At 38.1% G+C, this 144,179-nt stretch overlaps 4 protein-coding genes and 1 long non-coding RNA gene across 14 annotated transcripts in view; 3 read left to right on the top strand and 2 right to left on the bottom strand.

The window, feature by feature from the left end:
- Nucleotides 1-4,134: 4,134 nt before the first annotated feature.
- On the bottom strand, nt 4,135-22,667 carry ASNS (asparagine synthetase (glutamine-hydrolyzing)). Of its 3 annotated transcripts, XM_042802105.1 has the most exons (13): nt 22,178-22,272; nt 21,308-21,422; nt 20,767-21,049; nt 18,236-18,473; nt 15,523-15,708; nt 15,106-15,207; nt 12,835-12,962; nt 11,983-12,109; nt 10,517-10,623; nt 10,069-10,169; nt 7,498-7,579; nt 7,072-7,227; nt 4,135-5,635 (listed from the first exon to the last, which is right to left on the bottom strand). In XM_042802105.1, the coding sequence occupies exons 3-13, from the start codon at nt 21,013-21,015 to the stop codon at nt 5,426-5,428; spliced, it is 1,686 nt and encodes a 561-aa protein (XP_042658039.1). In that variant the 5' UTR covers nt 21,016-21,049; nt 21,308-21,422; nt 22,178-22,272; the 3' UTR covers nt 4,135-5,425. The 3 variants fall into 3 exon arrangements, with proteins under 3 accessions (XP_042658039.1, XP_042658041.1, XP_042658038.1); XM_042802107.1 differs by lacking the exons at nt 21,308-21,422; nt 22,178-22,272 and adding an exon at nt 22,388-22,667; XM_042802104.1 differs by lacking the exon at nt 21,308-21,422 and having other exon boundaries at nt 22,178-22,305.
- A 10,847-nt stretch (nt 22,668-33,514) lies between these two features.
- Nucleotides 33,515-49,424, top strand: C1GALT1 (core 1 synthase, glycoprotein-N-acetylgalactosamine 3-beta-galactosyltransferase 1). Of its 2 annotated transcripts, none has more exons than XM_042802081.1 (4): nt 33,515-33,651; nt 39,762-40,001; nt 41,725-42,392; nt 44,785-49,424. In XM_042802081.1, exons 2-4 carry the CDS (start codon nt 39,779-39,781, stop codon nt 44,992-44,994), a joined length of 1,101 nt encoding a protein of 366 aa, XP_042658015.1. In that variant the 5' UTR covers nt 33,515-33,651; nt 39,762-39,778; the 3' UTR covers nt 44,995-49,424. The 2 variants fall into 2 exon arrangements, with proteins under 2 accessions (XP_042658015.1, XP_042658016.1); XM_042802082.1 differs by lacking the exon at nt 33,515-33,651 and adding an exon at nt 33,896-34,318.
- Nucleotides 49,425-50,355: 931 nt separating this feature from the next.
- On the top strand, nt 50,356-61,260 carry LOC122154338. The gene is made up of 5 exons (XR_006166230.1): nt 50,356-50,437; nt 52,082-52,231; nt 58,609-58,700; nt 60,159-60,245; nt 60,466-61,260. It is a non-coding gene; the product is annotated as an uncharacterized LOC122154338 (long non-coding RNA).
- An 859-nt stretch (nt 61,261-62,119) lies between these two features.
- On the bottom strand, nt 62,120-130,940 carry COL28A1 (collagen type XXVIII alpha 1 chain). Of its 4 annotated transcripts, none has more exons than XM_042802149.1 (36): nt 130,876-130,940; nt 128,313-128,466; nt 127,190-127,749; nt 125,665-125,685; nt 125,111-125,167; nt 123,788-123,841; nt 123,224-123,265; nt 122,477-122,503; nt 121,302-121,346; nt 119,169-119,213; nt 117,696-117,749; nt 108,165-108,233; nt 106,544-106,612; nt 105,238-105,306; nt 104,241-104,309; nt 102,633-102,701; nt 101,774-101,842; nt 100,425-100,493; nt 99,275-99,346; nt 97,248-97,316; nt 96,588-96,659; nt 95,877-95,945; nt 93,064-93,132; nt 88,921-88,989; nt 86,687-86,755; nt 78,943-79,011; nt 76,734-76,802; nt 71,710-71,778; nt 69,594-69,674; nt 69,480-69,515; nt 69,253-69,289; nt 68,402-68,956; nt 66,989-67,176; nt 64,514-64,730; nt 63,866-64,046; nt 62,120-62,895 (listed from the first exon to the last, which is right to left on the bottom strand). In XM_042802149.1, the coding sequence occupies exons 2-35, from the start codon at nt 128,428-128,430 to the stop codon at nt 63,877-63,879; spliced, it is 3,486 nt and encodes a 1,161-aa protein (XP_042658083.1). In that variant the 5' UTR covers nt 128,431-128,466; nt 130,876-130,940; the 3' UTR covers nt 62,120-62,895; nt 63,866-63,876. The 4 variants fall into 4 exon arrangements, with proteins under 4 accessions (XP_042658083.1, XP_032847420.2, XP_032847422.2 ...); XM_032991529.2 differs by lacking the exon at nt 130,876-130,940 and adding an exon at nt 129,357-129,539; XM_032991531.2 differs by lacking the exons at nt 63,866-64,046; nt 130,876-130,940 and adding an exon at nt 129,357-129,539.
- A 10,896-nt stretch (nt 130,941-141,836) lies between these two features.
- Nucleotides 141,837-144,179, top strand: part of MIOS (meiosis regulator for oocyte development) — a 14,128-nt gene continuing 11,785 nt past the window's right edge. Inside the window, exons 1-2 of one of the 4 annotated variants that reach the window (XM_032991750.2) lie at nt 141,837-141,953; nt 142,894-144,179. The exon at nt 142,894-144,179 is cut by the window's right edge and continues 81 nt beyond it. In XM_032991750.2, coding sequence (XP_032847641.1) covers nt 142,964-144,179 — 1,216 coding nt within the window. In that variant the 5' untranslated portion in view covers nt 141,837-141,953; nt 142,894-142,963. The other 3 variants (XM_032991749.2, XM_032991752.2, XM_032991751.2) reach the window with 3 other exon arrangements.

Genomic DNA, 144,179 nt, shown 5'->3' with positions numbered 1-144,179 from the left:
GATAATAGCTCTATTTGCATTTTTAAGCTATTATTAGCAAGTTGTCAGTCAGCCAGTAATTTGTAGCACTTTGGTATAATGAGTATTTAAATATTTAAATAAGAGAACATTCCTTTCTACCACCCTCTTCCTTTTTGTGCTAAAATAATAATGGTTTTAATCAAAAGTAATTTGTACTAATATACATTTTGCCCCAGGTGTTAAGAGCAGTCTTCAAGAGCAGTGGTGAGAGATGTTAAGTAGTACAGTTTATTAGTACAGACAACTACTTCTATCCTTGATAGCAGCAGAAATGGAGACTGCTTTTGCAACCAGATCATTCTGACTCTCCTCTTGGCCTCCGCGAGATGATTATGGTATAGGAATTGAGGTCAGTTCCAATAGTTTTAGGTACCTGGGATTGTAATTCTCTAAAGGACTATTTTGGACCCAATTACTCTATCTTCCACTTAGTGGAAATTCATCAATTAAGCACCCTGTACCTTAAAAAAAAAAAAAAAAAAAAAGGCAGAGGTCCTCATACTGGAGAGAGGTGAAAGGTTGTGTTTGTCAAACCAGCCAGCCAGCGGTACGTTGCCATTCTGCCACTGATGGTCACTGGAGGGATGTTGTTTCCTGACGGGGTTGGAGTCCAGATGCTCCTGTATATGCAGCCTGCTGCTGTTCAACAGCACACAGCGCTCATGAAACAACTGGATTGGCCATTTACATAATTAGGAAATCTGTTCAAATTTCTATGATGTACTGCATTTTAAAACGCTTGTATATATTAAAAAAAAAAAAAAATCATTCTTTTGAGAAAAAAAGCAGAGGTATGGCCCTAAGCCTTTCTGATGTGCATCTGTAAAGTAGGACTCAAGTGTTGTCTGTTACCTGAAATTGTGTGATACACATGCTAATTATGAGAAAAGTAGGAAAAAAACAAACCCCTAACAACTTCAGAGGTAAAATTAACTTTCCTCATTCCCCAGACTGGTATTATCTTCCATCTTCCCTAGAACTGGCATTTTATATCTGTTCTAACTCACATTTCTAATTTTTAATATCATAACTATTTTTTAATTACATTGTAATTGAATATTGAATGCCTTCAGTACTAATGCATTCAAGTCTTAGCTGCCTTCTCACCTGCAGCACAAGCATGAGAAGCTCTGCACAATATCTTGGAAGCAAGATCAATTAAACAACAGTTTTCTTTTCTGCTTGGCTTTATCCCTATTCCCATCTATTATTTATTACATTCCATTCCACAAAGCTCACACACAAATCCTACTGACAAGTGTGTGAAGGAAGACACTAAAAGCACAAAGAGAGCAGGATGGAGAGCAATCTTCCCCAGGAATGCAGAGCTCATTTGCACCGACATGCTAACAACTGCTGCCATCTGCCGGCTAGAAAATTTTAAAAAATCATCCCTCGAAGCAACCTCTCGATTCGAATTCAAATTTTGACATGCTCGTTTTGGCCTGTTGGAGGAAATGTGCCTGCCTGTTGGCTTCCTCAGACACAGCGCAAGGGGCAAACCCATGAGGCTACAGAGCAGAGCCAGCCCCAGCAATCTCGTGTGGGAGAAACATCAACATCGGGTGGACTCCAGGGTACTGCCAGCATCTTTTGTTGTAGCTCAAACACTTGAAAGATCCAAACCCGAGCATACGGTGCAGAAAAAAAAATAGATGCCCAGCTAGTTTTTTCTTATTGGAAGAGTTTCCAGGCAACTAAAAGATGGAAAGTGGCACTACAGAGAAGGGAGAGTTAAATACCACGAACAGACCTTGGAAAGAAGAATGCACAAAGCTCATGTATGTATCACCTCCCCTAGCTACTACCCCTACCAACTTGCAAGATACCACAGCAGTATAAACCGCCTCTCTGCTTTGTCCTTCTCAGTCCCTTCTCTCCTTCCTCAAGCTTTGTAAATTAAAAAAAATAATTTTGTGCATTACCTGCACCCAGAGACAGGCTCATTTGAAACTTTCAGACTTTCCCAATCGCAGCCTTTATGTCAACTACAATGTCTATGTAGATATGCAAATAACTCATAAGTAAAAAAAAAAAAAAACAATAGGCCCTGAAATTCCAAAATGAGGAACCATGACAGGCATGGTGCAGGTGATGTATGTGCTCTGCCTATCCCTAGGAAAGTCACTGAGGAACACACAGCTGACCTCTCTACAGAAATCAGTAGCCTCTCCCACACTTCAGCCACACTCTCCTCTGTGGAGACTGCTCAATAGCCAGCTCAAACACAGGCTTACCTTGTATTAAATCCTCCTTCGACAACTTCTCTCTTATTTAATGGCAACTGGACGTTAGGGCTGCATCAGAAAAAAAACCTAAGTCCACGCCTCCAGAGTCTCAGTGTAATTTTTTTTATATTTTACTTTTAATCACAACTTACTGTCTTTTACCTCCACTCTGAATGAAGAAACACAACAACCTTGACTGACATTAACTCTGAATCTGAATCAAATCATACACTCACTGAGTAATTAACTGGCTTCCAGAGCAAAGCAAACACTGGTTCCTGCAACTTGGTTTTCCAGCAGGTTTTTTTAAATTCTTGGTAAAGACAGTTAAATATGCATCACCTTGTAGATGTTCATCAAATGACATTTAGCACACCACAGGTCCTCCACAAAGAGACTCTCTCCATATTATCTTAAGTAAAATAGGCTACTTTTACACTTTACCATGATTTTGAACACAGCTTCAAACATTTTATATGATTTCAAACCAGACCACTCAGAAGTCTCTGGCCAGTGGACCAAGGGTCCCCAAAATTCTGTCAAGTGTTGCCTGGCTCTTACATGCTGGTTTGTACTGGGGAGCTTCTCTAGAGAGCCACTGTCAGGGACACTTGGATGTGGACAGTCAGAGAAGCTCCACATAAGCCAATTAACTGGAGGTTAAAACAGCAGGTAGGCTTTATTCAAAAGATGAAGGGCGTGGGTGTCACTGAACAACTTTAAGCAACTGGTAGGTCCTGTACACTGCAGTGATGTCTTTGCAAGATTTATTTCTCCTTTTTCAAAAGGAATAAGAGATTGATTAAACTGTTAAAAGATGTTTTCACTACAATCCAAAGCAAAAAATCAAATCAATGAAAAACAAAACAAAACAAAAATACCAATTCTCCCTCCCAAGTGGGCCACTGATTTTAATTCCCCTTCCCCACCTCTGATACACTACTCAAACCAACCTACTCAAGCTGTCTGAATAGCCCAGCTTACTCTTCTCCAAAAGAAACTGAATGAGAAAAGGAGGCAACCACAACAGAAGGAAAGATAAAAAGTAAAACTGGACAACATTGCACACTGGTCCCACATCCCCCTGCCTTCCTGTGACAACCTACAAACATGTCTGCAGCTAGCAGATAATCCAGAGTAGCTGTTGTCTTAAAAAGATAAAGTACAGAGTGCCCCAGAAGCCAAAAAGGCTGTAGAAATCAAGCCTATACATGGAGAAGGAATGAACAGGTTTTCACTCCTAAGATCCTTAGCATTTATACCTTTAACAAGAATAAAGCAGCAAAAGCTGCATTTTTCCTCTGCACAATCAGCCAAAAAGCTAAAATAATTATGATCACCAGTCTAGGTGATCACCAGTCTAGTGATTTCCTCACTATGGAAATGCCCAATTTATTAGGAATTTAAAAAATTAAAAGTGGATTTTCCTTGAATACCTGACAATGTTGTAGCAGAAAGTGCATTCCAGTGCTAACCCAAAGTGTGTTGGGCTTATTTTTACTTCAGGCAAATGCTATTTTCTTATCATCTTAGCCTTAGGAAGCTTACAGGGAATAGCAAATGTTATCTTTACATATCAGTACCTAATCAACATACTCTGTATTCTTCTCCCAAGTCAAAATATACTTTACTTCTTCAAAGAAATCCAAAAAGAGAAGCACGTGGCCCTTATGTAAAGAAAGCTGAAGGAACATATTATCTTACTCATCACATTTTCATAAATAACTAGTGTGCACAAGTTTATGTCAAAATATAGCCATTACTGGCCATAGCTGGACAGTTCATGGGCTCCATGGTACCACTGAGAGGTTTCAGTAAGATTTCTGGAATGGAGAGTCAAACACAGGATTAAGGGAGAATAATAAATAAACGATCAGTCACTTTATGAAGATTTTAAACCAGAATTGCTTATATTTTATCTTTTAAATAACAATTAGCTTTGGTCTCCTAGTCAAGAGGGACAATAAACTAGATTTCTGTCTTCATAAAGAGCATGATGCTAATAAAGTCAATCTGCAGCACACACGTTTTTCTGGACCACCTTCATGTTCGAATTACCTTTTAAAAAAGCCACCCCCATGCCTAAGTAGTTAATAAAAAGTTGTCCTGGGTAAAAAGTCACAAGTTTTTCTGTAGGGTACTAGAAGTTCTTGTGGTTTCTGAAGAAGCTTTTTCCTCTCACTTTTCCAAGCAAGGTGTCTGATCCCACTGTCTTCAGTGATGCTTTGTCTGACTAAAATCTATGGTTAACAGAGTTGGTTCACCACACAGTTGGCCACATGCAGTTGAGCAGCAACACAGTCTACCTTTTCATCATACAGGTGCAAAAACTCTCCCAGTAAGTGAAAAAATTCTTAAAATACTCTTAGTCACGTAACTTCTATCAGACTGATACAAATTACATGGTTAACATTCCATTTTCAAGAATAATAAATACATTTTAAAATTGAAGCCCTTGAGTTAGAAACAAAGGCATGACACAGCTTCTCTTGTCTGTTCTGCTCTTTGATAACAGTCACAATATCTTTAGACTGCTGGTATACTCACAAGATTCAAAGCAGCCAACTGGTGGTTTTATAGCAGCGAAGAAGATTCCCATTCATTTAATTAACATCCAGCACCACCACTATAATAAACTTCTAGCAAGCACCTCTGCACTGCTATGAATACCTAAATACCATTTAAAAAACAGACCAAGGTTCTCAGGAATGCTTAGAAAGACATTCAGGATAGAATAATACAGACAGACCATCCAAATCCCACAACCAGGAACACAAATCACTGAACAGGTAGGGTCAACTTCCCCTCTGCTCAGAGGGCCCACAGCAGCTTGCATCACTTAGCCTCATTCAAGTCCTCAAAACAGAGCTCACACTGAAATACATTAAATGACTGCAAGGCAAATTAATACAACTGAGGTCACATAAGGAACACAGCTGCCAAATAAGGCAGTTCCTTGTCCATAAAGTATTTTCCCATTAATTAAAAAGTTTTTGTACAGCAGGGTGAATTTTGAATAGTACACTAACCACAGAAAGCTCTTATTTCCAGTAGCATTGTCAAAATGCATCTTAAAGACCATTTAAGCTTTAGGTTTGCATAATTTGTTTGTTTTTTTAAAGCAGAGTGCATGTGAATTGCTTGCAGCACTTTTATTTGGGGGTTATTTCAACACCCTATTCTTGGGTAGCTGACTTGTAATGTTTCAACGTGCGAGCAGAAGGATCAGTAGCTTTAACCCATCTTGGCATCCAGTAGTGGGGTAGCCAGTTGCTTTGCCCTGAGTAGTGCTTTTCAAAGATCTGGCGGTAGTAATAACTTTCTTTTGTTTTTGGAGGATTGAAAGGATATTTCTCCACTGCCTTTTCCAGCAGCAAGTCATCAACCTGTAGACATAAGCAACACTCAAGTTAAGCTGCAAATACATATAACTTTTTCAAGTCAATTTGCTGCATGTTAAAGATGTACAAGGATTCACCAACCACTGAATGCCCATAGGTTGAAAACACCCAGTTAAAACAGTCTATTCTAGAGGCAGAGGTTTCTGACAGGTGACTTTTTGTCATAGGCTTCCTTGATGTTTACAAATACTTAATTATATTTCTAATGCTGTTAATATTTCTCTCTGCATTGTATGTGAAGTCCATTTGTTTTTGGATTACAGTCACCTTTGCTAGTAAGCTCAGAAAAACTTCTTTCCTATCCTTCTCTTTGCTGTGAATTGACTGGAATAACTCAAACCAGTCTTTTTGTCATGTAAGTAGCTTCCTGTTTTGTTCTGTTTTTGTTTGTTTGTTTGTTTGTTTTTGTTGGTGTTTTTTTTTTTGGGGGGGGGGGGGAGGGGAGTGGGGGAGGATGTTTTTTTAGCTCAGAGAGCTGTTGACTCTGCTTGTATAACCAAGCTCTTTGCAATGAAAGACCTAGGATGCAAAGGCAAAGACACTTGCAGTTGCTAAGTTGGCTAAGAAAAGGAAGATGGATAGTTGCACCAGTTGAGATAATTTCTAAAGCAGCTTCCACTGCCAACATGCTGACTAACTCCTCACAGCCATTAAATAAATTTGCCCCTACTACACTAATACAGGTTCAGTACAGGCAGCACAGCACTGTTGCCTGACCCAACTACTTTCTCGCCTATGGATATAGAGAAAGGAAACGGGAAACAAGCGGTTGGTGGTAGGACAAGCACCCATCCACAGGCTTGACTACACGTATTTCTATATAACAGAGCTCTGGTGTAAATTGGATGTTATTCTTTCCTCAATGATTAAACTACTGTACACCAGAGATGATTATCCTTTGTCCAAAGCCAAAATGCTATAAGTCTTCATTGGTTAGCAATGTAAGCAGAGGCTTTAAAAAGCAAAAGGGCTTAGCTAGGCATGGTTGGGAGAAACAAATGACATAAACAATAAAGGACATTATAAAGTCATTATGCTGTTACTCAGCTGCAGAGTAAGTTCATGCAAGTGCCTTCAGCTGAAGCAGCTGCTTCGCGTGTAACTCAGAAATTGTGTTTGCTGACACACAATCTAATTTACAGTCCAGATACTGAAATGATGTTCATTTCCTTACACAGGCATTTCTGTCAGTGTCTAGAATTTCTTTGTATCTAGGATTTCAAATGTCTTTAACCAACTCAGATAGCTAGAAGACCGTTGATTAAAGTTTATCTTGCTCCTCTACCATGAAGCTCAAGTTACTGTCATACCCAGATTTATTCTCCCAACTAAGTATGTGAGCTGCCTCCCCTTGGCAGCCATATCTAATACACCTATAATGTGAAAATAATAAAAAAAAACTAAATAAAGTGGTATTGTACCTGTTGATCGATATAGTCCTGAAGAATAGAAAACCAGGATTTCTTTACTGATGCTATACCGTCACTGAAAGCTTCTTTGGGTCTCCAGAGTATTTCTTTGGGAAGCAAGTTGGAATCTTCAAAGGACTGTCTTAAAAGGTATTTTTCAATTCCATTCTATTTGCAGAACAACAAACGTACAACGTCATGAGTCTCAGGAACTGCAGTACAAAGATCTGGCTTTACACACTTAAGAAATCGTCTCCTTTCAGAAGGTCTGGTCAGAAAAGTGTTCCCAGTAGTCCAGCAATCCAGCAGGATATTTAAGAGCATGCTTGACTTTGGGTAGAGAACTTAACCATTGAATGCAGCAATTTAGTCATGCTTAGATCACGTATCAGTGAATTTGTAAGCTTACACTTGGGTCTAAACCCTAGTTTTACATACCTTTGGGATTCGCAGTTCTGCTGGTAGAGATAAATAATAAGAAGTAAACCGATGATCCAAAAATGGGACTCTCAGTTCAAGACTAAACAGGGGAAATAAACAGAAAAGATACTGAATTAATCCAACAAGTCATCTACTTACAAATTCCATAGCAGTTAAGCTTTCCCTGTCTTTCACATAAATACAAGGTTTTCTGTGTTAACTCAGAAGAAATTTCATTTGCATATTCATAGCTATCCGCATTTAACTCATCACTTTGGGAAGTATATGGTCCACACAGATTAAAGATCTTGATGATTTATGATGCCATCTGCTGGACAGCTTCTAGTACAATGAATTCAAAGACTACAGTTCTGCAGGATTTGCAACAACCTTTGTTCCATGTAAGCAAAAACACACAGTAAAAAAATCCTGTGGCTCCCAGAGAACTACCAAGTAGCTCATTGGGATTTGCATCAGCATTTGTAAAGATGTCACAGAACCAAGCATGGATTTCTGCTGTCGTTTCTGAAATCCACATTTGTTTGTGTTTTCAAGAAAATGAAAAGGAGCCTGCATGGACACCATTAAGCTATTGACTACTGATCCTGCAGCATTTGAATAAGTTCTTTCCTATACTAGTGGCAGATATACATATATAAAGTCTTTCTGCTTACATTCTCTTGTGTATACCATGGCTTCTAAGGACACTGAAGGCAACAAATAGAAATACAGCAGCTGTGTCTTCCATAGGAAGAACCCTTCTCTGTGTTTCCTCAAGAGACATTATGCTGCCCAGCTTCAAAGTCAAATGGAGATGTTATACTGCATTCTAGTAATTTCATTGTTTCTGTAGCTTGTCCTCTGATAAAAAGCTTCAACTACTTCAGATAATAGTCATCATACCAAAAAAAAAAGAAAGCATCATTATTCAGCAATCAAGTACTGAGGCTCAGTTTTCACATATACTGACAAGATTGGCATTGCAAGTCTTTCCCAAAAGATGTTTTGGTTTTTTTGTTTTTTGTTTTTTTTTTTTTTTTTTTTGGTTTTTTTTTTTTTTTAATGGATAAAGGTACTTTCATCATTTTCTCTCTACTCTTAATTCCTCTCCCTTTTCTCCATAAATATGAACACCTTAAATTCAGTTTTAATTTGTTAATACAAGGGTTCCTTCTTCCTAGCAGTGCTGTGAAGCTGTCCCCAGCTTCTCTTCAAGAAATGGAAACTCTCCAAAGAGCAGTCAGAGTATGATATTAAACAGCCTTGAATACATGGCCAAACTTTTCAGCAAAAACAAATTGTGAGGGAAATGGCAGGTCTCCTGCACCCTATCCATCTTTTATATAGGAAAGAGGAACAGAAGTTATAAAAAACTAGGCAAGTAATTTTGTGCAGGATCAATATACAACTCAAGTTTCCCAATAGGTAAGTTGTTTGCTTTGCCAAAGGTACCATCTTTTTCTCACCTATAGCCAGCTCCCCAACAATATTCTCATTTTAATTGATGTATTTCTTTAGTAAAATAATGCTATTTTCTGCAGTGTACAATTTGGTGATTCTTTAAGGTATCAGTCATGCAGATTGTATCCTAACACTTCTTTATTACAGTCAGCTGCCTGACTCAATGAACATACTTTTATCTTTCAGTATGTTAATTCTTCATACGCATTATCAGATTCAAGATTCCTCTTTGTCTAAACCTCAAAAAAACCCTCAAAGTCAAATACAACTTTGCCTTCCCTCCTTAGCTCTGCAAATTTATAGAAGCAGTGAATTAGAAATATAAAGACCAGTACAATCGCAGACAAAAGATATTTCCTACATCAGTTTGCAACACCGTGGGCCCTACAGTCACAGAAGACCAGATTAAATTTTGCAGTGTGTTTTCATATTGCTCAAATCCTTCAGGCTACAACTTCAATTTCATCTTGGCACACAAATTCCCAGCAGTCTTTTTCTTCAGAATCAAGAGCGACTCTAAGCAGATGCAACTAATCAAGAGACAGTGTAAGCAGATACAATCAGATTCACAGTTTCATTTCTCCTCTTCACGTTCAGAAGCAGCACCCAAATCCACTGTCCACCTGCTAAAACTATCTTTAGTCTGTAGTACTGTCCTCAGTAATCACAATAGCAAGTTTGTCTGGTAGTGTTTAGAACAGAAACGTGATTGATGAGTACTCCGAAGACCAGACTTGCCTGCCCTCACACCATGCTTCCCACCCACTCAGAGCACAGGCACCCCGAGTGCTTGCACATACCTGGAACGTTACCAATGCCTATTCTGACAAAGTGGGTGGTGTCTTGGGTTGTATTAAGATACAGAGCACAAGCAGAGTATGGGGTGCATCCCATTTGCTGCTGCTACTACTACTACTCTGAAGACCAACGATCATCTTAAGAGTAGCTTAGACACAGACAGCAGGAATAAAATTATCCTACATCACAGTATTCTGAATCACTTACTAATTCAAACAGTAGCAACAAGTCAAGAATTATCTGCTATCATTTCCTCAACAGCAGCAGAACTTTTAAGATGTTCACAGACTTGTAATCACGAGTCCTCAGCATCAAGAAACCACATTTTACCCATGTGCTGCAGTAGTTCTGTCCGCACGAAGTACATCAAACAGGTAAAGCTCCTTCAGAAGCCTCTCGCTCTCTTCTGCGGCTTCTTCAGGAGATGGTGCCTGTAACCAGACACAGGCATGTAAGCACACAGACATAATACAGCTGCACTGAGGGAACCATCACTTGCTGTCCCGTGTTTGAGACCTAGTGATCACTGAGTGATCTCAAAACTATTAAAGACTACATACGAAAAATAAACTTCAAAAATTCCTGGGACTTTTAAAAAAATCCTATTTCTTAGGTGATTAAAACTAAATCCCTTGAATTTTATGCCACCTCAGGAGAAAGTGTCAACAAATATACAGGTATGACAACTCTCAAACATCGCACCTTGAAATCTCAGATATTTTCTGTTGAAGCGGAAAACAAGCAGCTCGAGGGCATTCTGTACAGGGAATATATTTACCTTATGGAAATATATATATCCTTGTGTCAGCTCATCTGATCCTTCTCCTGAAAAAATTACCACACTGTCCGTTTTCTTCCGTATATATTTGGAGACAAGATACATACCTTAAAAAAAAAGTATAAAGTTATTAAAATAGTTACATGTATGATGCTATATACAGCTAGTACAGTTTTTAAATTTAACATTTTAGAAGTTTCTCTCCTACACTACTTTCTTCTTTAGCTAACAGATGCAATACGCTAAAATAACATCTCATTGTTATTCAAAGCCTTCAACAGCCACACTAACAAAGTGATGCAAATACATCTAAACTGTGTACTTACACTTAGACCTCAAAATATCAGAAATATGTGTCTGTTTGATCCTGGGAATGCTGGAGGATTCCCGTGGGAACACATAGAAGAATTGGTCTGACTCTGTTTGAAATTAAGCCCATGATTAAATTCCAGCAGTCCTGAACAAACTTTCTAGCTTTGGAGAACAAAACTACCAGCAAAAGTTGCTGTTTAACTCTGCCACTGTGGGTTGAGCTGGATGAAGCCCTTTTTTCAATTATTTCTTTTAAAGAATTGTTAATCAGAATTACACATTCCCCTTATTGCATCTTTCCAAACAACATGCTTTTATAACAAAACTACTGGAGATCTAATGAAAAGGATCTAGTCTACTTTTTCCTCATACTAAGCAGAAATCACAAAGAAAGATGACAGATGAAAAGTTGGGTTTAATTTCTTAAAGAAACACTTTCAATATTGTACATTGCAAAGTCCTGTCTTTATGTACCAAATTCCATGCAAGGACCGAGTTTTCAAAACTGTGGTGCCTATTTGTCTTACTTTTTTTATAATGTTCTAGGCTGACACAATATTAACTGGATAAAATGTTGTAGATAGCATTACAGAGGAGGTCACACTGGTTTAGGGTTTTTCGTTCTTATTAGGTTGGCACCCCTTTGTAAGAAGCTGCTGGTGACTTCCTTCATTTCTCAGAATCAAACATACATTATGAGAAGTCTACCTGACTTGAGTGCACATGTTACTAGAAGGTGACAAGAAATACTTCACTTTAATACTAAAATTATGCAATGAAAAGGAAATTGTCATTGTTTTGCTATCATAACACTCAGTACACCTCAGATATCCCCCTTCCTCCAAGGTTCATACTTATCAGAACAAAAGGTAGATCTGTAGGTCTTCTGTTTCTTCTTCATGTAACTTCTGTTTTTCATCCCAAAGCTTCAGGAACACCTCTGGGTAATTGTTTTGCACAGTCGGTGACTTTGAAACTAATAACTAGTTTTGCCTCTGTATGGTATCACAGACAAGACTAGGGAGCAGAACTTGGGATTCCCGGTTCCCAGGTTCTATGACAGCTAAAGGATCTAGTAGATCACTACATGATTTTGTATAAAATGTTATTATTTGGGCAATATGAAGCAAAGATTGCTATTAAAAAAATCTTACCAATTGAAGCTCTTATTGTTGTGATATCATAGGTTTCCAAGGAGAAGATAACCTCCTCTATTGCCTGAATTCCCTCTTCAGAATTAAATATTACTTCATGATGTTCACTCCCTATATGTGCTGCCACCTGTTTGTAAAAGGTCACAATAATGTATTGCTTTTCAACTAAGACATTTTTTTAAACATACATTGCATTTAAAACACACACATTGAGTGAAAACACCAGCTCCCTTTTGCCACAGTGAGAATTATATGACATTAGGCCAAGAAAAGACAATACTGTAGCAGCCTCTCTGACTTGCAGTGGTACATTCACCAGAGGGCACAAAGTATAACGGAATCTGTAGAGGCTCCAAATACTCCAGATATTTGCCCTGAAGAGAAAAAGCAGCTCGAAAGTCATGACAGCCAGGATACCTAAAGGGTACCCCAGATGCCAAACAGTCAGTACAAGGCTCTTAATTCAGTAAATTGACGATTAACTTACAACATTTAACATATATACAAATGCCATAGCATAGGAGTCACAGCACGGAGATTTACTCTAAAATCCAATGGCAAAACTGAGACAACTCCAAAGTACTGTCCTTTTGCTAGCAGTGCAATGGGGAATCTGTCATGGAAGTCTTCCAAATGCAAGAGAAAACAGGTAAAGCTCAATTACTTCCTTTCCAAGATTGAGCTAAGCAGCAAGTGTTGTACTAAATGATTTACTGCAAACTGATTTACATCATAGCAATACATAAATATTCAGTGTTACTATTAATACCATACCATGAAGTTAGCACCATTAATATACACTGTTTAGCATTCAGCAGTGCAGAACAAACTGAAAGCAACACGTAACTATACCTTTCTGGCAGCCAGTAAATCGGGACTGTTTTCCATTCCAATTGCAAAGGTTTGTAACCGATAATTGATGTTGACTTCTTTCATCAGTTTCAGAAGAACAGCTGCAACCAAGCTGGAATCTAAGCCCCCTGCCAACAAAACAAATTATTTGGTTAAGTGCTTGACTGGTTTTTTGTTTCCTCTTAAGAACACTGAATCTAGATAATGGAATGTCATGAGTGGGCTTCATTTTTAAGCCATATGAATCCAAGGTACTTCTTTTACAAGTGCACATTTACCTCTGCTTAATAAGAGAACTGGGGAACTTTAGTGGAACATCTTCAGTAACAGTTGTTAGTACTTTTGGTGTCAGAAGCATCAGTGGAAATCCTTCTTGAAGACGCATAGGAAGTACTCTGAAAACATTGTACCACTACAGAACGAGCCCCTTCTCAACTCTGCTACAATGGGATTTAGTCTCCATTTCAAAACTGCTCTCTATCCTACTCTTATCTACACATTTGACAGTCTACTGACAGAACTATGTAAGGTTTTTTTTGTTTGCTGTTTGACTAAAAAAAAAATTAAGAACAGAATGTTTCATGTAAGGATTCCACTCTTCCCCAATCATTTTTCTAAAGTGTTTCACACATTTGGAGTGGAATTAATTTTTGAAACATCACTTCAAAGTGAAAAGGTTTGCTATTGACATTCTTTTCCCTCTTCCTCTTTCTCAAAGAGCAGTGGAAGGATTTGAAGAGTTTGGAAAACAAATAAAAAATAAAACCAAGAGATGCACAAGCTGCCTAGACATATTCTAAGGCTCCATCTTCCTAGTCTCATGAGCTAGGTCTGCTAACCTTTGACTAGTTCTACTTGCTGCTCCCCTCTGAAGTACTGAGCAAAACACAGTACCTGTTCTCCCACACCAGCCTGCAATTCTCCCAAACATGAGGCAAAATCTTCTCTGTTTCCTACAGTCTGAATGTGTTTTTTCAGCTGAGTACATTAGCGTCCATTCCTACCTCGACCCCCTTTGTGGGCATGCTACCTTATAAAAAAAAAAAAAAAAATCTCCTTCTGTAGAAATTACATGCAGAGTCTGAGAAAAGGAGAGCACAGAAATCAGCGTGTTTAGGATGTGGAAATCAGGGAAATCAAAACCAACCCAAGTCTCCACTATGAAGTTGCAGAACCCCCTCCATGATTGGAAACAAAAGCACTTCTCCAACCATGATGCTCCAAGCATATTCAAAATTGTGAGGCACTGAAATACTCCAATATTATACCAGCATGGGCACTTAGTTTGCTACTAATGCATTCTGCATGTGCATCCAAGGAGCTGCTCACTGCCTTCTAATTTGATAAATGATGTTTGGGTTTTGAACAGCCTTTTTACTGAGGCTGAGGTCTTCCAACTCTGCATATCTCCCTGTTTCATTAACCTCCCTCCTACTTTTTATGATGCCACAGTAAGGAAATGGTCCAACAGCATCTCCTAGTCGGTTCTCTCATTCAAATGCACATTTAATAGGGTTCATGAAAAATGAGTGTAATTACTGATGTTCAATAAATGCATGAACAGCACATCAGAACTCTAACCACAAGTACAAAGTGTTACAAAAACACAGTAAATAATATGTCAGTCCCATGGCTACAAAGCCTTACCTCTACAACACTGCATCACCAGATCACAACACTGATCAGCTAAGGCAGTGAACAACTTCCTGTACCACAACTACTACCTCACCTGAAAAAAGAGTGTAGCAAGTAATTTTGGTCCTGATGGTCCCCTGTAATTTGGTAAATCAAACGCAGCATAAGATGGAGGCTAAAGCAAAGGAGGTGACAAGTAAGAACTTCACTTCCTCCTGTTATGTGAAACATGCCAAGGCTTTTTTCTCTGCTCAATTCAAGCAAAGCAAATGAAATGATTGCCTTTTCTCTTTAGATGCCAAACCTGAGCATAGATCCCATATATTTAAGAGTGTATTGGGTGATTTTTCAATCAGAATATTATATTTCTTTCCTTTTAGTTAAAAATGGTGTCTCCACAAGCCAACATTCCAGCCCAGAGTAAACTTTAAAAGCCTAAGACTTTCAAGATACTTGTAAACTGGAAAACTTTATCACAAACTAATATGTTCTCTGTTCTCTGCTGTAAAAATCAAATTAAGATTCAGATGACTTCAGGTACATCACAGCAGAACAGCCAGAATACTTTCCTCTAACTAGCAGGGGATGGGTGAAAGAGAGAGAAGATACAGAATCATTGTGATTCTTGTTACTTACCTGACAGAAGACAACCAATCCTTCTGTGAGCCATCAAACGTTTTCTAACAGCATTTTCAAACAGAATACGGATGTTGCTTTTCACTGTTTCAAGATCAAAGCCTGTTCATAAAAGTGAAGAAGAGTAAAAAAAAAAAAAAAATTAAATCCAAGAAGTGCTACTTAGACTTTGCTGGATTATGCTGTTAGGAAACAAAGACATTTCTCTGAATTTCATTTGATAATGAGGACATGCAAGTTCATCTTTGTACATGACTGCCTACAGAGACAATTTTTAAGTCCTTACATTATAAAGGTTCTTCCATTTTTCTTTTAAGTGGTACTTTTTTAAACCAATCAAAGCAAATTCATATTCAAAGATTATATTTTTTTTTCACTTTTTAATCAGAATAAGTAGCAAATGCTTTGCTGTACTACCTGAAGGCATATTTTCCACTGTATCACATACAACGTGGAGCGGTTCATCTTTATAGCTATGAAATTTTACTAATTCCACTGATGCAACCTTGCCAGAGGGCTTTAAATCCAACACTTCATAATGACCCGGGAGAAACGGTTCCACTTTAGGACATACGGATGTTGAATGCTTTAAGTTGATAAGTCCTGCAAATAAAATGGGAAAAAAAAAAAAAAAAAAGACAGAGTTTTTTACCTAGGATGGTTAAGTTATACCTCACTCAGCAGACTCTGTACTAAAACTATACACAAGTATTTTCTCCGGATCCTAAATCTAGTATTAAAAAAAAAAATACCATTTTGAGTTGGAGTCTGGCCTGACTAGAGCATGATTCTGTTTCTGGCAAGTTGCACGCATAGATCTCAGCCATCTCAAGCTGAGGCAGACAACAGAGAAAGCAAGCCAACAGGTTTTACTAATGGGTAAGTAGCAATTTATCCCTATGGGCACTAAGAGGAGCACTTTTCTAACTGACTATACGATGTCCAGGTCAAGGTATAATATGCTTATGAGAATTCAAATGACAATTAGTAATGGATTTTGTGTTTAAAATTAAGTGTAGTCAAGCTAACAAGGGGTTTGCAATAAAAGTATGTCACTGAAGTGATTGCTTAATTGACATTTAGTGATTTCATAACTCATCAGTTCCAGACTGATATACACCACTGCTAATGAATGCCAAGAATCAGAATTGTAGCCAAACCCCATTTCCATTCCTCTTATGAAAGATGATGTTTTGCATCTGCTGGTCAGCTGGACACCTCTTGAGAAACTCCACAAAAGAGTTAGTGAATTGCAGTTAGAGAGGGACCAGTAATTTACTGTGATGGTTACAGGACACAGTAGTACTACGTACTGGTACCAAGAGCTGTACTATCTCTTCTTTAGGGACTATTAGAGGAGTCAACCTACATTGGAGTCTGATAATAAAATTGATATACAGTAAATGGGAGAGACACAAGTAATTATGAAAGTCAGTTTTAGCCAAATACATTTCTGGCACTGTTTGGTTTTGTTTATGCAAGTGTCAAAACTAGAGATAATTACTTAAGAAAAAAAAAGCAGTGGATGTGTCATTTCAAAGGAAAAAAAAATCATCATCAAATAAAGTAAGTGTCACTAGACAGTTACCCAGTTCTGCAGGAAATTTCAGTGGGGTTTTAAAATTCTTGGCTTTTACAGATTATCAGTTGTTGTAGCATTATTCCCCAGTTCACCACAGAACACCAGGAACAGATTCTAGTATAATTTCTTGTATCATAAATCTAGGCTAACACTATAGACTACATTTAACTTTGTGATAACATAAAACATCTTGGGCTCAATACTGCTATGATTTCAGAACACAATGAATTATGAAATTAAGTAAGGAAGTTATTCTACAGATATTAAGGAACATTAAACATCTTAAAGATTTAAAACGAAAAACCACAGACAGTAATGATGTGTAGTTCTTATACAACTAAATGTTCTGGGTTGAGCGAGTGGTGTGTTTTTTTTGGTGGCAGGGGAGGGGGCTATCGGGGCGGCCCCCTGTGAGAAGCTTCTCGAAGCTCCCCCAGCTCCAAGTCAGCTCCACATCTGCACCAAAACTGAGCCAATCAGCTGCGCCTCTGCAATAACGTGTTTAAGAAGGGACGTGGTGACGAGCAGTGGGACTTGTGAGGAAGAGTTGCTGCAGCTGCATGAACACCAAGGTCAGTGGAGGAACGGAGGAAGAAAGGAGGGGGGAGGTGTGCCGGAGCAGAGACCCCCCTGTATCCTGTGGTGAGACGGCAGGGCAGCCCCCCCTGCCACCCATGAAGATCTACAGTGGAACAGACATTGATTTATGGCCTGTGTTTCCTTTTGCCTGGATGATCAAGGTTCTGTGCCCAAAGAAGGCCGGGGTCTTGTGGGAAAAGGCAGCCCCACTGCTGTAATTCAGTGCTGGGAGGATTGCAGCATGCTGGGGAGTCCCACGCTGGAGCAGCTTGGGAAGGGCTGCAGCCGTGGGAGGGAATCCAGTTGGAGGAAGTTAGTGACCCACGACAGAGCAGTGTAAGGAAATGCTGCAGTCCATGGGAGGAACTCATGTTGACGAAAGTTGTGGAGGACTGTCTCCTGTGAGAGGGGGACAACGATGGAGCAGGGGGAAGAAGTTCTAGAAGCTCCCCCCACTGAAGACTGAAGAAGCAGCAGCACTGACTGCACCCCCCATTCCCTGCCCCTGAGCCACTGAGGGGAGGAGGTAGAGATATCGGGAGCAGAGCTGAGCCCGGGAAGAAGGGAGGGGTGGGAGGAAGATGTTCTCAAAATATGGCAATGCTTCTCACTGTCCTACTCTGTTACGCGTTGTTAGTGTCTGTAATAAATGTATGTTCTTTTTTTTCTTCCCCTAATGAGTCTGCCTTTTGCTCGTGCCCATAAAGGGTGATTTTTCCCCATCCCAGTCCTATCTTGAACCCCAAGCCTGGATCTCTGTCCCTTCTTATTGCCAAAAAAGAAGGGAAGAGAGAGTGGCTGCGTGGTGGTTGGCTGCCAACAAGGCTCAAACCACTACACTAAATTTAGTTAATTTATTACTGAATTTACAGTTCACTTTCTTTCCACACTTAGAAGAAAAGCCCAAAGAAGTTTGATTCCAACAACACTACCTAGGATTATTTTGGCACTAAACACAATTGGTTTTACCTTTTGCCTCAGAACAGACACCCAAAAATCCATCATCAGTCAGCACCTTAAACAGTGGTCTGACTCCATAGGTATCTCTTGCCAGAAACACTTTTCTGTTTGCAGTGTCCAGAAGGATGAAAGCAAATACACCATCTAGCATGGATGCTGTTTGTTCTATTCCTCCTCTATTGTAAAGATGAAGGATAACCTCACCATCCACTAGCGTCTGGTATTCAAATCCAAACTGTTTCTGCAACTAAGAAAAAATATTAAGGAAAATATGAATAATTTGCAAACATTGACTTCTTATTAATTAAAAAAAAAAAAAAAAAAAAAAAATCACAATTCATACAATTGTTTAATAAGAAAACTGTTTTGGCTTTTTTTGTTAAAAATTAGAGTCCAAAAGTTATATAAACATTTCCACCAGAGAAGGAAATTATAATTTTGAGTTCAAAATATCATCCAGAATCGTCTCTAAGACAACACAGATTTACTTTGCAGTCTTAAGCAGTTCACATTATGGCGAGTTTGCAGGGATGCATTTCTATCTGAAGATGTTAAACTGCAGACCTGTGACCCTGGTCTTCAGAAGCACTAGCCTCTCATCTCCCACAGACAAATGGCAGAAGCAGGCAGCTGCTGCTTCTAAAAAAAAACAACTCAAAACAGGACCAGAAACAAAGACATAATTTATTGTAGTCTCAAATCTCTCTCTGCCATGACAATTACGTAAGCCCCCCACACCCTAAAACACAGACACTGGTAACATCTCTGAAGAGTAGAGTACTTCAGAAATAAACTTTGGTTTACTTATGCAGTTACTGCAATTACTCAGCGAGTTTTTTTATGCACACAGAATTTCCTTCTGCCTAATCTTCCTCCATTCCTCAAACTAACCTTTTCACTTTGCCTGTGCAGATGGAGTGGGGGAGGAAGAAATTAGTTGTCAGACTTAAGTCAGACTAAATATTCTTCATGTTCTTGCAGCGCTACTCTTTTCCCCTGTCTGACAGACACTGAAAGGACTTTAAAAGGGGGTTTCAAAACACTAACAAGCCAAGAAACCCCACAAAACCAGTGCTTTAGCATTTCAACTTAATTAATTTTAATTGTTCTTTAAGGGGCAAAGTCTTGGATCAAATTGAGTCGAAATTAAAATAACTCATTGCCCTCACAACGAGATGCCCATTTCACCGATGATCCTTTACCAGGCAGGTTTCAGCCACAAGCCTGAAAGAAAAATCTCTTTATAAAAAGAAAGAGGGTACATAATGTAGTGGGAACAATTGAACAAATTCCTGCAAGTTTTGCATAATTAAAGTCCCATTAGAATTGTGTGTGTAGCAGGATTGAGACTAATTCTTACTGCTTTCCACAGCAGAAAAACCATGATGCAAAACACAGCAAGTATCACAGACTATCAGGACAATACATTTCACATGTACTGCAGGGCAAAGTGTATCTCACCTTTCAAACAGCCAGAGACTTGGAGATTGGGGGGGGAAAAAAAAAAAAAAACAAACAAAAAAAACGCTTGACTATTCAGTCAAGCTCCCAATGATGTTACTGATGTCACTGACAGCAATCTTACTTTGACTTCAAAACTGTGATGTTAAAAGTACCAAGACATCTCAGATTACTCATATATTTCTGCTACTATCACGCTCAGTTTATGATTAATTTTAAGCATTCAGTATCAGCATGATTCAGAAAGTCACAACTGGAAGCTATTTATACACCAAATTTGGATGACCTGAATCACTTCCCTTTACAAGTAACACAGGCAACATGAACATCTCAGCACAGGTACTGATATTCAGCAGCACTATCACACCCATCAGGGACATTCAGACACTTCAGCGACACAGAGTTGCTGCTTGTTTTGTGTCCAAGAGACTTACTTACATGGCTCTCAAAAACCCCACAAAGTATCTGCCTTAAGCTGCAGGCACATAAGGACTTCAGTGGCATACTGGAAACATCTCCCTACTGCTTGTTGCTTTTACCTAGATACATGATCATGCACGCTATACATTACTGTACTCTAAGTGACATACCCCATCTAGATTGATGTACAGAAATAAAAATGCAATATCCAACAGCTTTGAGAACAACCCAAAATAACTGAAGAACTAGACAGTCTAAAAGCACTTCCCTTATAAAAAGAAGGGGAGAAGGAGGCTTGAAATTCCCCCCCCCCCCAAGAGATTACAAAGAATGCATCTTTATTTTAAACTGATCAAATCTGGAGATACAAATACTTATTGCCCTTCTTGTCAATTAAAGTGATTTTTCAGTATTAAAGACTAAGTATGTTACTAAGCCACCACAGATCTATAACTCATTGAGATAATATACTTTCTTTCAAAATACTAGTCATTTGATAACTTTTAAAAGTTTTTCTGATATTCTAGTCTACCATGGTTTAAACATTTTCTGGATATCCACTAGTTTTGAAAATAAAACAAAGCAAAACCCAAACAAACAACAAAACCCCCAAAACTCCCCCCAAATTGAAAATGTTGTATGATCCGTACAACACTTACCTGTTTGAAATTGTAGATTTCTCCATTGTAACACAGCCACAGATATGGGAATTTCTTCACCCGGATAGGCTGCATACCGTATAACTGATCAACAACTGCAAGGCGGTGGAAACCAAAACAGCAGTTGGTGAATCCATTGACGTTCTCAAAACGAAATGCATCAGGACCTCTGTGTGCTATCTTCATGGCACTTAGACACTGGACAGAAAGGCACTCATCACTCCCAAACAGGGCCCAGATACCGCACATTGTAAAGCTGTTGATCTACCTCAAAGTGGAGAACCTGTTCAATAAAGGCAAGAACATCATAAGCAAGAGCTGACACCTAGAAAACATAACAAAGGTAAGCTATTAATTGGTTAATTGTCAAGAGGACTGATCAAGAGAACGGCAGACTTTATTAACACGAGGTAAAACCCAGTGTGCCCAGAATGTGATAAGCAACCTTTGGCCAGTAAGAAATTAGGCTTAAATTTACCTTTAGGTACACCAAGGTTGTCTATGATTTTTTTAATAGGGCATAAATAGAACAAATCATTACCGGGTATCTGGATATGATCTGTTGAAGTAACATCATCTCAGCAGAAACATTAACAGTCCTTTCAGTATATAAAGGGGGCTTGTAAGAAGGACGGAGAGAGACTTTTTACCAAGGCCTGTAGTGACACGACAAGGGGCAACAATTTCAAACTGAAAGAGGGTGGGTTTAAGACTGTTCTTCCCCAGCACCGTGGGTGGACCAGATGAGAACGGTGTTTCTCTTGGCGTGTCTTTTGCAGCACCGGTGTTCCCAGAGCTGTGGGCTTTGTGGCTCTCCGAGCCTGAACCCTAACTAACGGTAGAGGCACGTTGAGGCTGTAGACCTACAGGTCAAGGAATGGTCCTGTGGACCTCAGCCCCAGGCTGCCATTAAGGTTTTGGGGTTCAGAGAGCCCCAAAGCCCACGGCTCCAGGGACACCGGGGCTGCAAAAAGGGGTGTGCCGAGGCGAGCGTGCCACTGCACCAGCACTGCTCCCGCCACGCCTTTCTCGTCTGGACAAGCGATGGCGCTGGGGAGCTCAGCCTCAGCACATGGAGCCGAGCTTCCCCACCACCTGGGCCGGCTCCCGCCCGCCCCACGGGCCCCGGGGCCCCTCCAACCGCCGGCCGCGGGCACCCCGCGCACACACGCGCCCGCTGCGCCCCGGGCCCCTCCGCACGGCCGCAGCGCGCCCGGAGCCCGCCGGCCCCTCACCCGCAACCCGCGGCAAGGCCGGGGGGAGCGGCCAGCTCCCCGCCAAGGCCGCGCTCGGCCCGCACGCCCGGCGGCGGCAGCGGCGGCGGCAGCGGCGGCACCCCCCGCCCCCGCCCCTGCCCCTGCCCGGCGCAGCGCCGCGGCCCAGAAGCCGCCGCCCCGCGCTGGTGCCTTACCCCTTCCCGGCCGCCGGCGCGGGGATCACCACCGTCCCGGCCGCGGCGGGCGATGAAGAAGGCGGCTCCCGCCGATGCCGGCCCCTCCCCTGCTGCTGTTGAAACCCGCCGCGAAGTTTCATCATGCGCCGCCCCGCCCCGCCCCGCCCGGCCGGGCCCCGTCCCCGCACGCCGGAGAGGTGAGGCCCGGCTTTTTTTTTTGATGCTTACCTGAACTTAATTATTGGGCAGTTTGGCCTTTTTGCCTTTGAGAGTGCTAAAGTAAATGAAATTCTGGAGACTGGGATGTGAAGTGCTAAATATAAACCTTAATTCTCCACACATTCTTGAAGAGAGCCATTGGTAGGAATTTGCATGCAGTGCACTTTCATAGCTAGCTTTAGTGGACTTAGTGTAAAACCCCAGTGCTGCGCATAAAGTTCTTAAGGTTATGCAGACCATCAGCAGTAAGTGCTGCCTGTGTGCAGAATTTTAAAAGGACCTTTAAGAAGCCGTTAAAAGGATATTTTTAGGCTTTGGACAGAAAAATGTGTTGGAGAACATGCATGAGAAGTAGACGCCAGCGCTCATCAGGGATATAGATGTAGGAGGTTTCTGTTTGCAGCTTCACCTGAACGCAGAAGCGGCCTCGGGCAGCCTGCAGAGGCCACCGGCACAGTCCTCAGAGCTGTGTGCTGCCTGGAAGGGCAGAGTGCGATGGCACACCGAGCCACCGCGCACAGGAGAGTCGTGCTTGTGCTGGGGAACACCTTACATCTAGGTCTAAATGTCACAAACATGGCATTTCGAAAAACTACCAGAAATAACAGAGAAATGTATTAACCTAAGTTGTTTTGGGTTTGGTTTGGTTTGTGCTTTTTTTTTTTTTTTTTTTTTTTTTTTTTTTTATCAGAGACTTTTGTAAACAGCTTTTCTGTACATCTTTACTCCTTTTCTCCACACAGAGAAAAGATTTTTGGACGAGTCTGCTTAGGCTTAAGTTGTCTGGACATTTTCATTTTATGAGCAATTCCTGGTTTGCAACGAGATCTCATACAGTGCTTTACAATAGTAAGGTACAAACCATTTGGTAAAATAAGAATGTTTTCATGGAGAAACTGAAGCAGGGAGGGTAAAAAGCAACATGCAGAAAGTGGCCTGGTGAGGCTGGGCTAGCACAGTCATGGAAGAGAGAAACCTAAATCCTCATTAATGTCTGCATCCTTAGGGCACACTGGGTAACGGCCACATATTTATCCTCTGCTTTACTACCACTTTTAAAAACTGGGGATAAGTGATGCATTTTACAATGTCTTGCATGTTTATTTCCCTATTTTAATGGAGTTGATGGTGTTATATATGGGACTAATGGCAGAAATAGCACTCAATCTGTTTTTCAACATTGGCAATGTTACTGTTTGGTAGTTAAAATGGTGCAGGTAATAACTGATACGTCCTTATCCCCTTCTAGCCTTTACTATTGCCAAGTAGCCCATTACAGTCCCTTTACATTAAGTGTCATTCTTCAATACCCAATCTTTCAGCATATCTGCAGACAGCACCAGATGTAATTACACCTCAGTCTCACAGCTCTGTTCTCAGTCACATCTTCTCCCTCAGTTTTCTCCTTCCTGTAGACATTACCATGTGTAATAGTTTCTCCAAAGCATTTTCTTCTTCACTATATTTCTCTAAAGCTGATATTCCCTCTGTTTTTGCTGAGAAAAATTTAAATTTATGCTAGCTGGGTGGAGAGAACAGGTTTGAACGTAACTGCCAGGTGCCATGAGTAGCTGAGAGATAGTCTACTTTTGGTGTATCACCTGTTTAGTACCTGAGAATAACCATCTGGCCACAGGCTAAAACTATTTAGGAATGGTTGAAAAACACAGTAAGAAATTTCCTGATTAATTAAGGAGTATGTGGATTAGTTTTGTTTCTAATCAGCTGAAATTAAAGGGTCAGAGGTTTCTCTGAAGGCAACAGGTAAATGAGTGCAATGTAGAAAGAACTGTTGCAGCTCCATGACGATTACACTGAGCTGGTCACTGTCAGCTCAACTCACAGTGGAGCATTGCTCATAACTGAAATCTCTGCTCTTCGTTTTTTCCCACTAAAGATTAATACCTTTGCTGCATCTGTCAGATGCGGTGCCACCAGCATGCCTGGAAGACTGGAAATGTGTGAGAGCCATTAAATCCATGTGGAGAAGTCAGAGGTTGTGATTGAGAGATATACAGTGAAAGTCTTTTGCTTTCACAGCGATGACTAACAAGTTAACAACCCATAGTATCTAAGGGTTTTACAGGGTGTAGCCTCTAGAATATATCCCTCGTGATTTCTGGCTTTTTGCATGAGAGAACACATTTCAGATGGTTTTGTGATGTTGGTTCTCCCTGTGTTCTTTTCCCATCATTTGCTCTCACTGGAGCTTTGCAAGAAAACAAGATCTGAAGTATAAAACAATGGCCAAATTCATATATCAGAGAAGGACTTTTCTTTTACTGTCAGCATCAAATGCACGTGCCTTGCAGTTTCTCCAACAGGAATTGAACACCCTTTCTTGATGGGCCAGGTTGTTATAACAGGCAGGACTGCGAAGCATCGGGAATTCTGTTGATGTGCCTCGGCTCAGCCTTACACCAGCCTTTTGCATGACATTAGCTAGCGAGTAGCTGCAAAACACAGGCATTTTGCACCCCACCAGACCATCTACATAGTCATGGGCCATTAAAGATGCTTCATCACCAACAATTTGAGGAAAAATGATAATGCTGAAACACCTTGTTTTTGAAAAATGGGAGATTCTGGCTGTGGGAAGGAGAGGGACATATCTTGTCTACACTCTCATTACTTTCTTTGTGGCCAATATCCATTTTTAGCTTGGGCCAACTACTCTCCATCTGGCTTTGAAAACATCCTGAATTGCAATAGTAACATTTTTTTTTCCTCTCCAATCCTCACTTGTGTAGTAATGGACTCCTGGGATTAGTCAGTTTGAAGTTTCCAGATGCCTCAAACTATCCTCAGCTCCCGGTGACTGAATGTTCATGATGTGAGCTGGGCACAGATCACCAAGAATCCTGTATTTTCCATCTTGAATTTTTTCCTTGATGCATTTGCTATACAACACTTTGCCACACATTGTCACAGGCTCAACTGAATGGGATATTCTAGTATTGATTTGTTTGCGTTTGTCAGCTTCTACAGATTACTTTGGTGTTGAAGTCTGTGTACTATACGAGTTTACACCTTCTGTTCCTGAATGCACATCAGTAGGACTCTAATGCCATTCTTGGGGCAGGGAGTTAGCGCATGGCTTCATTTGTGCCAGGAAAGAGACTTTAGAGAGACATTGCTCCATGATCCAGCATTGTGGTGATAACAGAAAATGTACTGGCAAACAGCAAGTGCTCTTTCTGGCAGCAGCCTAGTATATCTTCTAGAATAGGCACTGAACTTGAAAGCAGAAGGTTTTTTCTCCTAATGGAGCCACACAGAAACATCCAGCCCATGTACCGTGGTGGGCAGAACTCAGAGGAAAGTGGAGAGCAGTTCCTCCTCCCCAGTTACGTGGGTTGACATCAATAGCATATCGCTAGCTATCTTTACAAATATAAAGGCATGTGGGATACATGTACATTCACCAGGCAATAGTTGTAGTGCAAGGTGTTCTGGTAACATGTCTGACATCTGAAACGTACAGTTATATGTCAGGGATACATGTATGCAGGGAGCAAAGGTCTTTTTTCTGTTTTGTTTGTCCTTCCCCAGGAGAACAGTAACACAATGTGCTGTAAAAGTTTGTGTGCTTGCACTCAAGATCTCAAGCAAAACCTTGCTTTAACCCCTGTATCTGAGTGGGGAGAAAAAAGTAAAAAGAGAAACTGTCAAATTCAAAAGCTGTTTGTAGATCTGTAGCTTGAAACAAGGTAGGCTCCCATTTACCCAGCGTGGCTGCACCACATGCCAGCGAGCTTTGAGCTTGCAGCTTTTAAAGAACTTATAGATCTAACAGAGCTGTTCCTATAATTTGGAATATATTTATTTTTCTTTTTTCCCCTCTCTGTTCTTTTCCTTTGGAAGACATTTAAAGGACATGCAGACTACTTGTCTGTCTGGCAGACAAAATCCTCTCTCTCATGGTATAAAAAGCGGTTCGCTCTCCCACCGGGATTTCCTATTGCTATCGTCTCTCTTATTTAATCCCTTTTATTTTCTTTCTGCTTAATTATGCTAAGCTTCAAAACAAATAAGACTTGCCCTGACCTCAGAGTTAGAGTTCACAGCACTGAAGTGCTAAAAGAGAATCTTTTCTAGAGCCCAGGCATTCAGAACTTCAGTAAAGTACTAGGAAGGCATGTCTAGTGCAGCAGCAAGGGAGAACACAAAGCAAGGTGATTTGTTATTGCCTGCACAAAAGACTAAGCATTTTGCACTACTGCTGCATCCTTCTTTTAACATCCCAGCCTTTCCATTATCCCCCATGTTTCTTAGCACAGACAAGAAAGGGTTGTTGAAAGAGCTGTTGGCCATACAGTGCACATTGCAGGCACGGCATATGGCATACCAATGGCTCTATTGTCGGTAGGCCCAAGACCACAGAGGAATGAAACATTGCTGACTTTAACTGAATAGTGGTCTTGACTAATGAGAAGGAATCCAATGTAATTTATTCTCTCATGCTGGGGAGGGGGGGAGGTGGGAAACAAACCACAAAACCAAAGAACTATAACATGTGCTTTTTTACCAACTTGCAGAATAAGAAGGAAAAATTAGTTGTCAGATACTGATTCTATAACATAAAGCAGAATAATTCTCTAGAGTTTTTAGAGCCATAATGGTAGAACTAATTTAAATTCTGGTTCTTTTTCATGCAGTAAGAAAGATTAGGTGTCAGCTGAATTACCATTTAAACTAACCGTTGTAGTCAATATAGCAGGATTAACTGCAAATTACAATCTTTGGTTCAGTTTTTCATTGTAATTCACCCATTGTGAGATTTTGCCCAGTTCAACAGATGTTTTGTTTAATTCAAACAAGATCCTTTTCATGTAGAATACAGTTAAATTCCACTGTAAGAGACATGGTTAGCTGGTATGAAGCTGTAACAGCTAAATCCATGCTTGAACATATATAACAGAGATTTAAAAGACGTTGGAATGTATTTTGCAGCTGGAATAACTGAACATAATTCTAATAAAGTTATTTTGACACACATCAGTTGTGCTGCTTTAGTCTTTTAAAGCACTGTATTTAATTTTGCGATTTGTGTGTGGAAGACCTCAACAGTGTCCAGTGAAGTGTGCTTAAATGCACATATATGCTCTCCTAAATACAATTAAGAACAATAGAGGAAGAAAAATAACAATTATTGAACACTGCATAGGGATCTTTGTTTTTTTAAAAAGAAAGCTAGATGGTCTTTGGTTTATAAAAGAATGAGAAACTGTTCTAAAAGATGACTGCAGCTGCTCTTCCCCATCACTAGGTCGAGCTGTTTCCTCAAAATGAGAAATCATCACTCTGCTAGTATCATTACCAGGAATAGAGGTGTAGAACGAATAAAACAAAGGTCTGCAATGAAATAACTAGACTGGCAAATGTAACACTTTGCAGTGTGGAAGATAAAAAACTGCACTATCCCATACACCAATTATTTTCTGTAAAAGAAAAAAAAAATAATAGTGAAAGTGATTTTCCCCTGTTTTCTCATAGGAGTACATGCTAAAATAGAGCTTGCTTCACAGTATGTATTGGCGTCTCACTAATTCTGTTAAATCAAGCGGTATTGAGCTCTTCCAATGATTGCCTTATTTCTTCATTACAGCTACTTCCTCTGCTTTTTCCTAGGAATTAATTCTGGAATCTGTACAGAGATAAACTGTTGTTGTTACTGCTGCCATATAAATAGTAAAATGGAATGTCTCTCTTTGATATTCTTCACTTGCTAGAAACAACAGACTTTGTAAAAACAGCTTTGTCTCTTTACATATAAAGAGAGGAAGTAGAATTCTTTATGATTAGAAAAAGAGGAGAAAGCCAATTCTAAAGGAACTCGTAAGGCACTATAAAATCAAAAGGATTAAAAAAATTTAAAGAATTAATGATTGCAAAGTAGAAGAGTTAGTTCTGCATTCTAATTCTTACTGAACAATACCTCATCTCTTATCACAGATGACAGATAATAACATGGGTATTTCTACTAAACAGGGTAATTTCCCATATTAATTCCAACATTTTTATTAAGCTGCTTTTTTTTTTCAAAGTAAAGAAACATGAGTCAACTAAAATCTTCTATCAACTCTCATAGAAATACAACTATACAGAAATGTTACTTTATATCAGCATTAGTATGAATCTCATTTTAGCTGACAACAATCCCCTGAACCTGTTTGCTTTTGCCAGGAAGAGGTACAAGACAGACAAACAGAAGAATGTGTCTGCAAGTGTTGGCTACACCTCAAGCTGTTCTGAATTGCATCTCTTTTATTAGAGATTTTATTATTTGAGAATTTATTATCTTATTAGCATTGCTGGATCTGACAGAAAAAATACTTGCGCTAGCCCTGGCTAGCTTTTAAGTTGCATGCATACGTAAAATAAACAGAAATATACTTATCTATAGAGAAATATATTAGTAACAAGAATAGAGATGTATTTTTCTTAAGTGCTTAAAGTAGGTTTTGTGAGGCCATTTCTGTAAATAAATCAGGGCCAGAAAGTAAATACAAGTATGGAAGGCTGACTAATAGTACGCTCACCAGTGTGATTTATGTCCATGCCAAGTACCATTCCTTGAGAAAATGTCGGGGCAAGGTTTACAGAGTAACACTTGCCAAGCGCTATTTCTTAAGAGCAATATGGGCAAGACAAAGGTTTCAGTCCACCCACAGTGCAGCCCTCCGAGGGAATCCCAGCAGATTTTCTAACCTGTCAGTGCTCCTCCATGCCTTCCCACCACGTCCTGCAGCACTGAAAATGAGGGTCATTTTCTCAGTTTCATGACAGGAAAATCTCATTCGGGTGGGCTGCAACAGAGCCCTCAATTACTTCAAACTGAAAAATTGTAAAATATTTAACTCAAAAAATGGTCCCTTGCACTGTTTCAACCATGGAGATACGAATGTAGTCCAGAACATTCTGAAGTAGGCTTTAGGGCAGGTCTGTAAGATGGATAGAAACATTGTGGGAAATGTTTTTCTTGCAGAATTTCCAGAATGATAGCTTATTACATTTTGATTTCCAATCAAAATACAAAGACATTTATTACTCTTTAATTTTGATAATCATCAAACACCCTTTACTTCAAATTGTTTTAAAGTATTCATTAAAATATTACATTTTTTTGCAAGATCCAGTGATTAATTTCTTATTATGACACTCAAAATGTATCACTAGAGTTTTTGGCATGCACTGAATACTAATCTGTAAATTGTCAGTGGCTTGCTTTAAGTTGCAAGCAGATCTAGTTAACACAAATAGCAGTGTGGAGATTGTACATTGTTTAAATGCAGCCAGTACTTCTAGCTTCACAGATCAGTAACGTGTATTATTACATGGCAGTTCCACTATTGTCTGTGCAATAAATATAGTGAGCAAAGTTCCATATCAGAACCGGATGTCAGATTTTCAGCCAACTGGTGTTCTTACAGGTAAAAGGAGCGATACACTTCAGCACAGAGAACCCTCTTACTTCTTTATTATAATCTGCTTCATCTGACGCAGTAATCAGATTACATCTAAATCGGTTTTACAGCTCCGTATATGGTTCTGACTGTTTCAGGACACCACAGTACCCAATTAGTGTGTCCTGTCCCATGCCAAGTGAGCAATGGTGTGGTAGTAAATTGAAACTCCATTCACTCATAAAGGCCTTTCTTCCGCTCTAGAAGTTAGGGTAGGCAAGGATAATGCTCGCACTTGGTCTGGTCCAGTGTGCCTGCAACTGCCATTTGTGGGTTCACAAATTGACACAGAATGGGTGGTGGGTTCTTTAGAGAAGAATGGCCTCACTGAATCTGAACGGTCAAGTTAATGGGATTTTAAATATACAATATTAAGCAAATAAGGCATTGCATTTAATCTGGTTGCCTATTTGATCAAATAAGAGCAAACAGAGAACACAAAAGTAGCTTTCAGTCAAAATACATGGAAATTACTCAATATATACTTTCATGGTCTTGCTGATGATCCATAAAGGAAATGGCATAAGCAGAGTCAAGACCATTTATAATTGAACAAAATGTTAAAAAAAAATAAGTATGAATGGAAGTATGTAGATTTTGATCTGGTAAAGCTGGTTCTTTGTCAGCTATTAGCATGTAGAAAGCTGTTTACAGAAGGAAACCACAGTTTCACCACAGATATTTATTAGATATTCAATTAAATATTTAAATGTTATCTGTGTAGTCAATGACTTGCCACCTCACACAGCCTCACAACAGCTGCAGCATTTTGCTTTCCACCTTAACTTTGTGTCAGCTTTCTTATTTAGAAACCTGTAGTCTCAGATTCCTATGTGTAGAAATGAAGAAAGCTGAGAACAGTAGCTGATCTGTGAGTGGGCTTTTATGGAAGGTACATACTCTGGAGTGCTCTCTAGAGGGCTTAGGTGTGAAGATGCCCAGCCAGGTAGCTCATGAAGACCTACCTAGTGATGAGTAAAGGGATAAAGGGCCTGCTACCCGGCTTTTGCCTTGCACTTTTTGAAAACACACAGAAAATAGTCTTTATGTTGGATATGACTACCCTCCTAAGTAGGGAGAGATCTCATTCTTTTGTATATACTGACATGAAGACTGAAGTGATTTATTACCTTTTAAATTAAATTACTAAAAATGTAATTTCCCTTTCATTTGTTCCCAGCCACACGTACCAGGAGATAAGTGATGTGAATCTCATTGCCATATTACCATGATACCAGTGTGTCCCCCATCACAGCTGGGCTTTCTCAGTAGCACATTTACATAGAAATGCTGTCGAGCAGATCTGCATGCCCTGCAAGCAAGGGAGAGCACCAGGCCTGCTCCTCACTTCCCACTGGAGCAAGAGAATGGCTTTTCCCTCCACATAGCCATCCAGAGGTAGTTTGTTATGCAAAGCAGCCTCGCACAGCAGAAGGTGTGAAAGTATGTTTGCTACAACTGCACAAGCAGGGCAGCCCCTTGGAGGGGCACCATTCCCTTACTCTGAACTGCCAGAGATTGCTCATCTATCCCCAAGTTAAAAAAACACAACTGCTTGTATGTGTGGTATATAAATGTCTCCATAAAATGTTAAATAGCCAATTTAACATGTAAATGGCCTAACCAGTCACATTTGTTAAAGCAAATTTTGTGTAAACCAATATTAATAGTCAAACCATGATTGACTTCTGTTAAACTACAGCACATTCCACCTTCTCTCTCTGAGATTTTCTTTTCAAAAAGAAGAGTGAAATGGCTCAATGAACACATTGGTATGGAAAAGTATAGCACTTTATGCATACATATACACATATGTAGTATACATGGGCCACAGTCCTTGACAGTTGAACTCCCACGATGCAAGACCAGGCTGTAGAGTTTGCCAAGCAAAACGAAGTCTTACATTCAACTCAAATCATACTGCTTTATCTGTAATATGAGACATTTTGAAAACTTTACTTGATCTATTTCAGAATTTTAAGGCATGCCCTGGACACAGGTAGACAGAACTCCTATCAAAGTTTGGAGGAGCATAAAAAAAGGGAAATGAGAACACGGACACCTTTATTTTTTTTCAGCAGTCTTTGCAATTTCCATTGTCTTTGTTATTGTTTATAGTCTAATTTCTTAAAGTCAAACACTCAAACTTCTCCCTACAAGTGTACTCACCTCACTTCTACCCTTTCCTTCTATAATGAAACTATCTCGAGGAGATACCATTCACCAAGTTACTTGTAATTTTCATATTAAGAGGGCAGGAAACTGTGGGATGGGGCAGGAATGAGAAACTATGACCTGGAGCCATGTGGACACAGGAGCTTCTTAAACCAGTACAAAAGAAAGCATCTGCTGAATGACCCATCATCCAGACAAAAAGAACTAAAGATAGAGGACCAAAGTATTGGAGAGGGGGGAGGCAGAAAAACCGATCTATAGCCATGAAGAGGCAAAGCTATGGTTTGAACAGAACCGCTGGACAGGCTGGAGGAACAGAGCTACATGTAGGGAGGAGATACGGCGAGACATCAAGAGCACGGTGTGCAGTGACCTCAGTTTACAGAAACACTAGTGGCTCTCAGCATGGACCAGCTCTTGTTTGCACATACCTGCGCCCCAGTCTTTTTTAAAAGAAAAGCAAACATCAAAACCTCTATCTGTTAACTGCAGAGCTCCATTAACTACCCGCTGTTTGCGAAATGCCATCCTTTGGTTACACGGTAACGTAAAACACCTTTTAAATCTATAATCCGTCTTCATATTGAATAGGTTTTGAATAGGTTTTCCCCGAGAAATCGGGAGAGGAACATCACAGCTATTAAAAAGGTAGGCAGCATTCGCACAGGGAGCGAAGGAATGATTTCAGAGGGTTCTGTTACCTAGCAACGTCCCTTGCAGCTGCTGAATGGTATTTTGGAAGTGCCGAGGCCCCGGAGCGGCGCAAGCGGCGGGAATGAGGGGCTGGCGAGCGGCGGGGCCCCGCAGCCCAGCTGCTGGCGGGCGAGGCCGGGCAGCCGAGAACAAGGTAACACGACGGAAGGGTGGCGGGACAGCCCTGCCCGGGGCTTTTCTTTCATAAGCATGTCGGAAGAGGCAGAACAAGAAGCACCACCGCGAAAATACCTCGCCGCTTACAAACCTTTAAATGGTCGCGGGGAGGTGACCCTCTTCGCCCTCCCGTCTCTCCCTTGCCCTCGCCTGCTCTCCCCATTCCCCCTCTGTGCCGTTTTTTTTTTTTCACGCACACACCTCAAAGCTCCGACTAAGTCGCCAAACCGAGCCGGCCCCCGCCCTCACGCTGCAGCCCCGGCCCGCAGCGCCCGCCTTCACCCGCCGCCGCACCGGTGGCCGCGCCACGCGGGGCTCCCAGCGGCCAAGCGAAGGAGGAGGAAGAAGAAGAAAAAGAAGGGCAGATCCCCGTCTCTACGCGTGGAGGGGTGAGCGCTCGGGGCCGGGGGTACGACCCTCCCGCGCCCCCCACCGGCGGCGAAAGCCCGCCGGCACGAGCGAACTGCCACGCGGCGCTGCTTGGGAGGCGGGTAAGGGTTAAATGCGCGGGCCGGCGCTGGATACGCCCCCCCAGAGCTCGCCACCCAATGAGCGGGCGGCGAGGAGGGGGGCGGGGCGGCGTGCTGGCCCCGCCCCCCCCCCTCCCGCCCCGCCGGTCCGCAGCGCAGCGCAGCGCGCGGCGGCGAGATGATGCCGGCGGCGCGGGGCGGCGGGTCTGGCGGCGGCCTCTCCTGCGCGCGGCCAACGGTTGTCTACGCGGCGCGCGGCTGAGCGCGCGCCGGGCCCCGGCCGGCCGACGAGGTGAGGGAATGGACAGACAGACGGACGGACGGACGGGCGGGCGGGCGGGCTGCCGTGGCGAGCGGTGCTGAGGGGGCGGCCGCGGCGGGCCCCGGGCCGGGCAGACGGGCAGGCAGGCCTCTGAAGGCAGCGGCCCGTCCGGGGAAGCGTGGTGAAGGAAGGTGCGGAAGGTGCCTCCCTGCGGTGACGGGGAGGGAGGAGGAGGCGGCCGGGGCGGCGCCTGTCAGCCCGGCGGCGGCGAGAAGGCTGCCCGCAGGAACGAACCGCGGTTGCGGGGACAGCAGGTGCCTGGCTGCCCGCCTGGGAAGGAGAGGCTCCGGAGGACGGGTCTCCTTAGAAGGCAGCGAGTCCCTCGGAGCCCCGACGGAGGGAGCGAGGTGCCTTGGGGACGGGGGAATTGCTCGCTGCTCCCCCCATCCGCTTCTGCTCCTTGGAACGGGGACTTCCTGGACTGACGTCGCAGTTCCCTTTAGGAAGAACTAGGCTAGTGGAGGTCTAGAAAGCCATGCTTTGGGCATGGTAACTTGGTGCTAAGGGAGGGTGTCAGCTTTTGGGATGAAGGAAATGAACAAGGTCTTTCTTCCCTTCTCACCTGTGCTGCGGATTGTTAAACGTCTTCTTTCAATGCAGTTATTTGCCACCTGTACCAAAATACCTTGCTTTTGTTGTCTATATTTTTGGATAGAACAATCAAGAGTCTTTTGTTGGAAAAAGTTCCTCTCCAAAGAAATGTTTATGACGTTAGATATATTTAAAAAAATATATATTTTTGAAAGTGAAAAGTATAGTATGTGCTTAGTTAATAGGAAATTGCAGCAGTTCACAGTAATCCTTGATGCAGGCAACATTAGCAAATGTACAACTGTTTTGCATATAGCTGCATTTTACAGACATATGGAATATGCACATGTAAAGCTTCTAGAAATAATGGGCCTTAGCAGAAGACCTTTCTTGGATATTGTAGAGCTAATTACATTTTCTACATTTTGACTAATTCTGTTGTGTTGCTTGACTGTTAAGGACATGGTAGTGGCGATCAATTTCACTGCTAATTATGCAGCTCTCAAAGGACATTTACATTCTATTTCATGCTGGGGCCTTCTAGCTTCCCCCTCATTTTTTAAGTAAGGAGTACAAGGAAGAGTCAGCTGTGTGTGTAGGCTAGCTGTGTTTTGTACAGCTAGTTTATAAAATCTCAAAGTGATTATGGAATGATACTAGGAAAAATTTGTACAAAAATATCTAGAATTATGTCCCACGTTGTGTAAATTTCAAAATCCCAGACTTGGGGATTTTTTTGTTGAATGTGTTTCCTCTTGAAACAAATTCAAAAAGGTACACGGTTGGAGTTTGCTTAAAAGTATTAATTTCAAAGGTGGTGGGTTTTGTTTTTGAGGGGTGGGGATGGGGCAGGCTCCAGTATCATGTATTCCTAGTGCATAGGGATTCCCTAAATTTGCTTTGGCTTGGGAAGGTGACCTTAACCCTCATTGGAACAGCTAGCAGAGTGAGAACAGTAATTTAGATTAATGGGTTAAAAGGCTTATCACCAAGATCACAAAGGCACGGTGGGGGTGGGGGGGGACCCCATTAATCGCATTGGAGGAGGCTCCGGTTCTGTCACTGCAGAGCCATCAGTCCCAATGCCCAGGTGTGACACATCAAGATATGTCAACAGAAGGGGTCTCTGGAACAGTTAATAAGATTGAGGAGGGAGATAACTGCCTACAGAATATTGGACATATGGGATGCAGGAGAAGAGCATCTTGTGACTGTACAAATCTTATTATGGGATGCTTAGGGGACGGGCTAAAGGGAGGGAACAAAATGGTTTGAGGAGGAACAAGTATGAGAAAATAGAAGGATAAGGAGATAAAGGGCCTAGTCAATTGTAAGCAAGTGTCTGGTCAGTATGTTTGGCTGTGCCTGGGGCCAGATTAGCCACAGCCTGCCCTCTTTTCTTGTTAAGCTCCATTTCTATCTGTTTTCCTGGATGAGGGGACTCTGCTATATTGAGCTCTAAGTGCCAGCAACTGGAGCAGTACCATAAGTTATTGGGACATCTGTGTCTGGTGTGCTAGCAACTGGAGAAACTGGAGTGAGTCAGTGTCTAAATGCCAGCAATCAGAGTGGAGACCGTAAGTCCTAGTGACTTGTGTGTCTGGAGTGCCAGTAACTGCGGAGACCGGAGTGCATGTGCATTGTCTTGGCAAGTATGCCAGTGTGGTTGCTAGTACATATTACCCAGGGCTAGCCAGGGAGTAGAACAAGAGGTGTGGGGGCCAGGTTTTGAGGCAACTGTAAGTGTGGGACCGGTACTAGTGAGATCAGAGGGTCTTCAGGTTGGCGATATGAGAGTCTAGGAGGTCTAAGCCAGGAGGGACTGTAGATCTGGGGGAGATTTTGGAGGCTCATTTGCATGTGTGTCTCCTAGCGAGGCAACTGAAGACCGAAGGATCCAAGGGACATTTACTGAGTAGACTGTCTAAGGCCATATACTGGGGGATCATGGTGTTTTTGTGGGGAGCTGTGTGTGTGTGTATCTGGGTGAAGAGGTCCGTACCAGCAACTGGAGTGGGGTCTGGGGGAGGCTGAGGATTCAGGGTTGATTTCTGGATAGATTGTCTTAGGCCAGTTACTGGAGGGTCCCACATTGTGTGTGTATATTCCCCACTAATGGACTTTTGTCCTGGTGAGCTAGAGAGAGGAGCAGCATAGGGCCAGACTGTGTTTGCATGAACAGTTTATAGCTGTATTGATCTGTATGGTCAGTCATGTATATGTGCATGTTTGTATGTGCAACTATGTGAATACATCCACAGTCTTGTCACTGGCTGGACCCCGGAATATGGAATTGCAGCAGCCTTGTGTTCACTGGGCTGCCAGGTTCAACAGCCCCTAACACAGGAAAATTATTTTTTCTGTAAGCTTGAAGATGCAGAAATCATTGATTCTCAAAACTTAATCTGGAGCCAAATCTTCAATGACTGTTAAGCTGTGATAGAATTTTAAAACACTTGTTAGTCTAGTTGATGTGAATAGGGCTATCTATGTAAATATCTAAAGGTATATTTGTTTAAGCTGCCATAATAGAGCAGTGGAGCATAATTTGAATTTAAACCTAGGCTTTTGTTGTAGGTGTGTTTTAAAATAGTGTCTGATTTTTTAATTCAAAAGAAGTGAAAAGAGAAATAGGAATAAAAATGGGGATCTTTTAGTGACGTGATAGGTCACTTACCTTTTCCCTTTCTATATGTCATAGCATCATAGAATCACAGAGTGGTTTGGGCTGGAAGGGACCTTTAAAGATCATCTAGTTCAGTTTCTTGACATCAGCAGGGGCATCTTTCACTAGTTGGAGTTGGTCAAAGCTTCATCCAGCCTCATCTTGAACACTTAAATGTTTTGTATGTCTTGCCCCTGAATAAACCCCTGTATAGAAAAGAATGTCAACAAAGAGTCATGAGTGGGGATGCTTATCATAATAAGAACTGGCCTTCCTTTTAGACATTTTCTGGTTCTAGTCTAATGCTATAGCATTCAATTATTTTTGCTGGCAAGTTAAAAGACTCTAAGTCAAATATCAAGATCTACAAAAATGTCCTGTTTACTGGTGAAGTTTATAAATATATGGATACACACACATGTATATAGTCGTCCAGTGTCTTGGTATAAAATTGATAGAATGACGAGCAGATTATTTTAGTTTGAAAGCTGTAACTAGATCATTTCGTATCAAATATGAAGTGCAGCTTCAGCATCTGTCCTTATGTGCTCCCAGAAATCCTCTTTGCTTGTGGAATACTGCTAGATCAACTTCTGAATTCTAAACGTGATGAATGGAGTTTTTTCTCTTTTAACATTTCTAATACACTTAAAGTGTCATTTTTTTTCCCCTAAATAACCTAATTTAACATAATTCCATGGTTTAATAAGCAGCAGTTATTTTCAAGTGATTTTTTCTCTCCAAGCAGGGATAATTTTAACAGCTGGTGGAGCAGATAACTGAAATTGTATGGCAAAGAGATACCTACTACTGAAAAGTGTAACAATGGAGACTTCCTAGAAGAAAAAGTGCTGTAGCTACGCTGCCTGCATGCATGGATTTTTATTTTTTCCCCTTTTAATATGCTGAATTGCAAATTTTGAGGGGACTTTGTGGTGATAGATAGGGAAAGTGAAAACAAAAAGTAATTTTAGTACAGTGGATACTTTTCAGTGCCAGAGGCTGCTGGTGCATATAGGCTTTTCCTTGAATGTTTTGGGTTTTTGCCTTTTCCTTTTTTTGGCAAGTATTTGATCTAAGCCCTCATGTTTTCTTCCCAAGTTAATGACATATAAGACAATAGAAATAAAGCTGGAAAACGAGTCATTTTTTCAGGGCCTGGGTCACAGATGGTAATACAGTCAATTTTGTACTTTAAGATATGATGTCTAATGACAATCGTTAGTCTCTACTGAGATGTAGTACCAAACTGAGGAAAGACAATTTATGATTAAAAAATTGTACAATGTGCTTTTTCATATTAAAGAACTACAGCTCCCTATCAACCACAGTTATAATTATGTAAATTTGATAAAACCTTAAGTTTCTTTATTTTTATTTGTGCTTCGAGTTGTTTTTCCAGTTTTCTTTACTGTTTCTAGTGGTGTGGAAAGAAAAGCATATCACATGGTAGAGCGGCTTTGTTCTCAAATGATTTAGATCTGCATGTGTGCAGTAAATCTGATGATTTCTGAAAGTGCTAACCTCACAATATGCACACCTGCTTTCTGTCCTCTTCGCTTTCCATTCAGGAGAGCGCTCAGACAGACAGAAAGCTGCTATTTGCAGTGCATGTTGCTGCTAAGAGATTCATGCAGCTTGCTTGGGGACAGTCTTTTGCCAATAGACTCTGCATAGTCAGTGAGAGAAGTGGGTGCAGGCTGAGTTTTTTCGGTGGCTGCAGCTCTTCTCTGATCGATGGCATGTACAAAGCAGTGATGAAAACCATAATTTTCTTATTTTGGCTCCCTAACTAACTAAATTGGGTTCTGCCCATTGACATTAAGAATGATCTTAATGGAAGAAACATCGTCAGCTTGTTTGTAAGGCTCTGTCTTGAATCCAGTATATATTTAACAGTTTGCAAAAATAAAAAAGCCTCAGGCCTCAACAGCCTGGAATTGCTTTTCAAGTGTTTGATATTAAAAATTCACACGTGTTTTGCGTGAATAAAGCTCACTTCATGCAGGCATAGATGCTGATTTTATTTAATTTTATAAAAATAGTCAGCCAAGTTCTTTAGTTTTTGAGGAGCAAGGGTGTGGCTGAAGTGAATTTTTTTTTTATTATTACTGGAATACAAGCGTTTTGATGTGTAAAAGAGCCCTTGAGGCTGATGCCTTTTATTGTTCTGTTCCCTCAAATGCCTTTTAGAAATGGGTGTTTCTATATGAAAATTCAGATGTTGTCTTACTCTTTCTTCTGTAAGTCTATCCTCAGTAATCCCTAAAAATGGAAGGAAAACTGCCTTACTTTTAGAGTAGATTTGCTTTTATAACTCCTCACAATCTGCTTGCATTTGACATCTCTTAAAGAATTCCTGTAATATACTTACTCCTGGAGTTTAAGTACATCTCATGACCATTTTGTATCTTGACCTGTAGATTGCCTTTGATCATTGTGTTTTAGCTTCGTAAAAGACTCAGGTATTATGTTTTGAAGTTCAGAGTTTTTGGGATGAAGAGAATAAAGAAGTGAACATATATTACAATTTTATAATTAAGATATTGCACTTTAAATGTATACATTCTTGTATAAATATAATGAATGGGTTTTTGTATGTACAGTCACTACTGTGATTTATGACTGTCCACTATAATTTTAAGCTAAAGAATATGTTATAGGCCTTTTGCACTAAATTTATCAACAGTTGTACAACTTTATATGATTATTTGTGTTGCTCTTGTACTTAAACTTCCATGCAAGCCCAGGGGAGCTGAATCTGAGCTGGAACTGAGCTCTCTACTTCCAGAGATTTAGTCCTTGATTTCTTCTTATAATTTTAGATTTTATTTCTGTGTTAAGCAGTTTCAGGCTTAATATATTTTTAATTTGTTTTTGACAGTGTATTACCTTCAGGAGATGGCCTCTTCTAAGTCTTTGATGAGCCTTCTAACCTTCACTTTTGGATCAGCAGTAGGATTTTTCATATGTTATCTTCTGTTTAGCATTATACTGGAAGAACAGGTTAAGATCCAGCCTCATATCCTTCACAATGATCCACATGGTCAACACTCTGCAGATACTGATAACAATCAGCTGCAAGGACAAATGAATTTCAACGCAGACTCTGGACAGCATAAAGGTATTTTGTTAAGCCTGACTAATTATATAATGTGCTCCCTTTTCATGCATTGCAAAATGTTGCTTTCTTCAATGCCATGAATTTGTATGAATCCTTTTCTTTCACTTTCCCCATGTTCAGGTTACATGTAAATAGCTTAATTCTCCCCAGGTCTACTAAAGGTAGTTTTTGTTTATATTTTTATTCTAGTATTGATCTTTTTGCTTAGAGCCCAATGTTTGTCCAGCTTCTGTATCCAGACTTGCTTTGAACAGGAATTGCTAAAATGAACTATTGACATCAGATGGTGGTTTTGCTAAGCAGATGTATTTGCTAGCATTGTAGATGTGACTGAATTGTTTTTTAGCATTAAGAAGCTAATTTTGGACCACTTCCATTGGATCACTTCCACCTTTTGATCTAGCCTCTTAGATAAAGCAAAAAAAAAAAAAAAATTTTTTTTGACATGATTAGTAAAACTTGGAATTGGGGTGGAGAGCTGGAGGGGACCACTGAGGGCATTGTTTGCCAAGTTGATTATGCAGCAGTCCAAACACAGATTGCAATTTGCAGTCAAAACCAGACAAATTCTGTTGCACTCTGATTTTCATTTTTTTTTTTCCCCCCCAGAGGAGGTAGACCCTTCTAATATTTCAGGCGTACTTTTACATTTGACACATCTCATTGAGTGAGTTCATTCTAAATCCTAAATACAGGTAGTGTCTGAGTTGGGATAGTTTGGATGAGGAAAAAATGCACTATAATGCATTTGCTGAAGAAGATGTTAATAAGTAATTTGCTATTTAAATGTATTTAAACTGCAAACTTCGTAAGACCAGTTTGTGTTTCACATGTAATTGTACAACATTGTTACGAAGAAATCTGATCTGCCATTGCATAAAGTGTAAGCAGGAATATTTTAGGACCAGTTATGCAGATCTCACTCTCCATGGAATATTCTTTTACATGAGTTAAAATCGCTCTGTATATATCAAATGAAAATGTTTCTTTGAGGAAAATGAATGCTTTGACAGCTTGGAAAAATTATACTGCACACCTCAGATAATTGTGTCTGTCTATTCTGTTGGACTGTCTGCAAATAAAAACATTTTAGCACAATGATAGTGCTAGTTTTGTAGTATCCTGACTTATTTAATCTGATTTTTTACAAACAAGATTTAAATTGATCTGTTGTTAAATTTTTTCTTTCTGGCTTACCATCTGCTTTTTTCTTCAAAAATACGTTGCTGTTTTAGAAATATTTATTAGGTTTTGTGAGTTAACATGAATATATATAACGGAGTTTATTAGCTTTTTGACCGCTCCGTGTTGTAATCATTAAGTTGTGTTCATTGTGAATGGCAAAAACGTTCAGCTTTTTAATTTTAATTAGTCCTCCAACACTATAAAGAAGTTGCCTCTGAGCAGTTTTTATGTACAAATCAAGGTTTTCTAAAGCCCTGCTTCCCTGAACAGATACCCATTTTGATATGGCTCTTATGCTCTCCTTTATTCTGTGAAGTTGAAGTAGCTTTAAGGATTTTAGTTTCTCGGGTTTGGAGTCTTGTTTGTTTTCTTCCTAAATCTAACATTAATTTCATTAACTGGTACATTTGGAAGCAAATGCCTCTTTTCTTCCTGCATGCCTCTTCTGATCTAGATAAAGAATGTCTGGGGGAGGTTACTTGTTCCTTGTTTTGTAGTCAAGACTAATACTGTTTTGGAACTTTTCTCTTTTTTTTAGATGAGAATAAAAATATTGCAGAGGGACTGTATCAGAAGGTGAAAATACTGTGTTGGGTCATGACTGGACCTCAAAATCTGGAAAAAAAAGCCAAACATGTTAAGGCCACTTGGGCCCAACGTTGTAATAAAATACTTTTTATGAGCTCTGAGGAAAATAAAGACTTCCCAACTGTGGGCCTAGAAACCAAAGAAGGCAGGGACCAGCTATACTGGAAGACTATTAAAGCTTTTCAATATGTATATGACCATTATTTTGACGATGCTGATTGGTTTATGAAAGCAGATGATGATACATATGTTATATTGGACAATTTGAGATGGCTTCTTTCAAAATACAGTCCTGAACAACCAATATATTTTGGAAGAAGGTTTAAGCCTTATGTGAAACAGGGCTACATGAGTGGAGGAGCAGGATATGTTCTGAGCAAAGAAGCTCTGAAGAGATTTGTTGCTGCGTTTAAAATGAACAAATGCTCTCACAGTTCCTCTATTGAAGACCTAGCACTAGGAAAATGCATGGAGATCATTAATGTGGAAGCAGGAGATTCTAGGGATACAAATGGTAGGGAAACCTTTCATCCCTTTGTTCCAGAACACCACTTAATCAGAGGATACCTACCAAAAACATTTTGGTACTGGAATTATAATTATTATCCTGCTGTAGAGGTAAGTTCTTAGGAACCTGGTACCCATTTTATGATGTACATCTTATGCTGTGTATGAATGTGTATGATGTGTGAATTGGCAGGTTAGTAGCCACTCAGTATATTTTGGAAAAGATTTTGTTGTGATTTCCTGTGATACACCAGTATGTAGATGTGTTAAATACACTAATCAACTAAGTTGCTGCTACGAACTTAATGTTCCAGAAGTGCTAGTGAATCTTAAATTATTATTGCTGTTTTGCTGTGTTCTGTGGACAGCAAAATATGGTGAAACCTTTTTGACATGTTTGTCTAGTGTCACCACTACTGCTTTCCTTGCAAAGCTCATGTCCTGTTTTGTTCCCTCATGTCTCACACAAAGTGTCTGTAGCTTCTCCTCCAGCCCCGCAACTACCAGTGTGCAGTGGGAAGTGAGACCAGCGTGGTTCATTCCAGGGGGTGTGTGCTCACCGTGCGGCGGTGCTGGCTCAGACAGTATGGGTTAATTACATTAAAGCCTGCTGCAAGGGAAGGTGGCACAGATACACCTTTATCTCCTACCTGACAGGAAACTTTGCATAAAACTTGTAGAAATTCTGAGACTTGTTCATGACTGTAGTTGGTTCACATCATCTAAGAGATTCCCGAGTTACTGGAGGGGCTGGTGGGTTACTGGTATTCATGACTATACTGCCGGCTAGTCTTCTTCCCTTCAAATGGAAATGTGCTGCAGTATACTTCTCTTATCACTGATAACTGTGTGCGGTGTTACCTGGCTTGAACACTGGTAGGTGCCCTGCCCTCTTTCATTTGTTGGTTGTTAAAATGTACGTGTGAGTTCTATTGAAAAGATTACAGAAGAATGAACATTGCCTAGAAGTGAAATAAAAGCGTGACCCAAACAAGGAAATATGATAAGATTTCCTTGTGCATTTGTATTGGACTCTTGTCTCCCTTCTGTAGAAGTGGAGGCAATTATGAGAGCTGGCAAAGCTAATTTTGTAAAAATTTTTTCTGTTGCAGCAACAAAAATAGCATTTACAAGATGAAACCTTCTTAGTGCAAGAACTTCAGATTTTCTTAGTGTTCCACATCTAAAGTTTCCGGTTTAAAAAAAAAAAAAGGGGAGCAGGGCACTACTTGAAACTAAAGCGATTTGAAGGTATTCTACATTGTAAACATTGATGATAATATAATCTGTGGTGTGGCTTCTTTTTTAGGATTATAATCTCACTTTTAAATGTATTCTTTTTCATCAAGCTTTAAGATTAGCATAAGTGGCCAAAATTAAGGATAGGATATGGGATTTTTTTATACACTAAAGCTGGGAAAAAATGAAGTCTAATTCTTCAGTAGATTCTTTTCATTGTAAAACATCTATTTTTATACTTTTATTCAGTGACTAGAGAATTTCTCTAGTTTAAAACCACTATGATACTGTACTTAGTGTGTCAGGATACACACCTTTAGCTATGATTGCGGTTCACGGGTTACTGAGCTGTGGACAGTTACATCTGTGACTGATGCAGTGGTGGTGGGGATCCATAATGGAAATTGCATATTTGATCCTGTCCTGTCACATTTGTGACTATTTTGGTATGAAAAAACAAGCTATATTCATCAAACTTAGTAAGTATTGAAAGAATAGCAATTATGTAACAACTGTTCTTTTCAGTAGCTTTAAATGTTTAATCTTAGTTCCATTTAGAGTTGGAATATTAGCAGCTCTGCAATCAAATCTGATGAAAAAACCTCACAAAACAATCTTACAGAAAAGTGTTCTCAAAGCTGAATTTGATCTAGAAAATACAAGCTATAACAAATGTGTTAATGATCTGTTGGCACTTAAAAAGGCTTAATAACACCAATGAAATTAATAAACTTTAAAAAAAAGTTCCAAAATTATTTACAACTTTCTATATGTAGGAAGTTAGATAATGACGATTTTTCCAAACTGTATAATGTGTGAACACACACACAGATGCCTGTGCACACATGTTTGGCTTATATGCTCTGGCTGGATCCTGTCATGACTAACAAGCATATATTGTTTCATATATAAGTGCAACATGTTTAGGCCTGCTTGATGCTTCTTGATTTTGTTTAAATACCAACATAAAAAAAAGAAGTATGGAAAAGCAAAAAACCTCTGACATTAACGAGGACAGCTAGTTTTTTTCACTGGCTTGATTACAGCATCCAAAGACTGTCCAACTTCATTTTTGAAGGATGCTTTGGCAGATATGTCTGATACATTTTACTTGCCTAACATTAAGTTTTGAAGTATATATATGGTTGATGATGGTGAATTTCTTACCATGAAGTCAAGTATGTGTTTGAATTCTTCCTGAGTCTTTAATCCAGGGCATGCTTTGCTATTCTTGCTGATTATTTTGACTTGTTTTATATTTTAGGGTCCCGGATGCTGCTCCGATCTAGCAGTTTCATTCCACTACGTTGATTCTGTGACTATGTATCATTTGGAATATTTGATTTATCATCTCCGTCCATATGGGTATTTGTATCGGTACAATCCTGATTTGGCAAAGAGTCCAGAAGAGCAGAGGAAGAATGAAGCACTGGAGGATAATCAAAAGCTAAAGCAAAAAATTTCTGAGAATTAACTGAACTTTGAAGAAAACAAAAGAAGCCAGTACAAGAGTCTGAATAAGAGTCTCCTCAAACTCCTGCATGAAGCTTGTGGACTAAAATTTCTCATGGCAATTCTTATTTCAAAAATCACGTTGGCAGTACTTGCTATCACTGTCTGTGTACAATAGAGTCCAGTGCTGGCTGTGACTGTTTGAGATAGAGTGACCTTGCAGTCCTGCTCATAAAGATTTGGGACCTTAAAGTTGTGAAATAGGAGTTTGTTCTGGTACACTAATATCTGGAAGAATTTGTATAAAAAACATAGTGGATGGGTTCAAAGATAATCACACAGTATTTCTGTTCCTTTTTCTGTTCTTCTCTGTTTGCTTCCAGATGTTCTGTTAGGTCAGTTCTAATATGAGAAATTGGATGTTGCATAGTCAAATACTTCATTATGGCTTTCTCTAGTATTCTGAATGTCTTGAAGTTACTTTGTGTATCTTGCCCTATAAGGAGAGGCATGAAAATACAGTCTCAAGTCTGCTTTGCCTTAACAATAGACTGGTTATTATGAATAGGCAGAGATGCACCCAAAAGATTAATCCGAATTGTTTCAGAAATTGAATTCACTGCTATGAATTATTTTTAAAATTTTTAAGTCCCTGTTGCACAAAACAATATGGAGTTTGGTCACTATTGTTTTAGGGAGAAACCCAGAAATAGTATTGTTTAAATTGCTGAGGTGATGCAAGCTGCTTACATATTTGCCTGTGGCTTTTTATTTGGTATAAGTTGGTGAATCAATATGAATTTTTGGTTTGAATCAATACAAATTTCTTGACTCAATATGAAAATTCATCTCAGAATTTCTCAGCATAAGGTAAGGTAGATGCTTTTTGAAATAGAAGTCTCTCTTCCATCAAAGAATAGTATTTTAGCAAAGTTACAATGGCATTATAATAACTTGGTTTGAGGCAATATAATCAGTTTGTTTCCATTTAATTTTCACTCTGAGATTGTGGAGTTACCTTATTTGTTAGAATTTTACAGATACAAACGAGTCTTATTTTAAAACTGCAGCAAAACTGATTTGACTGCTTCCCTACACATCTGGTATATTTGGCTGAAATACTTAATTTCACTTTTCTAAATTTTTTTTTTCTTTTTTCCTCCACTTTTAAAAATTTCTTCTGTATCTGCTTCTTGTTACCTTTTTCAGAACAAAGTGTTAAATGATCCTTATTTCACTTTTTTTTTTGAAGCTGAAGTATATAGTTACTCAGGTAAGCCAGCCTGAATGCAGGAATCTTTCAAAGTGCGTTTTCTCCACTACTTTATGAGTATCTCTGCCTCTTAACTGAAAACACTTATCTTGGTGTGGGACAAAATAGGTGTTTCAATTACTGAAAAATATTAGAAGGCCAAGCCTATGTTTTGTACAGTTAGTGTAAAACTTTCTGTTTTTTTCTTTGAAACTGAGTGAATAACAGTATGGGGGATGGTGTTAAGCTTGACATGTAGTGTGTCTTTATTCCACACTTGAACAAAAGTTTCTTCATCTTTATCACTTTTCACCTTCATCATATTGATGAATTTGGACATAACCTAATTACCTCCAGTCATTGTTCTGGAAAGGGCACATTCTGGTAGCAGGCAGCCTTATTTACTGCTGCTGTCCTTCAGGATGTTCCTGGAAGAAGAGGATGTTACTATAAAGTACTGGAATTTTTTTTCCAAAGATAGTTCTTGTACAGATTGGGGTTCTATCTGTTGTTGAACAGTAGAGAGTCATGACTTCCTTTCTTGCCATTGCTTTGTAGCATGATGGCAATTATGGGAATATCTCATGGAGTTGAAATATTAGATGCATCTTCTCTGCCTGAATATAGGCTGGGTTCATGTGTCAAGTATTAGTTAAATGAATATTTCCTGCAGGGTTCAATCTGATGGTGTTTTATGAGCAAAACTGCCTCTGAAGTACCGAAAGGGACACAAGCTTTATTTTATGTTTATTGACTTAAGCAGAAAATTATAACTGCATTTGTTTAGAAAAGGCAAAAAAGTCTCCAGTTTGCTCTAGTCAGAGGGATGCTTGTCCAGAGGAGAATGGATGGTATCATGCTGAAAGGTGCTTCCTTCTGTGAGCTAAAGGTTTATCCCACATGCAGCACAAACCAATAATCTTGTGAAATCTATATGATATTGATAACTCCAGTGGCATTGTTCAAGCACTCAATTAGAATTTTCTGGAATACCTAAGGAAGTTATAAAATGAAATCAAGATCCGATCCCAACTTAATGTCTTTTGTAAATTCAGCCCATGTAGAAGAACTACTGAATTCCTGCACTGTTCTGTTATTACTGTTTTCTTCCCCAGTTTATCTGTAGGGATTTAAAGATTTTTCTACCACAACAGGCAGAGCTATTCTTGCATATTTTATGCAGATTTGTGTCCTGTGTTTGCCCTGTGCTGCCATGTGAAGTAACATAATTCCTTCTTCATGTTCCTTACTATCCCAACTATCCCGTCTTTGGGTTTCCAGTTTCATCATGCATAGGTCTCAGGTGGACAAGGGGAAGCAGGTGGTGAGATGTTTGAGCTCTGCACAGGTTGGTTGCTGAGGTGGCAAGTTAAACCAGCCACTGCTGAGTTCACGGTGAAGCCTGTTCTCAGCAGTGGTTTTGATTCTTGTCTGCTGCCCAGCTGGGGCTTGTGGGTTTAGCAGAGCAGGGCAGGAATGTCTCTTTCCACAAAACATGCAGGACCTCGGAAGGAGGGGGGGAATAAAGCTAGAAGTTCTGTTTCTTGAAGGAATAAGGCTAAGAACATACTACCTTGTGATAAATAGGTGGCCTATCTGGAGCAATAAAAGTAGCCTTTTTCTTCAGATGTCCATTCTTGCTTTGTTTTAAAGTGTCCTTGTTCTTAGGCCTCTGAATCTATTTCTTTTGCCTAACAGCACTGCAAAGAATTTTTTTTTTTCCTTCCAGACAAGCTAGAAAATGATCAGTTTTTACATTCTGTGTTTATAAGAGGACTGTTGTTCTCTGTTGAATTGTATTGCCATAACAATGAGCTGATACCTCTGAAATAATTGGTTTGTATCTATCTGCCTTCAAAAGCTTCAGTAGATGAGGTTGGAATGTGAACAATTAGTATAATTGTATGATATTACACTACTATTAGTAATTTGTTATTTCACTCTCAGGTCTTTGTGCTTTGAGAAAGTATTTATTGAGTTTGAGTATTTCTGCAGCCCAAGGAGGCTACTGTATTTCAGGTGGATAGACCTTTCTGAAGCACAGCAACATAGGCTCTCTTAGGCTATACCGGTTATTGCTCTGTGTGTTTTATTTTGTTTCTAAAAGAGGTTGCTTAATTTTGTAAAACCCAAAAGCTTCCATTGGCTTTAAATGACCCATCTAAAAATTTTGAACTAGTTTTCTTGAAATTACTAGGCAGCAGTTGTTTGCATGTGGATGTGGGAATGTCACTTAGTACAACAGAGTAATGTTTTAATCTTGTGTTGTGGTTTTTAGTTCAGAAAGAATGAGAATGCCAAGAAGTTACCTTCTGATTCCTGCTCTTAATCAGAAGATAGTATTAATCTTTCTTTGCAGAAAAAGACCAACTTTAATCTTCTTTCACTCACAGTTCATTTTTGCAGTCTATATTAGTCTCATTTGAGAGGTTAAATGCTGGTGATGTTATCACCTCTTCTCTCATGTTGCAGAATCTCTTTTCCCAGTACCTTTTGCCTTTAAGGCCACTGTCTTTGTTTTGCTTTGGTGGGGTTATATATTAAAAGTCACTTTTTCTTCACATGTTGCCGTTTGGTCTGTTACACTTCCAGAAGTATAAATTTTAGTGAGTAGCTGATAGACCTCTTATAAACAGTTTGCTATCTGAGCAGGGTGTTTTATCTTTGCACAGAAAAATGCAGGTTATTTCTATGCTACTGATGTTGATAGTGCACGCACAGATGAAAATAGATCCTTCAATACGGGACCACTTGGAAAGGCAATTTTGTCCTTTTTCTGTTGAGAAAAGCTTCTGTGGAATTCTAAAAGTGTAATTTGCTTTGTTTTACCATATTGTATTTAAAATACTCCACAAATGTTAATAATGCTCTAAAAGAATTGAATATTGCTGCTGGACAGTATGCTCCACTGAAAACCTGTGAATGTTTCACTTTGCAGTTATAGGTAGTTGTGGCCCTAATGGCAGATAGAAGTTGGTGACTTCTCTGGAATGATCACCATAAGAATTTGTTTCTTAAATACCTTCTTTGAAGTGCCTTTGACCAATTTTTAGCATCAAAATTAAGTTGAGAATTGAATAAATAAAATAAGTTATCTCATACACACTTCATGTCTGTCTTCATTTACCCTTCCTGTATGTGAGTAGTGTAGCATAGCAGCACAATTCAGTCTAATAAAACTATTCTTTCTTTTTTTTTAACTTGTGTACAGGAAAGTCAAAAAGCTTCTCACACTTGCTACGTTTTCTGTTATTATATTTATGCTATTAACAAATAACAATATACCTTGAAAACAAAGATGGTATTTCAGTGTAAAATTAATCGTAAGTGCTAGTACTAGAGTCACATAAGCAAGCTATTGTTTCTGCACTGTCCTGATTTTTCGGTGTCCATATTGTTAGAGCCCTGAGTGAACTGACCATAGCTGATATCTCAAAGATAAAGCAAAACTGTTCAGAATTAATCACCTTTTTAAAAAAGGATTTATTCTTTCAGTGAAACTCTTAACTTCTGCAAAAAAACCTGTTAAGGTTTAAATGTTGTGCTTTCTAACCTAGCTTTCTGCTATTCATGCAGAATAATGTTCAGCAGTAAAGAATACTTCGCTTGTGTAGGTAGGAGGTGTCTTTACGGACGAAATGCTGGTTGTTGGACATGGTAGGCACAAGCATCGTACAGCTGTGTTTCATTAGCTTAAGTACTGTACCTTAAGATCCTGCTAGTACTATTAACCTGGATTAATTAACCATTTCAGAGTGCGGGAAGCGTGTGACAACCTATCTAACTGTGCTCAAAAGCTAGAATATTTTAGCTAAGGAGCAACAGCCAATTGAACAGACAATAAAAGCTCCTTTCTGAAGTTTCAAGCATAGGTTATACTTTCATGTGATGCTACTGTAACTTTCAGCTGTCAAGATTAAACTAGATCCAGCAAATTGCAGGGCCGTGGGAGTACTGGAGCAGAGAACCACAGCTACTGCTCGGGGGAAAAACTGTTTCATAAGTGTGGGGTTGCTTTGCTTGCCTTTTTTTTTTTTTTTTTTTTTTAATATGTAACAGACACAATGTATTTGATTACCAGAAGTTGTAGACACAAATGAAATACCTTTAAAAGAAGGTAAGCTCTGGTAACCCGCTCACTTACAGAAAGCTTCGTTGGCCCAAGGGAATTTTCCTCGAGTTCTCTCTGCACTAGCATGAACCAAAAGGAAATGTAAGTAAATATCTTACAGCCAGGGACTGGTAAGTTTGTTCTGAGGTGTGGGGAAGATAAGCTTGCGTGTTGCTTGTTCTAGCTTGCTGCAAAAGGCGTAGCAGTCGTCATGACTTTTTGACTATGTTTCACCTAAATGAAGCCCTTCTATGGGTTCCAGAAATTTGGAAGTGAGGGACTTATTCTGACAACTGCATGAGGAATAAGAGAGAATCAGAGCACTGCAGTGAATGTTTTCATTGTTCCACATGTAAAGTGATTTAACATAGACTTGGGAAAACAGCTGGATCATGAGATCTTCTAGGTGTTAGGGTGATATTTGGCATTTATAAAGGAAAAGGTTATTTAATTCAGAAATGTAGCTTGAGCTCTCAATTTTTTTCAGCATTCTAATATATATTCCTGGAAGACTGCTTGAAGTACCATTAAAAATAAATTGCAGAGATGCTCTCAACACTGGTTAGTCAAAAGAAAACGTGGCAGGGAGACTACTTCTAAGTGGAATGGAATTCGGATCTGGTATGGTTTTGAGCTGCGACCCACAGGCTTTCCTTTTAACTCTTCTTTCCAGACTCCCTCAGCCCCCTCTTCCACTGTGTATAACACTCCTCTTCTGTGGTGAAACTACAAGCCATGAAGTACAGTCCCTTCTTTCCTTGCCCCCGCAACAGCTCTTTTCTTTAAGCTTTGTTTTATTTAGGGAGGTTGAAGCCTCGGGTGCTGCAGTCCACACTGGTACTGACCCAAACTACCCCCGTGTCCCAGTTCTACCTGGGGCTTCTCTCATGTGCTGGGCAGCTCTGGGGATGAGAAAGTGTCAATTTTGCATATTCCCGGTGTTACCTTCTTTGGAGGTGTGATTTGTCTTTTCAACAGATTCCCATCTTTTTCCCTGATTTTTTCCTGTCAGTAGTTTAACCTCCTGCTCTGCAAAGTGCTTTTTGGGGAATACGTGATGCCAGGTGGATCGCTGTCATCTTCACGTTCCCAAGTGGCTGCGGCTCACTTCAGGTCCTTATGTGAAACGGCACGCTGCCTTCAGTAAAGTTACCACGTGTTTAACATCAGGCTAAATGAGTCACTACCAAAGCAGGAGCTCTAACCGTGTTTTACCATTTGATGCTTAAAATACTCAATTTGGTAGGATGGGCAGGTGGACTGGCTCCATACTCTTGCAGCTAGTCGTGCTAAAGAAGTATGAAAAATGTTTTCCATAGAGAAGAGGGAATTCCTTGTAGCAATGTTCTAAAAGGAACGTGAATTTTTTGAACTGTGCAAAATATTGCTACAGTCACTATCTTTTTTTTTTTTTTTACTTTTGCACAAAGAGATGAACAGTCTTGCAAAGCTGAGTGGCAATAGAATTTCAAATTTAGATCCAAATAGAGATGGGAGTTTCATAGCAATGTTAAATAAAAGGTTGATGTGAGCAGCTTGCTAATTTCCTTTTGTTTAAACTCCAAAACCTTATTTGAGTAGGTATATAGGTTTGCAGTAATGCTCTAGTTGTACAAAACCAAACTATGGTGTGGGTGAACCCATCACTTTGGCACCTTGAAGTCAAAAAGGCTGGTTTGCTTCTTTGATTTTCTAATCTTGCTTCCAGTGACTCCTCACCCTCTTCTGATTTCTTTCCCTTCCTAGGATAAAATCCTAACCCGCTGCAAGGAAAGGAGCCTTGCCAGTAACTTCAGCCACCTGAAGAACCAGATCAGCCTCCTGCTGCTGCTGTTTCCCAGTTCCACCTTGAGCTTTCAGTGTTCCCCAGCAGCTCTGGATCTTGCATGGTCTCAGGTATTCAAGGTCCTGACTCTTCCTCCACTGTCTAAGTGATCAAAAAGACTTAGAAATTAATGTGCGTTAGTACCCTGCACCTTTGAAACTTTGGACTATGGTGTTATTTTATTACTTTTGTTTTACTGTCTCACATGAATTGTTAACGAGGAATCACCTGAATGTTGTGATGTTAAATGCTGTCTTCCTGCTCCCTGCTCCTGGAGAGCATAATGATTAAGACAAACATTAATTTAGGGTCAAATCCTGAGTACTTGGTAGAAATCAAAACAAATAGATATGTGTCTGTAATTACTTTTTTTTTTTTTTTTAAAGAATGTTGTCTTCAATCTCCTACTAAATTTGGGAGTATGACGACACTGTTAAACATGTGTTCTCTGGCTATTCTATCTCAAGTGGAGAATGTGGCTGTAAGCTGGAGCTGATACCCTTCCTAGGTTTGTGGCCCAGGTGAGTGCTCTGCAGGGATTCATCATAAATAGTATGAAAATCACACCTAAGGGTCTGAAATTTTCTCCAGCATGTAAGAGTGCTTTACTAGCACCAGCAGTTTGAATATTTACAGCTGAAAACAGCAGGTTTCGCCTATTCCACTGCAGATTCTGTTGAAATTGTAGCTGAACTATGATTAGTGTTTCAAGGACAGGTAGGGTAATTATGTCTAAAGCCAATTTTCTAACACGGTTTAGAAAAGCAAACGTTCCTGTTCGGAAGCTGGCAGTGCTTCAATGTGAACAATGAAGCCTTTGTTCCTGTTTATCAATGTTACCCCATTTTTAAGCAGAGAATAGGCGATGTCTGTTTACCCAGGTTAGAACATAATTTGTCAGTCTAATCAACAACATCCTGCTTTTAAAGTATTTCCCTGTAATCTTGGGTTTTATGAACTTCATCTTTGTCAGCTTCCAAAGCTGCATTTCATGCATCTTATTTGGACTCATTCAAGTAAATATTTTTCAGTAATGCATTGGCCATGTTTTCATTTTAGGTAAACTTGAATGCAGAAGTTGTCTTATCAAACATAGATCTGAATGTTCCCAAATTCACACTGATCCCAGTGGGAGAAGTCTCATGCATCAACTGTATCTTGCTTTAAAACCATCACTTCAAAAGTGACAGTTGGGTCTTATTAGTCACTGTACCAGGAGAATGAATTAGATTCACAGACCCTTTATTATTTCATATAATCCTATTGTAGCCAGAAAAATCCCAGTGTAAATGCAGTTATGCCAGTCTATACTTTGGCAAGTGCTTCTTGTTCAGAGCTTTCAGCAATACTGACTGAAAACCAGTACCTTACGCGTGTGTGGTGACTGGTTTGATCTGGTCTTTGCCGTACTAACCCGTCCTGCAGCAAAGAGTTTCAGTATTGATGAATATTTTTGGGAGGAGTCAGACTTGTGGATTTTACGTATATTTTCAGCAAAGATTTTTAAAAGATCCATATGTACTGGTGTCGGGCTGCACCTTGAATGCTCAGTCCTCATGAGCCTCAAAGAGGTGGAGGGTGGATGAGTTACTCTTACATGTAGCATCTAGGAATTTTACTCCTGACATCACTGTAAAATGAGGAAACTGTTTACAAATGTTTAAAAGCATGAAAAAAGTGAAAGCATGGTTGGAAAAAATGACTTATTTGCTGTGTCCTACTAGCCAAATATTTTTGTGGGCTGGATGTCTGGGCCCAGGAGAGAGTCAGAAAGCTATTGCAGGATATAAATGAACCAAAAATGTTAGCTGATCATATGGCTTTTGCAATTAAAGAAAGGCTAATTACATACATTCAGCTGGACCACCTAGTATTTTGACTTCTAAACATATAATTCTGTACTGTAGGAGTAGCATCTAAAATGAGCATAAGGAAAGAAAATGTTAGTATGAGGAATGTGGATGTCCCCTGCTTATATATCAGTCAGTAGTAGTAGATTCTAACATAGCTGAAGAGAGGATAAACCTTTTTGATTTTACACTTCTGCATTATGCTACTGCCTGGATCACTGAACTCCAACATCTGTTTCAGCTGGAGCACCTCACCAAGGGAACACCTTTATGAGGATTTTCCATGTGCAGCTGCAACGCTTCGTACTTCTGCCAGGCAGCACCTTCTCTATTTCAAGCCTGCCCGAACCTTTCAACCTGACTGCCCTGACTGCCCTCAGGAGCTTTGGGCTGTTCACAGTGGTCAGGTTTGAGGACGAGGCTCACTTTTCTAGGATATTTACTTGTATGCAGAAGTGTAGAGGTTTGAGTAACCCAATCTGACCTTATAGCTGACTCTCCTTTGAGCAGGAACCCTGGATGGACTAGATGACTTCTGTGGTCTTTTCCTACCTGAATCCTACAGTCCTAAAATGCTTTGTCAGCTTTGCAGGGAGATGTTTTGTCACCTGCATGTTTTTCCTTCATCTCCTCTGGGTCTTGTTGGTCCCTGCTGCTGCTTTGCAGTCAGCTCCCGTCTGCAGCCCAGAGAGCCCCTGCCTGGCCACCGACAGGGCTGTCTCGTGGCCCTCTCATCCTTCGTGCGTTTTTACTTTCTCCCTTTCCTTCCAGAGAAACAGCAGTGTTGTGGGAGTTCTGCTCATCATTCTGAATAGTACTACACAAAACATCTCTTTTATTTCCCGTTTTATAGAAGGGTAGTTAGACTAATCTCTATTTCGTCTCAATGCAAACACGTACTATTGCCATCACATGGGGAAGGGACTGTTTTGCTGCATCATATAAGTGACTAACTATAGGTTAAGTTTGCCCTCCTTCCAGTGTTGTATCCTGGTTAGTACACACTGGGTTTTATGGGTGTAAAGGTTCCCTTCTCTCTCTGTTCCTGTACAGTAGTTGTGCCTATTGCTTGCTGACCTTGGAGATTACGTTTCCTTGGAATGCAGAGCTAGAAGGTCAATTTTGGTATTGGCACAGTTCCTCTCTATGTTACAAAAGCTTCTAATCTCTGATAGCCAGAAGGTAGCTGCTATTAAAAATGCCATGAAAAATTATTATAGTCAATGTGAGAACGGGATCCAAAATGCTTTTTCCCATGTGGAAGTAATAAAGGGAGGCCTGTGCTACCTGCAGCACCTGTGCCTAACTTAAGCCCAGTGCCTCAGAATTACTTGTAATTCTTAAAAAGCAAATACATAAGGAGCAGGAAACAAATGCAAGGCAGGAAACACTTTCCCTTGATGTTCAGTTCAGCGTTATGCTGATATTTAGTGTTTCACTGCTGTTTCACAAATACATCTGTACCTTGTTAGAAGAGGAAGCAAGCTGGTTAAAGAAAGCGCAGTTAAACAAACACAGTCAGTGTCCAAAAACTTTACACCAACATCAGCAGGAGGAAATGTCCAAACAAATACTTGCCACCCTGTGATATCCAGCTGGCAAGTAGAGTGCCTGAGGACAGGTGGAGATGGAGACCAAAGTGTGTCCTGAGTGTGAAAGGTCAATGTACGCCTGAGGGTGAGAATGATTCTGATGAGATGGTTGGAATGAGTTTTGTATCACAAATAACTTCGAGATCTGATGTCAGTACTGCCCTCTCCCATTGCAGCTGTTTGATTAATAGCTCTCTTTCGAAAGCTGGAACAGGCTCTCATTACAGAACAGGATGCTACAGAAATCTGTGTAAGATACATAAGAGTAAACATATTTCCCTGTGCAAAGTATACCAATTAAAAAAAAAAAAAGTTTAGTGACATGATGTTCCCAGAATGAATCCTTGTTCTCAGGGTTGTAACATGAGAAAGCTCTACAGAGAACGAGTGTGTTGGGGCATTGCTAGTTTGAGCTGACTGGAGGGGTAGGCAAGTGGTTCAGCTTGGATCCCAGGTTGTATCCAGGAGGGGTCATGCTGGGCACACTGAGGCACAATCCACAAGCAGAGACCAAAATCTTTACTCCTGTCTCAGACCTCCTGCACACCAGCTCATGAACTCTGGAGTCCTTAACCTCAGATCACTGGGATGAGTAATGTAGCTCGGAGTAAAGGCTGGTTCTGTGTAACAGCTTCATGTCCACCATGACATGTTCTCCGCCTGGCTTTGTACCGGAGATACAGCTCGGGGCCAGGGACTCTCATTTACTGCCTCTGCTGTCACACTGAACTGTGACTTCCCTGGCTGATGGGGTTTCCAGAAAGTGCTCCTAGGCTTGACATTTATTGCTAGATGTAAATTTGCTAGATTCAGCAGTGTTGCAAAGGTTGCAGATGAAGTGGGGTGCTGCAAGGGGTTTAATGAAGTGATTATGGGGTATGTTGCTCTTCGGCTTTCGTACTATGATATGGTGCATCAGGGCCCTGCTTCCGTGTACATACCTTAGAAGACTCATCCCTGCAATGCTCAATATCTGGTTTGCTGAACATCTTGTTTACACAATGTCATAAGACAAGTTATAAGTTTGTCAGAGTCTGAGGAGCATGAAGTAGCTACGGTGACCAGTAGAAAATGTAATTTTGTGAGATGAATTAAGAGGTGATTTAAAAAGTCCTCAACCAGTTACTGCTGGTGAGCAGAGTTTTGGAAGTTGTTACTTCAATATGACTTGTAAACTGTTGATGTCTTACTGTTTGTTTAGTAGAGGCATTTTGTTGTTTTCCTCCTGGTGGCACTGTACGACAAAGCTGTGGTCGCTGGGGCCCAATACTGCAGCTGCATCAATCAAGATGTGGCAAATTACTGATTTGGACTTTAAATCAGTTATTTAAGGGAACTTCTGTTGGGTGAGTTAGTTTCTCCTCTCAAAATGGAAAGTTTCAGCCAGTCTGAGTTCTAAAGAATTCCAATGCATCACCGATTGTGTCAAAAGATCTCAAAAAAGCCTGACATATGACTACTAAATTCTCAATGATCCTGCTCAAAGAATGGTTTTCACTCACACAGGTTCACCTGTATGGTCTAGAATATCCAGTGAGTACTGTAACTTTTGATTGACTATATTATACAGTCCATCCAGAACAAAAATTGAAGTTTTCTATTTGCAGACACAATATTCCCTTCAGGCAGAATGCCGTTCTGCCTCCAGCACCACCCTCATCAGTACACTTTCTGCTTACTACAGCAAATTGTGTATTTTGGCAGCCTCAAGTTACTTATGATCTGCACAGTTATGTAGTGTGCAGCCTGTTAGACTCCCAGTTGTAGTTCTCTGAGGGTCATTGCAATGAAAATACTAATTTTCAAACCTGGATTTTATATGTGGATCTCATTATGCTTCAATTAATTGTAAAATGCAACCTTTCTGGTCAGCAGAAATACATTTTACCTATTAATTTACAATGTAGTTAAAACTGATAGAAGCTATCATTTGAGAAAATACGATGCACTAGGGAGTTGCCCTGAATGAAATAAGGAGTAGCTGAAATTGCCAATTACGTCATGATGGTAATTCAGAAGAATTACTAGCTATTTGCTTTCCATGGAAAAATTGCTAGTAACTGTTCCCAGCCTCCCTCTCCTGCCCCTCTCTCCACACCCATGCCTGTGTGCTCAGTGAGCCCAGGGCACCCCTGGGCCAGTGGGCAGCAACCAGATCACAAAATCCCTGAAACCCTTCAAATCGATGCTTTCCATGTGCTGACCCTGTCTCCCCCCTAGCTGCTCTTCCCAGACCCTGCTATGGCAGGGGACATACCCAGGCACATCCTGGGTCTGGGAGATTTTTTGATTTGTTGCTCATTTATTTACTGCTCTGGCAGGTTTTTTAAAGTGTTCTGAAAGCTTTAAACTGCTGAGGGAGGAGCACTAGCCCAAACACTTCCAGCAGCACCTGGGATTAGCTGAGTTTGCAACAATTTTAAAGCTGATCCAAAACTCTTTTTTAGGGGTTTACACAAATGTCAAACCTTGTGGTTGCCAGATATATTCTTGTCAAAACTCTTTCTCTACCACTAGTTTTACAATAAGAAATGGTTTTCTTCGTGTCCCAGGGTCGATCAGGACAGATGTTAGAGAGATTCCTTTTTCCATGCCAATAAAATGCAAAAAATCTCCCTTCTCCCTCCCTGTCTGCGTGCTGGGAGGTGACAGCTGCTGAAAGCAGAGACAGCGAGACAAGGAGCAGAGCCCATGTGTTCTTTAGAAATTGCTCTAAAATAGGTCTTACATACTGTTAGAAAGCCAAAACCTTTTCTATTTAGAAAATCTTTATGGATCATGTTTTACAGCCTTACCCATTTGGCTGAATTTCTACATATTCCTGGTTAGAAGAAAAGAAGCCAAGCTTAAGTAGAATTTGGCCCAAAATCTGGGCTTACCCCTGAAGCTTAAACCTGATTCTGTCCCTACTAAAAGATGTGATAATACTCCTGGAAGGCACTTATATCTAAGGCTGTCTTGAGTAAAAATCTAGTAACTAAATAAAATTTATATTTCTTTGTCTAGCTACTGAGTATGATAGCTGAGATGTCTGCCTGTGTGATTTCAAGACCTTGATCTGCTTCAGCAGCAGCTGGAAGAACTCTACAACTGGGAAGGTAAAAAGCAAGTCCGAGGAGACTGAAATGATTATAAAGGATGATTGATAAGAAGCTTCTGGAGGAATAACAGTAGATAATGGGGTTGTCAAAGATCTCAGTGCTGGACCTACAGTATCTCATGTGTCAGGAGACCTTTGCAGGTAGAGCTGTGATGTCCCACCCCACACAGCTGCCCATGAAGACTTTGGCCCTTTCACTGAGGGGTAGAGGAAAAGGAGTTATTTGTTTTGGGTTTAATAAAAGATCTTTTTTAAAAAATTCATCAAATTACCCGTGAGAACTTGCTTTAAAATGTGTGGTGTGAGCTGGATGCCTTTGAGAAGGGTGTGCTGTATGTACAGCTAGTACTGAAAGAGCTAAGAAAGCAGCTGAGCAAGAAAGATACAGGAATGCAGAGATAAATCTACATCCATACAATAATGTCCATAACATTTTTCTTTAAAACAGTCGATGCTGGTCTCAGCCACGCTATCAGTAAAGTTGTTTTCTTTTTTTTTTTTCCCCAAAGGAGTGTGTTTGACAGTAACTTCCAAATAAGAAAACATGGTAATCGGTTTTCTGAGGATGTTTGAAACTGCAGTGCAAGAAATGTTGCGTATCTTCAGTCAATTTGGGGTAACAGAGGAAATTTGAAGATGTAGAAGAAATGGAGGAGTGCAGACAGCGGGACAGTCAATGAACAGGCAGCATTATTAAACAGTCTGAATGGGCCCTAGAGACAGACAGTGACTGAACTGGGTTAAGGCAAAAGATGAATCCAATTTGATAGTTGTTAGCAAGGGACTGAGAAGAGTTTCTCAAAGTGAAAAGCTGCTGCTGTTCTACAATGAGCAGATGGGTTACTATTTTCTTGTTAATTTTCTGAGTCTTTCTCTAAATTGTTAGAAGCAGGGATGTCAGAAAAAGAATTCACCTTATAATGATCAGTTCTACAGAAAAGCCTATGTTATTCTCAACTGTTTATAGCATTTGGCCTGGTCTAGCAGAAGATTTAAGGATTTCACGATTAAACTATTTTTGTTTTAAAAATTCACCTGTGATGTACATAAAGGGTTTGTTTGTTTCCAATGAAAACTTTAATGCTTTCAGTTAGTAATGATGTTTTATGATTTTAGAGAATTTGAGAATAAAGCTGTGGATTTTTGGCAAGAGGTGCCCTCTCCTGGTTTACTGATCCATGACATCCTTGAGGATGCAGAGCTGGGTGAGGAGACACAGGAGCCAATGCTGCTAGTCAGCACTGACACAGATTTAGAGAAGAGTTGTCCTTTCAGCCAGGACTTACGTGCTTTTCCATGGTTTACTAAATATCAGAGCATACATTCAACGTTTGCAGTCTGGGGATTCACAGAAAGACCTGATTAGAAGAGGATGCTTATTTCAGGATAATCTGATTTGAACAGCATATAACCTTTAAAAACCCTTACAGCCTTCACTTTTTCTTCTTTACTATAGAAGGTTTAGTCAACTCTACATGGAAGTGGAAAAGAAAACACTGACCTGCTGGATCACACTGCTTTAATTGCATTAAGAAGACTCCTGGTATGCATGTTATAGAGTAACAGCTGCTTTTTTTTAGCATTGTTACATAGCAAATGGTGTCACTATTTGTACTTACTAAAGCTTGTTGACTTTACCAGAAAGGTTTGCACTAAACATTATACAAGATATTATTGCAAACCCATAATTTACATCTTCACATTTATTCCCAAATTCATCATCCCCAGTATTTCTTAGACAAGATGTCTCTCTTTGTCTGTAGATCTGGTCCTGAACACAGCAAGTAACCCCACCCCTGAAGTTGAAGCTTAGAACAGATTTGAAAGGTCCTGTAACTTCCTTGCAATTCCAGCGGACTTTGCTGCTGTGGGTTTCCAGGAGCAGCTAGACCTAAAATATTCCTGGTGGATGTGAAATGAAGTGGATCCTGGAACCTGTTCACTCAGAGGTTTTTTTACAGGTATCCCTCAGGTAATCTACCGTAGAGTTTAACTGTGCAATTTTTTCACCTTTCCTGGATAAAAAGATCTTTTCTTTGTATCTTCATCTGGATATGTATCTCTACCCCTGTACCTGTCTACCTATCTATCTCTCTAGTTATCCGTACCTGTCTACGTCTCCAACTTAAATAACTTGCTTGCCTTTATCAGTGCAACAAATCATTCCTGCTGAAGTGCAGGGTGTCACAGGTACCGTTACTGACCCCAGGCTGCTGTGGGGTGAGGGTCCTTCTGGGATGGGGGGGGGATGCTGTTGTTTTTTTTTTTTTCTTCTTTTGAAGGTCATATTTTGTGCTAATCTTCTTCTTAAAAATGTTTGTACTGTCTCTTTGCTCTAATATTTCTTACAATGCCTTTGTCATCTAGCTGAACTGAATTCTGAATACTTGATTTGAGACCTAGCCTAGAAAAAAAAAATACATCTTTCAAGTTTGACAGTATGTTAACATTATATTTTAGTATGTTTTAAGTTTTGAATCTACTGTTTCCAGCCAATTTGAAAACATCATCGTGTCTATCCCTCTTTTTCTTCTCTTTCCCTAAACTTTGTGTTTATTCCTCTCTTGTTTTGGACATCTGTTGACTATTAAAGGTCTCCAGTGCATCGATACTCTTGGAATGATGGTCTGATTCTTTCCATGACCTTTTTGTGCCACTAGTAGGCAGTTTGTTTGCTTGAAAACTTTTATTTGACCTTTTATTTACTGTTTATGTCCTACCTTTTTATGTAACTGATTTTATCTATCACAAGAGTCTGACTATATAATTTGCTGGATACTTTGATGCAATTTATTTTTCTGATGCAAAAAATCCTAACAGGCTTATTAAAAGTTGTGTCAAATTTTACTTTCTGTTCTTTTCGTTTGTTTTTTTTTGTTGTGTTTTGTTTTTTTTTTTTTCCCTCTGATGAAAGAACAAAACTAGTTCTTGCTTTCAACAGTTTGACTTATGTTTTACACCACCAAGTCCCTTCACTTTCAGGATATCACAGAACACATAGTACAAGGTAATGTCCTTGAGTTTTACTCTTCCATGTCACACAGAAGTTAATAGTGCCCTCAGGGGTTTTTCTGAGTGATCATCATCATTAGTTCTGAGTATAAGAGCAGGATGATTTTTTGGGACTGCTGTCAGTTTTTTCTTTTCTAATTTGAAACTCACTAACAAGGCCAGAATTTTGGAAAAAAAAAAAATTAAAAACTTTTAAATTTTACTTCAAGCACATCTTTCCATACAGTTATATTTGCATCCTATCTGCTGCAGCCAAATTCATTTTGCATGGTACATGCTGTCATGTGGTTACAAGGGGTGGAAAAATTGTGCAAGCAATTATTTAAACATATCAAGAATTGTCCATATTGCCTGGGTAGATACTAGTCTTTTGTTTGAAAAGAAATAACAATGCATGACTCTCTCTCAGGTATTGCTTTCAATTTTAATTACATGCTCATCATTTTCAGTTTTAACAATACATTCATATAGGATTATGGCTAAAAGTAGAAAGGATATAAGTAGACATTTATATACATCTTTCAGTGCTTTTCTCTTTCTTAAATTAATAGTATATATTAGAATGAAACAACTTTTTTTCTTTTTTTTTTTTTTAAACACAGAGGCCCTGAGAAATTGAAATGTAATAACTAGCCTAAAGGACATGAAGAATCCTGGTTTTAATGTCATTCTGAATGAAAGTCCTACCACACCCCCCCAATTACCTGTAGCTGTGATATTTACATTCCAAAGAGGTCCTCTAATTAATAGAAATTTTAATATATGTCTCTAAATGCTGTATTAAGAGTGTTATTATCAGGAACCACTTATTCTTGTTTAAAACTAGAGCATATTTTATTATTCCACCAGACTGAAACCTCTGTCATTAAATGTTAAGCGTAAACACTTTTGACATTTTAATCCTAAAAAGAGAATCTCATCACTGCCACATGTAGTAGTAACAAGTTAATATAAATTTGGAGGGAAAAGGTATGTTCCCATGTGTGTATGTGTGATTGTAAGTTATTGCAGGTAAAGTACGTTATACAGGAATCTAGTTAATATGAATACCATAGTGTGGAAAGCAGTAGAGTGTGGTAATAATATATTCATGTTAACACATCATTTTGGATTCTTCTTAGTCAGTTCTTCCTCAATACTCACAAACTTCCAGCTCTAAATACTCCAAGCAGCAGTAATTTCTAGAAGAAATAAGGAACTGTTTAATTTTCCTGAAATATTTAGAAAAACACGTGCTGCAGTTCCCCAGAATTTTCCTGTACTGAAAGATGAAATAGAGTATTTAATACAATTTATTGGGGATGAGCTATATGGCTTTTGTAAATGAAGTTAGGCACTACTGATAAGCAACCTCTTTGAAGTCCATGCCTCAATAAGCATGTGGACCTAAGGCAGTTAGTACAGTCTGCTTGGATTTCCAAATGTAAGGTCCTTCCCCAAAGGCAAATTATATGGTTTGAGAGGGACAGTCTTCTAATTTGTAAGTGGTGAAAAGAATAAAACAAAGGAAAGGGGATGGGGATAAATGGTCAGTGGAGAGAAGTCACTGGAGGATGTATGCTATGTTCTGTCCTACTCAAACATAGTCATAAGTGATTCAGAGAAGGGAGTAAAAAGCAAGCTGACAAAGTTGGTGACAATGCTGTGTTACTCTGAAGTAGTAAAGAAAAGGGATGACTGCAAGAAATTGCAAAAGGACCTTGTGATATTGACTGTGTAGGCTGAGTGGAAAAAGAAAACTGAGTTTTGATAAATGTGAAGCAATACGCAAGGGGAAAAAAGATCATAAATTCACATATATGTGATGGGTTCTCAGATCATCCTATAGATGAAGTCTTAGAACTATGATCGGTGAAAATATCACCTTCAATCTCAGTAATGGTCAAAAAATCAAATACACTGTCAGAAACTGTAAGACAAGGAATAGAGAACAAAGTAGAAAACCTCATTGTGTCACTGTATAAAGCCATGACTAACGCATGCACTTCTGGTCCCACCATCTCAAAAAGGTTCAGATAAATGTATCAAGGTTGATCAAAGGTATAAAAGATGATATAATATGTATGTATAGTAGGGGAGACATTTAAATGTCTAAATCTTTTTAGCCTGGAAAAGAGGTGATTGAAGGAGGACCCGATGGAGCCAACTTACTTAATCATCAATCAACCAATGCAGGTTTCTCGACATTCTTTTTCTGTTTCAAATCTATTGTTGGTACCATTACAACCTCCATACCAGAACTGACCACAAGAATTGCCATTCTTGTCATAATACCATTTCACCACGTAGTCTCGACAATCCCCTGGTTTCATAGGTTCCAAGCACCTTGGATCTGAAAGTGTATCAGTAGAAGTTAGCTTGGATTCTGGGGATAAGTTATGTTATTCTAGAAATGCCTCCTTCAGTAAGAGCAGCACCCTTTTTTTCTTTTTCTTGTAGTCCCTGGGATTATATATGCCTCTCTCTAATTTGTAGCCACATTCCATTTCTATTAATGAGTTACCTGAACAGGTCTAAACAAATACGGGATCAGTTTGAAATGAGACAGCCTAAATCCTGATGTAAGAACCCAGGTGCTATTTCAATACCTGAGCAAGGCTTGTTTGTCATCTAGGTTTGAAAATCTGGCTCTCACTGTGTGTCACGTCTGTAGACAGAACACCCAGAGAAACAAAAAAAGGTGATAAAATCTAGTAACTATATTGGGGGGGGACGGGGGACAAGGAAGTGGGGTTTGCTCATTATTTTTTTTGGTGCAGACTTGCTACCCAATATCTGTGGACAGTATTTATTACTTACCTTTTTGGGTTGGTGCTACCTGTGTTTGCAACACAGTTAGGTGGTGATCTTCAGTAGCAGTTACATTGAACAAAGGATTGACAACTGGACTCTGAGTTCTGATTTCAGATATGTCATAAAGCGGGGGAAATCCTGATTCTCTGTGGGGAGAGGTGGTCACAGTGTGATCCTGAGTAGATGGCAGTGGCTCAGTATATCTGGTCCGTGGTGGACTAAGCTGTAAAAGGAGTCAAAAATCTTATAACTTAAAATTTTACCTGGGCTCGGATGCTAAGAGAAAAAAATTGAGAGAATTATGTAGGCCACTTTTGCTAAATAACATGTGAAAAAAATACCATTAACAGCACGTGGTTTCGGACCTCCTTCTAGTGATTACTCGGTATGTGACCATAATTTTCTGACACTGAGAGTTGAATGAAAAGGCAAAGTAATGCCTTTGATTTAGTCACTAAGCCTAATTCATTTAGTTGAAGCAAAAGTTCAGTCACCACTTAGTCTGTAATATAAATAAAACAAAAAATGGTAGGAGCTCTGGGGTAAATCAGTGCTTCTTAACATCTATCGCACTCACTGGGAATGATCTGACATCTCCAATCTGTCAAGAAATGGAAAATGTGAGGCAGGAGGAACCAGGGTGCTTGTTACTGATAGAAAAATCACATGTACATTATGCTCCTTCAAAGATCTTTTCAGATGTGGAACCCCTTGAGTACAGCAAAAATTTACAAAACTTGTGTTATAGGAACCACATTCTATTAATAAGATTGTCTCATAGATGTGTCCTTGCCTATATCAAGCCAAGTGACAAAGCACCCATTTTCCTCTTTCAAGTAACATCCAGTTACTAATAGAATTTTAGAGTTTGCCTTCACAGAAGTATTAAGAAGCCAACCCTGCTCTTCAAATTAAGACTATTATATAAAAATTTGCCTCTCTAACATTTTAGTATATTAAGAATATTTGCAAGAATCTTAGCATAGCATAGTACAAATGTCTGCAATTAATCCCACATGTTACCTACTGAGAACAGGAAGGAATTTTATACTATTGGATATCTGCCCATTTATGGGCCACTACTGACACACTGTCAGTTTAAGAAAACTCTTCAGAGTCATTTTGGAATATGAAAATTGAGTTCTAGGTGAAATGTAAACGTGCAGAAAATTCATCCAAACCTTTGCATATTGCATTTCTTTTCTAGGTCTACAAAAAGGCTGTGTTTATTTCTGATAGTTAAATTTTCAAAACTGTTGAATTACTATAACCATGGCCAGAACCAAGTGCATGAGCATCTAATCAGTTAGAACTAATCCTATCTTTGATCCTTATCACATGGTTTGATCTATAAAACCAGGTTTACATTTACTTGTCTTAATGATATAGAATATCAAAACTGACCCTCAGTGTCACATGGATCTGTCTGGAGGTACTACAAGTCCCAAACCTAAATCAATCACACATACTGATGGAGCTCTTATTCAAAGAAATTAAACTGAATTTTGAAAGTGAACTCTTTAATTATGAATGATATTACATAAACAATAATCCAAAGGATTAAAATTGGCTAATCTATTGACTCCTCCGCAGTAAATCAGTAATATTTAATTAGCTCCAATCTGTATGCAATTCACTTAATATTTAAATACCAGTATCATGATCCACTATATCCATTCTGTGCAGCTACAGAGGTTTATACATCAAATATTTCAATAATTTATTCAACAGTTTATAGGGGCAAGCAATGCTTGATTTTTATCATTTGCTATTTTTAGGCAAAGCAATAAAAACATCCTAGAGAGCTGGTACATACATATCCTACTCTGATAATAAGACAGTGGCTGAAAAATACCAAAGACCTAATAAGGGAAGTAAGGTGATACACACCTGCAGAAAATATTTATCTATTGCATTAAAACTCCACCTGTCCTGTCTATCTATGCAGCAGCACTGTGCTGGAGGGCAGAACCACAGTGCAGGGGAGGAGGAATTTAAAGCTGGAGAATGAGGTGTAACATGAGTGAGGAGCCCTAGAAGTACAGCCCAATGTGGAAAGCAAAATAATACTGAAGTCTTAATAATACCTGGAAAATGCATGACCGTGACAAGAAGCATTGTACTAGCAATCAGCTTGCACATAAATAAACGCCTTATACACTATGTATCTGCCTCAGTAGAGATAGATGTAGCTGTAAGATTTCTAACTCAATTCTAAGATGAATAAGAGCTACAAAAAATATGAGGACTGTTGGCATTTACTGCAACTAAGAAACAGTATTACCCTCTTCTGTAATCTTCTGTTCTCAACAAATAAGTTCACTCTAACTTCAAAGGTTTTGTGAAAATCTTTTGGTCTAGCCAAATGACACATCACTTGCATATTAAAACACTGGTAAATGGTGAAATAAAGAGTATTTGAATTCACATAAAGACAGACATATTTTTAAAACATTTGATAACTGTTACTTCTTTACTTACTGGGTAACCGATTCCTTCTGTAGGGAGCATATAAATCTCTGAAGTAGTAATTTTAGGTAACTGGCTATTAGTGTCTTCACTTGTAATTTCAGATTCTGGACTTGGAGATAGAGGTAAAACATTATCTTTTCTGGTGTGGACTTCAGACACCTTCTCACAGATTTTTGTGATCAGCTGATTTTCAAGAGCTGAAAAGATTAACAAAATGATGAAATTTATTAAAGGTAATCAAGAAAAGTCATAATGATTCACCACAAGCTTTTAGTGCAGTAGTAACCCTAAATCTTTAATGACAGTGACTTGTGAAAGACATCTTCTAAAGTTATGTCAAAATGCAAATGAGAAGTAATAAAGTAACACACTCTCTGTGCTATTAGATTTTAAGGCCCTTTTGTTCTTTTGAGAAGAAACAGATAAAGATACCAAGTCCCTTTTTTTAAGCAGAAGTCATAGCTCAATAGTGAAGATAAAAAAAAAAAAAAAAAGAGTGAAGGGAAGAAAATGCTTATGTGTAAGAAAGAAAAAGAAAAACTAGGCAACACATTCTACTCATTTGCAAAAAAAATAAATAAATAAAGCAGTGACTGGGAATAATTTTCTGTTGAATGCTGGAGTCTGAGCCAGAGCCCTAAATTTAATCCCAGCTGGGACCAGAACCTTAGCTTGGACTTTCTTCTCACTGTTAATGCCTTAACTACATCCACAGGCTCAGCATAGCAGAATACGTTTATGCTCAGGAAAAATATACTTTGTAGGGCTAGTCTGTGGTTAGTCTAGATCAATGTAGTGTTTTTTTTTTTTTTTTGTTACAGGTTTCCTCTGGATTTTCTCCTGATTCCAGCAGTGGCTACAGGATTTCTTCAAGCCACAGTTTGAAATATACAATGTACTATCAGACTCCATTCCTTTGTGTTTGCTCCACCACTTTTCCTCTAGAATCAGGATGAAAGTGTAGGTTCCCCTATGGCTTTCAGAAAAAACCCCAAAAGCGTGCTTGGAAGAGATGGTGGAGGGACTCCAAGATTGACAAGTGCCATATGAAATAGAGAGAAAGAAAGATTCAGAGGTGTTGCATCAAGGTGAAAGGAAATATGCACCTCTCTGGGATGAAACCATGGCCAAGCACAGAAGGACTGTGCGGGAAGGCTGATGCAAGCTCTCCTAAAAAGAAGTGTCCCAAGGAAGGCCTTGGCTCAGAAAACTGGTGTTTGTTGTGTTTTATTGTTTCTGAAAGAGGTAAAATTTTGTAAAGGTTTTATTTGGCCAAAGAAGAGGAGAAACAGAAGAAAGAGCTGCATCCAAAAGAGAGACATAAGCTGCCATTCAGCAGGCTGCTTTGCCTTGCTCTGGGAAAGGCCAGACTCTATTATATCCTTATTTCATGTTTCCCTTTACTAAAATAGCTTCTTTTACCTGACAGTGTCATGAAGTCATCTATCTGGTAAACATGTTCTTCATCAGGGTCTGTTGCAATGAGCTGCATTTCTTTCAGAAAATCGCCATAGTGAGGGTCACTCCTTTGAACAATCCCAATGACAAATATCTCAATATTCATAGCATGGGCCTCTCTTACTACAGTATCCAGTTGTACTTCATCTCGAGCATCTGCTTGTCCATCTGTTATGACAACGGCCACTTTTCTTACTGCCGGGCGTGCTTCCTGAAATAATTGAATGGCTTCTCGGATAGCAGAAGCTGTGTGCGTGCCTTCTCCTAAGTAGGGCATTTTATCAACAGCTGATTTTATGTATTCTTTGGTTGTATATTGCTTCAGAGAAGACACCAACTCCACTTTATGGCTGAAGTTGATTATGCCAATGCGGGTGGTAGCATGGTTGGCCGATACCTTGTCAATGACTGTTTTCATAAAAGTTTTGATAATTTTGAAGTTATCTGGTCCAACACTTTCTGAACTGTCAATGACAAATACTAGTTCCACTGGTGTTACTCTACATTTGATACCACAACCTAGAAGAATAACCATTTAAGACATTTTATGAGAAAACATCTTCATAAAAGTGAATTGAACCCATATGTCAGATTTACAGTCAGTTAAAGCTCAATTAATGAATTTATTTATAGTTACTGATACTGATAAATAGAAACCAAGCTGGACCAAATTACTTGTTCTGACAACATAGTGAGCATCATTTTCACATCAGTGGTATCTTTACACACAAACGTGCAGAGGACAAATCCATTCAGTCAATATCAATTCAGTGTGTTTTATTAGAACTGCTTTTTTCGCATACTGGAATGCTTACCACATATTTCATTGATAAGTCTGATAACTTCTTCTCTCTGAAAAAGAGTATGAATTAATTTGCTGTGTGTTCTAGTTTTAAGAACGCTGAAATATATTTATTTGTTTATTTACAAAAATGCAGGTGATGCAATGCCCCATAAACAACCTTGTGTAACATCACATAACCTTTAAACATTTTCCCAAAATAAACTCCTGTCTTTTAAATTAATTAATGTACGTACTTACCGAAAGACCAGGTTCACCTTTTCTTCCCCAAATTCCCTGAAAAGGTAAGAGTGAGATAATTAACAAAACCAAATTTCTGTTTGTAAAACTAAGTAATCTGAAAATGTGCTTTACCTTTGGTCCTGGAGGTCCTGGGTCTCCAATCTCTCCTTTGGCACCTTTTCTTCCTGGATCACCTTTATCTCCATAGTGTCCCTAATTTAAAATAGTTGTATTAAACAGTCAGTAACTCCAGTTTTGTTGATACTCAGAGCTGGAGTTATGGTTCAATTACCTTTTAAAATAAATTTTCTGACTTTTTGTTTGTGTATGTGTGTGATTTACCTTGTATGTATTATGAAAACAGTTTTCATATAATGCAGGTGTAAAACAGTATCAAAAGATTCAGGTTCTAAATTAGACATGTCCTCAAGAAGGATATTGTGCAGGACAGATTTTTACTTATCCATGGAAGTTATTGACCACCCTACATTTACTTGAAACTTTAAAGCTTAGAAATGTACCTATATTACTGTCCATTTTGATATTATTCCTCATTATTACCCAGTCAATAGAATCATATAGATACCTCCCACGTTACAGCATTCACCATGGGGATTGCTATCAATTTTAAGGAACCCTTTTAACTCTCGGTCTGATTCTGATCTTATTCAAACTGGTATAAACCTGAAAATTGTACATAGCTCCTCCACAGTGTTAAGAAAACCAGTCTCCACTAAGTAAGCTCTTGGAAGACAGTTTCTATTCTCTTTCACAAAATCATAACATCTAGAAAAGGATATTATTTCCCATTGCCTGTCCATTAATTGAATCTAACCTCATCAAAGTTAATGTCAGCATAAAGGAGAGCAAATATGATCTACTGATTGCAGTGGTGCTCCTACTCTCTTATACATAAATATACTAAAACCTGACCTCTTTGGTATTTGGCGCTTATGTGAAATTCCTACAGGACTAAACCACTTCTTTTCACGCGTGGTAAATCTGCTATATTAATAGCAAACAAAAAGTGTTAGTATTTGAAGAAACTTACATTGGGTCATGAAGATAGTCAGGATACAAAATGAATATGAAGAACTGTGAAAGTACTGCAATTATTATTATAGTATGTAGCATTTGGCATCTGAGAGAAAATAGAATTAGGAGGCAGCAATCTGAATCTCTGTGAAAGAGCTCAATAGTCACTGTTGCATAAAAGCTCCAAGCTGTAGTAGCTTGAATAATACAGAAGTCTGAGGAAGTGCTATATAATGTGAGCTAGAGTAGACCATAGTACCAGGACCATCGTTAGTGCAGGCAACACGTGGCTGGGGCTCTGAATGGGTACTGCCTGCCTCAGGTGACTACGGGGGGATTGAACTTTTATTTGGGTAACTTTTTAAAAGATAAGGAGCCTGATCATCTCTGCTCTTCCCTGAAGACTGCCATGGGTTTTTTATCAGACTTTCCAGACAGAGCCTTCACAATAAATTCAGTATTTCAGCTGTGTTGTAATTATTCAGAGGGGCTGCCCAGCCAGGCCAGGCATGTGCTGGGAATTAAAGGCGGTGTACTGCGTCATGCATTTACATCAGTGCTCAATCTGCCTGGGCGCACTGTTCTCACTTGTGTATGCACATAGTTGGTCTGCACATCCACACTGACCATCAGCCTTGGTTTCTTTTAGCCACATGGCTCCCATCAGAAGCTGCACATCTGAAAATCACTAATAAACAGCCAAAGTATTTAAATTTTCTTTACACAAAATTTGTTAGATGGGAATAGGTATATGTAGGAAATTCTTAAAATTTTTATATCAACAAGGAAGTTGTTCAGTAAGGAAATATTCAAGCTTGGGTGTCAATCATTGTGAAAAAAAAAAAAAGGATTAAATAAAACAAAGCCCTTATAAGACGTTAGTCAAAAAGCAATTTGTTTTTGTCAAAGCCTGACAAAAAGACGATTTGTAATACCTGAAATATATCTAAGAAAACTGAATACATAATTTGACTAATATTATCCTCCTAGTAACAGGTATGACCTCATTCTAGATGCTATCTCAGAGCCTGGTCCTTACTGACAATTAGGATTTTCACAGACTCCAGAGCTGACAAGTAGTAGCCACTTACCTTGCTAGCTATACAAGGCAATGTCGTTGCCTTCAATTTACCTTCAAAGACCTGTCACACGAAATAACCAATAAATGAACAAAAAATTACCTTTTTTTCCTTACTGCAAACCAAGGATTTACCTTTGGTCCAATAAGGCCAATTCCTATTGATCCCTTTAGTCCAGGAAAACCTTGATTGCCTTTTTCTCCCTGAACAGAATATGGAAAGTAAGTTTAACTGAAAATTAAAGTAAAATCTATGCTGCATCTATTCACTTCATAACATTCTGCATCATAGAGCAAGCCAGATATTTGTATCATGCAATGAAGCACATAATTTTCAAGACAGAATTGGTCTGAGGCTGTGGAAATAAGAAATTGGGTATGACTCAGAACACACAAGAACCCTCTATAAAGTATATAATGAAGAATTTATTCCTGATTCTTGAAACAGGTGAAACACAACAGTAACCTCACTGAGGCTACGATAGTTATTGATCCAGTCTAAAAGCAGTAAAATGAGGTCCAGCACAAAGGTTTTCTAGAAATACATACCCAGAATCTCTGCAGGGTTGACTTAGTTTTTCTGATCTTAAGTATATAAAAAGACATCTCTGATTTTCAGAATGTGGAGAGCATAACATCTTTCTGCTGATACTTCAAAAGAGTATCAGTCCAACTACAGTGTTCAGATTTGTCTATAATTATTGTTACACCTGCCCTGCTGCATGCACACAGACTTGAAAAGCATATTCATGCTAGCAGTGTAGGCATACAACATGTTATAAAACGTAGCTGTTACAAAAAGAAAATCCTTCATGGCACCTGGCTTCCAGAAACTTTCCTGATTTATTTAATAGGGTAACAAAAATATTTTCTTCAGATCAACTGCTGCATATGTTTTAAACAAAGGTAGAGGTGATTCTATTCCCTGGTACATAAATGCTTCACCATAATTCACATAACAGCAGTGCCCAGTGCAGATACCAAAACCAGCTCCAGAGAATGTCAATGAGATCAGGAGCGGTCATCACCTGTAACAAACCTAGCCTATGAGATGCAAGCACAACGTTAGTTTTATTTTTCAGTCAAGAGCTCTCAGACTGCTCACTAAAGCACCTTTATTAATACTTGTATAGCTGCTCACAAAAGGCCCTAAGGGGGTTATATTGCTCATAATGGGCAGAGAAATACAAAAATGTTTCCCCATTTCTCACGACTCCATTCTTCACCAAAGGCACACTAGTGCAGAAGGACTGACCACTGACCATTTCTGCTGTACTGGGTAGTGGCTTATGGATCTCTACAGGCAGAGAAGCATCCGCACAGTGCACAGCCAAGTCCACCTTCTCTTCCTTGTACCCAAACCTCCTGACTCCCATGAGCTGGGAGTTCACCGGGAGTTAGACAGTGAGATGCAGCTCCTAGAAAAGGCAGTATACTGCAAGTCATGGTCCATGGATGGTTCTCCCTATCCAAATTCCAGATTTGACTGAGATCCTGCCGAGATGGGAGCTTCTGCTTGCACACAAGTGTGCTGTAGCTCCTGCCCTGTGCGAGGCAGAGGCACCCACTGCACTCCACTGGTCACATCTCCACTGGAGCACTGCCTTTACAGCCCTGATCTGTGGGAGGCTCCGGGTCCACTAGCCCTAACTCTGGGAGCTAAAAAATGCTCTGCTTGTCATCGGGGCTACCTACTACTGACCTGCTAACCAGATGCCCCTTGCCTCTGTAAGCAGAACTTGTCCCCTTCCCCTCTCCCCAGTTTCTTAGAGCAGCAAAAATTCAGACACTGTTATGTAGAGTTGGGAGACTGGAAAAGAAACTGTGATGCATGAAATTACACAGCTGATTCACTAGGGGAAAAAAGAAAGTAATTTTTTGCAAATAGAAATATTCCTAAATTAATGGGATGCACAAGGCAATTTATTTTATGCTGTTCTAGGAACACAGAGTGACTATTTAATCTAATTTACTTTAAGACTTTTTTCAGCAGGATTTTGCTTCCTGTGTCCTTCATATAGGCTATTAATACAAATGGCTTTTGACATAATGAAACAGTGTGCCAGCTTGTTTCAATGCTTGCTGCCTAGCACTAGGACTGACTATCCTTCCTGACTCAGGTCATCACACAGCTTCCTGATTAACACCTTTGCACATCTGCAGAGCACGTACGTACGAACCAGAATTAGGATATTCTGTGTATTCATGTGTTCCTTCACTAATAATAAATGTCAAATCAGATAAAACTATAGATTTATTGCTACCATTTGTTACAGCCCATTTGACATTGTTAGTATGGTGTTCAGGCAATGAAAACTGAATAAGACCTACTGTTGTAAAAAAATTAATTCCTGTACAGCTGGCATTTCTCACAGGCACACATGTGAGTTTTATCCTTTAAAACATCAACTGCAGAATCAAATCCTGTTTCCTCTACTTGTGCAATCAATCAACATAAGAAGGACTTATCATAGATAGCATGACTGAACATTTAGTAAAAACCAAGAAATATGTCGTATTAATTTAAAAATATTTATTGCTTTGCCAGTTCAATTCACATACATAATTAAATTCAACCTTGACCATCAGTCTTACCATAAAAACCAAAGTGGTATGCATGTAAAAATGCAGACCCCTGGATCCTTGACCCTAATATCCTGTTAGATTACTGATCAATAAGCAGACTTCTATGTAAGAATGTCATTCTATGAACTGAGTGCAGATCTGAGAATGTCTAGACTGTGGTTTTGAAAGGAAACCAAGCATAAAAAAAGAAGACCTGTGAATGTAGCTATCAACATAAAGCTACTCGAAAACCATCTCATTTTTGACATTCTGTTCTTACCATAGGCAGACTGAGCTCTATGTATATGTAAAGACAAAATACTTTGAGTGCTACTGATAGTTCAAATGCAGGAATATAGTAGCTGATGTAGCTACAGTAAGCTGATGAAGAGTGTCCAAAAAGAATGAAGCTTGACATGGCTGTGAAGAGATAGAAGGACCAAAGAGACAGAAGCTCAACAAGCATCAGCGTATGGAGGAAATAGGTACTACCTGATTGAAAAAGTTGTTCAGAAATAAGTTCCAAAGAATTATATGAAAATAATCATAGTTTAAAAAAGGATATTATTAAGGGAAGAAAATTTGAATTTCAAGACTGTACCTACACAACCTGTGGAATGCTATAGAAACAACACCAGCTGAGTTTGATCCACCACATCATTACAGTTTTGGTTTCAAACCCAAAGACAAAGTGCTTCCATAGCCAGAGCACATGTTACTTTCCTACATCCCTAAATTCCATATCCTTACATCACAAACATGCCTTCGTCTGGCAGTGTGTGTCACTGGACCATGTTCTTCCACTGGAAAACGTCCATGATGAAACCAAATTCTCTACACCTCTAAAATATGCTTCAGATACTTATTCACAGCAGTGGCAACATAATATCTAAAACTCAGTGTACATTGAGAGAGACAGAGACCAAGATGTATGCATACACACTGAGCATATTTTGACTAACCTTTATCCTTTTTTCAGGAACAGAAAAAATATTATCTAATCTGTATATTTTTTACATGTATCATCAGATGCATTTGATTGCTGAAACATTTCTGTTCAGAATGGCAACTGTGCTTTTATAAATAACCTCACGTACCCATAGAATTAACAAAGATATTTCCAAAGAATTGGATTTTGGAAACACATCAGAAATGTCTATAAAAACCAGGCAGGAAATAGTTTTCCAATACCATGGAATACTGAGATGGTAGAAATTTTTCTGTTTTCCACAAGAATAGAGCAGAGCTTTCAGAGATTTACCCAGCAAAGCAAGAAAAGAAAAGAAGTCATTTATGCTCTTACATTAAAATATGTACTAGCTTTGTGGTTCCTGATAACAAATAATATAGAGAAAACTGCAAACAGATCAGAACCAAAGGTCTAGACAGTCATGAATCTAACCATGTAGAGATCTCTGTCTAGGCAAATTCTGAGATGAGATAAATCACAATCTGTTAGAATTATACAATAAGGAGAAAAGAAAGAACACAGTAAAGTATGCTTTTATGCTGTGAAACACCTCACAGTGAAAAAAGGAAGAGCTCTCTGCAGTATAGAAAGGGATATTATTGAACATGAATATAAAAATAGAAGACATTGAAGCTGGAATCAGAGCAAGTACTGAACAAAACAAATTCAGAAGGAATTTGTGTTTTTCTGGTAAAGCTTGTATGAAGTAATTCCATGCTGAACCAAAGAAAGGTTCTGCTCTCAAACATTTTGCCAACAAGGTAGATTTTAATGATTTTTTGTTGTTGTTTCAGCATGCATGTCACTATTTTCCAATGAAAACCTATTTTGTCAATTAATTCCCTGTTGGCTTTAATGTCTACAGCCAACTGCAGTATAGAGAGGCACCTTTCCTAACCTGACTAAACCAGTGCTCCTCTTCCTGGATCACTGGTGGTTTGATAACCTGGAGTTGGAGAGCTGAGCACAATCCTCCTGATCCAGGGAAATATTCAATCAAATGCTCAACTTTAAGCACACCAGTTTAAGACTTGGGTTGTTCTCCACTAGAGTCTCCAGTTCTAATAATTTTCTTCCACACATTTATGACAAGGCAATTTATTTACTTTGAATATTCAGAATATGTTGCCGTGTTTGTGTTTCTCCTTATAAGGAGAGAAGGTGTGGTTACAGTGGAACTACATGAGTAAAAACGTGATACAGAGTATGTGGGAGACTGGCGAATTTCTTTTATATTTCTGTATGTGTTGTTTAACTTATTTTGACATGGTAGATCTCTGCTTCTGTCTCATATAAGGGTATCCAGAGAAAAACCTGGATGTTTTCTTTGAAGTGTCTTTTAAATCTAAGTAAATCAGTAAGATGCGGCAGAGATTAGACTTGCGTCACAGGTTAAATATATTTCCAGTGACAATAAAAACAGGAGAGCAATCGGGTGCCACCAATACTGAAACCTCAACAGTTAAAGTAAATATTACATACCTTATGAACAAGAAACTTAAATACACAATGAGTATTTGCAGAAGTTCACTGACTCAGCAGCAAAGAGAAAAACAGACAATGAATCTCCTTAAGAGACAGTTTTGATAAGAAACTGGACAGATATCGCATTAAACTGAATTACCTTGTTTCCTTGTATGCTGAGACCATTGGGGCCACGTGGACCAAGCTCGCCTTTCTGTCCCTTAAAGCCCTGTAATAGTTAAAGGGCCAAAAAAGGAAGATTTAGGAGGTAAATCAGTCATCTCAAAGTCACTGCAAGCAAAAAGTAAAACTGTCAAATACTCTAGTTCTGATTCTTCTTTGGCTTATGGTTTCTCACTGTGGGCCTTAGTAATTATCATTGTTAAATTCACAGGAAAGCAAATGAACAATTAAGCTGACAATAATTAAAGAATAAAATTTGCCCATGTCACAGTGTGATATTTTTCACAGTTTTTTGCCATGTAGAAACCAACAGAAACCATCATTATACAGCAGCTTTGTCCCACCACTCCACACAAGGGAGGCACAACAGTAGAGGCACAAAAGACCAGAGCAATATAACCCAGTGTGAGTAAACCTGCCAGGCATGTTAGCTAGTTCTTGTGCTCCATGCATATATGCCAAGGCCCTGTGGTGCCACAGTCTCTGGGAGTACCAGTTATTCAGAAAATTGTAAGTGGGTGGGGAAGAGAGAAAAGCCAAAGCAGCACCTGCTGATTTGTGTTGTTGCAGTCAAAGCCAGGTAAAACCCTTGTGCTGCTTTGGAGGCAGGCTAATCTAACATTTCAAAGTGACAAAGTGAAGCATATCCCTTTGATTACATCAAAATGAAATGTTTGGCTTTCCTTTTTTTTTCCTTTTTTTTTTTTTTTTTTTTTTTAGCTTTTGAAATCTAGCCAAGCTTCATAAAAGTTTCTGTAGAATTCAGGTTGGATTTTTGATTACTATCTTATAATAAATAACCACCATCCTCCAATACAGTAAATGGAATTCATACAGTGGTATGTAAATTACCTACATTTTGCATATGTTGAATATTTAGGCAGAAAGTACATCAAAACTTGGTCATTATTAAATAGGACTATATAGCTCTAAATATGTAACTTCTAGATAGTACTGATGTTTGAAAAGTCATCAATCCCATCTGTGTAGACAAAAAAATTTGCCACAAACTTTAACAGAATCTTTTGTGAAAAATAGTGTTAATCTATTTATGAGCAGGGGTTCACAGAAAACACTGTGCTAAATAGCTTATCTCAAGAACTAGATGTTACAAGCAGGTCCTCACCCTTGAAAACAAAATATTGTTTCCCCCCAGAGAACAGAGTTATATAGGAAGGAGAAAAGAAAGAATACAGTAAAGTATGTTTTCAGTAAAGTATGTTCTTAAAGGCTTTGTGGAAGCAGCACATAGTCTCACGTATTTGTAGGATCTGTAGTCATTCCAAACTTACTTTTTTAAACAGATTGTATCTGTGTGATTTACCAAGGTACTGACACTGCTGCAGCTTTCAGAAAGCAAGACAAAGTCAGACATACCTCCTGGGAAAAATATTCATGCTCTGTCGCTCATTGCATTTTTGTTACAAGTTGGTAATAACATTGTTTCTCCACTCAGATACTAGTCTATTCAAAATGGTGGAGACTTCTGTTAATCTCTGCTAAGAAATCACAGAAAAAGCTGCAAAGCTATTTTTAGGTTAAAGTGGAGAAATGCATACAATGTTTCTCCTCATTGCCTTTGTTCAAATAATTGATGGACACACCTATAATAAAGAAATCCAGGCATGCATTTAATTTCTTTTCTTACCAGTATTTCTTTTTTGAATTATAAATCACTTTAGTGGAGGGAGGAAAAAAATGCCCAGAAGTTGCATTCTGGCTGCTTACAGAATTAACCTTTTGTTTTCATGTTTCATTCCTAATGTTTTTACTAATTAAATTCATTGGATTCAATTTCATTGAGCAAAAAATTGTGACTAATAAATTCACTTTTAATATATTTTCCACCACAAAATAATCTTTTGGAAACAGAATAGACATGAACAGAAGAAATGCATCACTTAACTAATTTATCAGCCTGATAGTTCTGTTCAATTTCCAGCTGTAATCTCATGAAGTCTAGCTGCAAATGCAATTTTCATCCAGTTAGCATTCCTCCCTAATCTGGCTGGTAGAAGTGTATGGTTAGTGTATAGTTAGTTATCAGGTTTTCGTGCTTGCTTTCTGATGCAGTTGCACCAATGTAAATCAATAACTGCTGAAGACATTTTGGTGCCTGAGAGATCAGCAGCTGGCAGCTTACATCACAAAAGAGCACAAAAGCTTCAACACAACACTGGACCAACCTGGGGACCAACCGTTCCAGGTCCCGGTGGACCTGGGGGCCCAGGATAACCTCTTAGTCCATGGTCTCCCTGAAAATAGTCACAGAAATGTCAGTAATTTATCACCTATTAACTGTTACATCTTTCATCCGCTTACGAAGCAGTCAAACTATTGAGTTTGAAAACCAAAACAAATGTCACACACATAAACAGTTACTTTATAAATAGGTATTTTAAAAAGCCCAAAATGCAGGCACCACAATATTTAAGCTCTAGGTGAAGAACATTATTCCCCAAGCAAAGGTCCACGTAATCAAAATCACCAACAGAATTAGGACTCTAATTTGCAAACTTATTAGCTACAGAAAAAAAGGAAAAGCAAACTCATTTGGAAACAACACCATTTTTCCATCACATTGTTCAGGGGCTTACCAGGATGGACAGGGAGCTTACTAGTGGGACACAACAGTGATCATGCCCTTTATTGATACTGTGCTTGTTCTGAAACTAGACGTTTAATTTCCAGAACTTCCAAACTAATGTGTTTATGAAAACTAACTTATTTTTAATAGCATTCATATAGAAGAACAAAAAGAACAGCCCTTTCTCTGGTTTCTTAAAAATCCTTAATGCATATATGTTTAGTTTGATTTCTTAAGGAAATAAGGCTTAAGTGATACTCTGCCTGTGTTTCTGCTTGTCTGTGTTAGCCCTCCTTTATCTCCCAGTATATTTTGAACTCATCAGTTGATTTCAGCCAAAGCAATCAGAAATTTAGAGACCTTGAGAATATGATTTTTTTTTACAGTTTTGGTGATAATTGGAGGCTGGTTAAAGGAGAGAGATTCAATTTATGCTTTCAGTGGGGAAAAAAAAACCCAGAGGGGGCTGAGCCCTTAACCAGCGGGCAGAGAGAAGGCAGCAGCCAGCTGGCCAGGGGGAACACGGGCAATTCCCAGACTGGTGCTGCCCCTCGTGCAGGGCGTCAGGGGACATTACTGGTATGGGGACATAAGAAGCAGTTTTATTTTCCTCAGTCCATAGTTGTAAAAATGAGGGAATAGGCACACATTCAGCACATGATCACTCCCATCAGTTTGAAAAGAAAAAAAAAAATCTGTAACTGATAAATTACAGATACAGAAAATTCTGAATCAGGTTTAGCAAATGTCCCTAAACATATGCCTGTGCAGGCAAGTGCAAAAGAAATAAATGTTCTGATAAGCTATTGATCATCCAATATATTAACAACAGAGACAAGAAGAAATTGTATTTCTTGGCAAAATAAAAAATTTAATTATAAAAATTCTTCATTGTACTTGTTTTTGCACTCAGAAAAGCTGTAGAAATGGCTGTGCCTGCAGAGGGAGCATTCTAACTAGGAGAGAGGGGCAAGTATGAATCACACAAATCACAGATGACACTTGAGTTGTGGTAGGTGAAAAGAAACAACATATCAAAATGATTATAAAGGAAGGAAACAAAAGTACAGAATCTTTTATTGACTTCCTTTACTTTTCAGGAGGAATGTGTGCAGTCATTGCCCAAGGTTCAACCTCTAGTGAAATATCACTCCAATCTGTGTTTTTTATATATGGCTATGATACTTATATGCTAAATCCCAACATATGTGCTATTTATGTAAATATATTAGGGCTCAAACTGTGCTCAGTTTTGATGGATTTGGAGAGATAAGAACTGTGAATTGAGAGGCTAAGGCTTAGATTGAGTTTATAATGCTTTCCTTCTTGATGTAACATTTGGCTTCTGAATTTATTTTCAATTCCTCTTTCTTCCAAAGCACTGGAGACTGGCCAATCTGAGTCAGGACATAAGCATGGGACATGTATGCTCTTAGCTTTAAATTGATGTATCAAGCTCATTGGATTAAACTGATTGCCATATTCAATGTGGAGGAAAATTCTCCCTCAGATTTGATCAGAGAGGGGAGTTTGTTGTTTTCATCTAGTCTAGTTTCGAAAAGGGAAAGAAAGAGAGATTTACTCTCTTGAGTAGTGTTGCTCTTCTTCAGATGATCTGAGGCCTTTATATCACATCTTCCCTGCTAATGCAAAGAGCCAAGATATTAGCAATGCTCTTGAACGTTTTGTCTTTTTTATTTTTTCCTAGATTTTAGCTAGAAACTCTTACAGATTACAATGTTAAATACTTAAAGATTGCGACACTTAAGTCTGGTACGTGGTGCTGGGAAATGCCCCTCTGCAGTGACATGAATGGTAGATACTCCTGAACTTTTAAAACATGCCCAGTTTCTCAATTCTTCCTGCAATGCATTTTCTTATAATTAGCTTGAGATTGTCATACTATTAGGAAATACTAAGAGTCTAGGCAAATGTAGTCATCTATTATCAAAGGAATAATTATTGGTCCTCAATGTCCTTGCAAACCATAATACAACCTTAAGCTGTTTGTAGAACTCTTCATGAGCAGAATTTGCGCAGAACAGCCCAAGCCTCCCTCTGAAACCTGCCAGAGGTGCCAGAGCTGGATATACAGATAAGACTTTGCATTATAAGGTGTTTTTTAGGAGATCCTGGGCTGCTGTGGCCTGTGAGCCTGTAAGCCGCTGTGATGGAAGCTGAATGAGAGGTTACCAAACAAATAAATGATTCCTTATGGTCCAGTATCCAATATACCTACAACCTGCTCTTAAACCAGACCTGACTAAAAAGAGCATAAGGGTAACCTGAAGTCATCTGCCTCTTCCTCCCCTGGGTAGCACATTCTTACAGAAGGTCGTTGCAGGTGAAGGATCGAATTTTAGACTCACATGCTTAGTTAATACCAGATGTCTCAGTGAAAAGCTCTTTTGTAGAGCTTTATAGTAATCCTCAAAGTTTCTGTATTTCTTGGCTTAGAGAAAAAGACTTTTATTTTGCTTTATGAGTTGTGAAGTGGAGCAGTTCTTTTTCCTAAGGTGTGACACTAAACTGTCCTCCAGGGAATTAATTTCAAGAAGAATTAGTACTGTTCTTTGATGAGGTCTAATTTATTTCCTGTATTGTGCTTGTAGACAAGCTTGTCACCATCAGCAAAGCAGTGAACTAGAAAAACACTGTTGAAACATGAAATAAAGATCTGAGTCAAGACAGTGTAAAGTACGGGATTCCAGTGTCTATTCCATATCATCTGTTCAAGAAAATTCATTAAATGACCTAATGGTCACCTGAAAAATAAATCTTGGCTTCCAAATATATATACCTTATTTACTGTGAAGCATGTATATTTGATACTGAAACATACAACAGACACTGCAATGCTCTCTTTAGTGAGAGCTAGTGGATATAACAGTATTTGTAAGAACAACATACTAAAAAAAAAGAGATTGCATCTCTACTTTCCACATTTTATTTCAAATAGACAGGGTCTAAGCTGCAAAAGTAATTTGCAAAAGTAACTGAATCTAGCCCAAATGTTCACGCATGAGGAACTACGCTAGGGCTTTTAATAATCCTTCTGCTATCCAGTTACGGAGAATGAAGCTTGGTTTATTTTTAGTGCTGGGCTCTTGCTCTTGAATGTCTGTAACCCACCTCCTAGTTGGCAACAGTGCTTTTAAATAAATTTTTTATTATATTCTGACATTATGTGCTTCTGTTTTAATGCTACAGAAAACAGCGTGCTGCCAGGATTGAATGCATCCCACATGTTCCAATTTTGTTTTCATGTGAATTTGACCTCTGATACATAAAATTCCTATCTAGCAGTGTGCACATATGTGAGCCATTTCTGAAAGTGGGGAGAACAGAGCTCTGATTCAGCTGAATGGAACATTCCTATATAATGATACTCAAAGGAATTTTAAATTAACTAGTCTGTAAATTTATGAGCCTCTTTTATCAAATAAATGTTCTGTTTTATATGCAGAGATTGTTGCTGTTCTTCTTATATTCATTTTTTATGTGGAATGGATGAGAGGTAGCCAGTGCACTTATATTTTATTTGAAAAACCAGAAGATTATCCATTTTATGAACTAAGTTTGGGGGGAATTCTTGCAATTCAAGTAATTTTTTTTTTTTTCCTTGTGGCACCTTTGCTTCCAGGAAGTTATGTAGAGACTAAGGATTCAAAACTTTGTATAAGTAAAAAATCAGGGAGGGAGAAGAGATGTTTATATCTGTTTCTTTTTTTCCAGTGTACTCTACACCATGTTTAGTGTGGATGTACAGAACTAAATCACAGATGTGACTATTCGGATAATGCATGCTTTGGTGCAGCAGTCACACGCTGCAAAAGCTACAGTTGCTCACCATTTATAGAAGCGATATGCATTTTCCCCCATAGGATTAATGCACCAAACTAGGTGCATCACAAAAAAGAAACTTACATATTTTAAAGTAAAAAATACAAATTAAATTTTTATCAGATGTTTTTAACTCTTGATTATTATTTTTTTTTAATTTCTGACAGAGACTGTTAGATAAACACTACACTGAGCAGCCCGATTTGATGGGCAATATCGCACTGCAACACAATCAAACCTGTAGATCCACACAAAACTTTTCATAAAAAAATTGATGTGGCCATGATTTGCCCTAACTGTGTTGTGTTACTTGCAAAGCAGCTACTCTACAGGGTTCTTCGTAATACAACTCCTCCTAGAAGAAGATGCCACTTCTCCATAATCCATGGTTATGGTGCATTCTGAATCGACCTCACAACTGGTTATTATGAGTAGAAACTTCTGCTTGATGGGCAGTTTCTAACCGTATGTGTTCATCAACAAAGAGTGCTACAGGCCCAACAGCAGTGAATTTGCAGCCTGATGTTTACACCATATGCCATGTGAGGAGACCTGCCCGGTCTGTTCCTGTGGACTGGGGGTAGAAGTACATTAAGATCAGAAGTACATTAAGATCAGATCAGATCATCTAATTTAGCTTCATCTGAAGGAAATCCATTTCCTGGGTTGTGGGACTGCTCAGACCTCTTTTTGGTCCAGAACCCAAAGCACATTAGATGGGTTCACTGAGAGATTCACTTCAACAGCACATTTCTGATCCTGCCTAAAACACCCATGCAGGGCACCCCGAGAAGCTTGTACGTGTGGCTGCCTGAACTCCGTGCTGAGGTCTTGCTCCTTAGGCTGTATCACACCCCACTCCCACAACCACAGGAGGCCCTGTTCTATTAACCTTAAAACACAGCTTCCTTTGCATCCATGTTTTTCAACAATTTGGTTCTTAGAATCAAGCTACCTAAATCTGATATTTTTTGTGATAATGGAGGTGACTTGATGGAAATGAAGAAGATACTTTTAATCTACCTGACAACCCTGATCTGACCTGAAATTGTCAGAAAACACCTGAGAATAGTGAAAACAATTTATCAATTTGCCTTTGCCTAATCTTCTGCTGGTGTCTTTATAGATAACAAGTTAGGATAAGAGTTTCTGTTACTAGATATTCCAATATAATATTTCCTCTTGTAATTAAATACTATTAAATTATAAGAACCTTACCTCTTGGTCACATCTATTTTACTTTTGCTCAGTCGCATTCAGGTTAAAATAATGGGCCTATTGTCAAATTTCTTATTAATTGGTAATGTTCAACTAACACAACACAGGACATATTCCTTCACAAAAAGATACTACCAATAAACCTCCTTTATCAGTACCATGAACATAGTTCAGTCCACAGATCTGGAGTGATGGTAATACTTATGTTGTTCATGGGTGGAGAAGAGAATAACAAGAAAGATTTCATATCTTTATAAAGGAATATGAACAATTCACTTTAACTGGCAATGATTTACATCACTTAGATCTGAAAGTGAAAAACTGCAAGTACTATAATAGCTAATCTATGATTTAGTTGGAATATATATCTTATTATATCACAAGACTTACAGTGGCTTAAGAATAACTGTGATAAAAAGACTAGCTCCCATGTTCTCCACTTCAAAAACTGGATATATTTTACTTTACTGCCTTTACCTCCTCCACTCTAATGCATTTTATACCATATTGTACTTCTATTTTTCATGATCTGGTTTGTGACTTTCATAATTATACAGCCAAAGAATTTATTGTCCCATTGATTACATAGATTCATGATTGTAAGAACAAAAGGGACTTGTGACCCCCTTTTTGATCTCTTATATGATTTTAAAGGCACTATGATTTTCCTAGGTGTATTTCTGTATATCTTGCATATTTGTGATACCTTCCAGAAACACAACCATAAACATTGATTTTAAAAATTCCAGTTGTGAGAATTATTCTAGTGGTTTCCTTTCATTTAAAAAAATAATAAAATCCTTTATTTCCATTTTGGATTTAACTCAAATTTCTTTATATTAAACCCCTATATTCCCACTGAAATTCTGATTTATATTTCTGGAGTTTGTAATCTTTGAACCATGGCATCACAGTGGGAAATCACCTTATTTGATTACCTGACATGACCTTCCAATTCCTTTCTTTGGGAAACACTACTTTCCAAAATTATGCATTTAAGAAGCAAGGGGGCATTCCAGACACAACGATGCCCCCAGACATTGTGTAGTCGTAAGTTACATTTTTATCAGTATCTGCCTTAATAATTCCATACAAGATTCTAAGGTTTTAATGAAATGTTCTTCTGTAGTACTGAGAAAACTGTTTTGCATCTCTAATTGGAAAAGATATAATCTCATATAAAAAAAATCTAATTAGTTTAACCATATGTGTAAGTCTATATTTAATAACATAATTGAAATGACTCTTAGTTCTCAGTAGTTTGTGGCAGGGGCCAGACCTTGCATTACTTTATGTGAAATGTCTTGTACTGATAAGCAGTAATTCAGAATAGGAGCATAAAGCCAGGTTTCCCAGATCCCATTGTGATCATTCTATGGTCAGGTCATTCTAAGGTTAATGTAGTTGTTTATTTTAAATGGGAATTCTCATGTTCTGGGAACTGAAGTTGAAAGATCCTTCTGTTTGGGAAAAAGCTTGTTTGGGCGATATTTATTTTGCTTTCTCTTGTAACAGTCTGCCTGTTTACTATTTCACATATTTAATGAGGCAATCATTAATAAAACCACTCTGTGGGATATTTTAAAATAATTTCTTGTATGATTTCAGTCTTGAGTGTCTTTTATCTATCTTTTTATAATACAGTAGTTACAATGCAACTTTTTAGGCTAATTACATACTAAGAACTTTATGACACTGTAGCTATTATGTGTGAAAAAAACGCGGAAGTGTTTCAGTGCCATATTTCTAACCCTTTTCAGTTTTTGGTTTTGTTTTGTTTTGTTTTTTTTCTTCTGAGTTTTGCATCTAAACTAATATTATTTTTAGATGAAGGTTTATAGTCTTCTCTTAGGAATCCATTTCTAGCCACTTTAAAAACATCTCACTACTTCCACATTACAAACATTTCCCCTGACTCCTTTGAGGCTTTGTCCCTTGCACTCCTGTAGGAGAAAGGAAGTGCATAATTATTAGGCAATACTCTGCCTGTGTTGGATCCTGACTTCCACATGGAAACTTCAGCATCTAGAAACATCCTCAGTCTTTGGATGTATGGAAATCCTGCAGATTTGCATCAAATCTAGGGATAAAGCAAGAACTGGTTTTTATCTATCATGGCAGAAAAGTCTATCGCAAGCTTTTCTTCTAACTGAAATGGAAAGCAGGAGATGAGATTGCAGCATTTTGTCATATATACACCATCCTAATCTAATGCATTTTTTGGAAGATGTTTTTCTACCTTGTCTACTAGTCAGATGCATGTATTACCACTGTACAAGTACCTTTGGTCCAGCATCTCCCACACCTTTTGGGCCTGCTGGTCCTGGGGGTCCTGCTGGTCCTGGAGGTCCCTGGTACAGAAGAGGAATAAAGCATATCAGTAGTTGTCCTAAAGGAAGAGTACTTGTGTTCTTCAACGAAAAAGAGAATTTCAGCAATAGTTACTAATCTGCTTGGTTTTGCTGTATTTTGCCAAATTCTTCACATTTCCAGTGTGTACTGAGCAACAGTCATCCTCAGTCTCCAGTGGAAAACTGTGGAAAGAGTGGAGCACTGCAGTTGTTTTCAGCTCAGAGAACCAGTGAGAAAGCAGATATTGCTCCATGATTTATACACCGCAGACATTACACACCTGGGATACTAGAGATGACCCATCTAAACTTGGGGGTTGGGTAACCCTGACGTATTTTGGTGTATTTGTGTTTGATAGCCTGCTCTCCTGAACTCTTCGCTCAATCCGTCACAGTTGCCTCAGCTGCCCTTCACGATGTTGGAGGCATCCCTAGACTCCCTTCCAGCATTCATAGGGCAGATGTCCTTGCCCCATCATGCTGCAGAGCTACATAAATATTGTCCATGTCTGCCAGTGGTTTATGAAGTTGGTCTTTCCAGATCATGCAGCATGGAAAGGTGTCCCAAGAAGGTGAAAGATGCATCCTTACAGCACAACAGAACCTTCACACATCTCAAGGACATGTATTTGTGTGGTAGGGAGAAACGCAACCAGCTTCTACTGAAGCCCGAGGCTCTGCTGCAGAGAAGCATGACTCTTATGGCAGTTGCAGACGGGAATCTTAGAATAGACATGATTTCAGGAATACTACTGCAGAGCAAAGCTCTTTTTTTTTTTTTTTTTTAATTGTGTGGTCACTACTAGAAATGTAGGAAGCGCATATAAGTTTGTCATCCTGTGACTGGGCACACTACACCAGCATTTGTATAGTTTTATTATTCAATGTTTACCAAATCAGGCTTCTCTTGAATTATTTGATTAATTAGAAATGAAAAGTTTTCAGCTTCTCATTGACCTCTTTTATTCTGTGTCTACCAGTACTTCTTTTTCAGATAGTACATAAAACTTCTGTTCCTATAAGGCATTTTAAGGCCTACTAAAAGTTCAACAGTCATCTATTTGCATCACTGCCTTCTTCATGACTGCCTTTGCATTTGCTTTTCATTTTTATTTATTATCCTTATTATTTATTTATTTATTATTATTATTTATTATTTTAATTGTATTTATTAGGTTTTTTCATTTGTATGCATGTCCTCTGTTTAATGGGTCTGGGTCCATTACTGGCAGTCCTTGATCCTCCAAGGAGTCTTGAGCTGGTCTAGTGTCACTTTGTGCTGTGAAATGTGTCAGGTACGTGGCACTACACCAGGAAATCGGAGTGAATGCCCTCTGAACTAATTCTGATCCCAAAGGATCTTCTCAGAATTGTTTTGAATGATAGGAAATTAGAGCTGAGCTGTGACTTATTTGGAAGCACTCCGGTCTCACCTCAGTGTTTTTGGGAGTGCCTTTGTGCTTGTAGTTTGAAATAAAGCTGGATTACAGATATAAAGAAAAGAGTGCTAATGGAAGTTTGACATGTGGCGGTTGAAGGATGGCAACACTATTTTCACTTTTTAGTGAAAGGTTGGTCAAACATGTCTGTGTGGCTTTGGATGACTGAAATTTAGGATGATATGCCTTTGTAATGGAATGTGCTGGCTGGAATATTCAGGCATTAACTCCCTCTGGAGCTAACCATCAGAAAAGCAAAGGGGAAGAAAATCTTCAAAAAAGAGGACTTAACCCCCCCAGTATGAAAAGCAGCTGAAAAACCAAGGAAATGAAGGCCTGCAAGATTTGGCCAAGCAGATGTTATTAGCGATCTTGAGCAAAGAACAGTAAAGAAACGGCAGGGAGGGAAGGAGGGGAAGAAAATAATTCAGAGCAGTGATAATATTAAACATGTATGAGCAGCCATGAATATTTTTATGGAATTACATGGTATCTCTTTCATGATGCTGAAATGAGAACAGTTTATACCTGGTTTCAACTGCCTGTAGAACTGGCATTGTATCTAGGACAGGAAAGGACTTCAAGATATATATGAAATATTTAAATTAGCTAAAGGATGGAAGAGAATATTAATTGAACTTATTTAAGTAACTAAATATTGAGTTATCATACAGTATTTTTTTTTTTTTAATAGAGCACAATGTATAGAATTAAAATTGCACTTACAGCTTCACCTTTGTGGCCATCACCTTTTTCTCCGCGGGGTCCAGGTAGTCCAGGCAGTCCCCGGATACCCTAAATACAAAATAGTATGTCAGGCATCGTGCCAGTAACTGCATCATCATGATGTAACAAATATTAACAAATAAGTAATGAAACTATTTAATATCCTTTTGGAAGTACAGAATAGCAGTTACCAGCACTTGCAATTTGTTTGCAAAGCCCAGAAATTTTTGTGATTTTTTTATTGTCGCTTCAGTTGATCAAATTAAGATTCCAGAAGAATAGGAGTTCTCATTAGGAAATTATTAATTTCTAGATTTGTAGTTGCAGAGAGAAATCTTCAGAACATTGACTTTATCTTCATCCAATACAAAGTTAAATTTATTTCTAAAAAATTAAACTTTTATGACTTTGGTGGTAAGTCCTGACATTTGAACAAATTAACAATACTGAAATGTAATATTCCAGCTTATTATATGTTGCACATTTTGTGCTTCCAGGTAATCACATTGGTTCTCTCATACAGTAAAGCAAAACTGCATTCTACAACAGAAAGAAATAAAAGAAATAGATAGAGCTGGTTAAAAGAAATATATAATTTCTCTTAATTTAGCCTAAAATGCTCTGTATCAGGAGACAGTCTCTCCTTCTGTTGGCTCTTCCACAGACTCTCACTAAAGATTTGTGCATTTGCAAAACCTCAATGCCTCCTTTCATGACCAGAAGAGAAGCAAATAGCAATCTTTTCCTCTTCCCTCATTCCAGTGATCACTTTCCTGACATTAAATGAGAAAATTAACTGAGCTTGCAATAGACTGTTCTTCACAGAACCAAGAAAGAAAACATATTACTTTAAGGTATCCCTCAAGATACACTGGAAGTCTGTACTGTAGACGTTGACATGACAGCAACACCAATTGGAAATCCTTACTGGTACTTGTAGGTCACACATCCACCCCAATTCTAAGCATGGTATGTATATGGTCATACAGGGAGAAGTGTACACTATTCACTCAGTCCTACAGAACCAAGAAATGTAAATGGACTCTCCTGTAGAGTGTTGGAGGTCAGTTGTTAATATACATACAAGTTACATATCCTGAAGAATAATTACATACAAATAGCAAATATTTCTCTGTCTATTCCATTAAAAATTATTAGCTACAAAAAAAATTAAAATTACTTAAAAGTGCTGTTTCATCAGTGCATTGTGCTTGGAGATTTCTGCAATAACATAATGCTTCAAGAAACCATAAATGGAGTCCTGATAGCAGCTCGGATCTTAGCGGCTGGTCTGTCTGAATACAGTGTCCCTGACTGGAGAGCAAACTGACTCATATTCTAGTTAGATATCCAACAAAAACAGGCTTCAGGTCCAAATTTCCCTTCCCATGAACATCTCTACCATAGACATACGCAATCAGCTCTTCTTAACCAAGTTAGCCCCATCAAGGAAAGATGAAAGAGCTGCTTTGTCTCTCCTAAAGATATATATCACAAGCTTAGGTTGTAAGTGAATGAAGAAAGGCAAGGCAGACCCAATGTTCTGGTTAAGATGAAACCCTGAAACCACTTTAAGATGGAATTTCAGGTAGGGATGCAAGCATGTTTTATACTTAAACAAAATGGTATGTGGTAGGTGACTCCTGTATGAATCGCTCATATTCTCCAGTCCAAAGGAATAGTTTCACCAGAAGACTTTAAACACAATCTGACCAGCATCCGTCCTGGAAGATGTTTCTTTGTGTTTCAAAGAATGGAATTCTGATTCAGTTCTGTGAAAATTTAACCAATGAGTGTGCTTCTAGTTCATAAATAGCCTTTTAGTGGAAAGCCAGTTTTACCTCTTCCTCATTGTTAATATCCATAGTTTTAAAATTGTGGATAAAATGAGAAATGTTTCTGAAATGTTTAATAACATTTTTTTTTTTTTAACAAGAAAATCATGGATCATGAGTTCATCTCTATTTTTACTTCTGATTTCACTACAGTAAGAACCAGACAAACAGATGTTTTAATTCAATTTTAGCAGATGATTGTAAATATCAAATACACGTTAACACATTCTCTTCTGTAAGAATTGGGATTTTGTCAAGTGGCTGGTTTTGTCATTAGTATCATAGCTATAAATCTACTGAAGTAAAATCTTTGGCCAAATTTGTTGTAAGAAACAGGCCTCTAGGCCAGATTATTTCATTTTTTTAATAGCTGCATTGAAAATACACAAGACATGGCCCAGGAGCAGTTCTGTGATTACTGCTTTCCACAAATTTGCGGAGTCTGGAAAAGACAGTCACAATAACGCACTCTAAGTCAGTGCACTGGCAGCAAGGCAAGTGCCATTTATGTCACAGATGGCATGCTGAATTAATCTACTTTGTCAACTTTTCCAGGGCATGTTTTAAAGTAATTTTCTGAAGCAATTATATATAGATAGTTGCTTCTACACTCTTTCAAACAAACAAACACAAACAAAAAAGATAGTATAGAATATATAACAGAATATAAACATAAATCTTGTGTCCATGGTTATTGTTAAGAAAAAAACCAACTGCCATAATCAAAACCTAAATGATTAAGTACTGGACAACTAAGTCATGTTTATCTCTTCTTTTTATATGAAAAACAGAGTGAAGTAGCATTCTAGATTACAGATGAAGTAAACAAATTTAGAATTTTTGAAAATTCAAAAATACAAGCTACTGAATGCATGTGGATCAATGTGCTATCCAGCATCCTCTGGTGTAGTGGTGGAAATCTGTCAAACTAGAAGTAAAGCATTATTGGTATTCCTAAGATGTTAGCATACAAAAGTTACTGCATTAAGTTGATTTCTTTTGAACTACATTGTGTTAGGTACACATAAACTAATTGGTCTCTGAATTTGGGTCTATCAATTCTACTCCCAAGAAGTGAAACTGTAGAATTGAGCAGAACATTTTATGTGCAGACATGGTAAATGTGAATAAAAAAGGTTTACTAAGATGGTTTCTGATTTCAGTCTTCAAAGGACATCACAAGAATGGTACTTTTCCCAAACACTGAAGGAAGTCTTTCTGAGCTATTCTCTTATGACAAGTGGCAGAAGGTTTATAGAAAGTTTCAACACAGATCATGACTGATAGCAGTACAATATGAAATTATAAAATGTGTTAGAGGGGAGGATGTGAAAGCTGCAAAGTAAAAGGAAATATATCCATTTTTTTCAGTAGAGGACATGAGACCTGTTCTAGGGACTGCACTTTTCAGTTTTCTCTTAAATAATGTAGAAAGGTGAGTGGCACTGTTTTCTAATGATGCCATATTATTCTGATTAGTTAAATGAAAAGCAACTTCAAGTTGCTGAGGAAAAACCCTACTTAAAAGTTTGAGTAATTCGGTGATAAAATACGAGACAAAATTCCATGCTAATAACTGTAATGCATTATGCAATGAGAAAAAGGAATCATAACTTTATGTAGCTAGCAGTCATCCTGAACCACTATAGCCACTTAAGAAACAGGACAGATAGAACTGTTCTTTGAAAAGGTCTCTGGTCTTTCACTTGTGTGTTGATCTGGCCAGCTAGCCACTAAAGGCTCAAACAGTGAGCAAAACAATCCCACTACAGACTTGATGTTGAAGTTAAAAATGTAAAGAATATAACCAAGTAAATCCTATTCCATAACCTACATGCAAATAAGTACTTCCAAAAGATCTATTTTTTGAATTCTTTATTTTGGGTCTTACTTATGTTTTTGAATGTGCAAGGTTGGTAATAACTGAAACACCACTGTTAAAATAACTAATACCTCTCAGTTTATACTCGGTAAAGAGCATATTGCCCATACAGAGGTATAAAAGACCACATGAGATAATGACAGGTGAAGATTAATTTGAAGAGCTACCTTTCTAATTAAGACTTCCTGAGGGAATTTTGCAGGGTGAGGTATGCTGGACTAGTTATTTAATCTATTTTGTGTTTCTTCTTTGAAAAGACAGTAAGTTTATTTTTAAAAATAGAATTAACCTGGAATGATGGAAAAGTTAAAGAACTGGTCAGCTACTTTTCTGAAAAAGTTGTTCAAGTGGTTTCAAAATTTTTACAAGAGTTTTGCATATGTTTCATGTTTCTTTGTTTACCATCTTTTGTCTAAAAACTCCTACCATTGGTCCCATTATTGAATTTCCAGGAAGCCCATCATCTCCTGGTGGTCCCTTGGGTCCTGGATCCCCCTATTGAAAAAGAAACAAATCCAAAACCATATTCATTATTTCCAGTTTTAATTTCCAAAGTTTTACAGAAAAGAACAAGTACTCAATTATTTCTGACAGTGACAATTATTGAGCTAGGTACTAGGAAATCATTATTTCTAGAGGAAGATTTTGCTACCTTGATTCTGACCTTTCTTATACTTTTGCTCCTCCACAACTGTGTCAAGGAGTTTGTTCTGCCTTGATGAATAACTTGACAGTTTTAGTTTTCAACTGAAGGCTGTGTATTGTAATTCATCTTCAGTGGTCATATTCACCCGTGCCTTCTGCCTGTTTTTGCTCACACAAGCAAGGCTGCATAACCTTATTTCTGCCAGAGCACATAGAGAACAGCAAAGAAATTCTAAGTGCTGACACAGAGTATGTTTAGAAAGGCTACAGGTGCAAAGGCTTCAAAACTGCAAGTTTAACAGTCTGAAGACCCAGAAAGAAACTTGAATTTTTCCTCGAATATTACTCAGTACAACTGTTTGGTAATCTTAGTTCTGTCCGTGGTTTTCCTGGAAAGCAATCAGACTTAGAATTCAAGTTCCTCATGTTATCCCTTCACAGAGAAAAATCTGGCTCCTTATAGAGTTTAATCTATGGCAACAGATGTTTTACTTTACATTAAGGATCTTAAAAAGAAAATTTCAATTTTCAGTGTAACTTTTGCAATTTTTAACATTAGTGAGAAGGATAGGCAATATTTCAGGAAACATTCACTAGGGAATGCAGACCAAATATTCTATCACAACCACCAAGCAGCTGCAACCATGAGAAAGGAATATGAGAAAAAACAGCTATCTAATGTTACTGTCTCCATATTAGTAACAGCATAATGGTTGTCAAGGGAAATAAAACTCTAGTCCCCAAACGTGGGTGCAGCTTAAAATAAATACATTTCCAGTGGATACAACCACGGCTGTCCAGGAGTTAAGACCTTTAGCAATCACCCACTACTACATCAAATACTTAGCGATGTACTAAAAAGACCTCAGACCATGATAACTCACAGATTTGAAACACATGCAGATTCCCCACATTAGAAATTTATAACATATGGCTTCACTGCTGCAGATACCAGGATGTTTCAAGAACAAAATTACTAGTAAGCATTCTACTTTCCACAGTGGAGAGAGAACTTGTGCAGCCTGTTACATTATTGAGCAATTGTCCGAAACAGCAGATATTTATTCAAACGAAGAAATTATTATGGAGCTAAAGAGACAAAGTTTTGTATATTTTCTAAAATATAATACAAATTGTTTTATTAGCCGCTGCACATAAAAGCCCTGATTTAAAATTTAATAAAGAGTTTGCAAAAACTCCTACAGACTCCAGTGGATTTTGATTTGTGGCCAGTCTGCTATGAAAGTGGTATGAGCAGTACTGAAAAGAATAAAATCATAGTGAAAAAGGCAATAAAATCTATAAAATTCTTATTTTTCAGCATTAATTTTATCAATAAACAACCTTGACTCACTGGTCTATTCAAAAATGTCACAATAAGCAGGAAAATGTGAAGAAGGGACACCAGCATAGTGAAACCTGTCTTCGTACAAGTTGTGTCTTATAGCATGCCACTTGTATTTTCCTGACACTTTATTATGGTTTTAAACAAATATAAGACATATGAACACCCCACAATCCTCTCCTTTCTTTCCTCTCTGTGGTTGCAATTTTATTCCAGGTGTACCCTGAGTATCTTGTGTTCCCTTCTTCCTTCCTCCTCCATGCATAAACAAGTCCAAACCACATCTTAGCCCTCTGTGATGTCCTGTTGCCAGGCTGAAGAGTATATTGCATGTACAATACCTACACATGCTTGTGTGTGGATGCACATACATTTTTAAGGAAGAAAAAAAATGGGGATGAAATTACTTCAGAGCAGTAGGATGTACATTAGTGACTTCTCTACCCTAAAAACTATCACCGAAGCTGAGAAGCATAAATTGAAGTGATTAATCAGTAAACTGATTGAAATTAACTGATATTATAAAAAAAAAGCAACTATTTTATTCTTAAAATAAAAATGGGGAGGTAGTGAATTTTCAAATGTTTTTAAAACCTTCAAAGTTAGCTTTACTGTTGCTGAATCCGCTTATTTTACTCAGCAAGACAAGTCCCACTCATTTCAGTTACGTTTTCCCCATAGAGAAAATGAAGTGGATGTAGCTTTAGATCTCGGATATGACTATTTTAAGTAGTATCTACAGACCAGCTGCTCACTTGGAAGTGACATACAAACACTAATCTTCAAAAAATCATCTAGTTCAGCATATAACTCCCTAGAACTATACATAGACACATTCCTGCAGGGATTTACTGCCACATTCAGGAAACCTTTAGTCTAAGAAACAAAATGCGTAGTAAATTAAAAAAAAACAAACCAAAACAAAACAAAAAATCCCCAAACCAACAAATTTCAAAGGCTTAATTTCACAGGAGGGGGCAAAACAACAGAAATGTAATAAGGATATTTTTTTTAACAAGTGGCTTCAGGAGTCAATAACGTGTACGAAGATCAGCACCCTGTTAAAGGGCCCCCAAACACCCTGTTAATTTTTAGTACTTTTTGGTCCTTATTTCTAAAATTCAGTCATCTTTGTTACTACAACACAGAATTTTATTTTCTTTAACTTACGGTCTTTTGATTTTGACAGAAATGTGCACTACAAATTTTCCAATCTCTGATCTCCAGAAAACACATATCAGATAATCACCTTTGGCCCAGCAGGTCCCTGAATAGATGATCCAGTGACACCAGGTGGTCCTCTCTCTCCTGGTTCACCCTATTACAAAATGGTATTATCAGATTTAAACAGACAGTTTCCTTTTCTGCACAAGTAGCAAAAAGGTTTTTTCAACACTTTATATTATAAAGATATCTACAATATAGATCTATCTACAAAATAGACAGTATTTGGGAAAAACCATAAATCAATTTATTGTTCTTATGAAAGCTGGTCCAAGTTTCATGTTTTAAACATTTATTGGTTGAACCGTGTGTTTGCTTTTTTAACTTTATTTTTTGTGTCCACCTAACAAAGCCAATGGAACAACCAGAACACTTGTATTATTTCACTTTCCTTATCATACAAAGTGACACTTACTGACAAAACATTATAATAGAACTTTAATGTTTCAAAGTAAAAATTTTCTAAATGCTTATGGTTAGAATCACTTGGGCAACCTTAATTTACTGTCTCAGTGATCATGCATAACTATAATGTCTGTATTTATATGTTTACCTATTCTTCATCTCCTTGGGACTTCTGTGTCCTTCTGGACAGAGGATGGAAATATTTCTGCTTTTCCTCTGTTCTACTAAATCTCCAAGCATCAGATGCTTGAGAAATTTGTACATTACGTAAATTCCATAGATTCTTTTATAAAATACAAAGTGAAGAGTTACACTGGAGGAACAAGCTTACTTTTGGCCCAGCTGGGCCTTGTACTCCTTTGTAACCAATCAGTCCTTGGGATCCTTTTTCTCCAGGGTCACCCTGATGAAAACAAACCTTTTTTTTCAATCATGGCAAAGATTCATTCACAACTGGGAGATACACAAATAACCAAAACCACAACAATAATGATGCCCATAATTAGAAAGGTATTTAGATGCTCTACTCCAGCTGAAATCCCACTCAGTTCTAGAATCTCCCCCAAATGTCCTAAATTTAACCAGCTGGGAGATAAAAGCTGTCTGTCTACTAATATATCTTTCCAGGCATTTAAGTTCATATTTAGATATCTAACTAGTCACCTAATTTCTCTTAGCTCCTTCTCTCTCCATATCAGCATACTGAGATAATTTGCCTCCTCCTAACTTCAATAAAATCTCTACTGAATTTTTAGGAAATCTCTGCTGTCCAATTAACTTTAGGATCTATGTTTGTAGTGTGATTTTGCTGCACTTATTCAGGGTATGAACACAACGCTCTCTCTAAAATCCTTTTAAATCATCAGTTAAAATATAGTTGCTTCCTAAGATATAATGAGTGAAAAAATAGGTCAGAATCGGAACAGTTATAAAATAGGCATTTTGTAGTACAAGTTTGGAATATTTCTCCAGTGTGCATGTCAAGCCATACCTTCTGGCCTACATCTCCTTTGCCAGGGGGTCCTTCTGGGCCTCTTGGACCTTGATCTCCCTTTTCCCCCTAACAGAGATTAGATGGTTAATTAATTTTCATGTAGCTAACTTTATTGAATCAACAGACTAATGAAAAACAATGCTTGCAAAAACACTATTCCCCAAAATGTCAGTAAATATCTGTTTGGGTTTTTTTCTGAACAAAAAAAAGTATTCAGTCTTCTTAAGCTGAATCTAGCATTCATCTAGCATCATATTCCTTATTCATATTCATATTCCTTATTTTCACAGACATTTGTAATAGTGCCATTTGCAATTGCATCAATCTTTTGTAGGAAGAATTGCATGTGATACTCATATGAGGAAGAGAAATGCTTGCAAAGTTATCAGAAAAGGTCTTGGTTGACCAATTCTAAGAAAAAAACAACTTCTAAGAAGCAGTAATTTTAGGCAACTCTGTAGCCAAAGGCCAAACTAGGCCGCAAATATTTGCCAGAAACATTACTTCAAATAATTCACAAATAATACACATAAAACATTCTATTAAGGAACATTAGCTACAAAATATTTACGGGTAATGTAAATCAGATTAGTATATCAGAATGCTTGTAGGTAATTCAGAAAGTGAAAAGTAGATTAAAATGAAGTTCAAAAATCCATTTCTGATTTGATCTGTTGATGGAAGTGGCATTACAGAGCCTCCTATTGATAGGCATCAGTCTGGATTCTGCTTCTGTGAGACAGCTTAACACCTGCAAAAAAGTGCTGTAGCATCACCACGCTACTCACTGCAGGCATCAAGCTGTTCTTTGCACTGTGCTGAATACCCAAGGTATTCATGTATTCAAGATCAGTACTAATGTTTTCACTGATAATGATTTACAACAGTGAAAGTGACAGCACCAAGCTGATCATCAGAATAAAGGCAATATGCAAGAGAAAAAAAAAAAAAAAACAGCATTACCAAATACAGAAGCCACCTGTAACTTTAACCGAACATTTACTCTTAATTTTGATGTTTCACTTCTGATACACTGTGATCTTCCTTTTTGAGCACCTATACAGCAGGCAATTTCAAATTTTTAAAAAGTATTTCAGTAGCAACAAAAAAGCTACATATTTTTCCACAGTGGAAGGCTTACTACCTCAGGCTGAAGCTTGTCAAACTGGCACTTGCACTGCCCTTGTAGATGAAAAAAATGTGAAGCTGCATTCTTAATAGATGTTTATTACAGCTACTCAGATATTTTCTGATTAAAGACCTGAAGTCAAAAAAAGCTGATTTTCTTACTCTGAATCATGTTCAGTTCATCAATTCTACATGTTGGCCAGTTGCTGCCCTCATTTAAGAGCTGCACAGCAGCAGTTTGGAGGCACCTGGATTCTCAGCAGCAATTCAACAATCAGCCCAAGCACTGAGTTTTGCTCACTCAGAAGTTCATTCTATTTGGAAGGAGTAAAATTAAAAGTCTCTAATTAACTTACTCTAAATTGACTATTTTGGTCACTCTGCTTTGCACCCCTCTAAATTCCCTTCCTTTGAATTTATGCTTCTTTTTACCAATGTGGCAGAATTTCTCTTAAAATCTCAGAATTTCCCTTGGAAACAAGCAGCCCTGGTTTCAGCTGTTTGTGACAGTTTCCAAACCAGGCTGTCAGGTTTCAGCCACAGCTGCTAGATGCCCTAAGTCACATCAGTTTGAGCATGAGTTGTTGGTGTCAGGAAAAGTCTGAACAAGTTGTAAGGAACAGGCTAAAGACACAAGCTATCTGTTCTCCAAAAAGATTGTGAAATTTAACAGTAGCCAATAGCCCACAAAAGGCAGAGCAGCTAAATCAGTTGCAGATTCAGATGGTAGCCACCCTCAGTAAAGTTTGTTGGAAACATCTCAACTCGTCTAGTCCCTTTTCCCTGGCAAAATTATTGGCACATGCCCTCCTCCAGGATGAACTCCTTGACATTGCATACCTGCAAACGATGGTTTGTTCTTTCACTTACACCTTTTACATGCGGTATTTCCTTACCTTTTTCCCTGACTTCCCAGGATCTCCCTGCACGCCTTTCTCTCCTGGGAGTCCTGACAGACCTACATCTCCCTTAAAAAAGAATAAATAATTATATCTGCATCCTTCAGTAAATTCATTATTCTGTAAAATGGATCTAACAGTGTGAACAGTGTGTTAAAATATTAGTAGGTAATATTTTTGCTCAAATAAAGGTCATTATTCCCAGCAAGTTAAATATTCTATAGAGCCAGTAATTTTTTCTACTCATACAATCCAAAGTAAGTATTTTAAGTTTCTTTCCAAGGTCCCCACCTACTTGTTAAATCTCGGTTTTGTATTAAATAAATTTACATTTGTTCAATGAGTAAAAACAAGATTGAATGCTGTTTGTTATTCTGTGCACAAGAACAGTATGATACAAATGCAATTTACTTGGAAAGTCAAACATCTGGGACTTAAGGAATAGACAGCCAAAAAATGCCTGAATAGAGCTGTTGATTGGAGACTAACACTTTGCTGGTTGTACAAACTGGTCTAGACATTACTTTTAAGACTTGCCACAAATAGTTGAAAGTGTAATAGGAATAATTCCTATTATAGAAATAATAATAATAATTCCTTAATTAGGAACTAGTCCTGCAAAGCACTTCTTCCATGGTCCTTGGAAAAATCACCAAAAACAAGATGTCTATGTCATCTTATCCAAGATTTTGGAAGTCCTACTTAAATCATTAAGGACATGGTACACAGTCTTCAAAATGTCAGCTGAAGTAAAATCTTAAGTGTTTAACAACTCTTCTAACATGTAGGCAGTATGACCACTGCTGTCACATAGACTTTTTTTTTTTCAAATCATTGCAGAGGAACAGAGGTAGTAACGTTTCTAACAGGCCTTAGAAATACCTCACTAGCTTAGAAAAGATGGGGGAAAACTCTGTTCCAGTTATAGCTGCAGTAATGATTTCAGGAGAAAGGGTGGGAGTTCTAGTGCAGCATTCTAAGTTTAAAAGCTAGAAATGTGAAGTTAAGTGAATATCTGTCACTGAAATTGCTTCTTATTTTAATAACAGTCAATTTATACCAAAAAATCTTCTACTTAGTTTATCATCAACTAGTGAAAGAATTAGAAGACCCTGTAAGGAGCAGTTAAAAATAAAAATAGGCTCACTTTAAGTCCTCGTACGCCAATTCCTGGAAGTCCTGGTTCTCCTTTTTGTCCCGGTTCACCTGGTTGGCCCTAGTAACAAAAAGTCTTATTTAACAGAACAATCTAGTTTCATTCACTACTTGCACTATTTCACTAACTGCTTTACACATAGAAGTGGACTTGATGATCCTTATGGGTCCCTTCCAACTTCAGATATTCTATGATTCTATGATTCTAAATGGTCAAGTTTCCAGCCAAGTAGTTTTCAACTGGAAATTTCTATTCTGTAAAAACCCCAGTAACTTGCAGGACTGCATGTATTTTATTTAACCTTGCAGTGGGCAGAAAGTCTGTGTCTAATATTCTCCTTTTTGTTTTAATGCATTTTATTTTTTACTTTATACCACTATATTAAAAACTCTTTGGTCACTGAATGAAAAGGGGGTCCAAATAAAGAAAAACCAGAACTTCTGTTTAAGAGAAAGTCTTACTCTCATGATTCTTCCCTCCTAAACAGTTCTAAATCAGTTAAAGAATTAAGAATTACATTTTTCAAATTTTGACTTTTAAAATACCTTTTCACAGTAGGAAATTTTCCTCATATATAACATGTTTCACAGCTACCTATTTTTCCCTACATTAATATTAAACATTGCTGCTGTAACTGCTACTTACATGCCAAAGAAATGCCCAGAAGAAAATTATTGTATTTCTCCCTCCTTTTGCTACAGTGACTAATGTCTTCCTTTTGTAAATCAAGGTGATTACAAAGCACCCTGCTGCTTTACAGTTCATCAGTTCATTCCACTTGCTCCCCTTAGTATTTCAGCAATTCTCTTTTTTTCCTTACCTGACACTGTATCATTAGAGGCTTGGGCTCTGACAGCAATAATCATTTACCTCACTTTTCTGTTCTCTTCCTACTTTCCCTCCTTCTGTGGTGCAGTGTCAGCTACTAAGTACGTATAAGCTCCTTTTTCCTTCCTAGTGTTTCTATCTTTGGTTCTGATTCTTCCTCACGATGACCATGGAAGGCTGAAGGACAGGCTGAAAGACTGGTGGGACTATTCTTAAGCCTCAAAACCATCACTGGTTTACAGCTAAGTTGTTTGGTAAAATGTTTACTTGAATACAATGTGTAGGTGGCACCAAACTCATTTGATGTAAGCATGTCTGAAAGATACTTTGTTGATAAGTTTGTGTTTATTTAGAACCTAAAATCCACATCCACAAAGGTTAAGGGCTGGAGCTAAACAGAATGAAGAGTTGCATTTTCATCTTATCAAACACACACTAAAAACCTGGCAAAGACAGGCAGCTTGTTGTTTCTTGATGGTGCTATTTTAAAAAAAAAATGTCTGAATCATTACCTTTGGACCTGGCAGACCAAAACCTTTAGATCCTTTTGCCCCAGGGTTTCCTTGTGGCCCCTGTATACCCTACAAAGCAAAATAAATGAGTTAGTGCATTACACTCTTCCACATCTGAAAATCACCAGGTCTCCATCTTTCAGTGAATAGTGATTTGATCTTATCTTTAAAAGAAAACTATTTGCTTGCCTGATCTCAGACTTACTTCTGAGACCTCAATTTTTTTTTTTTCCTTTTTCACTATCCCGTGGATTTCACTGATGTATCCAAGTGTAGTGACAACTACTGTTTAGGGAGAAATGAGAAGAGTCTCAGTATCCGCATCTAAGCCCTGATTCACTGCGGTAATACAGTGGAAGCATGAGCTCTTTTCTTCTTTCCAAAAAAAAAAACCCCACAGAAGTTCTTTTGGGATGTTTCAGATTTTCTGTATCCAAATGCTAAAGGCTGTGCTCAAGCTTCAAAGAGCTTGAAAATCAGAAGCAGTAGATTCTAACCTTGTGAAACTCTTATCTATAATACATCATTATCCAAGCAACGCATCTGATTCACCTCCTTCACAAATTATTATGCAGATTAGACCAAATATCTGTTTGCTTGATTCTAAGACCACTCAAATAAGTTAGAATCACTTATATTGTCCTGGGTTGAGTGAGTGGTGGAGTTTTTTGGCGGCAGGGGAGGGGGCTATAGGGGCGTATATATTTACAAGCTTTGCCTAAAGACTAGTTTGACACTTTTTAAAAATGAAAAATCACTGTGAAATTTTTAATGTCTTCACATCAAAATTTGAGCTCTGCTAAAGTATAAAACGAAAACTACATGCATTGGTCATTACACATCCAAAACATAGGCTTACCTGGCTTCCTGGATTGCCTATTCCTGGTGGTCCTGCTGGGCCTTGTGGTCCTACTTGGCCTTGTTCACCCTATACAAAAAGTATTTCCAAGACCTAAATTGCAATAGTCCATGCTAGCTAATTAACATACTTAACACAGAGCAACAGTCCCCAAGCTGTATTTTCTTGAAGTCTGATGCTTCTTTTTGAGTTAAATGTATTTGGAATACCTGAAAGTCTGCCTATGGCAACTGATCTAATAAAAATAATACCCCTTCCTACTCAAAAACTATTTCATTTCTAACATCAGATGATCACAGCTATAATTTACTATTAGAAAGATTCATAGCTTATCTTTACATACTGAGATTAATTTGAAAGATTTTCTCGTACAGAAATATACAGTTTCTTGCACAACACTCAGAAGAAAAACTCCCAAGTGTAAACAGAGAAGCTGGAGAGTATTTCTAACAAATCTTTGTTATGTGGTATTGCAATGGTATTGTACAGCACTTGGGGAGGAAGGAATTATGACACTAGAGGAATATGTGGAGGTCATGTGGGTATTAGAAGCGGTACAGACCTATGAAAGTGTGAGGGATGTGTGACACCAGTTCCTAGGAAAAAGCAACCATATTAGCTTCACTTATGTCAGAAACACTTATTTACTGAAATGGTCCCAAATGCTTACTGTCCTGGGCATTGCTGCGTTTTTCCTATACAGACAAGGGAACAAGGTGAGTCGCTCCTATGCAGATATCCGATCGTCTTCTAACTAAGGCCTCGAGCAAGATGGTCTGGCAGGTGCTCAGCAAGCATATCTCTTGCAGACAGGCCAAATCAGACCACACCACACCACCTAGGTTGCTCTGAAGACTTTGGAGAGCCATTTGACTGGACAGTGAGATGAGTAAGTGCAAGTTAAATTTCCCACATCTGAGAAGCACTCCCTGTTGACTGAGCTGTCAGCGACTTTGGTTGAGTGCCATCCTTTCCTTTCACTGAAGCTGAGTGTGGGGCAACAAGGAGAGCAGGAGTCATGGGGACAGGAGGGAAGGAAAACAACAGGAAGTAGGAAGAGGGCCATGGCACTAAATCATGAGAAGGACTGCCTCTGCTCTATAGAACATCTGGGCAGGTTGCATCAGCCACCCTCTAGAGATGCACAGGATACAGGCTGGAATCTCATCAGGCCAAGGGAATTAAAATTGTTCTGGATCACTCTTTGGGGAACTGGGCACCAAAAAGCTAACAAATTTCAGAAGCCAGTGTTCCTTTACCTGGTCCAGGTCCATTAGATTAGATGACCTAAAAGTTTTTTACATTTTTAAAAACATTTCAATAAAAATTAAATTATTTTAAATACAATATTTCTGAAATAAATTTAGGAAGAAAAAAGTCCATTACTTCCCTCATACTCCCATCTGCATAGCTTACAGTCCTTAGTGCTCTCAGTTAACACTAACAGGCTCAGCTGTGGAGCTGCATGGAATGGTGTAGCATAGTTCCTCAGATTCCAGGTAAAACATACCTTTGTATTGTTGTGATATTGTGTGAATAATTCATCATTATTTCAACTATAAATATAATTAACTATAGATACATTTAGAAAAATACTCTGTGTCTCACCTTGTCACCTTTGATTTGTTGACCTGGCGGTCCAGGAGGACCAGATACACCTTCAGAGCCTTTTTCACCCTAGAAATATATGACAGTTTTTTAACTGTATTTGGGAATTTATAAAGAACACCATCCTAGACAAACTGGTCATCACAATGCGGATAATGAGGAAAAAAGTATTCCTTCATAAATAGAGAAATAGTCAGTGGAATTATCAATGTTAGAGAAAAGCTATTCAGTTACAATTTATAACATGCTTCATAGGCATATATTGTGTTGTTGAACACAGGACTTCAAAAGGAGGAGAGCAATAAATACTAGGAAGAAAGAAACTACATTTTGAAAATGTGAAATATGTTCAGGAGTCAGAGAGCAGTTGAGAACCTCGTGCAAGGACATGACTAACATATTTTCCATGAAAGGAAGAAAAATCATCTTTGCTGAGTAGTTGAAGACTCTAGAGAATCTTGAAGCCACTAAATAAGAGGGATACATTTTGATGGGAAACACAGTTGTGATTAAATTATAAATCTTTGCTTGTTTGTACTTATTTTTAAAGAAAGGAATGTTCACATATATTAACCTATAACCTTTAATGAGGTAACTGTCCATAGAGACTCATACAATTCATCTTGTATTTTCCCCAAATGGTAAGACAATGAAAACAGCTCCTAAATGTTTTCTTCCAATACAGAAAATAAATAGCTAAGTAGTCTTTCAGAAGATAATTTATCTCATTAATGCTACCAAAATAAGGTATCTTATTAAACATATAAGTAAGAGAATCAATAACTTACTACTGTTAGAGGAATTATACAACTTTTTTGTAATTATGTTGATGGAGTTTCTGAACTTGGAGGGATATTCAGAGAGGACAGTGATTCAGAAGACCAAGATTCATCAGCTGACATTTTATACCAATGAAATGATAGGTATCTTAAATAACTTAGACATTACTAAGAATTTGGCCCACAATCTTAAAAAAAAATAATTTCCATAAAACTACCTTTTGGCCTTGAATGCCCTCTCCTGGAAGACCTCTCTCACCTGGCAGACCATTAGGGCCAGGTGGTCCCTATAAGAAAAGAAAAATATATTCAGTCTATATCAGCAATTCAATTTTTTATTGACATTTTGTCTAACTTGCTAGTATAGGTACTTGCAATTCTTATGACCCTAGTAAGTGAAAATGCTTCTGTAACAGCTGGCTGAGCCCAGGCAATTAAAATGAAGTGTAGCAACCCTTAACTGAAGGATTTAGATTAGAATAAGTTAATGCTGAGATGGTGTGAATTGCACAATTAATGTCTAAATATTATGCCCTTAAAACTCAAATGAACCTGTAGATTAATTTATAATGAATACATTTACCACTGTGAAATTTCTTCCCTATAATTTCATGATTTTCATAATGAAAATCATTAATTTGAACATAGGATTTTTTCACACAAAGTGGCAGGTTAAACATACAGAATTAGATAATACCAATCTTGTTTTAAACAAGTTCAGAAGTAAATATTTCTGTAATACTTTCTGCTCTTTCACAAAATTCAGCTTTCATTATTTAAATCTAATAAAGAGTTTTTAAGGATGATCTTGATTAAGCAAAAATTTTCTGCATTTTTTTGTGAGAAAAATAGACTTTGACAACGACAAAGTGACTTTCAAAAACACTATTAGGATGAATCTAATACCCATCCACATTTGTGTCTTCTTAATTAACAACCTCTTTGAGATTTTTAATGAAATACACAAGAAAACCATACATTTTATATGTTTCATGAAGAAAAAGCAGCCAGTGAGCACTAACTCAAAGTTACAAAAAGCTTGCTAAAGTTCTGTCATTCAGAAGATAAAAATATAATTAAAAGCATATATCTAGGGTCTTTGATGCAATCCAAAATACACACAGGAGTTGAGGAATGTCTCAGGTCTTGGATTTTCATCATCTTAAAATTTTATTTTAGACAATTTTTAAAGATTACCCTCAACTCAAACAAGTAGGGGTACAGCTATTTATATACAACTCCATGTCCTTCTGAAAACTAGATACTGCAATCCTGCTCACATGAACAAAAAATTTTTTTATTTCCCCAAAATTTGTTTGGACATGGCTTTATTCTCCTACCTGGGCAAGCCACATGCAATTACTGCTGCAATACTCAGCTGGCATAGCTAAACACACTTCTGCTGCTCCAGACTAGGTTACAAGGTGATTTATGGAATCAGTAGCCAATGTAGCTTCTGTCAATCAATTACATCCACTAAGACTTATTGTATTTCTACTTTCAATGCATATATCACTGACTTACAGGTAATCCTGGCTCACCAGTTCCAGGAGGTCCTGGGAATCCAATTTTACCTTCTTGACCTTGATCACCCTTATGAAAAAGAGTATTAGAAAGTTCAGTTCTAATTCAACCCTAGGCTTTTGAAAAGCATAACATTTACATATAGATGTATGTATATATAGATCTATATATACATATAGACTTCATGATGTCACCAGAAAGGTCTGAAATCAAACGTGTAACATCTCCTGATGTAAAAAAATCACAAATAACAATTTATAAACATTTCAAAGTACCTTTTGATTAACACTTGGAGCACCAGATCGCGTTCCAGCCCTCATGCCAACAGCAAAGAGGTGTTATTATTCTGCATAGGGGTAAATGCTTAAAAGTACAGGACCTGGGAGACAACAGGGATGTGGGAGCGGTCAGGCTAAATTTGGTTCCAGTACAACTCCATGAAGCAGGAATGCTCAGGTGTGACGGATCTTCACTTTAGCCGCTGTCTAGGCACTTGAATTGAAGCCTGCTTCAGTAGAATATGGGATTGCATGCTAACTCCAGGAGCGACATAGTTTCTGTATCCTCTATTTATAAGGTCTCATAGTCTTCACAATTCCTACAGTTTACTGAGGAATTTGTGCTTCAAGAATAAGAGCACAGAGGATTTTTATCCCTCCCCAGAGTAGTACAGAGACTGGGAGCGACATTCCTTCTCCATAAACTATTTTCCCTTCTGGAATGACTCAGTGTTGTTCCTTTTACATGGGAAATTACTAGTTTCTGAGCTATGCAAACCCTCTGTACACACTAGGGTCTGCCCCACTGCACAGAAAATATGCAGGAGTTCAATGGATGTACAAATTAGAGCAGTAAAAGCAAAAAAAAAAAAGTGCAGGTATTTTAGACACTGGCACTTGCCTCCAAAAAATAGGGAAAATAATGGTATAAAGCAACTTCAAAGACTTAGCAGCCAGAATAACTAGGGTGAGATCTAGTTCTTCCCAAGATAGGCTTCTTGTTTGAGTCTGAGCTGCAGGTCTCTGATAAAACTCTCATAAACTAAGTATCAGTGTTTCCTACGTAGATGCTTTTCCAATTTTCCAAAAGGAGGATTGGTTGGCTAGCAGAGGCAAACATGACTTTTCCAACCTAGCAAGACTGGGTTATACCTTCTAGTCTTTTGCAATAAAATAAGATGGAGGAATTAAATGCTGCATGAGAGAGAGAATTTTATAACCTATAAGAATATCTGTTCACTAGTGAAGAAATAAGAAGGCAAATCTGTCACTTGACTATGTATCACAGTGACTAAGATGTATTTATTTGCCTTGAAATATAGTTTACTCATTAGTGCAAGCATTTGCTAGTGCTTGAGAATGATCTCACATATCCAACCCCCATTTAAATGGCATTATTTCTGACTTCTATTATATCAATGGGATCACAATAAAAACTTAAGAGTTGCTGGAAAGGCAGGTCTGTTTTCTCCATCCTATGCAAATACAAAAACTTGTCAATATTTTATCAGTTTTACATTTAGATGATAAGAATTTGAGTTTAATAAAACAGCAGGTGAGAACTTTTATCCAAAAAATAACTGCCCACAATTAGCACTTTAAGAGACATTACTGAGAGTTACCTTGGGTCCTGGCTGTCCCACCCCAGGGAGTCCTGGAGGACCATAGGGACCTAAGGGGCCTTGCTCTCCCTAAAGGAAAAAAAATGGAAGGTAACTATTCATATAAATGGAACTTTAACCAAATTCTGCCAGTGTTTTTCTACAGCCTCATTTAGGGCTATATAAATATATTTATAAAGTAAAAAAAAAAAAAAAAAAAAAAGAAAACAAAAACCAAAGCAACAACAACAAAAAAAAAAAACATAAAAGAAACAAACAAACAAACAAACTAACAAAAAAAACCCAAACCAAAACAAAACCAAAAAAGCAACCTGTCTTAAAGATAGATATTTAGATTAGAATCAGGGTCAATGTCCTGATCATACAAGTTGCTGGGATAGATAATAATGTTATAAAGCCATTCTTTCATACGCATCAGGAAAGATAAAAAATATATTAATTCTTTGTCATATCTCTGATCCTGACTTTATCCACTAATTTGGTGCTTCCTCAGCTTTCTTCTTGCTAGAAAGATGGGCATTTGGAAATTAAGCAGTGTTTATGCTTTAAACACTGTACTTGAGTTTCCTCCCATAGCAACAACTGCATATGGTGACTGTTATTCCTACTGCTATGTTTGACTGCAGCTTCTTATTCTCTCATGTGTTTAATATGTTCCTAACAAAGCAAACATAGCCACGCAACTATTAAAAAGGCTTTTTGTCAAAATACACTGATTTTCTGAGGAGTTATTCATATTTGGGGGGATTGAAATTTTGTATATACTGAGAAATTTTATATGCTGAGTTCTGAAACCTTTCAATGAAATTTTTGCACTTGAGAGGTCAATGAAAATATAGAAATTGACTTCAAAGCCAGATATTTTTCCAGAAATCTACCATTTTATAATCTGCCAAATGAAGCTAAAATGCAAGAATAGGAATATACAGTGAAAGTAAACAAAAAGATTATCCTTGAAGCTTAAATTCTGATAACTATGCACTTGGATTGCTACTACTTCAGCTTTAAACCTAGAATGAAATGGAACTTGCTGCCCAGTCTTAAATTCATCCTGTTACAGGACAATATAATAATTTGAAGAGCAGCTATGAAATTTAATGCTTATTCAAAATACAAGATTTTATAACACACCTTCATAATCTAATAAATTACTACACCATCAATAGGAGATAAGTCTTAAAAGGCAGAGAAAAATCAGAGGAAGCTGGTATAATTCAGCAGAATAGCACATGTATTTCCACATAGTACACTGACAGGGTATTAGCAACATTGACATTGCTTTAATGTGGATTCTGTGTACGTTGCTGTTACCAAAACAGAGAATATAGCAAAGAAGTTTACTGTATTCCTAGGTAGACCTTATTGTTTGGATTTCCTAATAATATTTTCATGAAGCCTTTGGACCAGAGTCACAACTCAGTTGTGTATCCAGATTATTGTAAATGATCCAAATTTGACTGATAAAAAGCCAATTAGAATTTGAACCTTTTTGCTCATAGCTGTTTTTCTACTCCTGTGTTTGTTTTGAAACTTATCAAACAACAACAAAAATTCCTCAAACAGCCCATCTTCTAGACTTCCACTTCCTCCATGGGATTAATTTGGCATTAAACAAGCTGTCCTTTTAGAATGAGTTGATCAAAAATAATTTTTATTAAGTGTTTCCCATCAGCAGGAAATTTAGGGAAAGCCAAGAACAATAGAACCAAAGACTGTACTTGTCTCCTCTTTAATTCTCTTTACAAACTCTCTGTCATATGTACTGTTGTCCTTTAAATCAACAGTTAGCTGAATTTCTGGGCTTTTTGGGCTGATTCTGTTTAGACAAGAAGTAGGGGAAATTTGTAAGGAAATGTTTTATGCTATTTCTTTAGAAAACAATATATAGTAAAAGCAACATTTTCAGAAGAGTTTTAGTGACTTAGAAGTCTCCATTTAATTTCCAATGGTAGTAATTTAAGCTAATGAATTTCATTCGTGCCAACAGGTCACAAATATCTAAGCATCAATGGAAGCTGAGCTTCTGATTGTGCATCAGTATGTAGAAGTGCACTGGCAGAGTGGTATCAGCAAAGCCACAGTGTTGTAGTTACATATGCCCAAGGTCATGGTGTGCTCTGCTTCCAGGGCAAAATCATCCCCATGGGAGCTATACAAGTAAAACTGTTGTATTAAGGTTTCAGTAGAAAGTTTTGCAAGCAAATTTCCATGAATAGACACTCCCTCAAGGACAATGATAATTCTGACACTTTTACCCACAGTTATGCTTCTTGCAAAGCTGGTGAAGATGCACAAACCATGAGTTTTAGAAGAACATTATGCCAAGCACACCAGCCTGGTGCCCAAGAAGCTTTGCCTTTCAGCCTACAGGCTCCCTTACCTCACCACCACCTCTTACTTCAATAGCTCTCTGCTTGACAAGCAACATTAACAGATACAGCTCAATGTAGCTTCACAGCCTGGAGACAGTCTAGTTAGGAATGGACTTCCCCACTTCAAGGAAGAGGTGCCTCAGTGAGAAAGAAATAGGTACAGGCTGCTGTAAGGTCAGGCAGTATGCTAAATATAAGCTGTCCTCATTTCTTTCATGAAGAGGGCAGCCTGGCATCTCTGTTGTGTCATAAGGTATTAGCATGCCCCACAGAATGAATGCAAATGCTATGCAAAGTTGAAAATCTATTGCAAAAAAAAAAAAAAATCTATCAGATTAAAAAAAATAATAATCCAGCAGCACGCAGCACCACTATGTGTAAGTAGGCTACTCTGGGCACAGCAGACACCACTAAGCATGTTGGCTCCATTTGTCAAAACTAAACCTCTGAAATGGTGTAGGAACTTGCTCCGTTCTGAAAAGCGACTTTTGATAAATACAGGCTCATCTCTCAGCTGAAACAATAAACCAACTCCCTTTGTTGTGTTTGGAAAGTGTCTTCCAAATTTTTTGTCCTGCTGTCCAAATGGACATTGTGTTTCATATCTATTTCTGACAGCCCCTGACAGAACTTCCCAAGGACAGTAACTCTGAGGGACACTTCCTACCGCAAATCATTTGCTCCTTTGCAAGTTCACCCACATGATAGAGCTATGCTAATATATGTGGTGCCTTGAATGCAGATGGGAGTCCTACTGAAGTTAATGTTTTTCCAAAAGATTTTTTTTTAACCATGATAAAAACATTACAGTTTTCTTTCCAATCACTGATATCACGTAATCTGCCTTGCAGCAGCTGTACTGGTAGGTACTGGTGCAGGCAGTGTAAACAGCCCTTATGATAAAAGATATGTAGGGTAGTATGAAAATTTTGTTCTGATCAGTGCTTTCTCAATGATAGCAGAAGATGCCTGAATATTAATGGAGAAGGAAACCCCACCTTCTACCAGACAACATGCAACAAACTTTGAAACTTAAACTATTCAATTTATTTTCAAAACTGTATATTTCAAACTTTATATGGCTATTATTAAGCCTGGCCTTTTCTTCTATGGTCTTGATGCTAGAGGTAATGTGGAGTTTATTAAAAACATAAAGTGCTGGTAATAATATCATTATCTCTATGCATAGAAGGAAAAGTTTGCTTTTCAAAGTAGCTTTTTTGTAACTATTTTCTTTATCTAAGACTCTGCTCAAATTGTTTTTCCTTTCCTTACTGGGATTTTCCTTTGGGTGGCATCTAGTATCAGCTAGAGCAATGGGTAGGAAAATTATACTCTATCTGAATTTAATATTTTTACATATTAAAACTATCATTTGAAGCTTGGAACATATTTAGCAGTCTACACCAACCTCCCAAAATTGTTTGTTATGTTATTATGAGTACTAATCAGTGCCAATATAAATAATTTCTTTACTTTTAAGAAAGCAGATACATACTGTAAGGAACACAAATGCTCTGTATTTCAGTCTGTGATAATGATATGCTATGGTAAAAGATAATCTTTCAAACATAATTATTTTATCTTTAAAGTTAACATTAGCAACAACAGTGCAAGTAGATATAGATATTTCAACAGATAATATATTCTGTATTTCTAAAGTAGTTGAGGTAACTAGAAACTATACTTCTTTACAGAGAAATTGGATTTTTCAGTCTCCTGGGGAAGATGTAACTTCCCACATAAGTAAGGAAAGAATTTCTAAGTCATAAGAGAAGAAGCAGTGTCCCTTAGCAGTCCATTTTGGGATGCATTTTCAGGGAAGTACGCAATGATAGATTTTTCACAGGATTATCCCATGATGTTTACGGGAATAACTGCTTTTAATACCCACATTCAAACTTAACTGTTTCCTTAAAAGTTTGGATGCACAGCTGTTCATGCAATTTTAGGCTCTAATTCAGAATCCGACTATGCATATAAAATTTTCCAGAGAGGCTTTAAAGAATGTGTTGTTTTCAGTCTTTCCACGGATACATCACGGTTTCTAGAGATGTGTACTTCCTTTCTAGTAGCTGGTCTAAAAGTTTAAACAAACAAACCCAATGTCACTTGTGAAATGATTACCATAAGTACTCCCTGCTCATTACTTCTTTATGAGTGGAACACAGGTCATGCCCACTTTCTGATTTTATGCCCTAAATTTATAATCTGTAACCATATCATTCTGTTTGTAAACCGTCCACTGAAATTTGAGAATAGTCACTATTATTCCCCTCACTAAGAAATACATTTACAAAACTACCTTGAATATAAACACTCTTATGGAACCTTAGTGGCGCTATTGTATAGAATACATTGTTGTTTTGTTTTCTTTTTTTTTTTTTAAATATTAGTTAAGCATTTTTTTAATAAATTAATGAAAACAGGCAAAATAATGCCTACGGTTTTGAATAAATTAATAGACACATGCATGTTGAAAATTCATTTTTTATCAAGAATACTGGGGGAAATCAGATACACACATTTTACATTGTTGACCCCAATTAAGTACTTTAGCTTTGCAAAAATGCAGGCAGAAGAGCCTTAGATCTGAGAAGTTTGCTTGACTGAAATAAAGGGCATTATATTCACCCTTAGAATTCTGCTTTCCAGAATAATCATGGTGAATCCGTTTCCTTTCTAGAGAGGAAACCAAGATGCATGAAGTCCTTTTGTGTAAGAATATTTGCATTTTTCCTGTTTTTTATTGCTATTGAAGGGCAAAACTGTCTTCTAATGAGAACATATAATATATGTGATAATAAACAAATCCAACAAAAGTAAATGCAGCAGCCACTTAGGATACTATTTTACTGTATTAAGCAACACAGTTGAGACATATGTAGAACCTAAATATGAAAACAACAGAAAACAGGTTACTGGGATTGTTGGAGAGAGATGGAATTCTCATTAGATGTTTCTGGACAATACTGCTTATGATAGAATATACTACATTTACAGAGCAAGTAAATCTTTTGTTTCTGTTAAAAGAGAATACAGACTTTATGTCCTGTGTCCCCATTTGAAAGCTTCTGGCTTCCTGTAGTAACTTCAGTGAGAAGCAAAAGCAACGACAACTGATTTAATCCCCAAACCACCTATTAACCAGCCATCTAGCCAATTCCTGGCCATCTTGGAAGGAATACAGGATACTACTGAAGCAGAAACAAGAGCAGCATGGCTTTTCTCTTTGCCAACTTTCTGTTTCTGGTACTTTTAGCCTTTCCCTAAGTGAGACAGTGTCTTCTGGTTTCTTGGAAATGGCTGCATCAACCAGCAAAATCATATCATGGGCCATCCTTGCATCCTTAGTGAGAAAAGGAACAAAAAATCTGAATTGCTTGCTCCTACAAGCTGCAGTCTGACAAGAGTTAAGGGTTCTTACCTTAGACCCAGGGTTGTAATTTGATATTCTGCAAATTCAATTAATTAATTGTGTATGATACATTAAGAGAACTACATTTTTTTTCCTATAGGGTTTTTGTAATTTTCTTTACATGTTTTATAGCTGAATGAGGTATATCGTACACTTTGATTCAAGATTTTGTTTTATGTTACAATGCAGATATATGTGGTGGCTAATGAAGCTGAAGAATGCCTTAAAGTAAAGCAAACATCTAAGAAAATATAAAGCGCAGATGTGAACAGTATTTTTTCTTGGTATTTTAAATTATCAGGAGAGAAAATAACATAGAATTTGGCTTTAACAATATAAAGTTTGTTTTGTAAATTTAATATCTTTCTATTGAAACACTGCCAATAGGAAAGAGAAAGTCAATAAACCAGAAAACAAACAGAATAATCCTGGTCCTCTGCTCTGGACATGCTTCGGGAACAGGACCAGGATGACTGTTTCAGAAGACGGGAGATACACAGTGAAAATAGCCAGTTTCCAACTCCTAACAGTGTTTGAGTGAAATGTCCTATTACTCTCTAACGTTTTCCTCTTAAAGTTATTACATTTTATACTGTGTTGTAGGTTTACTGTTAACATGCAAGTTGAGCATTTGGTTATATGGAAATTAATTTAGTCAGGTAAATTAATAATAATGTAAGGTGAGTTAACATGTATTTGTGTTTTTATACAAGCGGAGTTCAAATTTATAATTTTGAATGCCTCGTCCTCTTTATGGAGAAGGTTTGTATATATGGTAATAAAATTATTCAGATATTTTTGAGATGTTATATAATTTTGCAGAAATGCAAATAGAGAAAACTTTTTTTAAAGTTGCAAAAACTGGTTTTAGTTAATGCCACGCTGAGCTGCATTTTGTGCAGGATATAGGTTGCCTGACATACTCATACACGATTGGAAAAGAGGGTAAAAGTGACAAAGTTTGCTTGTATATTTAAAGAGGTTATTAAAGATAAGGACTGATTGTGAAGTGCATTAGAAAGAATTTAAGAGGTTAAGGATGTGATTTACTGCCATATAATCACTCCAAAGCTTAAGTGTTCACATGGAAACAGGTTGGGTGAGTTCCTGTTCTAGTCAGTGTAAAGCTGGTCAATGCAGACAATGGGACTCTGAGAGACATTGAACTCATTATTGGCAACATGATAAGGTAGCATCATGAAATAGGATGGAAGTAGAGTGTGAGTCAGTTAGACTTCATACTGCTAGATTAGCCAGCGGCTTAAGAGAGAATAAGAAAATATAAATAACAGAAGAAGTAAGGTATGAAAAGTTCTTTTAAGTGATGTCTTGGACAATGTTTCTAGACTCCATCCTACCTAGCTTTAGACAAGTCAAATTAAATGAATTGAAGTTGCAATTCCACCAACTTTCTCCTATTAGTGGCTGCCAGAGCAAGTGGCATCCAGACAGTCCGGAGATGACACCGTCCCCAGCTGTGTCTGCCGCCTGGGTCTGCAAGGCGAGAGGACGGTTACGGCACTGCCTTACAGAGGTGTGGGAGGGACTGAGCTGGCCAGATACATGAGTGAACTGTAGACTTCACAAATGAGACTCAAAACATCTGTAGGCTGAGCTTGATACGGAGTTTTTATTTTGAGGAACTGAATCTCCTCTTTCAAACCTCAACATGGCCTACTAACAATGAATAAAAGTGTTCAGTGGCCGTGCTCTGCGTTATGTCACGTTGATCCTAATTCCATGCAACTGCCTGTAGCTCTGCTAAACCGGGGTGAGGTCACTAGTTCAGCTCAAAAAGCAGAAAGTGTTAGCATGGAAAGGCCATGGGTATAAGGAACTGCACTAAGAATAGACTTATTTATTTTATCCAAGGCAGTTATAAATAACTGCCACTTTTCAGAGATATTGTATTATGTGTCATGAAAACTAATTTTAAAGGACCAATTGAATAATCCTTCTGTAAGGACAAAAGATATTGGAAAGACTGCTATGTGTCTGAACCAAAAAAGGCCTTGACCTTTACTAGCTGAATGGGTGTTTATTAAGTTGTAAACAACCACTGATTATCTGTACTGATCATTAAAAAATTTTTCTCTGATTTCAAATAAGCTCCAGAATGGCAAAGGTTAGCTTTGGCACTAGGTATGGACATGAGATAACCTCCAAACATACATAAGTTTCTGCTATACTCTTTAAGGGTAATTACCTAAGCAGATTAATTAAACTTGTCTGGCAATATTTTTATTATGATAGATGTCTGAGCCTGGAAAAACCTCAACTATAGACTTTAAAGAGCAGGTTGCAGAGTTGGAAGCTGAAAAAAGAGGGAACTAACTTTCTTATTCATTCTTAAAATCTGCAGCTGAAGTATAACAAGAGACCATGAATATTATATCCAGGTAGATGTATTCTAGAGAGAGCTGCATGTATTTTACAGACATGGGAGTGTGTGAAGAGACTGACAAGGGGACAAACAACATTCAGAAAACACAGTTTAGTGTATAATAAAAGTATCTGGTAGTACTATCTTGGACTCATCAGTGTGAAATGACATATAAAAAAATTGCTGTCATTTGCTGTGCTGAAGTTAACGAGAGGCATGACTTTTCCACCACATGTATGAATAGCTTCTTTCAGACCCATCATCCTCTTTCTTTCCCCACTTCTGAAATATTCTGTCGCAGTTTTTCTAATGAAGTGTTTTGTTGAGAAGATGAAGAAATAAGAAGTACGAAAAAGCATTTGTCAGGAAGAAGAAAAAATCATGATGGATGCCAGTATTCCAAGCTTTTTACCATAAACATTTCCCATATCTAAATTTATTTCTGTGAATCTTCAGATTAAATTGTTGCCTAAGAAACAAAACATTAGTGTTTAAATATTGCATCTTTAGCAAATTGCTTTGTGTGAATTTAGTTGCCTTGTATAAGTTAGATATGGCATTTTATTAACCAGGCTATCAATAATCCTGTGGTAGAAAATCTTTGTCATTAGACCCTACATTTTCAAACTGATTCATGAAAGATCTTTCTGTACTGAACAATTATGTCAACAGCTGTCCCGTGGGCAAGACAACTGTATTCACATAAAGCAATTTCCCAAAGGTTTGCAAACCAGAAGACTGCCTAAATTAATCAGACACTTTTTCCACCTGATTTTGTTTGACAAGGTGTAGCCATTAACACTAAATGATCTGTTTTAAATATAACTAAGGCATTAATCATTATCAAATCTTACAACTCCAGCAATTTCAAAGTTATCTTGAGTTTTGACAGTATACAAGCAATTAAAAATTACTTTAAATACTCAATCTAAAGATTTTATAACCACCATCTAGAATTACATAAAATATTTAAACACATGGCATTTTAGTCAAAAATACTCTAGAACAAATTTTCCAAATGATGGCAGAAGCCAAGACACATATTGAGGTGATTTAAATTCCAACCGAAGTGCCGTGGCTCTAGGCAGGACCTTGGTAGCACCCTATTGTGGCCCTACAAAACGCTCCTGGAGACCCAGATGGAGAACCTGTCCAATGTGCCAATGATACAAAGCCTTCATAACACGCTGACACTATGGTGCACCATGCAAGTGGTGTAGATTATTGCTGTGCAAAGGACACCATTAACAAAAAACTGATGAGGAAAAAGGATAGTAGAGTATAAAGATTTTACACAGAGTTTCTGCATCCTCTCGCCCTACACAAATAACATCTACACATATACAACTACATCTTACCTTGCTTCCTTGAATGCCTTTCAGGCCTGGCTCCCCTGGAGGTCCACTGATACCCTACACAAAAGTCAAAGTATAGAATGAGTTGCCTTTGAAGATGCATGTAAAGTTGTTTTTTTTTTTTGTTTTTTTTTTTTTTAATTTGGCCTGAAGAGGTTACAGTAAAATGCAGCACAATGCTAAGTTCTAAAGGAAAAGAGTTTTCTGTGTCATATCCTGTGAAGTGGCCAATACATTGAATATTGTTAATATTCAATAACCAGTGCTGGCAGAAAGGATATCTTAGTACTCCATGTGAATTGCATCAGTTTTATCTGAAGCTTTCCATTCCTTTCTCTTCTTGATCCCGACTTTGCCATATTTTCATATTGTCTCTTCTGCCCAAGCAAATAAACTAAGCTATCATGGCCTATTTTGCTCCTTTTGTGAAAAATCACTTCCCCTATATCTCTCTCTGATGATGAGCTGAGATTAATTTTAATTCCATGACATTACTACAACCATCGTGTTCCCTCACACAAAGAAATAATTAATGGCTCTTCAGAAGAGACACAGCAGGTAAAGTGCTCTGTCTGGAGTGATGACATTTGAGGAGGTCCCTTCATCAATACAGTGGCTGGTACAATAGCTAGAAAAAAGTAAGTCTCATCATTATGAAGAGCAATAAGATCACAGGATGAATAGATTACAACCAAGTCTGGCATTAAAGCTTTAACTCTTACTGGAATCCTACAGTTCATCGACTTGTGAGTTAATGAACATCCCACTGGAATCTGCTGGGCTGCCCAGCTGGGTCAGACTGGTCAATGTTGTTGAAACTACCTCTAACAAAGGTGATAATCAAACTGAAGTGGAAGCCTCATGAAGTTTTTTAAGTGACTGGAGAAAAAAAAAATCATGACCCATCAAAACAATAACACCACAAAATTACAGCTTAGTGTAGTAAAAATGCTGGGTCAAATATGGATAAGTTTATGCATATAAAAAGACGCAAACTGAACCAAATCTGACTGTATGTTTCATTGTTAACATAACAAAAGTGCTCAGAGTGTGTTCATTCCCCTTGTTAAATATGATAAACTACAGGAAACACATGGCTATCTAAAAAGAAACAAAAAACAATCCCTTTCAGCTACCATCATTAATAGCTATAGTAAATCCTCCAGACTATTGAATTTTGGCTCACAAATAGATATGAAAATTTTGGAATAAGCAGGTAATTACTCTTAGAGAAGAGCTCTGCAGTTGGAGAGCTCAAGTGGGCCACGCACTTGTGAGCAGCTTTAAGCAGCAGCAGCCACCAAGATTTTTAATTTGAAAATTGTTTCCAAAAGACAAAGATTTGCCAGACTCTACTGTCTTGGTGCCTCATGCACCAAACGTGCTGGTCTCCACAGAGCTGACAGGTTGTATGTAGAAGAAACTTGCAGAATATAATGTGTTTTCTTTTTATTTGATAGCTTTTAGTTCTCTTACCTGGGGTCCCCGTGGTCCCCTAGGGCCAAAAGGACCTTCCAAACCCTGAGGAAAAATAAGATGCAATTAGATGCCTACCAGATTAATAGGAAATTGTAATTATCTGCTTTAAAGTATTGAAACCCACAGTGTACATGTAATGACTCGTATCTCTGTTCAAGCACTTTCTAGGGAGTTTATTCTCTCTCCAGTGCACTGCTATTCTCATTCTGTATTCAGTAATTGCCTGTTACATTCCATCCTCAATATTTGGTTAAAATACTTTTCATATACAACAAACTTTGTGGATGGCTACTTACCATCTCAGCCATTTGATTAATTACTTCTTATTTGCTACAAGTTTTTAAATTCAATTTCTAGAATTATTTTAGAATTCTTAAAAAAATGCTGCAGTGCTTATATCAGAATAATTTCAGGTAACTTTGTCTCATTAAATCAAACTGTTGATTAGTAGTATGGCAGAATCATATTAATAGTTTGCAAAAAAACATTAAGAAATGTATCCAAAAAAAGTAAAATGCCATATTTTTTTCCATTAGTTGTCATTTGTCCATTTAATAAGTTCTTACCAGTTACTCCCATTGTAGGCTGTTCACAAATATATATATTTTTTCTAATATTATATGGAAAGTGATAGGAGAAAAATGGAATTATTTCTGTATCAGATAACACCACTGTCAATTATGCTTCAATACCCATCACTGCAGTTAAAGATCCACCTTAGAACACTGAATTTACATTTGGCCATATATGTTCTGTTTCTGGTGATTTTGTCCAGCACAGGCTACATGAATTATAAAAAAAAAAAAAATAAAAAAAATAAAAAAATCTTTTCGTTCTATCTTTCTATCTTCTGCATTTGTAAATGTGAAGCTGGGAATTCTGGAACTGACTATAATTTTCATTTGTTCACTAAGTTCTTGAAGTCCCTAATCCATTATCATCTCTGATCCTCCACAGATTTTTTCTTCATTACTGTCCTCAACAGAAATGAAACAAGCTAATTTCCCACAGCCCTGGCATATGTTTTCTACATCCAGATTTCTTGGCTGCTTTGATTATGTTCTTTGCCAGCTTCTGAACAGCTTCCTTTTATCTCAGTAGACATTTCACATAACCTTGTGCTATTTCTCACAAAGAAGTTATGATCTTTTATTATTCCTCCGAGAGATGCAACTCTTTCTACTTTTTCATTGATATTTCAGCCCTTTCTGACTCACTTGCTGCCATTTTGAACCCCAGCATCTCACAAGGTACACTCAGCCTTTAGATTTTTATTACAGTATAACGTCCTTTTTTATTTGCCACAAATACTGCTGCTTTGGATATTTCCTAATTCCTACCTGAAATTCTTCATCAAATAAGAGGTTCCAGGAATCACAAAATTTTCAAGTTGGTCTTTGATAAGGGTAAGCATAATATCAATGTTAAAACTGAAGAAATGTGCTTTAATAGAATGATGAAATGCAATCTAGATGGTAGTACTTAACAACTCTATAAATCAATGGTTTGTAGTACTCATAGAAACCTGTTTACATGAACTCAAGATGCATGATTATATCACTCGGGAGTACATTATGCTTCCATATTTCAGAGTGTAAAAACCACGTAAAAATCTATATTGACTTGTATAATTTCTGCACATAAAGAAGTTAAAAGAAGAGGTTAGAAGAAGAGGAGAAGTTAAAAGGAGGACTAGATAGGAATGTGAGTGTGTATCAGTACAGGTCGGCTGGTAGGCCTGAAAGTTGTTCATGTTGTGTAAGAACCTGCTTGTATTGTAAAATAACTTTATTTACTTGAAATAAAATTAATGTTTTAAGGAAAAAAATCTGGTTAACTCAATAACATGTTGACAGTCCTTTGTAAGCAGGGTTTGGCATTGGTCAGAACATCTTTTGTTTTAGAAAAGTGACTATATTTCTTTTGCAAAATAGAAAAAAATAATATGGTGAACTGTGGGTTCAGTTTCTACAAATTGTATTTCTACTATGAATGTATCTCTACTATGAGGGAATTATAGTATGTTCCAAATTTACAATATAATCTTTACAAGTTATGTGTATGAATATATTACATGATTTTCCAGCATCTTCATCAACATGAAAAAGTTCAAATAAAAATTATACTTACTCTTTCCCCTTTTATTCCTGGGGGTCCACATTCTCCTCTTTCACCCTTTATAAGAAATCAAAAGGTTGACAGCTAAGCAAGATGTTTTGATTACACTGCATGCATTAAAGACTGTGCAAACAGTTCAATAGTGCAAGAGGTTGAGTAGATTCTGAGGACCTGAGAGTGGCATCACAGATATGGTCTGTAGAAGATACAGTCTGCTCTACTCAAGATTTTTTCTCTCTGAGAATGCCTACAAAATTTCAAACCTATATCATAAAAGGATAATACATTTAATATCTAATAAATTTTTCTGTATTTTTCCACCTCACTGCGCTGCCTTCAGAAATCCTCTCTATATTCTTATTTGATTATTGTGATGTCTGAGATTTTCCTGAATAACAGTTGTGAGGTTATACAAATGGAATGAAGAAAGAGAATTACCAATGTGTTCCACTGATGATTTAACATATCAATAGTTATACAAAAAGTAGATGTATGAGTCTACTTTTCCCATTTCCATGAAACGTTTCCATGAAATTGACTGAAACATATTTCTAATGAATACAAATATTCAGAGAGGCACTGCTTTTATTAACAATTCTTGTAGGGGATAAGTGTCCAAACGAAGCAAAGTCAAAATGGGATTATCTCTGTTTCTACTCTGTCTATGATGGTCCACTTTGCAATGTAAATTTCAGCTCTAGAACCTTGCAAGTTATTGAGTGTGTAATTTTTTTAGCTTCTTGGAGAACCTATCTTGAGATCTTTTTTGTTCAAGCATTAGCCCTTGGAAGTTATAATAAGCTTAAAAGTAAACTTCCTTGTAGTAAGTTTTTAAAAAGCTAATAATTGCCATATCTATTTGCGTTTGTAGTAAACAATTTCACATTCTTTCTATTTAACCTCTTAGTCAACCCTCAACTTTCTTTTTCCTTCCAGCAGCTTTATTTCTGGTCTTTGAGATTTTTCTTTTTATATTTAGATTACATTACATGATTTTTATTTTTTTTTTTTAATTCCAACAAGCTAGTCTGCAAGCACTTACATAAATAATGAATTTACTTCTAGGGATTGCATTAGGAGCTCTCATGACAAAAAGACAACACAGGCTCTTCTTTCCATTCTTTCACATACACTGCCAGCAAGTAACAATCTATTTTCAGACTATTTCTATTCTATAAAAATCTTACCTTGTCTCCCTTGTAGCCAGGAGATCCCTATTCAAAAATTAAAAAAAAAAAAAAAAAAAGGAAAAAATTTTAAAAAAGAAAGCAAAGTCATAACATACTGCTAATTCAAGTAGGGTAAAAAACCACACCAGTACAAAATCACATTTCAGAAGTCTAACTACTCACAAAAATAAACTATCTTTATGGAATCATATAACATCTAATTCTCTGCAAATGTAGATGTTTATTTTTTCCTCATAACATTAGCTGTAAATATACCACTCAAATTGCTAGCTTCTTAGCAGACATACACCATAATTTGAATGAGACTTTTAAATTGAATTGATCTCATGTGTGGAGTAGTGTTGATTTTTCTACTATGAATCAACAAGTATTCAAGCTAGAAATATCAGGTGTCAGAAGCCACTAAGCCACTAGAGAACTATCTTGATGCTTTTACTGATGACATTCTCAATTCTGTCTTTGGGATAAGTCTAATGTGAGTCAATACAACATCACATAGCTTCGAAAGTTCTTTTTGTCAGTAGCATCCCACCTTCGTACTTAAGCACATGGTTAGACTGCTCCTCTCAGTGTAGATGCTTCTCTAAACCAGAACTTAGTTTAGGTGCTCTAAATAATCGAATAAAGGAGATGTGTGAAAAATGGAAAACACATTTTCAGTTCATCGGAACTAAACTGTGAATCAGGATCTGGAAGATAATCAGAAAAGACCAGATATGAGTTAGCACTGTAGTAGTCACATACCTCTTCACCTTTTTCTCCATGATCTCCTTTCTGGGCATCACCCTATTGGAAGCAAAGGAATACAACTGAACAATATATTGCTCTTTTATTTATCACTATTACACTAAATCCAAGAACACTGTTTATGGAGCAGAAGTTGCTTTTCCTGTTTACAAACATCCACACTTCTTCCTCCCACAATCAAGGACACACAGTTCCTGAACATTAACATAGAAAACTGAACTACTGTTATAAAATGATTGAAATCTTAGTCATCAGAGAAATCCACTCTGCTCAAGAGATTTCTGTACTGTTAGAAAGCTCTGTGGAGCTTGGAGAGCCTTCAGCTAGATTCAGAGACCTCTGGTGTCATAGAAAAACTGCAGTGATAGGCAGTGTTAACTTGGCAGCAGTTTAGTTTTCAATTTTTCTCTCTCACTTCTAAAGCAGCTAATTATAAACCTCCCATAGCAAAAGTCAATCTTTTAAATCATATTTCAACATACTTTTCCTTTGTTATATTCACTTCTATGGTTTGAATAAAACTAGATAGAAATTTTCTTTGTTTTTTTAAATTCACTTTACCTTGTTTCCTTTTGGTCCTGGCTCACCTTTTTCCCCTCTGTTACCAGCATTGCCCTGAAACAAAGAAGGAAAACATTATTACCATTGTGAGGATAAAATTCTCCAGTTTCTCTAAGACTGTATGTTGGGGGCAATCCAAAATCACTCTGGAATAAGCTTAGGTAGAAATCCACACTGATTCAGGTATGGCATGTGTGACACTTCTACTTAGCTAAAAAAATCTGGTGTTAGAAGGTGTCTGTGATGTTTTTATCAATATTCAGTGATAAATACATTTTCTACAGAGCATTTGAAAATTTAAACAGGTAGGCGTCGCAAAAAAATATACATAGTTCATCCTCCCCATTTTTCAGAGTTACTCACCACTATCAGATCTTCTCTGCTTAAAAAAAACCCTATGCACAGAACAGCTTAGTGTCAATATTCAACAGTCTCAAAATAAAAAAATTACTACATCATTTTTCCTGTTTGGAGGATCACGAAGGTAGGAACTAGAAAGCTTGGTGTGTACGTGTATATATATATAAAAGATATATACATAATAGACTACATCTAATAATTTTGGATAAAATAACTTAAAATTCTTGGATCTTAAATTTTAAATTGGAAACAAGGATTTTACTTCCAGATGCATATTATCCAGAGCCAAGGGACTGGATGATAGGCCCTGCTGTCATAACCTGCTATACATTGGTTGACCAGTTGTTTAGTGTGTAGGGAGCAAGGCAAAAACCTCTGTAGGTACCTTGGCTGTCTCTGGGGAAGCTCGTAAAGATACAAAAGGGATCAAAGAGGTCACACACTGTCAGAACTCCCACTTCTCTCTTCTTTACCAGAGCCAAGAAAAGTTATGTGTTGACATGTCACAAGAGAAAAGAGAATGTTGCAGGCAGAGTTTTAGACCTTTCTTCATATATGCCATCACCTTCAATTTTTTGAACCTTTATCTCTTACACAAATAGAAGCTGCTGTTGGAAGTAAATCTCTGTCTAATGGACCTTTCATTCCCTGTTGCAAGATTCAAGAATAACTTATTGATTTAGGCTTCAAAATCATGTACCTATTTATCCACAGTGTTTTATTACCCAATAATATAAACATATTTCTAAGATAGTACATGATTATGGATAGATTTTTTTCTGAGCTCTTATAACAGTGGCCTTTCACAGCGATATGCTACGGCACATCACTTTTTTTTACAGTACATGCACAGCTAATGACTTGCTTTTTACAGGCATAGTAACCAAATAAAATGCTCTGGAACACTGATCTCAATGATTAAAATTTAAATTCTAGAGGCTTTTCAAATGAATGCATACTTACAGAATCACCTTTCTCTCCTTTTACTCCCTTTTCACACCCACAGTTCTTCCGCATACACTAGAAGGTTAATAGAAACATTAAGGAGAACATTTTTCAGATGCATTATTTCACATTTTTAAAGCAAAAAATCTGGCTTAGTCTATCCACAAACTACAGAACATAAAAGTGGAATAACAGGAAATAAACGATTTTCTAGTATATATATTTCTTACACAATCTACATTACACTTCTGTGTAGCCAATCAAAATCAGTTGCTTGATTTATTTATAACAAAACCAAATACATCCTTTACTACTGTAACTACAAATGTTTAAGGTAGCATATACATAGTATATAGTACTGTAAAATCTCACATAATTTTTGGACAATTTTGACGCTGCTATTGTTTTCTAATGAGACCACTAATGAACTTGCATGTGTTGAACTAGTCCTATTCCACTCTGGTAGGAAGAATTCTTTATGTCTTACTGTTGATACTACCCACTAATGAACAAAAGTTGTAGATTTCTCAGGAGAAGGGATGGAAGAAATGGATGAAAGTTAAAATACCTACCTGCTTCTGAAGCAAGGCTTCCTAAAAACAGAATAAAAAGTGTTAATTTCATATAGATTTAATTTAACGACCACTAATTTAAGCAATTTTCTTCTCTGGCTTACAGAATTTCCAAGCTGAGTGGTAATACCTTCATCCTTCATCCCTTCCTCACAGGAGTAAGAACCAGTTTGTGGAACTACTCATATGAAAAAGGGTTCTCCAGTAGGAATAGAGGGTTGCTTCTAGTGACCCATAATGATCAGAAAACAAATGAGATGTAATGGGACATCTAAATCTACAATATTAAGGAACAATGCAAACAAGGGGAATATGAAGACTTCCAAAAGAAAACCCTTACTATGGAAGGTCTTACTAACATAATATATAGGGGAAAGACTCAGTGATTTTATCAGCCTTATCCATAAGTACAAGTTACCTTCTAAAGTATTATCATAAGTTCAGAGACACACCCCATGTGCTGGAAAATACCCTGTCCCTCCATCAGTGATCAGTGCATCTGAGCTATTACTGTCCAGGCACACAATTCCTTGGACAGCGGCTGGGAGGAGGAAGTTTCCGCTGTCCTGACTTCTCACACAGCAGAGACGTGCACCACAAAAACGTTCATGATGACAGCACCATTCTGTGAGATCTCAGGGAGGAATTTTTCTTTTGTAAATATATATCTTCACAGGTACAAAACATAAACTTGTGACAACATAAATTATTTCAGAAATGCCTTTCACTTACTGTTTCTGTGAAATTTCTAGCCACATGCTTAGTTGCACAACATAATAATTTATTTTTAAACATATCAACTAGCAAGTTTCCATTTCCAATTTAAAATTTTTCAAATTAGTTTTTTACCACCTTTAAAAGATTACAAAAACATAACATGAATTCTATATGGACTACTCCCTAATTAAAGCTATTGTGTTTTCTAATAATTGTTTTCCTCCAAATTGTCTTAATTTATTATTTGCAATGTTCTCTTTAAAATATTTTCTAGGATTTTAAATCCTAAACAACTCCTAGGCTGCCTCAACACTTTACACATTACTCAGAAGCGAGAAACATGAAGTCCAGCTGACATCCCTCTCATAGCAACACTTTTTTCTACTTTAGGCTAAGAAATTAATTAAGCAGTATTCCCTACCTTTTCTTATGTGTGCCTTATACTGCACTAGAAGTGCAGAGAGCTAAGTGTCCTTAATTAACAACAACAGTGGCAGATTTACAGTACTTTGGAAATCTGATTTCACTCAAGTCAATTAAAAAAAAATTCTATTCGCTTCAGCAGATTTTCTTTAAGTTAATTCTTAAGCCCTTAGTTACTGACCTCCTCTTCTATCAACACTGAAGCTCAGCTCTTGCAGATGTCCCACACGATCTTTACAACCTTCCTGAACTTCCAAATTTGAGGCCAGCTCCAGCCCTGGTTCACCTGCACCTTCTCTGTACTGCCTTCAGGATTTACCTATCAAAGTTAAATGAAATCTGCCATGGATAGATGGCTTACAAGATTAACATCAGATTTACTTACCAGTTCAAATGTTACACCAGCTAACAGGTTCTGATCATCCAGGCATATGACATGTTTAGAGGATGAATCGCCAGATATCATGCGCAATTTTTCTTCTCGGACTTTTTTCTTAGAAAGGCCAATGGTAAAAAAATGTATTCCAAGACTCCTAGCTGCTGTGACTATACCCTGGACATCAGGGCTGTTTGGATGATCCACACCATCAGTCATCAAAAAAGCCACTTTTGAACTTCTCTTACGACCTTCAGTTTTAAACAGCTGAGTGGCATTGGAAATTGCATAATAGGAGTAGGTGCCATGGCCAATAAAGCCCAGAGACTGGATTTTCTGTTTAAAATTCTGCACATTTTTCCAGGCTGTAAAGGGATGATCAATGCTGACTGTGCTGCTGAACTGCATACTCGCTAGTTTGACATTATACTTCTGAGACTTAACTGGCTTCATCTGGAAAATGCTGTCAGTTAAGTTTTGAACAAAATTCTTCTGTAAATCAAACAGCTGATTTTTGGCACTTTCTGAACTGTCCATGATAAAGACTATATCAACAAGACACACATCACCTGTAATGGGACAAGAAAGTTAAATCTATGAATGATGGGCACATCTGCACAACAGATTTCAGATCATTCTCTGCAACAATCCCAATCCTCAAATAATTTCCCCAAGGATTCTTCTGTCTTCCCAGGAAAAATTCTAAGGATAAATTTCACTGTAAATGCCAAGAAATTTTACTGAAGTCAAGTAACTAAATTTAAGTTATTTTAACTCATAACAGTATTATAAAATACAGTCTACAGATAAAAACTTTCAAATTAGGGTCTTGATGGGATTGTTTTAGTGTTTTCGTTGATTTTGTATACAAAATTTTCCACGTGCATTTTCAAACTAAAAAATAGGCTTCTTATCATTTATCTTAAAAGAGATATGTGTATCAATGGAAAACATAGATCAAACTGGAGTCCACGACAAAGTAAATGTCATGACACTATTTTCCAAGCCTGGTAATCAAAATAAATCACACTTTAAAAATGTATATATAAGTTGTCAATTACTAGCTAATTATCCTGAAATATGCAGAGACATACACCATGGTCAATCAGAAATTTTAAGAAAATGGTTTTACCTTCATCTTTTTGCGTGAGAGAAGAATTCTTTCCTTTCTTTCTGCTTTGCCCATATACTACCTGCTTTGTTGTCACAGCCAGAAGTAAAAAACAAGAGAAAAAGTGTTTTTTCCACATAGTGACCTTGCTCCCAAATTAGACAACTCTTCCTTCCTGTTAGAAGTAAAAAACCACCTGTGAATACTTAATTAATAGATGCAAATAAATAAATACAGAGTTTACATACAGAATACACATTTGTGGGAAGCCCAATTCTAGAGACAATATATAAAAAACAATCATAAAAAGTCACTGGGTAGGTGATTTCAGCATAGCAGTCAGAGCAATCCCAACTGTAGCTCACGTGTACAATAGAAACTATTTTATTAGAGAAGAAATATGGGCAGAACAAACAGAGCGCTCCTTTTTCTTTCTCAAAAAAAGCTAGTACTATCTTCAGCTTTCATCTAACAAAGAAGAGTAAAATAAATTGTTACTAATGCATATTGCTATTAACATACTTTGCTATTAAACTAATGATATTAAATTAACAGAAATATTATAGAAAACATAGAATATTTTTTGTTTCTAGAAATCCCTTATTGTTAGGAATAAACAAAGATCTAGGTGTTTTGGGATGCAGGTATATTACCTAGGTCTGAAGAATTGGTATGAACAACTTATTCTTTTAAGAAACTACAACTTAGTAATGAAATTCAATATATGAATGTATTATTAACGTTACATGGCTGTAACAGAATGTGTTCAATATTCTCCATAAAGAAAATATTCTATTATAATGACAATATACATTAACAAAATGAACATTACATTTGTCAGCAATTCAACATAATTCTAGAGAAAACTGAACTCCATTAAAACTGATTTACAAAAAATGCCTGTAATTTACAATAATTCATTTTAAATATCATTAATATCAAAGACAACATACTAAATTTAAGTATCTTTCCTAAATCCTCTTTCAAGTCCATTAAGCAGTTACGTATACAGAAACCATCAGTGCAGTCCTTTAAAAGTAGAAAGGAAATAACTAAATCTATTACCTTCAAAGGCATTCAGAAAGCAAACTGTGGATTGAGGAAGCTGTCAGTGTAGAAAATATGTCCAGTAGGTCATACTGGAAAATATGTTTTGTTTGCAAAAATGAAGCAATCTGTAAATAAATAGCTTATCCACTTGTAAATGGCTCCACCTTGCATCTAGATCCTTTATGGTCCATTATTGTTGTTCAGTTGGCCAAAGTTAAATGAAGACAGTCAGGCACTTAGCCAGGGCTGAGTGGGAGACCGAGCTATTTTATTAAAGGGACAGTGTCAGTCTGGGAGCATGAGTGTTTTCCCATTTTAAATAACTGAACTTTTACATGAAAAAACTCACTTCTAGACAATCTGCATCTTTACGCATCATTCTGCCAACCACACCTCTTATCCATGTTAATGTTGCAGGACGGGCTAGATAAGAGAGGTGAGATTAGTACATTATCATTTGTAGACTAGAACTGAATTCTGACCCAAGGATTTGTGAGTCTGCCAGGACCAGCAGCAAGTCTCAAAGGTGGTAATTGCATCAGTAATTACAGTCATAAAGGCAAATTTAAAAAAAATAATCCCGAGTTGTTTTTCTCAGAAATTATTTCTGCTCTTTAAATCTTCTGAACAGTCAGACACAGACAGGATATCTAAAAGGGGGTTGTCATTTAAGTAGCTCTCAGGATGCCGCATGCAAATTATATTTGCTCTATTTAATGGCAGGCTGCAGAGGAAAATTGTAATGCTACAGTGTTAAGTAAAAAATCAGGGTGAGAGAAAGTATGGCAGTGGTAAATCTCAAGAAACCATGACAAGCCTTGAGGGAGTTTTGTGCGGATGACCAGCAAAAGGTCAGTGCCCAGCCTTCAGACAGGCATTGCCTATGAGGCAAGACGTCCTTTGGCACCTTAGTGGTAGGGCAGAGTAGAGAGATCCTTTGCATGGTGCTGCAGAAGGAAGGACACGGACTTCAGCACTGGGATACATCAGATCGCTGAACAGAAATGTCATTAAGCACTGAAATGTGCCAGTTGCAGGCTGAAAAAATCAAGTGATATATGAAAAATTTGAGCGTTTCAAAAACATAAGATAAAAGTATGCTTTTGAGTGAAGCATATTTTTAGCAGAGGTTAAATCTTTCATCAAAAACTTAGGATTGAAAATTTATAAACAGCTGTTATTAAACATCCAAATATACTGAACAACTTTTAAAAAAATTCTGCCTAAATACTATGTAAGTTGCACACTCTAACTTTTCTCAAGACAGATTTTCTAGACTTGAGATCACCTTAGTAGCCTGTCTCAGACATTATTTTAAAATATATACAGCAAAACCAGACTCAGTATCTAATTCTATAGGACAGTAATGTTGTCTATTTATTGCTTTTTTCTGATTACAAACCCAAAGACCGTGTTTGCTCTTTTTGTTGCAGCACCTGATGGAAGTTTAAAGGTGAAATGAATACCTCTCATTACCCAGAAGACACTTTCAGCATGGCAAGTAGTGGGCAAAGCTTAGAAATCGTTGTCTTACCAAAAAAATACGAATTCTGAGGCTTTGCATTCTCTGTATTTTCCGCTTTTTCAGTTTTGTAGGAAAAGCACATCTGAAAGATGAAAAGGTGGAGAATGTAGAAGTTCTAAACTTTGAGTCTGAAATTGTAGATTTAATCAGGTTATTTAATAGAAACAGAGTGAATACTATGTTTATCAGTTGCCCTTGATATTTCTTCCCTGAAGGCATTCAACTTTCAAAAACTGCTAAAAGCACATCTGTTTATTCTGCTTTAAGCATGGCTCTGTCACAGTGTGCCCCTTAGAAAGCTATTAGAGCACAAATAGCATGCAAATACTTGCTCTCAGAGAATTTCCGGTCTTCTGATCAAGAAATGTCATTAACAAGGCTGATGATTTGCTATGATCCAGATTTTATTATCCATAAAATGGAGAAACAGAAAGCAAAAGAGAGCTAACTATAATTTGAAAGATTAATGTTGCTTCATATGTTACATTAAAAATACACAACAGAAAATATTAAAGCCATTTAGTGATTCCCAAAGCTTGAGGCAACAACAAGGGTTTCCATAAACACACAAGTAGCAAAGACCAGCCTTCTGTGATTATAAATCCACTGAACTATGCCTGCAGCAGTCTATCTACTACACCCGTATAAAACGAAATCTGTTAAAATTAACTAGGGATATTTTCCCTATGGTAGACTAAACAAGGTGGGGAAAATTTCTTTCCCTCCTGCATAATCTGGAGAACCTCTTTTCCTAATATAAGTGAATTTCATGCAGTCAGCCTTCGAGTTCTTCAGCTACTTTCCACCCAATTTAAAACAGATACTACATTTCTGCACCTTTAATAAGGGTGAGACAACACATACTAATTAACTCAGTGAAGTTTTAGTTCTTATCAGAGATGGAGATAACCCTAATTTGGTTGGCATGGGAGAGCTGTACACCTGCCATATGATTTTACATAGTACCATTCCTACACAGAATTGTCAATCTGTGCATGCTCTGTTAAGATGAAATGTGCTGGAGGAATATGCCGCTACCAAAAAGAAATCTTACATGCACTGCTGCTCACACTTTTTCCGCAGTGCATCCAAGGAAGGATTAGCTCTCCCTGCAGCTGCAGCCTGTTCCTGAAAGGCCTCCTTCACAGACACCTCTACATCATCTCCTGTCAGATGACAGATGAGCATGGGTCACTTCAGTTGAGGTTAACTGTCTTCGTTAAATAAATGTTGCCTTCATTATACAAACTGAGACTAAAATGTTTCAAATTAATACAATCTTTTACACTAAATATCTGTTAATGTTATATATAAATGATAATTACTGGCAGCATCCAGCATCTGTTGGATCAGATCCAATGCTGATGATTTAGCGTTTCATTAGTAAAAAATTAGTCACATGGAACAATCCTACTGTTTACATTCTTATTCTTACCCTTATGCATGCTTATATTGAGACATGTAAATAGCCTATCCATCCAGAAACAGATCATCAGCTGTAGAAGAATGTTTTTTCCCTCAGTCATCAAGGTTTATCTGCACTATGGGCCAAAACAGGATTGTGTGAATGGATTTCCAGCTGTGTTCAAAGATTTCTCACTTTTCCTGGATCTGCAAACACAACTCTCATCTGGCAGAAATCAAAAAATGTTAACATTTATGATTTTTAGACATAACAGTTTGACTGGTCAAATATACATATAACCTGGTAGTTCTCACAAACATCCAGTATTCAAATAGCAATGGGGTGAAGCTTGGTTGTATTTCTCTGGCTAGAAAATCTGTAGATTTGTTACATATTGTGTGTAATTGGTCTCTGGAAACAGCCTAAGCTCTTTTTTACTATTTACTGTGCTTTGGAAGAACAATAAGGATCTTGACAGTTCTGTTACTGGATTGTAGATTTACAATTCAGAGCTTTATTTTTTCACTAGTCTTGCCAGTATATAGTTTCATAGCTTTATATTCACTTGGAAATAAAACCTGACAGAAGTGATACCTCCAGATTTACCTCATTGCTTTGAACACTATTAATACTTCTTGCTAAGATAATTAGTACAGCAGTGTTTCAATGGCTGCGCTGAACCACATACTCTGAAACAGATGCTCAGCACACCTAGCTCCCAGGACTACTCTATCTGTATAAAGGTATTCATTACGTGACTATACTGAGGTTCTGGTCTGCAATACAAAGTTTTACCTGTAAAACTCATCTTATGTTGCAACCGAATTTCAAGACAGAAAGCCTTGAGTTCATGCATTCATGCTAAGTCACCTCTTCCACTGGAAAAAAACACGTATCAGCTTTCTTTCCTGGTACAATACCTACCCTTCTTGAATACTTCCTGCTATTCTCATTACTGCAACTCAAAAATGGTAAAGAAGAAATAAAAAGAAACAGAGAGAGCTGAAAAAGGTAAGAGAAACTTCCTGTATGAAGACAGAATTATGATTCTGTAGCTTGGAAAGCCACACTGAATGCAAACATGATACAGAATTAGAAAAGCATGAAAGAAAGTGACTGCTCCATAGTACATGAATGTAGTACTTCAAAGGACTTGCACTGTGGATCACTCTGGTCAATGATATTAACCAAAATTGACTGCCCTAAATTTACATTTCCCCCCCCCACCCCCCCCCAGTATGCTCTTCACTCAATCAGAATGAAAATAGTTACTATAAAGAATGGTAGATTTTTTTTTGTGGCTAGGAAACATAACTAATGGATGCAATTTGAAGTAAATGTTTTAAACAGTTTTTAAAAACCACTGTTCCTAATACTAGGTATGTCTTAATTTAGTGCCATTGTTACTCATACATTATGTAAGTAAAGCCATGATTATATGCCATTTTAAAATCTGATTGCAATAAATGTATCAAAAGGATCATTTAGTTGCTGAATTCAATTTATGTAAGCTATAAAGATACTTATGCTATCTAAATCCTGCCCTCTGGTGTATCTACATGATAATGCACGATGATAGTACTTCATACTGGGTGACTCCTTCAGCATTTAATCAGGACATAGCTAGTAAATGAGGCTACTGTCTGGGCACTAGTCAATGAAAGCTGAAAGTGTTCAGTGAATGTATCAGCAAGGTAGTATGATCTCCTGAAGTAAGTGCAGTTATCAGCCGTCAGAGAATTCAAACGACAGTCGTCTTGTGTCACCTAGGAAGGCATGTAATACTGGCCTTAGAAATGTTCCACATTAGTCTTAAGGTAAATTAGTACTTGCAATTGTAAGAAAGCAGAGCAAGGATTAAAACAGTAACTGTTCCAAAACAGACTTACTTTACTTCCTGGAAGTCTCATTCCTGAAATTTCACAATCCCCTTCTGGACCAAGCTCACCTTGTTGCCCCCCACCCCATCCCCCCTCCTCACCCCACATCCTCCCCCCACCCCCCAAAAAAAAAAAACAAACCAGAAAAAACATCCTAAAAATTTGAATTGAGTCATTTCTATAAAATATTTGACTTCATTGACAGCTTCAAGTAAAGATGACCAAAGTTTTTATGTGCAGTGATCACATTACCTGTTGTGTAGCCACATTTTGGCTACAAAAAATTACCAGTTTGAAAGTGCTTTGGTCAGGCCCAGCAATGAGGAATCTGGTTAGAATACAGCATACTTTATCTTCGAATCTTTTAAATAACCCTTTGTAAAGCCTCTACACTTCAAATGATACAGTTCAAGAGGAGTTCTCTCTGTAAAAGGCAGCTACTGATAGTGATTCAAACTAGAGTTACCTTTTCTTTCATGAGTTTCCCTAGAAGAGGAAGTCTAAGCGTATAAAAAGGCTTGTCCTCAGTCACATACATCCTTTGCTCTATCCTTTCAAAATCACATTTTTTGTTCACAGGTCCTTGGACCTTGAACACCCAAATGTTAGGATCCCTTTGGTCCAACTACTCCTTCAGGACTCTGGAGACCCTAAAAATAAATGGTAGATGATTTCAAAACTTCCATAGATTCATTTTTCAATCAATAAAGTAATTACCTTCAAAAGGAAATAAACATGTTTGTGAAAGTCTCACTGTCTTTGTATCTATTCCCCTAGCTTACATTTCTATGCATCTCAGTGAATAAAAAGAAAAGAAACGATTACTGGTATTAATGGAACAAGTGAAGTTGAGAAGTTCTTTCACTCTTATCCAACCCTACGTAGTGCCATAGGATGCTCTGCCATCTTAAAACAGTCACCTTCCTCACTCAAAAGGCTTATTATTTTGAATGCCTCAGCTAATGAATGCCCAAAGTGAAAGATCTGGTGGGCCAGCTGGACCTATTGGACCCTCAGAACCTTTTTCACCCTGAAAATACATGGCATTTGAAAACAGTAACTTGCATTAGGATTTTATTATGAAATTTTACAAAATTAAGTGACAATAACAACATACACAATGAATGAAAGTATGATCTGTAGAAACGAAAGAATTTTCAGTAGAAATACTAAAACCTGGGGGAAATAGTCTTGCAATCTCTACCTACAACTTTTGCAATCACAATGCTGAATCTGTATAATTTGGCATATTTTTTAAAAGGACAAACTTTTTACATAGACTGAGAGAAGTTTGAACCCCAGTTTCAAATTCCACATGTAATTAACTTCCTCTTACCTAAAATCAGATAAACCAGTACTATTGGGTATGCATCATGGCATGGAGGACTACAACAGCACATCTGAAACAGTCTGCTAGGCTCCATTAAGCAAAAACTTTTGCAAGTTTAAGTAATCATAATCCAAAAGAGAAGTAATGTGAATGACAACAATGTCAGACTAAGTATTTTTTATTTTCTCTGTAAAGGGAAGAGCAGCAGTAGACTTACACTACATACTCAGAAATTGCCATGTTTCTAAAAAGGTCAATGTTTACATTGTGTTGCAACATGCAAGACTCCAGTAGTATTCACGTGTTCAGTTTCCATATTACTGAAAGGATATGGCTAGTTTGGTTTGACCCCCTTGGCCACACATGACAAATACGATAAATCTCAGAGAACATAAACTAAAAGAAAAGCCCACCTTCCAGGAATCAAATATGGAAAACAATGTCATATGGAGGAAAAAAAAAAAAAAAAAAAAGCTTTTTCCAATTAATATATCAAAACCCATTAACTTACCTTGGTATACCTTGATCTCTTACGAATTTTAAGAGATCTTTAAAGAAGAAAAGAAGCTCAAAATGGAGCTTCCATTGTACAAAGTCCCTATGTGATTAAAAATCTTAAAGAACGCACAGACTTGTACACAGAGCAAACTTGGAATATTCTGCAGTCAGAGTTACAAAAAATATAAATTTATATCTCATCCATGCAGATAAATTACCAAAAAAGAATCAAGATAAAATTGCATGAAAGCAATTCCCATGTATGGTATTAGTATTAAGCAGATCTTACATGGAATATAAAAGAAACTGATCAGAAGTGTAAGCAATGTCTGAGAGGCCAGAATATGTATGATCAAATGAGAACTGCCAAAATCAAGCTGAATTAGATCTTTAATGAATTTAGCCATATCAATTACAAGGAACAGTGAAATATAAAAAGCAACTACTATGCAATGGTGGTGGAAAAATTAATAATCATTTAGGTACAACCTCAAAACTAAAGAAATATTCTGCGTTATTTATAAATAAAGATGCTGCTATTGGCTGAATGTGCAAATGTAGAGATAGATGCAGGAAAACTAAAAGTGGAAAATCAGTGTGGAAAACATAAGCAAAGATCCACGAGTTTAAAAATCTCAGAAACTTTTGAGAAATTCAGTGTTACTAACCAGATACTGTTGCAGTATTTATTTTGAGATCAACATGTGATCTAGTAACTGTGACACAGTGATCTCTGAGAAGGTGAAAGTCTTTTGCATTCTTAAACACTGAATAGCTCCTGTGTTTCCATTAAAGTTGCTGGGTATTTGTCATTAGAATAATGGCATTTACTGGTTCAAAATACAATTTTTCATTTTTAAATTTATCTGAATCTCTATTGTGCCAGACACAGGGAACACTTCTGTAGTTTGTGTGTATGTTACTAGTGTATTTGGACCATCATTAGGACTCAAGAAATTAGTAAAATGTCAGATATTTAGCTGCCGATTCCCTAGTACCTAGAGAACTTCCTCCCAAAATCAAAGTAATATGATGTGATTATTGCAAGTATTAACTAACCTCATGTCCTATACTTTCCTATGGAAAAATGTTAGGAACAAACAAACTGAAGTTCATCTTTGTTATAAAAAGAAACAGCAGGTGATTACTGGAAACAGATGCGGAAAAGTCACTATGTCCCATCTGAACAGTTGCAGAGGAAGTGGAATGATGAAAAATGAAACAGATAAGCATCAGAATACAGGCTGCCAATTTTGCCTTTGATATACGATATACTACTCTATTTTTAATTTTTCCACACATTTTGGCCTACTTTATCAAGACAACTGCTGAGTTCCTAAAGATTACTATAATTAAAAATGCTGGTATTATGTGGAAAAAGGCTTTTAAAAGAAGGAATATTAGAATGAAATCTAAGCCAACTAGTTGTTGTACCATTAGACCACATTTGTGGTTTAAATTAATACACCCTGTGAATATATAACACATGCAATGTGGTTTCTTGGATAATACAGATTCTCCAGTATGTTCAGAGACAAGAAATAACAGCCAACAAACATTAACACAAATCATTGAAAAAGCCAGTCTATCCACATGTTTTTAAACTAAAGGCATTGAATACAGAGATTACTGGAAGGACAGAACAATGGTTTATCATATGCTTTCTTTAAGTTTTGCAAAGCTATAAAAAACATTGGAAAGATCATTAATTTACTGTAATTCAAAAGAGAAAGTAGGAAAATATTTAACAGGGAAATCAAGGAGCATGTTTACTTTGTTTTCTGAGAAAAGAAAGAAATACAAGGCAGCTAAAATAAGGAACTAAGATCCTGGTTCTAACAGTGCCAAAGAAACCATTAAAAATGTGACATTTACATATTTCCAGGCCAACTATCAGCCTTTCTATCTGAAGGAAGTTATTAAAAGAGAACCTGGAATTGTCCAAATAGTACTTCATCTTATAATTTCTATTTCAGACAATTTTAAATAGAGTTAATAACAAGTAACAAATGGATACCCCCTCCCTGGAAGTGTTCATGGCCAGGTTGGACGGGGCTTTGGTCAACGTGGTGTAGCGGAAGGTGTCCCTGCCCATGGCAAGCGGTGTGGAACTGGATGATCTTTTAGGTCCCTTCCAACCCAAACCATTCGATTCTATGAAATAAAGGGGAAGAGGTAAAAGTGCACATCTCCATGGCTTGCAGAAAAGAAGGTTCTGAAATCCTAATCACATCAGACCAAGGAAATCTTTTTTTTTTTTTTTTTTTTTTTTCCCAGGTAATTTATAAGTAAGAAAACTTTATTACTGTGAGTGTGATCAAATCCTGGAACAGGTTGCCCAGAGAGGATGTGGAGTTTCCATTTTTGCAGATACTCAAAAACCAACTGGGCAAAATCCTGAGCAACTTGCCGTAGCTGACCCTGCCTTGTGCAGAAGAGTTGGACTAGAGAATCTCCAGAGGTTCCTTCCAACCTCAGACATTCTGTGATACCAAGCCATATTTCACCGAGAAACTAACCCGTATTTCAGAAATTTCAAAGTACAAAAATTTTCTCATAAGTGTACCTTACTCCCATTGCAAATCTTCAATAGCTGTGTGGGTTGGGTCCCAGACTTACTAATGTGCATCTATTTTACCTGACTTTTCAAACATGATGTTAAAAAACTAATTTCTGATCTTCTGTGAATGACACAAAAATGCTTATCATTCCTTCCTCTGTTAAACAAACAACAGGTCTGACAACGGGATAAATGATAGAAAAATATACCACTACACAGAAGAATTAGAAATCACAAATCAAATAATGAAAAAGATAAGCAAAGCAAATTTTTGCTTTGTCAAAGCGAAACTGATGGCCTAACCATACAGGTTTGGAAAGAACTGACTGAGAACCCAGGCGTGTCAGACACAGCATGCTCCAGTTCAGATGCCTCCCTGTTTTAAAGGTCCGAGATCAGCTAATTTACTTAAAAGGAATGACAAACAAAGGTACATGGGTTGGGTCGGGCATGCTTACCTGTTTAATACCTGTTTTTCCTGCATTGTAGTTTTGAGCTGACTACTAACTGAAAATGTTACCAGGAAATTTTAACAGCTTTTCTATTTCATTTAAATAATAAATTCTACCCTATTAAGTTAATAACTAAGGGACATGTAAAGATCACCAACATCTTATGTAAAAGTCTCTTACAACTCAAAACCTGAAAGAATTCCAAATCATCACTCTTTTATGAGGCATTTATTTTTCTTTATGAAATAATGGAATTTACTAATATGTAATTGCCTATAAATACAATATAAATTGTTATTTATTGCATGGCATATTCATTTATATATATTAATCAGTGGTTGGACTAGATGACCTTTAAAGGTCCCTTCCAACCCAAACTATTCTATGATTTATATGTCCATTAGTAAGTAAGTCATTCCAGCTATTTGCTGTTACAGCAAATTATTGGATCAATCCTCTGTTTTAGTAAAATATTCGTCTACTTTTCAGTAGTTGCTTTTTTGGTATGAGAAGTCTGTCAAATATAAATAGAATGTAGGTTGTAACATTATGCAGCATTAATGCAAGGCTTGAAATAGAGATTATAGAAGTAATAATCAAAACAACCGGTATACACTTAAAAGATAATTCTATCTGTCCTGCTTCCACCTTAAAAAATTAGTTTAATGGAAGTCAGTTGTGGCTTCACTTGGAAGACCAGCTAATATTTTAAAGTATACAAACTGGACATTGCAATAACATCTTAATTTCTGCTAGGAAATGCTGACTCCTTTGTTTTTCTTGTTAATCCTTTTCATGGTAGATCTTAAATCTCCCAAATCCTTAATGTTCTTCTTTCATAATTAGCAAGAACAACAAAATTGTTTTTTCTTAGACAGAAAAAAAATGTTTTTCTAAAAATGCTGGCTTTGTATAGTATTGTAGAAATGACACTGTCCACTAAAGGAAAAACTGAGTAATAGTGCTTTAAACTATGCAGAATGGAATTTAGGACTCAAGGTTCATGTTCTGACCTGAATAAATTCTCCTTAACTTCCTACTCTGTTTCCCAACCTCAACCATTCTGTATGTGCTGGACTGCTTCATCTACTCCAGAGGTGCTCAAGTCCAGGCAGTCACACTGAAGTAGAGTAGGAAAATTCTGTCCTCTCTTTGTTGACATACAGAGCTGGCAACATATGACAGTGTTTACGAGATCCCTGTCACAGTAAGCAACTCTCTGCAGATTCCTGTCACCCCTCCTAAAAGACTGTAGAAATTAAAATACCCAACAGCTGCTGTAACGCCTTCCAGCATCCCACAAAACTTCCTGTGCCTTCAGAACATTGCCATGTCGCAGACTGCTTTTTCTTTAAGAAAACTTCTTGCTTTCCTTTGAGCTCTTTATTCAAATACTTTGGTTAATCACTGCTCTCTAGGAATTTACAAACATTTCCATTTTGTCTCTGATACAATATATAGTATGTAAGGCAAAATACTCTGAATTACCATTGACAGGATTTAGTTATAAGTCATATGATCAATCTGAGCAATGACAGTAATACCTATTTTCCGGTATCTTTTGTTTACGTGAGATAATTTAGAGTTTATCCTACATGTCTTTATAATAAAGCTTCAATCCTCCTTCCCCTGGGCATGTTTCTGAGTCTACAAAGTCAGAGTCTCCTGTTTGGCATCTGTAGGGCCTGGATTAGACTCCAGATCCACCTGTAATTCTCACCATTGAGCATATTCAAAACCAGAGGTGAAACAAAGACACCTCCAGAGAGCGTGTCTAGAACACATCTGTATCACTACCGACAGGCTGGTACCACACCCTTTTACTAGGGTTGACCAGCATTTCCTACTCAAGACTCTTGTTTTTTGTTGTTTCTAACTTTATGTAACTTTCAGTTAGACGTAAACTGGAAGTATTTGTGCCAGGTGTCTTTCCATCTGAACTCTAGCCAAAGCAATCCAGTCATTTCCAAGAATGAGGCTAACAAAAAACAGGCGTTTGTGTTTGGTTGAGTAAAATCTGCATCCTTGATGTTTTAAAGCAGTAAGGTGTACTTTGGAAAGGACGGAGCTTAGGGCAGAAGGAAGTTAAAAGACGAATGTACTTGCTGTAGTTCTTTTGCAAATCTACTAAATTTCGGCCAAACTGTAAGCCTTTGAAAAGGTGATGTGCACCCAGCCACGAAACACTCGAACAGAGGAAGGAACTTGGGAAGAGAGGAATCAGAGGCGCCAAGGGCAAAAATGGCTGAAGATGAAAGCAGGAGAGCTCCTGGTACCCGAAGACTTGTGCGTCACACGCCGTTTCCGCGTGGGAAGGACTTTGGAAAGCCCCTGGGAACACAGAGGCAGCAGCAAGCTCCGAACCGAACGCAGCTCTGCTGAGCTTTTGCCACCGCTGCACTTTCCGGTGTAAGCGGCACCGCCCAGTCGCTCCCGCGTACCAGCCGCTTCCCCTAACGCGCACAAACTGGCACCCCCGCTCCCGCTAAGCGCTTCTGCCACCTCTCGCCGCCACCCGCCTTTCAGTGACGAGACACTGACCAGCGTCACGCAAACCACCGCCTCAACAAATAAAACCAGTGCCACGCGAGCCTTCCCCCGCTCCGTCACCGAGGCGCTACGAATTCCCGCCGCCCTGACAAAAACCCCCGCTCTTCCCACCCGCCGGACGTGACGCCCCCGCGGCACGGAGGGGTGGGGCTGCCGCGGACCAATGAAAGAAGGGCGGCCCGAGGCCGGAAGTGAGCGCACGCTGCCCTTCCCCCGAGCCGCGCCGCGCGCCGGAAGCGCGCCAGCTTCCCCTTTCCCCGCGCGCCGGAAGCGCCACCGTTTTTTCCTTCCCCGCAGCCGGAAGTTGCCGGGCGCCTCCGCTTCTTCCGCCTCGGGCGGCGGGGCCGGCTGGCGGCGGGTCGCCGCCCTCCCTCTCCTCTACCCCGGCATCGTCGGAGGGACCGCCGGCTGGGTGAGCAGCTGCCGCGCCCGGGGAGGACGGGAGGGCAGGGGGCGTCCGCGCTCCCGCTCCGCTCGGGTCCCGCCGCCGCGTCCCGGCGGCTCCGACGTGCCGCTGCCCCTGGGCGGGGGGAGGTGAGGCGGGCCGGGCTGCGCCGGGGACCCTGCGCTCCTCCGGGCTCCTGGGGGCCGGGCTGGGAGGTAACCACAGAGGAGGAGCGGGAGGACTGAAGAACTTCCCCATCTAGCGTGTCCCTTTCGTCAGTTGTAGAAGTGGCTTATAGGATCTGCGGGGTCTTTTTTTTTGTATAGGCACGTGTGATGGTTGTGGGCGTGCAGCTACTGAAAGCGCAGCCGGAATTTAACGATAATGTACGTTAATGAATGCTGCTATGCCAAACATGAACAGAGGCAAGGTAGTGTTGGGGCTGAAAGTGGGATTAGGAGCAGTGGGGTAATACGGGGAGTAAAAAGCTGTATTTCTGTGGAAATCTAAAAAGAGGGCAATCCTTTCTAGGCTATGGAACAGTCTTCAGACAAAACAGGCAGACTGTTTTTTGTCAGTTAGTGCACTCTGGATAGGCAGAGAAATTTTCTCCTACGTGTTTTAGGGAGTGTCTCTTTACCAGCAGCACACCCACATATCATGCTACATCACATCTCAGTTAATCCCTTCTTGAATACTGGTGTGGAGTTTATAAACACAGTAAATCCTCTGGCCAGTTTGTAGGTGGCTGTGTTGGTTCTGTCTCGGTAGGTATATACCAGCAAAACCAAAGTGTGCTGTGGGGAAAGTGATGCAACACAGAGAATGCATAAGGTTTTGGACTGAAATGGATACATGTTAAACCCTTGGGGTAAAAGTCACTCAGAACCCTGCTTTTGTTTGTATAAAGGTGATCTCAGATTACAAAGGAATTTGATAACATTCCTACAAATTATTTTCTCAGCAGTTTCCATGTGCATGGATATCACCTGAATCTTCTTACAAGAGCTTAAATTGTGTGTAAACTTACCCTAAAAATGAGTGGCTCCAAACCTGATATTCTGTGGGCTCCGCACCATGTCGACAGATTTGTTGTATGTGATTCGGAATTGAGCCTTTATCACATTGACTCTGCTGTAAGTTCAGAACTCAAGGCAGGGTCCCTGCGGCTATCGGAAGAAACTACAGCTACGCTACTGTCAATAAATTCAGACACACCCTATATGAAATGTGTGGCTTGGTATCCGAAGTACGATCCTGAATGTCTCCTTGCTGTTGGGCAGGCCAATGGTCGAGTGGTACTTACTAGCCTTGGTCAAGATCACAACTCAAAATCTAAAGATTTGATAGGCAAAGAGTTTGTTCCCAAGCACGCACGGCAATGCAATACCCTTGCGTGGAACCCACTAGATAGTAATTGGCTTGCTGCTGGGCTAGATAAACATCGGGCTGACTTTTCAGTGTTGATCTGGGATATCAGTAGCAAATACGCCCCAGAGACTGCAGTTGCTACAGAGAAAGTAAGACTTTCAGCAGGGGATCCGGAAGCAGGACTGGTAGTAACAAAGCCACTATATGAATTAGGGCAGAATGATGCTTGTCTCTCTCTCTGTTGGCTTCCACGGGATCAGAAGCTGCTTTTAGCTGGAATGCATCGAAATCTGGCTATCTTCGATCTGAGGAACACAAGTCAAAAAATATTTGTAAACACCAAGGCTGTCCAAGGAGTGACTGTCGATCCCTATTTCCATGATCGTGTAGCTTCCTTTTATGAAGGTCAGGTTGCCATATGGGATTTAAGAAAGTTTGAAAAGCCTGTTTTGACCTTGACAGAGCAGCCAAAACCCTTAACAAAAGTTGCGTGGTGTCCCACAAGAACTGGACTGTTAGCTACTCTAACAAGGGATAGTAATATCATTAGACTGTATGACATGCAGCATACTCCCACCCCCATTGGAGATGAAACTGAGCCAACAATAATTGAAAGAAGTGTCCAGCCATGTGAAAACTACATTGCTTCGTTTGCCTGGCATCCCACAAGTCAAAATCGAATGGTAGTAGTGACACCCAATAGGACTATGTCTGACTTCACAGTTTTTGAAAGAATTTCTCTTGCATGGAGTCCAGTGACATCCCTAATGTGGGCTTGTGGACGACATTTATATGAGTGTACAGAAGAAGGAAAGGCTAGTTCCTTGGAAAAAGACATAGCAACCAAAATGCGGCTCAGAGCTCTGTCAAGGTATGGGCTTG

This window comes from Tyto alba, unplaced genomic scaffold (assembly GCF_018691265.1).
Source record: "Tyto alba isolate M040663 unplaced genomic scaffold, T.alba_DEE_v4.0 Super-Scaffold_38, whole genome shotgun sequence".
NCBI lineage: Eukaryota > Metazoa > Chordata > Aves > Strigiformes > Tytonidae > Tyto > Tyto alba.
The sequence above is the reverse complement of the archived record's forward strand: the minus strand, read 5'-3'. Positions and strand labels throughout refer to the sequence as shown.

Bases quoted from the DNA above. Each gene is read 5' to 3' on its own strand.
- C1GALT1 (XM_042802082.1), top strand. From the start codon at position 34,207: ATGAAGGAAATGAACAAGGTCTTTCTTCCCTTCTCACCTGTGCTGCGG. The intron at 34,319-39,761 runs GTCTATATTTTT...TGTTTTTGACAG, and splicing joins CAAAATACCTTGCTTTTGTT to TGTATTACCTTCAGGAGATG. The intron at 40,002-41,724 runs GTATTTTGTTAA...TCTTTTTTTTAG, and splicing joins AGACTCTGGACAGCATAAAG to ATGAGAATAAAAATATTGCA.
- ASNS (XM_042802107.1), bottom strand. From the start codon at position 21,015: ATGTGCGGTATCTGGGCCCTGTTTGGGAGTGATGAGTGCCTTTCTGTC. The intron at 12,963-15,105 runs GTAAGTAACAAG...TTTTGTTGGCAG, and splicing joins GATTGGTTGTCTTCTGTCAG to GGGGCTTAGATTCCAGCTTG. The intron at 12,110-12,834 runs GTATAGTTACGT...TTTTACAAACAG, and splicing joins ATTTACTGGCTGCCAGAAAG to GTGGCAGCACATATAGGGAG.
- COL28A1 (XM_042802149.1), bottom strand. From the start codon at position 128,430: ATGTGGAAAAAACACTTTTTCTCTTGTTTTTTACTTCTGGCTGTGACA. The intron at 100,494-101,773 runs GTAATGATTCAG...TTTTGTTACTAG, and splicing joins TTGGTCTGCCAGGTCCAAAG to GGCCAACCAGGTGAACCGGG. The intron at 88,990-93,063 runs GTAGGAGTTTTT...TTTTGTATTTAG, and splicing joins ATTCAATAATGGGACCAATG to GGTATCCGGGGACTGCCTGG.